Source organism: Phalacrocorax carbo, unplaced genomic scaffold, assembly GCF_963921805.1.
Source record: "Phalacrocorax carbo unplaced genomic scaffold, bPhaCar2.1 SCAFFOLD_58, whole genome shotgun sequence".
NCBI classification, from domain to species: domain Eukaryota; kingdom Metazoa; phylum Chordata; class Aves; order Suliformes; family Phalacrocoracidae; genus Phalacrocorax; species Phalacrocorax carbo.
Genome location: NW_026990389.1, coordinates 505,468 through 647,023, shown reverse-complemented (window position 1 = coordinate 647,023; position 141,556 = coordinate 505,468). Strand labels below are relative to the sequence as shown.

General features: G+C 46.1%; 4 protein-coding genes across 5 annotated transcripts; 3 read left to right on the top strand and 1 right to left on the bottom strand.

The window, feature by feature from the left end:
• Window positions 1-2,036: 2,036 nt before the first annotated feature.
• Window positions 2,037-18,628, bottom strand: LOC135311096 (polyadenylate-binding protein 1-like). Its single transcript, XM_064440246.1, has 15 exons — window positions 17,893-18,628; window positions 12,854-13,047; window positions 12,636-12,751; window positions 10,635-10,774; window positions 9,118-9,212; window positions 7,416-7,553; window positions 7,228-7,320; window positions 6,522-6,794; window positions 6,243-6,336; window positions 5,926-6,036; window positions 4,946-5,100; window positions 4,421-4,505; window positions 4,107-4,237; window positions 3,769-3,864; window positions 2,037-2,479 (listed from the first exon to the last, which is right to left on the bottom strand). The coding sequence occupies exons 1-14, from the start codon at window positions 18,083-18,085 to the stop codon at window positions 3,772-3,774; spliced, it is 1,911 nt and encodes a 636-aa protein (XP_064296316.1). The 5' UTR covers window positions 18,086-18,628; the 3' UTR covers window positions 2,037-2,479; window positions 3,769-3,771.
• Window positions 18,629-83,398: 64,770 nt separating this feature from the next.
• On the top strand, window positions 83,399-99,968 carry LOC135311099 (polyadenylate-binding protein 1-like). The gene is made up of 15 exons (XM_064440248.1): window positions 83,399-84,112; window positions 88,958-89,151; window positions 89,254-89,369; window positions 91,231-91,370; window positions 92,793-92,887; window positions 94,452-94,589; window positions 94,685-94,777; window positions 95,211-95,483; window positions 95,669-95,762; window positions 95,969-96,079; window positions 96,905-97,059; window positions 97,500-97,584; window positions 97,768-97,898; window positions 98,141-98,236; window positions 99,526-99,968. The coding sequence occupies exons 1-14, from the start codon at window positions 83,920-83,922 to the stop codon at window positions 98,231-98,233; spliced, it is 1,911 nt and encodes a 636-aa protein (XP_064296318.1). The 5' UTR covers window positions 83,399-83,919; the 3' UTR covers window positions 98,234-98,236; window positions 99,526-99,968.
• Window positions 99,969-113,753: 13,785 nt separating this feature from the next.
• On the top strand, window positions 113,754-131,882 carry LOC135311103 (sorting nexin-31-like). Its single transcript, XM_064440251.1, has 8 exons — window positions 113,754-113,859; window positions 114,966-115,030; window positions 122,595-122,705; window positions 125,998-126,088; window positions 127,751-127,838; window positions 129,745-129,814; window positions 130,444-130,536; window positions 131,203-131,882. Exons 1-8 carry the CDS (start codon window positions 113,802-113,804, stop codon window positions 131,458-131,460), a joined length of 834 nt encoding a protein of 277 aa, XP_064296321.1. The 5' UTR covers window positions 113,754-113,801; the 3' UTR covers window positions 131,461-131,882.
• A 22-nt stretch (window positions 131,883-131,904) lies between these two features.
• Window positions 131,905-138,053, top strand: LOC135311104 (sorting nexin-31-like). Of its 2 annotated transcripts, XM_064440252.1 has the most exons (4): window positions 132,190-133,127; window positions 133,864-133,941; window positions 134,967-135,026; window positions 137,727-138,053. In XM_064440252.1, the coding sequence occupies exons 1-4, from the start codon at window positions 133,101-133,103 to the stop codon at window positions 137,820-137,822; spliced, it is 261 nt and encodes an 86-aa protein (XP_064296322.1). In that variant the 5' UTR covers window positions 132,190-133,100; the 3' UTR covers window positions 137,823-138,053. The 2 variants fall into 2 exon arrangements, 1 of the variants encoding a protein (XP_064296322.1); XR_010370968.1 differs by lacking the exons at window positions 132,190-133,127; window positions 137,727-138,053 and adding an exon at window positions 131,905-131,994 and having other exon boundaries at window positions 134,967-135,604.
• The last annotated feature ends 3,503 nt before the right edge of the window (window positions 138,054-141,556 follow it).

Genomic DNA, 141,556 nt, shown 5'->3' with positions numbered 1-141,556 from the left:
GGAACAAGCAGAAGTCAGATGGGCTCTTACTTTCCTGCTAGGGCCCTGAAACCCCTGCAAATGGCTAGGCCTTTATATAATCCTTTAGACTTTCCATGAAACCTTTAATATCATCAATTTCTTCAACATTTTTATTATGGTGCTAAATATTTTTAGGTCTTTAGAACTGCCTCTAAAGCTTTAATGTTTTCATAGTTGACATTACATGATATTAAGGTTGTACATTCAATCTCTTATGTACGTATCTTGTTTGAACCACCTCCTTTGTAGCATTTACCATCCAATTTTAAAAATTCTTAGTTGTACACTTCAGTCTACCTCCATCAGGACAGAACATAAGAATTGTACAAGCTCAACCAAATGCTTTTATAGTGAAGTGAGGTATTTTAAACAGGATTCATATATGCCAGACCAGTTTCACCTCTCCACGTTAGGCTTATTTCTCAAATTTGCTTAACAGGAAAAATCTGGTCCAAAGATCTTGGCAGAAAGGGGAAAAGTAAGGCTGCTCTTGAATTGCCTTCCGGGGGACTGCAGAAAGCATACTGAAGGGTTTTAAGACTGCAGTAGGTCTACGGAACACTGGCATTCCCCCCGTACAACAGGGATTTCAGAGCGCCTGCAGGAAAGAACTCAACAACCCCTTCCTGTGATTCCATTGAAACTGTATCCTTCAAACACCGCAACTGGAACCCAATGGATTGCAGTAGCTAGGGGTCGTGCCTTCCCCTATGACTAATAGATCTTCCTTCCTTTCCGCCAGCCCAGCCAGCCAGGCTCTTCTCCTTTCTCTGTAAATGGAGGACATGCCATCTCCACTGCTTCCTTTCTCCCCCTGCGTTATCAGTTTTGATTTAGCAGCTTACAGAGCCAATTACAGGCTAAACTCTGTAGAAAATGCCTCTCATTCTGCACGTCTGCAGACAGCACTCCCCTGAAGGAAGGGGGAAAAAGCAAGGCAGCAACTGTAGGCTAATCCATCTGTAGATGGACAACTTCAACGTATCTAACTTACACAGGGAAAGTTTTACAAGAAAAGCTCAATGCTCTGAGTTACGCATTTGAGAGTTCTAATCCTGCAAAACTCTCAACCTCAGTAAGGTCCTGTAGCAAACTGAACAGCTCATGTGCTAGTGTTGGCTCTTCTCACTTCTGCTGCCGTAGGTCATTTGCTTGGATGCTCCTTTTAGTGACTGACAGAAAAGCTGACCTGAAGGTCCCATCAGCCCCGAGTGAAGACAGGATTATTTCCATGGTATTGCACACTTGATGAGGATTTGTTCAGCACATTAAAAAACCCAAACTGTAGCAAAGATAAAATTAAACTAATTGGTTCTTACTAACAGAGGAAAACAAAAAACTAACAGTGGGCATTCACTTGTTAGGGAACTCAGCATTAGAAATACCTGACTCGGGAGGATCAAGTGGTCCTGTCCACAGAGGATTTTTGCTATGTAAAAAGTGCGCTCTTTTGGTTACTATGCATCCAACCTTTAAGACATTACCACCCGAAGCCTTGCCCGTTTTGTTCCGGGAGTACCTTGTGTTCATACGCTCACAGTACCAGAATTTTGCAGCACTGCCTATTGCAGACAACACTTGCTCATTCACCTATATCCATACGACTCTGCCTCCATCTCAGGGATCATTAGCCATCTAAAGACACAGCCAGAGGCCTACGCAGAGACTGTTCTTTCCACCAGAACCTGTGAGAACAAACACCACGTGCAGGTGGTCAGACGGGATGACATTTCTTACTGCTCATCTCAAGGTTGGCTATTTAAAGGTCTCCTCCTAACTAGACAATGACAAGAGCCCAGACATCATGCTATTAAGGACTTAAAATCCAGATATGGATCTAGCTGCTTTTTAAATTTGTTTTAATGCCTATGTTTATATTATCAGTAACAGGTGGCTAAATGCAGGCTAATCTCTAGAAACTGCTAAAACATGCTACAGAATGGGATTCCAACTTGGTATTCTGAATGACCACCTTACCAGAAGTACACTGTAGAGAAGAAGCCATCACAAGTCAGTCAGTGTTTAAGGAATTTTTATTAAACCAAGAACTTTATAATCCAAATTACGTTTCTTTGCTCAGCTATCAATTCTCACTGTCAACGAAAACAGCAGTGATATTCTGAGCTTTTCCACAGTAAAGAATTACAGAATTAAAGAAAGGAATGCTTTAAATTTTTGTACTGTGCTGAAAATTCTTTTCCCCTGGGTTTATAAAACATTAATTTGTATTTTTTTTATTTTACTACTTTTTTGAAATTTTAAATCAATAAGTAATCTAGGGCTAGCATTTGTTTTGCTAGCCCCAGCGTTGCTCTGTACATAAGCTTCAAAGTTTCCTTTCCTTTTTGTATTTATTTTATATTTTGCAATGTTTTTCTCAATATTTAATAGTTTTTCCACGTTTAGATTTTTTTTTTCTTCGGTGAAGCGAAGTTCTAGATTGTAGTCCCGGACCTTCCTGCAAACAAAAACAGTGACGTCAGCACCTTGTTTTCTGACACGCTTTCTGCAACTGAAAGCCCAATAGCACTTCGGGCTTTTGCAGTATCAACTACATCAAAGTTCTTCACAAACAGTGGATCAGAGTTACCCCCCACTTTTTAGAGTCATGAAAGTGAAGTATCCCAAGTCTGTGATACTGAGTAAGACAAAACCGACTCCAGAACTAAACAGTACTCTGGCACAGCATGGCCTTAGACAGCGGCCATGCGCAGTAGTTTGTTACTGTAACTAACTTGACTGCAGGTCTCCTCTACTCTTAGGGCCAGCATACCAGGGCTAATCGAATAACTACACTAGCAGCATGTTCAATTTCCAATTACTAAAACATCATGGAGCACATGGAGTAATGGTCTCAAAGTTTGGGCACCTTAGTTTAGGACAAAAAACTTATTCAGCACTTGCTTAGCTCCAGTATGAAAGCGTCACTAGTGTGGAAAAAATATGACTCACGTTCTGCCTCCAAAAGGGAGGTTGCAGAAATGAAAAGACCAAGAAAAAAGAAAATTTTAAGTGATCAAATGTTAAAGCAGGCATCTTCAACTGATAGCTATAAATGTGGAAAGTTCATATACAGGCGAAACCTAACTGGACTAAACAGAGAGCAGACTCCTGTATTATCCTCAACTCCATCTCATTTTCCCCTTTCAAAATTGTAAAGCTACCACCTTCTGCCTCTGCCTGTCATGCACGATTAAGATACTGAACCCAGAGAAGGCAATAAAGAAAATCAGTATTTTAATTAACATAAAAGATAAATTCACCAAAATGTGAAGTCAAGACAATATGTAGTTTAGTTTCTAGTTGTGTAATTTTAGATTTTGGCAAGTATAGACAAGTTATAGTGCAAATAAGCTATTTCATTTCTACGGAAAAATGGTTGGAGCATTGTTTCAAGCTTATTTCAATTCCACAAGTTCCTCTTGAACAACAGTATGAATAGTAGCATTTGACAGAACTGCCCATTTGTACACACGTGCCTAGAACTAATTCCAGCTAACTGTGCTGTTAAAAACCATGCTTTAACTCCAGCTAAATACGCCAGACACGTCATTAGCATTTGCTAACCAAGAGTGACAGAACTGGACAACAGGACTGAGGACAAAATTCGTTTACAGCTGTGACCACAGCTGCTACTTTCTGCGGCTGCAAATGATACAGAGCCTGGAAGCATGCTGCTTATAAGGCTACAGACTAAGGACAATCGCCCCAGTCAACCTGTAAAACTACAATGCTCGGAAAACTTACTTATTAAACACTCGGAACCCCAGTGGGATTATTAACTGCCTTTTGAGCAGCCTCTTTAGCTTGGTGGGCTTGTAGTACGGCTACAGCTTTATCAACCTGTTAAGTAAAGAAGAAAAATTAATAAAGGAAGCGTAGCAATTTCTGTATATTTAGGTTTGCACGTATAATTGAAAGATGTTTCATGTAAGCTGCTGCCACCCTTTGAAAGAGGGTATTCTGACTTCTCACCCTTGGCCACTGCTGCCTTGCTGCTGCTCCACTGTGCCAGCATGAACACCTGTTAAATCAGTGCAGACGTAACTACTGATAAAACTTGTGTAAGGCAGAAGTCCACCTACCTTCGAACGAAGAGACTCAGGAGACTCGAGCATGTAGAGGAGTTCAGAGTTGTCCATCTCCAACAACATACCAGTGATCTTACCCGCCAGAGTAGGGTGCATGCTTTGAATGAGAGGAAATAGACGTTCACCTAGAGAGAAAAATGTTACTCAGTGACAAATCTCATCTGACAAACAGCCTAGATTCACGGGAAAAGGGGAACAAACACCTTGTTCTACAGCTAAACCTATTTATTCTGCATTTTAAGTTTGATAAAAGAGTGCTTTGACTGTCCTTCTGCTACAAGGCATAGAGAGAGGTATCATGTACACACCTAACATCTGCTTTTGTTGTTGTGGAGGAGCAGAAGCCAACATGGAAGCAGTCAAGGGTTCCTGACCTTGCACATGGACAGCAGGCTGCAAATTGATTTAACACCATTTCAAAATTAAATTCTAGTTCATAATTAGGCTTCAAATACCCAACGTTCCACAACTCATCATAAACAATGCCTACACTGTCAGAAACATGGAAGAAATTACAACCAAGTCAATTTAATCAAATAGTGCTGGTTAAAGCTGAGTGATGCTGGAAACTGGTATCAGCTGCACCACTGTGGAGCAAACACCAGGAGAATTCAGGCTAAGATATCAAGGAACTGGAAAACATGAAGTAACACAGGATCACACCCTGTTCTCGGTGAACTTGAAATATACTTAAAACCCCAAGGCTGCAACACTGCTGCCACAGTGCAGAGCCTGAATTCTAGAATAACAAAGACAACTCTTAATCATAAGCACCCTCCTCCTTCCTCTACAAAAAACACCAGAAGCATGGACCAGTTCCTAAAGTTACATACCTGCTGCATAGCAACCTGCGGCTGTCTATTAAGATGCTGCTGAGGATTACGAACATCTCCAGTGTATGCGTATTGTAGTACTGTGCGTACAGCAGGAGCAGCTGCAGTGGCAGCTGCTGCAGGACGTGGACCCATTGTTTGTGCTGATGTATTAGCTGAAAAAAATAACAGAATTGAGTATGTGAATAATTCGTTTTTTTATTTAGCCTACACTGTACAAGTTACAAAAAGAGAACCAAACCAGCCCAAACAGAATAACTAATTTAGGTACTTTATTATAGAGTCATCTCAGTAGTATTGTCAACTGTCACATCACTAGTCGTATCTGAAGGTTCAAAGCTCAAAATTTTCTGGATGTTACTTTGAGTCACTTCACTAATGCACTGCTTTTCTTAGATGCTATTGGAAAAAAGATCTGTGAGAAAACATTCACTTTGGTGGAGTATTAATTTAACTTCATTTTAACCTCAAAGGACACTTGATTTCCCGAGCACACTATGTCAATAGTCATCCTAAAAAAGATACTTTCACAAAGCAGATAGCTAGAACATACTACTGCCTAATACATTCAGTGAGAATTAAGACTCCCTTACAATTAGTTCTGGTTCACTCAGTGATTTGCAGATTCTGCATACATGACGCTGGCTCACAGAATTCTATGACAAATAGTAAGAACTAAAATCCTATCATCTCAATATTTCTACATACGACCTGTCATTCCCATTGCCATGATGATGCTTAGAAATGGCAGAAGCTGTCATGTAGTATTATTAAAATGCACACCAAAAGAAGTAGTGCTCCATCCTGAAGAAATGGGACCACAGCAGGCGTCTCTGCTGGGACAACATTTGAGGCAAGAGCCAGAAAAGGAGGGAAGTGTTACCACACAATACTGAACTTAGACATGCATTTGAGCGATTATTCTGAATCAGCAAAATTAAAGAAGTCTAATACTTAAAGTTTGCATAAACAAAATTCACCAACACGTTGTGTTGACATGACTCGTGGAACTTGTGAGGAAGCTGGTCTCATGGTGCTAAATGGTGGTCTGGGTGCTGCTCGGCAGATAGCACCAGGCATGTTTTTGAATGCTATGTTTTAGAGAAAATAAAGTAAGTTACACGCTGAAACACCAAATGGTGAAAAGAGTTCGGAAGTAACACCGCTAATACAACAAAGAGAAGACTGATACTGTAATGCCATGAAATTTGAATATATTTTCATTACATACAAGGTGCAAAGGTAAATGCTATGGAGTTTACTGCAATCACTGGAAAGAGGTAAGGAAGTGACTTACGACGAGGTCTGGCACCCTGAGCAGTCCAGCGAGGACTAGGTCTAGCAAGTTGAGCGAGTTGATTAGTAGGATAGTATGCAGCAAAGTTCTGAGTCTGTCAAATATAAAAACATCGCGTGACTTTGTTATCTTTGAAGGGCACGCTGAACAGTCCCTCACCTTTCTGCTATGACATGAGAGTGCTGAAATTACAGACGTGCTAATAGTTACATTTACTGTTACATCTGAACAGATTTTATATACAGTACAAACCATTCAGTTACTCATCTCTACACGTACCTGTGGGACAGCTGCCATGAAGCAACCTGAAGGAGGTGCTGGCTGGTAAGGGTTGATTACAGGATTAGCTACGGCTCTTACATATGCCATTCTCTGCATATGCACGGTGGTGAGAAGAGCTTGGCGCTCTTCTTTACGCTGGGCTAGAGCTACATATAATGGTTTATTAGCCACAATTCTACCATTCATTTGTGTGACAGCTTTGGTGGCTTCTTCTGGTGATGAAAAGCATACAAATCCAAATCCTTTGCTGCGGCCACCTTCCATCATGACCTGTCAGCACAAAATTTAGTTTTAAAACAAAAGAATGTCTTGCGAGTTGAGTGGATATGAGTGTTTTTCAGCTTAATAGAAGTGAGACCACAGGTTTTACTAAAATGATTTATAAGAAGGAATATAATGCTTAATTAATAACTTGCTATTTACTGAATACTGATGAAAATCTCAGTGAGGTAATAACGAGCACATTATTGCACCAAAGATATTTTTTCTCACATTAATATCAGCACTCAGTTTATTTCAAGAAAGGATGATCATATGCATTTAACCTGAGATGTACAACAATCAGGAAAGCAGATATCCACGTATATAGTGGCAGTGGTAAGTGACTGGATCACACCTGTTAGTCAATGAAATAAATTACTCTTCCTTGGTGAAGGATCACTGTTCGTTTTCAGAGAAAGGATGAGCACAATCTTTACTTTACCTTTGCACTAGTGATTGTACCAAATGGGGAGAATTCTTTTCGAAGACGCTCATCATCAATCCCATCAAGATTTTTCACGTAAACCTTTGCACCCTAAAGAAAAGGCAAGTTATTTCTGAAAGCAAGTGACCTGGGTAAATCTAAAAATATCATAGAATAAAGTTGCTATTCTTGAATTAAAACTGAACCTGGTATCTGGTGAACCTGTCCTGCTTCATTTGTTCAAACTTGTGCTTCAGCTCCGTCTGTCTTTCCACCTTTTTCTGAGCCCAGCCAACATAGATTTGTTTCCCATTGAGCTCTTTGCCATTCATCTCATCTACAGCCTTCATTAACAAACAAGAAATTAGAAGTGTTTTGTATTCCAATGTTTTTTCAGGCATCCAAAAAAATGTAATTCAAATACGAAAAGTTACATAAGGATTCCAGAGAAAGAGGCGATCCGTCTCAAATATCACTAGTGGAAACAAATACCCCAATACTTCCCCCTGCTTAAGTGAAATGGAAATTGCTTTCCGAGCGTGTTTCTGTCCAGTTAAGAAAAGTCACAAAGGATGCAAAGAACTTTTCTTATATCAAGTTGGCAAAAAATAAATCAAGTCACATAATGAAGAACTATTTCTCCAGCCTCATCTTGCTAAAGGCAGAAAAAAGAAAGCAAATTAAGTTGAAAAGCTCTAATTCACACATTTGACTTGTTTTTAAAAGCAACATCTGAAACTGTAGCATCTAGCAGATTTTCTTATACTATATGTTAAGCTACAGTTGGCATATATGGCTTCTAAAAAGAATGTTGATATTTTCTTAAGAAAATACTTAAAAAGTATGAAAATATTACATTTTTTTCCTTTATGCTGTTTCAAGTTACAACTATTAAGATATTAAGACTCTGGCACAGATTTAGTCAATTAATTTAAAACTATAAGTCACCAGCTTACTGTATACCTTCAGAATCAAAGCCATTAAACACAGATTTACTGAGATATTAAAATTTTGTTATTTAAAACACCCAACAGGTGATTCTGATTACTGCAAAAGAAACAATTCATCTATGAATGTATGCAAGACTGAACAATGTAGATGTTAAGACAGACAGGATTTGTTCTAATCTCTTGTTTGTACACTTGCAGTACTGACAAATCACCGAAATGCCCTTTGAAAAGCAAACTTCGTTTGCTGCCCTGGTTTGTTCTGTGCTGAGTTTTTCTCCTGATGCTATGTCCCTACTGCCACAGTCAACTGACACATCAAAACAACCAGCTGACAAAGAATTAAGTTATACAGCACACTGGCATGTTAGAGACACAAACAAATTAAAATGACCCTTCTTCCAAAGGTACCCTTCAGAGTAAAAGCAACATCACAGGGCTCTACGACCGCTTTCTTATAGCTGTGCCAAACATGCTCCATAAAACTTCCCTGCTGACTTTGCACTGCTGAACTTTGAAAACACAATCCTTTCTGCCTTGCACAAATGTTTTGTGCAACCAAATTGGATCCAATGATTCATCTGGGTTTTGCAGAGATGTAATTATTTGCTACGCTTGCATGCTGCCTAGCATGAGGGAGTCCAAATCTCGTTGAGACCTTTAAAAGCCCAACTCCAGCAGGTTATTAAATTATTCAAGATTACCCATTTCTACACTAGTCCCAGCTGTCTCGGAGCATCTTGAGTTAATAGGCTCCTCAGATCAACTGACATTTGCTTGTTAGAAAGCATTCTAAATGACAGGAACTATGCTAAGTCATTTAGGAAGCAGACACCTGTTTTTGCAGTGTTCTTGACCAATTAAAAACCCTTAATGAATTCACAAGATTTCAAATCACTCAATGAAACGTATTATTCAGGTCTCAGTTACGGAATTCCTAAAGTGAAGTCCAAAAGCTTACTTTCTGGGCATCTTCATGTCTTTCAAAACTAACAAAGCCAAAGCCTTTGGATTTTCCACTCTCATCAGTCATAACTTTCACGCTTAGGGCAGGACCTAAAAAGAGAATGAAATACTTACGCTTCGTACATAGAACGTCTTCTCTTCACATTCTGAACATCCTGTTTGCAAGTCTTAACATTTAGTTTGTTTCACTTGTATTACAAAGGACTCCTGCACCAACCATAGTATCTAGTAAACATCACCCATTAATATAAAACTGCTACCGTGCCCTGATGCTGAAATTCAGCCATTACGGCTGAAGCCTGCCATGCTGAACTCAGAATCATAGAATTGTTAAGGTTGGAAAAGACCCTTAAGATCGAGTCCAGCTGCTAGCCTATTACTGCCATGTCCACCACTAAACCATACCCTCAAGCATTTATTTCTCTCCTACTGTACTTTCAACCAAAATGGGGTAGTGAATGAAACTGTTTTTCTCATTAAAAATTACAACATTTAAAAAGCATTAGTGCTTCCATCCTTTGAAATAGGTACCGAAAGTTGGAGGAGGAGGCCTTTCTGTTAGGCATGTGCCTCACCATTGATCCTGGTGAAAGGTCATCCCAGTTCATCAGTTCCAAACCTTTGAAAAATTGCAGTTCACAGACTCAATTGAGACAGATATTAGCAGCTAAATTTGCCACTGTTTTGACCATAGATGCTTCCAATAGTGAAAAGGAATTTCCTGTAAATGCTGCTTAGGGCTGTTATGGAGTATACAAGAGTATACAAGGCTTTGTCCTGCTTTACATGATGTCCACTGGAGAACAGCAAAAGCACGGAGGCAAGAAAATACAAAAGCTGAGGCTGAAAATAGATGTGCCCTATAAACCAGTGTAACAATCTGTAACTGAATTAATCAGTTTGCCACTTCCTATTTCAATGGTGACACATCATATATATTGCTAGATCATGATCATATGCCTGCCATAATTTTGCCCCATGCATAACTGAGGTTCAAGACAGAACCAAATAGCTTGCCAATGGAAAAGTTCTCTATAATTTCCTATTAGGACGACCTCCGCAATGCAACCAAATAACGAAAGCAGAGATACTCTGAATAAAGAAAAGTCCGCAGGTCAATGAAAGCAATAGCAAACTCAATTGTCATGTATCCGGTAGAGAATTCATAACATCATTCTGTACTGAAAGAGAAAAACACTTCTATTTGCAACTTAAAAGAATTTGCAAAACCCATTCAAAAGATTATTTGGACACACTATTTTTCAGATTATTGGAAACAATTCTGATGGCAGGATTACGTATGCTATTCTGCATATTTAGAATTCTGAGTGGTATTACTGCACTTTGAATCTGAAATTGGAATTAAGTATCAACTTTTCAGTACCTTTAATTTTTATTTTCTTAAATCAACATCAGACAGCCAGCTGATTCCTTGTGCTATAAGGTACTGTACAGATAAGATATAAGCAGTAAACTGAAGTTCACTCATTTATACAAAGTTTAAGGCATTACCAAACTTGCCAAAGAGTTCCTCAAGTCTCTCATCATCCATGTCTTCTCCGAAATTCTTGATGTAAACATTGGTGAATTCCTTTGCTCTGGCTCCAAGCTCTGCCTCACGTTCCTCGCGAGATTTAAACCTTCCAACAAATCTAGTTGCAGGAGAACAGAATAGTGTAGATTAAAGGAGTCTGTCAAGGTTTGAAAATTTACTTTTATCCTCTGGCATCAAATTTTATTCTTAATCATTGTTCATTATAGGCATGAAATTCTTTAGATAAAATATTTACAACAGAACTCCATCAGAAAAACAATTTCGCTGTCCTTGCTACATCAGTGTGCTTATCACCATTACTGGCATAAATATGCTTTCAAGCCATTGGCGAGATTGTTCACTCTTATAAAACAGCCTTTGACAACAGGAGCTGGACAGTGGGAAAGAGTAATAAGTACAGTGGCTAAACAGAAATTCTAGATATCAGCATAATCCCTCTGCCATACTAAAAAATTGGCAGCCTTAAAGCAGTTACTGTTCTCTGATCCAATTTTTAAGCAAGGAGTATTTAACTAACCTCCCCCCACTCCCTTACACACCTCTCCAGCCTATACCACAGCAAGACTTTTGTTTGATTTGTGGTTTTGTTGGGTTTTTTTTTTTTTTTTTTAATAGGCATAGAAGAATGAAGAGTTCAACCTGCTCTTCAGTCAAATGCCGTTGCAAATTGGCTGGGAACACCAAAGGTCAGTTCATACCATCAGAGAAAGAACAGAAGCTGAACAAAACACCGCAACCCAAGGAAGTGCAGGCGTCACATGGCTAACACTGATTTCTGACCATTTTGCTCTTGAATCATATTGTCCAACTTTGTAGCTCCAAATCTGACAAATCCAATTAAGTAGCATACAGTAACTCAGCGTTTTCTTAAACTCTGACTTCACCCGATTTATAGCAACAAGGATGTAGAAATGATAGTGCAATTTATCCTTTAGATTTTGATAGTGAGTGAAGTACTTGAATTCACTTTTAAAAACCTTGCCTGAATGGAAATTCAAAGCAAAATTAACTAACATGATGTCTTTTACCAAAGTTTATATAAATCACGTGCTTTTATGACTACATGCTGACTTTTTTTACTAATTTTAAAAAGTTGCATAAAGATGGAAGCTGAGTAAAAACATCCACAGTACCCCAGTCAAGGGCAGAACAAGCAGGAAAACTAAAGTTTTGAAATACAAGTTCTCCCTGTATGTGGCTTGATCCATCCATCTCTGCATGCAAAAATAATGCATGACGGTAAGCTGATGCTGATTTCTGTTTTCTGTTTCCAAAACCTCTCAAGGATTTACAGAGCTATTCTTTTACAACTATACCAAATACCATAATGGTCCCTTAGGCATAGCTGTGAGGCAGTCGGCCCTGCCTCAAGCCTAGATATCACTAACCAAGTAGACAAGTAACTTTTCTCCCTACCGTATAGGACAGCAAAAATGTTTACAACATAATGTCTCTCAGTTTTATTCTCTACTCCTATTTCCTAGATATACCTATTAAGAGACATTCATGTAAAGACATTAGTGTAATCCGACCCCTATTCAGGACTGCGTAACTCTAGAACTTTAAGTTTCATCCAAAAAATGGGTAACATACCTATCCCACAACTCTTATAAATGAAGTATTATTCAGAATACCCAATGGATTGTATTTTATCTCAGACTAGTAAGATCAGAAAACCAAAGACGTTCCCAAATCCTGATTACAGCATTAGCTTGTAAGACAACTAATAGAACAAGTTTTTTTCCCTAGACTCCATTATTAGCATTTTCTGAACTTATTCTGCCTTTAGAATAGGCAGGTGACACAATGCATCGTATTCCTAGCACTAAAATTCTAAATCCTCTTCAAAATTAGAAATTTTTAGAACCACCTGTCTTTTCTAGGTAAGCCTTAAATATTTGTCCGCTGCAAAATGAACTTCAGTCTGTTGATCCCCAGCTACGCATTTATGTACTTACACTTTGCGGCCATTAAGCAGCATACCATTCATTTTTTCAATAGCTCTTTCTGCAGCTTCTTGTCTCTCAAAATGTACAAATCCATAACCCTTGGATCCACTTTCATCACATACCACCTATTAAAGAAAAAACCCTGTTGCAATACCCATGGAGTGTTTCCAGCGTAAATTGAGTTTTTTGTGTCAAACCATTAAACGCAGAAATAATTTTCCACTAACCTTAGAAGATAGGATGTTTCCAAAAGCAGAAAACGTGTCCCACAAAGCTTTGTTATCAATTGATTTGTCCAAGTGTTCGATGAAGATATTTCCTACACCACTTCTGCGTAGAGATGGATTGCGCTCAGACCACATGATGCGCACTGGTTTGCCTTTGATGACATCAAAGTTCATGGTATCCAAAGCTCTTTCAGCTGGAAAAACATCATGGAGTTAGTAAGAAATGCTAAAGTTATCTTAATAAGGACACAATAGCATTTGAAGTGCAATGCTCCATAAAATTTTCACTGTTTTAAGTCCAGTAGCACCAAGATGCCAACCCAAGCCTCCAATGTAAATAACCCTCACTCCGTTTTATGCAAGTAAAAACTAGCAAAAACTCCTCAGCAAAAGCTGTGCTCAGGAGACAGGAAGGAGCACAAGTCAGCTAAACAAGCTGTAGAAAACCCAATAGCCTAAAGGGTTGGACCCCATCATGAAAATATGGTACAGTGACAGGAGAAAACATATTGAGGGATGACAGTTACTACCTATTCCACAGGAGGAAGAGTTTTAGCACTTGTGACAATCAGCTGACCACTCCCACATCACATAGATATATATTGTACCAATAAGAATATTTTCAGGGGCACAGCATGTGCCTATATGAGGCCTTTTATAAACATTAACAACAGAAGTCCTAAATCACCAATACCCCTAAACTGACAAAATTTCTTTGCTAGGTGGAGTTCAAGCCTGGTTCAGGCAGCTGTTCCATCCAACTCCTTCCTTAGTGACAAAAAAGATCTGTGACGCACTTCAGGGCAAGGAACAGCTCAAAGATATTTAAAACTAGCACTTACTTAATTTTGAAAATCTGAAATTATACGTATATATTAAAAGCTTATGACAAAATACATACAAGCTCAATGAAGGAGCAAACATTAAGACAGCAAAACAAAGTAGCGTAACCCAGGTTTTGTTACTCCAGTGAAGCAGTTTTTCCAGTAGAACTCCACAACTAACTTTTCAAAGCCTGAATGTAAGTTCTCAGTGTATTTAGATAGGGAATTATCACGACTTCTTCAGTTTTCATACGTCCCATCAAAGCAACATGACATGTCTGTGATGTTTTAATTCATAAAGGTATTTAAGGAAGAAAGAGCAACAGTTCTCAGGTATGGCAGACACATTTTAAGATCTCCCACATCAGCTCCTTTTCATCGTTCCTGCACATCTGGAAGAACACTGAAGAAAGTCCCAGTAAATACCTGAAGCCACACTCATTGGTATGAACTCGCTTTGCACAGAGCAGAGCAATGTGATGTTAACAAGGCTGAAATGGATTTGGTATTAGTTTGAAAACAGTAACTACATCAGTTAATTGCTCTTTTTAGGAGAAGGACCAAGGGCCAATCCCATTGTGAAAACCCTTATGTTTTTCTTCTTTAAGTGCTGCTTTTATCTTTAGCTATGTTGCTGGATATCACGGCCAAAGAAAATTTGCAATCAGCCTCTGGTTCAGCTGGTACACAATGTTTTACGTCCTTTTTTGCCATGTTTTCAGATTACAAGTGAATTTTAATATCATAGTCTCTGAAAGACATCTGTAGAAGTTAACAGGACAGGCTTCTAACATTTCCTCATAAAAACCCCCTCATGTATTGATACTATTACCGTATTCACATGACAGTAGCAAGTCAACAACAGATTTAAGCTGAAGCCGCAAAAAATACAAGCTTTGCCAGTCTTTTAAATACGTTAACAAGGCTTGCACAAGCTTTAATATAAATTAAGCAAGGGAGAAAATACAACCTAGATACTGATAATGAGAAACAAAAAGCACTGGAAGGCTCTACATTACAACAGGAAAAAAAAAGATGGCCGAAAAATAAGAACCATGGATATCAGACTGGCCACAGTAGAAACATCTAACACTTTGGTATTGCCCTGGAAATCATTAGAACTATTACTGCCAGCACCAGCAAAAGTGCCAGCAACAAACAGTTCATTAGTTCCAGAAGTAGTAACAGGGCTTCCTTTACTAGAAAAGAGGCTTTTCTAATACATGCTAATTGCTTCTAGAATAATCCTGATGCTCCTGTGTGTTCCTGGGCACAGTTCCCAAACATCTGACTCAAAGTGGGTCCTAGCCTTCGGAAACATTACCTCTCTCCACTAATACTGAGCACGTATCTTAGACGAATGCGATTTCTCCAGAAAGGCAAGGCCAGCATGGAAACTCTCAACAGCTCTCCTCTTCTATGGAGCAGAAGTACCAGAAATTTAAAGATTTCTGCTTAATCAACACTACATTGTCATTCCACAACAGATTTTAAGACGTTACTAGAATACATCTCCAACCAGGTACAAGCTACTGTCATTAAAATTCACAACCAGTAAAACTGGCTTACTTTCCTTACACTTCAGCCATAAAAGGCTGCGCACCGTTTGCAGAACGCAATTCCATTCAGCAGTTCACTTGTTACCAAGTGGACACACCTACCCATGCTGTAACTTTTGCCGATTCTGCTGGAGCTTTTATTGAATGAGTCACCAGCTCCCATTTTAGTTGCGGGCAACTGGACAGCCCTCTTTAGTAACAATTTCAAAATCACATGGAGTATACGCTTAATGCTAAACTGTGCTAAACGTACATAGCAATAGCTATAAAATAAACACCTGGAAACATAATAATTCAAAAAAACCTGAAGGGAGAAGCGCAGTTTCAGATTGCTCAAGAATATTTCCAGTTTAGTGACTAAACAAGGTCTGGGTTTTACTCCAGACTATGACTCAAATTCAGAAAAGGCACAACTATGAAAAGTGCACATACCTCACAAATGTGTCATCAGGCCCAATTAGTTCTTGGAAGAGCTTTGAGATCCCTAGTTTACAGCCAGCTGGTGATGTCAAACACACCTTCAAAGACATTTTTCAAAACCCCAGCTAGTTGTTACTAGCTGTTTAACAAGCATAGCCTGAGACATAGCTAAGAATTAGGCTAACACTAGCTGCCAAGAAAAGGCAGCTAGTTTGGAATCAAAATAAAACCAGTACTACTGTAAGAATAACCATTCATCCTCAGAGCCCCTATTTAAAGGTTTCAGCAAATGGATAGACAGATCCATTAATGAAAAAGATCAGCAAATGCTTTCTCGGTATTGGCCAAGAACATAGAATTCTAAAAAAGCTGCAAAAGTCTAATCATACAAACTCATTTAAGTATATTTTAAACAAGTGCTTCCAGCTACGTGCCAGACGCAACTTTGATACAGATGAGAACTACTTTTAGCTGAACAGGACTAGGTGTAGAACAAAACACGCGTGCTTCCCAAAGACCAAAAAAACCCCTTGTAACATTTGCAGTAACAGCATTTTGGCAAGAGGCACATTCTCAAACCCTGAATGCAACGCACTGCTCAGGTGAAAAAGCTGTCTTTGTTCCCACATCTGACAAATTACAAACTAAGTCACAAAGCCCAGGGTTGAACAGGTTGCTCAACTAATGACAATGATGAAGTCGGCCCTTACAGAATTCTATCATTACTAAGGAGAAGCATCTGAATCACCTTCAACTTCTGCCTTCACATTATCATATCGCAGTGCCGAACTGTGCTAACCACTTATTTTTCTCTTTGAGAGTAAACTGTGCCGTAAGCTTTTATCAAATGAAAGCAAAGTATGTTAAAACAAGCATTCAAACCATCTCATCCTAAACAACAGCTGAATAAATTAAAAGCTATCTGAAGCGAGAGCTGGTAACAGGTGAAATATCTGCCTATTAAAAAGATGAGACAGTAACTTTTACTACCTACATACGGATATCATGGGTACACCAAAGTCTGATCTGATAACGGCTACACGCTAAAGCCAATCTTGAAAGCCAGTTAATCTGATTGCTTGAGAAGTCTGTAATTCCAATGTCTCACGTTGATATGCTTGAAAATAAAACCATTATAACAGAAAGCTGTTTACTTAACTGTACTTGAAATCAAGCACGTTCTAGCTGGCCAAATTTATTCTTTTAGTTGGACTCCACAAAACTTAGAGCTGGTCACATTCAGATCTTTCACCCAAACACCCTCCAAAAGAACAAGCCAGTTTGCCAAACTTGGCACAAACGTGACCAGAACTACATGGAAAGTTTCTTTACAGACATAACTTTAGAGAACCAGCAACACGTCGTATAAAGCAAGTTTGATAAAAAGAGACAGCTTGGGAAACAGAATGCCGTAGAGTTTACTACCAGGAGAAAGGGATGAGAATACAGCTTCCCACATGAAAAGCAAGCATAGGAGGCCCAAGTAATTTCATCCCGTCCCTACACGTGACAGACCTGACACGGTGTTTTAGCTTATTTTGCTTTCGCCTGTGGTTTGACTGGACGTCTATGAAACTACCAGGCGATCCGGTACGTCCTACTTCCTTCTTTTGGGCCTCTTAATCACCCAATACACACCCAGCTCCTGCGTAGTTACTAAAAGATGCTAATGACTGGGATGCTTTATTCAAGCCAGCCTTCATCTCGGATTCTCGATGCAGCCGCGCACGGAGGTGCCAGCCTGTGGAGAAGCCGCCTGCACACACAGACAGACACACAGACACCCACCCTCCCCACGGCCGCCGGGAGCCGTACCGGCCCGGGTCAGCTCCCCCAGGCTTCCGGCGGGGGCCCCCGGGTCCTTCCCGCCCATCACCGCGGCCTCGCGGCTGCTCTCGGTCGCCGGCGGCGGGACGCGGAAGAGCCTCCCCCCACCCCCGCCCCCCTCCCCGCCACGAGGCGCGGGCGGCCCCGGGCCGCGTGTCAGCTAGACGTGGCCCCCCCACGCGAGCCTCCCCCCACGCGGGGCGCCAAATTCGCCCGCGTCCCGGCAAGGGGAAGCGGAGGCAGCGGAGGGAAATGGATGCGGGGCGGCGGCGGCGGCGCCAAGCCCTGGTGGGGGCGGCGGAGAAACACGGCTCCTCTGCCGGCGGCCGCCCCGGCGCTCCCCTCACGCCGCCGCCTCGCCCGCCGGCTCCCTCCCGCCCCATCCCATGCCTTTCCCGCGGCCCCTCACCGTCAGCAGGCTGCTGGAAGTTGACATAGGCATAACCGAGCGACCGGCGGGTGATCATATCCCTGCAGACGCGGATGGAGAGGATGGGCCCGACGGGGCTGAACTTCTCGTAGAGCATGGCCTCCGTCACGTCGGGGTGCAGATCCCCCACGTAGAGGGAGGCCACGGGGTAGCTGGGGGCGCTGGGGTTCATCCTGCCGCCGTCTCCCGGAGCGGGGGCGGGCGCTGACGAGGCGAGGAGGCCGCGGCGGCCCGGCGGTCCGCTGAGGGGAAGGGCCGGCGGCGGGGGGGCTCACGCGCCGGAGGCGGATGCGAAACTTAACGGCTGCAGGAGGCTGTTGAGTGGCGGCGGGCGGGTCCTGGCGCGCGCGGTGCCGGGCCTCGCGCGGTGACGGCGGCGGCGGCTGGCGCTGGCCTCGGCGGGGGTCGGGATCGCTGTCTCCTCTCGGCTGCGCCGGGTCCGGGGGGGGCTTCGCTTCACCGGGTTATTTTATATCAACCCGGCCGGTTGCAGAAGGTTGACGGGAGGTGAAAGAGGGAAGGATTATTATTTTTTTTCAGGTGGTTTTTTTTTTTTGCTTTTTTTTTTCCATTTTTGTTTTTTTGCATTTTTTTTTTTAAATATTTTTAGTAATAAATGGTGCGGCGGGGCCGGGCCGGCGTGTCCGGGTGCCCGGAGCACACGCACTGCGCACACAGCTCCGACGGCGCCCGGGGGACAAGGGGAAGGCCGCCGCCCCGGCCGCGCGCTATATATACCCGCCCCCCACCGCGCCGCACGCCACGCACCGACCGCGCGCACCGCGCAGGCGCCGCCGCGGGAAGGGGGCGGAGAGACGCGGGGCGACGGAGCCCGGACGGGGAGGGGAGGGGCGGCTGCGCCGACCACGCATGCGCGGCGGGTGTGGCGGGGGGCGGGGAGGGAGCGCGCCTGCGCCTCCCGACGTCACCGGGGGTGCGGGGGGGGGGCTCGGCGCCAGGGCGCATGCGCATGCGTCAGGGCACCTGTGCGCGCCGGGTGGGGGGCAGGCGGGCGGGTCAAAGGGCGCGTGCGCACCGAGCGGACCAACGGCATAGCGGCGTAGGGCGGGAGGGGGTGGGGTTAGCGGCTGCGCGCATGCGCCCCGCCCCGCGCGCGTCTCAGGCCGCCCGCGTGGGGAGCGGCTGCTGGCAGTGGCGCGCGCGCGCGCGGGCGGGCGAGGAAGGTCGCGTGCCAGCCCTTCCCTCCCGGGGCGCATGCGCGGGGGGGCAGCTTCCGGCGTGAGCGTCGTGAGTGGGCGAAGCTCCCGCCGCTGTAACGGCCGCCGGTTGGTGGCGCCTCAGCTCCCCCCCCACCCCATGCTCCCCGTTCCTCGCGAGGGTTTGAGGCTGCCGTACGGGAAACGGGCGCTCTCCCTCCCCTTCCTGTGGCGGCTCGCCGGTGACTCTCGGCGCCCCGCTGCCCCCCTGCTAGGGGCGCTCGCTCCCCGTGCCCAGCCGTGGGGCCGCTCAAGGGTGAGCGCGAGCCTCCTCCTTCTGGCGCCCGGGCTTGGAAGTGTGTGTGTTTGTTTGCTTATTTTTTTCACCGCTGGCTTGAGCGTTGGGTGCCGTGACCTCCCGGGCTTGGCGCGCTCGCACCTGTAGGCAAACGTGCGGCTGGCTCACCGGGAGCCCAGCGGTGCCCTTAATTAACCCCCCCGCCCGCCAACCCCGAGCCTTGCGAAGCAGAGGCACGCCTTTTCCGGGCTGCGGATTTTGCTCAAGAAGCGGTGGCGGGCTGGAGCAAAATGCGAAGCTGCGCGCCGGGAGGAGGATTGTCAGTAGGCTGGGAAAGCCTATTTTAGCGGAGACGGAGCGTTTAGGATCTGCCCTGCTTGTTCCTGAAGTTTAATGTATTTGGTCGCTGTATTCTCTGTCAAAACATTGAAGTTTTGGTTGTAGATTGGATAGTACCGGGAATTAGCTGGCCGTCTTTCTGTAGCTCTGAAGTGTGTGTAAGGCATCTGCCGTTATCCTAGGCAGTTTGGGGGTGGGAATGATGAACGGCAAAAATGTCCTGTTAGAAGCCTGTCAAATCACTGTCGTGACCTGTGCCATATAATTTTTCGGGGAGAAGAAGCAGTCCTGCGGATTTTAAAAAACCTGTGGCAAGTGTACTGCTGATTTACTTTTAGCCAGCTTCTCCAGTCCTAAAAAATGAGGCCTTTCACAAAAAAGGGAAGGTATTTTCTTATCTTTTAGAATTCTATGTTTTTTCATTATCAACCAATTAAACGTTTCCAATTCTTAGAAAAGAATAGAATCGAATCAAATGTGCTGCATTCCTGCGAAACAAATTAGTATAGATGAAAGGCAAGAAGCCAGATCTTAGTTTTGGAGAAGTCTTGGAGATAAGCTCTTTTATGTTTAATGTTGTTGTTCTTCTCTTGGGGGGTTTGTTTTTCCTTTTTCCCCACGTAGTTTCAACAGAAAGAGGAAGAAATGCCAGCATTTTCATATCTTGTTTTATTTTTTTGTTTTATATTTCATATCTTGTTTTATTTTTCTTTCACCAGCATTTACCATCTCAGGTTTAAGCAGAGCCGTAGGAGGGAGTACTTGTGGAATTCTGCTGTCACGTGTGAAGAGTTCCGCTTGTGCTCAGCAGCTGCTGCAGTTTTACTGCCTCTTGTTGGAGGTCACCAAACCCATGGCAGCGCTGGCATCTCCCCATCTGCTTCGTGGCAAAGTATGGCATCTGTGTTCAACCCCACCCCACCCTGTGCTGCTGCTTTAAACTGAGATGATGGTGACTTTGTGTTTGAAGCAGCTGACAAATGAACGTGCACTCCTCTGCTGGCCCTGCTATAGCAATGGTTACTTCTGTCAGACGAGCGAAGTAAAATGCCAGAGCCAACAGTATCTTACAGTGAGATCTGATGTGTTTTTATAGGAAAAGTAAAAATCTCTAGTTTAAACACTGGTTTATAATGCCCTCCCTAGGATGTAACGTGTACTGTTCCTGTTTCTGCTCTCTCCCTTCCTTGCCTGGTTCTGTTCTTCAGCACACCTCCTTTCCTCAGACTGTCGTTTTTCAGACTGCTGCTTTTTTTGTGCTTAGCTCTGTCATTAGCACCTGGTGTATTCTTACATGTTTCTTCTTGCCTAGGCATGTTTTGCTCTTTCGTGTGAGTTAGGTCACTCCATTTCTGCCCTCAGCGCTCCTGGATGATGGCAAGAAAGAGCCAAGAGCATGGCGGGGCATTTCTTTTCTCTTGACAAATTAAAAAAAAAAAAACACCCAACATTTGTAAGTTTTGTTCAGCAGAAGGGGACTTTATGGTGATCTTGCAACAACATATGACATACCGCCTCTTAACACATGACCTCAGAGTTTTCTGACATTGAATGCTGTTGGGGCAGTAAAAATGCACTCTTAACCTTAAGACAGATATCCATACATTTTGAACAATAAATTATTGTTCAAAAGCACTGGAACTTTATAGTTGAATATTTCCAGTATTTCTTCTTTCAGCAAAATAATATGCTGCTTGCATCTTGCCCTCATAGATTGCACTCATTTTGCTTTGACTTGAAGGAAGGATGTAACGGTTAGTAAAAGTTTTGCTGTCTACTCCCCCCACACCTCCATACTGTCACAAACTCTTAAATGGGAAATTTGGATATCCTTTATGAGAGAAAAAATCCTTTGCGGTTAGCTGGCGATGCCCAAAACAATTATCTAGTTCTATAGCAAACACATTAAACTTATTTTTCAGGATGTGGCCTAAGTGTTTTAAGGCAACTAGAAGTTTTGTGGCTGAGGCATGAGATTTGCGTTAAGCTTTAGGTTCTGCTGCTAGTCGTTAAGATTAAAGCTCATAAAGGACTTAAATGCTTGCAAGCTTGGTTCTGCCGATTGCCAACGCAGAGGTGCGGTCCAGAGCCCTGAGTGAGGTTTGGGGTCTGGAAGGGATCCTGGCAGGAGAGACCTTGTTGAGCGTTATGCCGATGCTCATCTGGGTTTCTCCAAGATCCATTTTAGCTCTGCTGCTCTCGCGTTCTGCATGGTGGAAGATAAAGGTTGCTGTAGCACGCTTGTCTCGTCAGCTGGGCTTATTGCCCAGAGCCAGCATATGCCCCGTTGTTGCAGGTGTTACACGTGTCTGGCTGGGCCTAGAAGTTGGGCCTCCTAACAGAAACTGCGTCTTTTTGAAACCCCAGGCTTGAGATTTAGCTGGAAGATGTAACTCAGTGTTTCTTTTGTCAGCTTCAGAGAATCTAAGCCAAATGGGAATTGAATGAGGGGTAATAATTCTTTAGTTATAAATCTTTGAAGTATTTCACAATCCACATAAGGTGACTTACCTGGAGGACACGTTGCCTCCTTTCAGCTAAATGTTAGTAGAACTACCAAATAGGGAAAAGAGTAAAGCCTCTACAGCATTTTTCACTCACAGCTTGATTAGTATTTTAGGCTACACAGATATGTGTTTTCTAAACACAAGTTTTACCAATGTCGAACAAAGATCTTTGGTAACGTAAAGCTCTAAGCAATACAACAGTTTTCTTTTGTGCCAATGGTATTATGATTGGTGAATGCGATTATTTTTTATTCCAGGCAATCGCGGAGATAGGGAAGTTATTGAAATGTGTTCAGACTTCAATAAATTTCCTTTCTGTTGCCTAGGAATTATGACTTTTTAATACACGATGAATTGCACTAACCTGTTGGAAATGATGCAAACCCAGCTTTGTAGTTAGCCACGGGAAGCATTGTTAAACTGTATCTGAAAAATGCTAATACTGAAGATTTTTTTAATTAACACAACTGACAGTTGATTTGAAAAAGAAAATTTTATTGTTCAGAATACACACGCTGTGTTTCTGAGTTCAGAAACTGCATGGTCGTCTTCACATCTCAGCGTTCTCCTTTTCTGTATAGCTGCAGAGCAACGCCATGGGCTAAAATTGCATTGTGAAAGCTAAAACCTTGATGGTCTGCGTAAAGGGAGTGCCCGTTTCTTTAAACTGAGTGTCTAGCTGATAATGCCGTTTGCTTTTGGTAGCCTACTTAGTCCAGACAGGCTTTTTAGCGCTAGATAATCTTTTGAGCTGAGCCAATCCCAAATGCTGCGCAATTTAATTAAAAAAAAAAAAAAAAGGAAAAAACCTACATCAATACCTCAGAGCTCTGTATTTTGAATCTTCTTGATTTCAAAAGCAAGTGGGCAAAAGCAGTTTTCCTTTCTTATTTTTGGGGCTATCTGATGAGTATTCTTCACTCATACAAAGAACTGCACGTCTCCCTTACTGAACTCATGAAGGAGAAGTCATTTTCGCATTGAACAGGGGGAGAAGTGTCGGGCAGTCATGACATGGGAAAGGTAATAATTACTTTATAATGTGCCCGAACCAAAGAAAGCTACAGGTTTGTGTGGTGGGATTGTTCTCTCTGATGCCAAGTGCAGCTGGGGGAATGGGAAGGTACCGAGCTGAATTTGGTCGGGAATGTTGCAGCATTTTCCCCCTCGTGTCTCTGCCAAAGTATACTCTGTCTCCCCCTCCTCACTCTCAAGAACTGGTAAAGTATTACGCCTTGGGAGATACTGTCAGGGTTGGAAAGATGGATGGGTGGAGGAGGAGGTCCTAGAGTGGGTCCTGGGACTGGGCGGGGGGAGGCGCTCTGGGAAGGCTCTGTGAGGAGGAGAGGGCCAGTGCAATGCAGGAGCAGGGGCAGTCCTTGCCTGCCTGTCACCGGCTGCCCTCTGGGACAGGCTCAGCGGTTCGGGTCTCCTACTGGTTCTTGTCTCTCACGCCTCCTCCCTTCCCTGAGCGTGAGCTTCGAGCTGCCCCATCCCGGCCCCTAACACAGCCGCATCCTCTGCTCTATTTCCCTGTCCTCCTTTGCTAGATACAGTCCACCCCCTTGCTTAGAAACCATGAAATTAAGGTATTGTGAAACACAGATTTGTGTTTCTCCCTCTGCCCTTTACTAGCTAGAATCAGAATTGCCTAAGTCTGAGGCTTGCTCCCTTCACCTGTAGCTACAGTATTTCTTCCTTAAGAGCCAAAGTACTTGAAGCAAAAACATTTGAGTGTCATGCTGCTGTTCCCGAGAGTCCTTAAAGTGCCACACAGTGACTGGTAAGTGTTGTATACTTGGGGAAACAGAGTTATTGCCATATTGCAATGCAAACCCCAAGAGCCGCAAGATGAACCGGTGGGGAAGATGACCAGCCTGGCTGAGCAAGGAGCTTTTTGCTGGCACCCAGGAAAAAAACGAGAGTTTACCACTTTTGGAAGAAGGGGCAGGTAACTCAAGAAGAGTACAGGGATCTTGTTAGGTCATGCAGAGTGAAAATTAGACAGGCAAAAGCCTAGCTAGAACTCAGTCTGGCCACTATTATAAGGGATAACAAAAAATGTTTTTACAAATAGATTAACAACAAAAAGAGGATCTCCATCCTCTGTTGGACGAGGAGGGGAACACTGCCACCGAGGATGAGGAGAAGGCTGAGGTACTTAATGCCTTCTTTGCCTCAGTCTTTAACTGCCAGACCACTTACCCCTGGGGTATGCAGTCCCCTGAGCTGGAAGGCAGGGATGGGGAGCAGAATAAACCCCCTATAATCCAGGAGGAAGCAGTTTATGACCTGCTGCTCCACCTGGACACTCACAAGTCCATGGGGCTGGATGGGATCCACCCAAGAGTGCTGAGGGAGCTGGCGGAGGAGCTCACCAAGCCACTCTCCATCATTTAGCAGCAGTCCTGGTTAACAGGGGAGGACCCCGACAACTGGAAGCTTGCCAATGTGATGCCCATCTACAAGAAGGGCCAGAAGGAGGATCCAGGGAACTACAGGCCTGTCAGCCTGACCTCGGTACCAGGGAGGATTATGGAGCAGTTCATCTTGAGTGCAGGACAACCAGGTAAGTGCAGGACAACCGGGGGATCAAGCCCAGCCAGCATGGCTTCATGAAAGGCAGGTCCTGCCTGACCAACCTGATCTCCTTCTATGACCAGGTAACCCGCCTAGTGGAGGAGGGAAAGGCTGTGGATGTTGTCCACCTGGACTTCAGTAAAGCCTTTGACACTGTCTCCCACAGCACCCTCCTAGAGAAGCTGGCGGCTCATGGCTTTGCTGTACTCTTCACTGGGTAAAAATCCGGCTGGATGGCCAAGCCCAGAGAGTTGTGGTGAATGGAGCTAAATCCAGCAGGTGGCTGGTCATGAGCGGGGTTCCCCAGGGCTCAGTGTGGGGGCCAGTCTTGTTTAATATCTTTATCAATGATCTGGATGAGGGTATAGAGTGCACCCTCAGTAAGTTTGCAGATGACACCAAATTGGGTGGGGGTATGGATCTGCTCCAGGGTAGGAAGGCTCTGCAGAGGGAGCTGGTCAGGCTGGATCAATAGGCCAAGGCCAATTTTATGAGGTTCAACAAGGCCAAGTGTTGGGTCCTGCACTTGGGTCGCAACAACCCCACGCAACGCTACAGGCTTGGGGAAGAATGGCTGGAGAACTGCCTGGCAGAGAAGGACCTGGGGGTGCTGGTTGAAGCCGCCTGAACATGAGCCAGCGGTGTGCCCAGGTGGCCAAGGTGGCCAAGAGCATCCTGGCTGTATCAGGAATAGTGTGGCCAGCAGGAGCAGGGAGGTGATAGTGCCCCTGTACTCAGCACTGGTGAGGCTGCATTTTGAGTACTGTGTTCAGTTTTGGGCCCCTCACTACAAGAAGGGCATTGAGGTGCTGGAGCGTGTCCAGAGAAGGGCAACAAAGCTGGTGAAGGGTCTAGAGAACAGGTCTTGTGAGGAGCGCCTGAGGGAGCTGGGGTTGTTTAGCCTGGAGAAGAGGAGGCTGAGGGGAGACGTTATTGCTCTCTACAACTACTTGAAAGGAGGTTGTAGTGAAGTGGGTGTTGGTCTCTTCTCCCAGGTCACTAGCAATAGGATGAGAGGAAATGGCCTTTAGCTGCATCAGGGGATGTTTAGATTGGATATTAGAAAAAATTTCTTTACTGAAAGAGTGGTCAGGCATTGGCACAGGCTGCCCAGAGAGGTGGTGGAGTCACCGTCCCTGGAGGTGTTCAAAAAATGTGTAGAGGTGGCACTTCAGGGCATGGTTTAGGAGGCCTGGGGGTGTTGGGTTGTTGGTTGGACTTGATGATCCTAGAGGGCTTTTCCAACCTTAATGATTCTGTGATTCTATGATTGTGAGAGATTGTGGACTGTTAAAGATGCAGAACTGGGGGGGAAGAGGCCGGAAGGAAGTGTGGTAAGTATCCTAGTCCATTCTCCCCCCAAGTGAGAACGCTGTATCATCCCAACCAAGGTTTTTCAAGTCTTTTCGTAGAAAAGGGTGGCAATTCAGTGATCTCTAAGCCAGTCTATTCCAGGGCCTTATTCTCCTTAACTTGGAGATTATTTTCCTAATGTCTCACCTGAGTTCCCATTTTTACAGTTCCTTCTTGTTCTATCCCCAGTGGAAGCACAGATCACTTTAAAAATTTCTTTTTTACGGGTAATCTGTTTTGGATGGGCATTTCTAATTTAGCAGGTATACATGATAGTGATTTATGTGGCAGCACGTTCCAATCTGCCAGTCCCTATTCCAGAGCAAGTTGCTATAGCTCTGCCACATGCACAGCGTGTACAACGGGGTGCCAGTCCTTTTGGGTTGTGGGGATTTTGTGTATATATTCCTTTTGCAAAAGGCTGATGGTAGTAGCATAAGAGTGTGTTGCCTGAGAGAAGACACGGACCTTCGCTGGACCAGCTGTAGTTCATTCCTTTGCCATGCGAACCGGGTGGACCAAATTGCAAAGGGTGCTTTGGCCAATTTCTCTATGTAAAGTCCTTTAGCTGTTCGCTATGAGTTGAGACTGCCTGTACGCAGGACATATTTCTGTGTTTCTTACTCCAGGGATGATGCTTTCCCCTGAACTTTTCTCACAGGTCTCACTCAGTCCAGGCTCTTTAGCCATTTTATTGTAGTCCTGCCACCTTTGAATCACCAGCCTGGCATCTTCTAACTCCGTGCTGAAACCCTGCTGGCTCTGAAATGTCAGCCTGCAGCTCCTCTAGCGCAGCCCTGCAGGCCCTGGCAGCCTGTAACTAATTATCTCGATTCACACGGTCAGCCAAAGAAACGTGCAAGGACTGTTTGAAAATGAAGTACAAAGAGAAAAACCAAAAGGAAAACAAAACTGAAGCAGAACGCGATTCACAAACCTGCACGAAACTAAGCCAGGGAGAGGACAGAGAGAGGCAGGGTGGCTGCCAGGGTGGTGGGGCTGGGCTAGTCTCTCTGCATGGCAGACAGTGTCTTCTGCAGCCTGGTGCTGCTGCACTGGGGGTGGGTCTGTGGCAGCAGCATGGCATAGGAAGGAAGGATGCTTGCTGAGGACGGCATGCACGGGGCTTGGAGACACTGCTCCTGCACAGCATGAGGAGTTGGCCCGTGACAGGAAGCCCTTATGGGACCCTAAAAATGAAGGTCATACCTGAATAAGCTCCTATTGAGTCTGGCTTGATTGAACTCTCACTCCTCACCTTGGTCTACGCCTATGAGCTCCACAGGGCTGCACCCACCTCAGGACCTTGCAGACCCATGTGCCAGGCTCCCCTCTCCCACTGCCAGCGCAACTTCTGTGCTGTGCTCACCTTCCCAGGGTGACTTGACACCATTGTGTCTGTTGGGGGAGGGTCTGGGCAAACACCTTCTGGAAGAGTTGAGACAAGACCTGAAGTGTGAGGCAGGAAAAGACCTGCATATAGCAGGTGCCCAGAGAGAAGGTGCAAACAGGGTTGAACGGCTCTGCGTTTGAAGGAGGCTGGTGACACTGAGGATAAAGGGGCAGGTGGAGAGCAAGAAGGAACAGATGACAAAGACTACAAAGGTAGCTGTATGAGGTACTGTGAAACCCTGTCCTGGGCATATGCTGACAGGACCTGCATAAAGCATGCTAGTAAGAAATAAAACCATCATGATTGTTTGGATAAATTTGATCCACCATGAGCAGTTTATATCAGTGGGTGCTTCATGTCACACACTGCTTTTAACCCAGTTTTAGGCCATTACAGCTCAATTTATTGTATCATCAAACTGTGGCCCTCACTTGTGAAAGGAGCCAGCCAGCTTGCCCATAGCATGACATGGGCTTTCTGGCCAAAGCTGACCCTGTTCCCCTCTCCACCACTGACAGCACAGAAGTTTTTCTCTCAGTTCAAAGGGATGGTAGTGGCAATTAATAACTGTCCTATAATAAAGCTCTTACTTGTAAGAGGTGGGAATTAGGGTACTGCCATTGTTAGGTTGGACTCGATGATCTTAAAGATCTTTCCCAACCTAAATGATTCTGTGATTCTGTGTATCATAATAACTGTTCAGTTCAGGTGCATTTTGTGGTGCCTCTGGCTTCCAATGCATTTTGGGTTACAGTAGGGACCCAACACGGCCAAACCTAGTCAGTCTTTCGGAGAAGACTGGGAGCATGGCCCTGCCCAGCCATCCTTTAGAGGGCACTGACTGACCGTTTGTGGCTCCACTAGCAGCTGAACATACCCAGTGACTTGCTGCCACTGAGAGGAGAAGGACCATTCCCCTTTCCTGCTCCCTTCTTCCCTTGTCCTCATGGCTTTCTCCCCTTCTCCAGCCCATGCAGTCCTGACCAGTTCCCTCTTAAGGGGTGGTTAATTGTAGGGTTGGGGTTTTGGGGGTTTGTTTTTGGGTTTGTGGTTGTTTTTTTTTTCAGTGAGTTAGTTTCCAATGTTTCAGTGACTTAAATCTGCTTGCAGAATCAGAGCTGACACAAGATAAGGGGCAGGGTTCGTGCCCAGGGACAAAGGGACACTGTTCCAGTGCTGATAAAATGTTAATTGGCCTTCTGGCCTCCTGTGAGACTACGTCCTTTGCAGCACAATTCTGGAGGAATAATTAGCGCTAATTGTTTGGTCACCCTGTTTTACCCAAAAAAAGGGGGAGAGTGGAAGGGAAGGAGAAAGATGAAAGGACTGATTGTTGGTAAAAGGACTGAAGAGAGAGATGGTATGTCAAGAGGGGCTTCAGGCCCTGGGGCTGGGAAGTGATCTGATGGGAAGAGGATTTCAATGACTGCCAGGAGGAGGGAGAGCAGACCCTCCTCCAGAGCAAGAGGGATTTGACAGGGACCCTGGGGCAGTATTTAACACCGAACATGTTTGACTTCTGTCCCACTTCTCCCAACAGAAGGGCAGGAGCCAGCTAGTGTGGAAAATAGATCGTGGGTCTCTGGCTAAGCACCTCAGTCTCTCTGAAGGCCCATGTTATCAGTGTCAGATAAAACACACTTCATTTTTGTGTCTTGCAAGGGCATAGACTCCTAGAGCTGCTTCCGCCCCTCTTTCCAGGTTAGCTTCTTTCCCCTTGGGCTTTGTACTGGTCTAAAAGAAATAAAGTCAGTAAGTAGAGGAAGAGGCGAGCTGGGCTGGAAATGGGGCAGGAGCTCTCCTCCCACCGAGATGACCAGAGGAGTGGTCCTTGGCCCCTCAACAGCCTCTCCTCCCAGCTGAGGGGGACTCTACTCCCCCTGGTATGGGAGTCAAACCAGTCCAGTCACCTGCAGCCCCAAAGGGCAGGTAGCAAAATGCCAGGTAATGCACAAATTAGCAAAAGACACAACACTGTACAAATTCCCCACCCTTCCTAGGACTTCCTAGGACTACTCACTGCCTTACTTTGACGCTGGGATGCTGAAGCAAGTAGACTGTTATTTTCAAGCATGTGTTGAACTGAGACCACTTGAGTCCCAGTCATCTCTGCAGAGGAGCAGAGCGAAAGCACTGGCTTCTGAAGCCCATGACAGATGCTGCTTGTGGGTAGCTTAGAGGCATCTGAACATTTTGGTGCTTTTCTGCTTTTTAGAAATGTCCACCCTGCTCTGAGCATCCGTACCTCAGTGTCCATTCATACCTTCCGTGTGCCTGCCCAGCTTAGGGCCATCTTACTGAGAAATACCAAAACCCTTAGCTGTGATGGCGTTTTGTTCCCACTCCAGCTCACTCAAGAGCCTCCTGGTGAATGCTTGGTGAGGGCTTCCTCCACCATGCTTACGTGTTTGGTGAAAGTAGTGAGAGCACCAGGCACAGGTGACTTGACCCAGAGAAGCGAGTTATCAGCAGTCTATAGCAACATCAGCCTTGCTTAACCTTGGCTAGAACTGGGTGCCTCTGGGCCTGATGTGGTGCAGCATGAGCTCTGCTCCACACTGTGCTGAGGGCTTGGAGGAGAAGGGGAGGGCAAAGCATGGCATCAGGGCTGTATATAACACATCCAAAATAGGACTGGAAGAAAGGAAGCAAGGAGGGGATTACATCTAGCCCAGTACTGCAGACTTAGCGCAAAGCAAGGGCTTTAAAAAGAGCTATGATACTCCCTTTGCTTGGGCTGCATAATCTGGGGAGCATTGGAGGCAACGTCCTCCATCCCAGTTCCTGCTGCACTCACTCTCCTGCTGCCTTCCCCTCCAGAAGCCTGCTGCCTTCTCCTTGCCACTCTCCTGCTGCCTTCCCCTTGCTCTATCTGCACAAGTGTCAGAGCCCCCTAAGCGAGCACAGGACCTTAACTGTTAGCCATCGAGGATGTGACAAAGTCCTATGGACACATGATAATCTAAACGTGGCTGCTTAAAATGAAAGGTGGACCGTTAAATAGCCAGTGATTCTTAACTGTAGTAGCATGAGTGCTGTTAAACCCAAAGAGAGAGGAAATAGAAACAGCTACTAAAAATGACATTGCAAAAACAATCCAAAGAAATACCATATGAACATAGGAAAAGGAACTGTCTTTTCATGCACTACAAGCTGCCACTTTTTGAGAGCATCAGGAAACAAGCTGTTGAGTGGTGGAATGGATAAAACTGGGCTTCCAACTTCCCCTGAACTGCCCGATCCACTAAATCTTGCTGCCAGTGATGCCACTGCTGGGCCCATGAGCTAAGGGGTGGCTGGTGCGTGTGCCGAGTGGCATGTCATCTGCCATCAAACCAAGCTCCTACAAGCTGAGCTTGGACTCCATTTCCATGGACAGGGTCACCGTTATAGGTCTCTCTCGCTCTTCTCTGCCCATCCACTGATTGTCAGTAAATCTCTGTATATCTGAGGCATCTTGGCTAAATTTGATTGAGGTTACCTGGGGAAAAAACAGGCAGACAGGCCTCAGGATTATACAAGTCTCTTGCATTTAGGAAATGCAGACTAAAAATTGATCCATAGCTCAGAAAAGTGGTGAATGGTTCTGGCTGTTGCAGGCTGCTAGAGACCGAGACACGGAGATGAACTCCCTTTGTCAAATGTGACAGAGAGCTGGGCGTGCAGGACCAGAGGGGAGGGCCAGCCAGCATGGGGGCGGCCACCCCGGTGCAGATCTTCACCTGATGGGAATCTGCTGCTGCCATCTTCCCCTGCTCTCAGCCTGGGATGTGCCTCTTGCAAGGAGTGAAGGTCTCCCACATGTGAGATGCCCCAGTGCTGAGAGCAGGGGGATGCTCAGGCACTTCAGACACTTGAGTGTGAAAGTCTTTGGGAACATACACTTTGATTTGGATAGGCAGAAAGGCAAAGGCAAGCAACAGGGCTTTGAGAATCACAAGGATCTTGCATTTAACTCTAGCCCAGCTGAAAACAGGACACACAAGGAAAAAGACTGGTTTCTACTAGGTGTTTTTTATTTATGTGCCAGGTATTTTTCTCCATAAGAACAAGCCTGTTTCATCCAGCTGCACCTTCCAGCAGCTGGATGTTTTCATGCTCTTTGCCTGTGGTGCACGCTGCATGGGCGTGAATAAGCAGGTATCAGTATGGTGCACTGGCAGACTCCCAAGGGATCCGCAGTCAACAGTGAGCACAGTGATCCAAAATCATCTTCCATATCATGTTAGCGAACTACAAAGCCTGAGGGCACTGATGGTAGTGTAGCTAACCGGGGAGGACTGGGCAAGCTCTAACTCCTCTGTGTTTTTTCTGCTAACGAGTGATGTAACACTCGTTGCACTCGTGTGGGGGGGTGTTAGCAGCAGTCCTGCTGACAGAGCTCAAAACAAAAACAAGAATCTAAACCTGAAGATCAGAACAGAGTAAAGCCGTATGACCGTGTTTAAGGCAGGGAGACAGACAGAAGCATATTCAAGTCTGCAGTTTGGTTCAGCAGAGCTACTCAAAGCCCTGCCTTCTCTTCCTGCATGCCATTCAGTTGGTGTTTAAATGAAGAATCATTTATTTGTAGAAGCTGCTGCCTCTTCAGGAACTGAATTTATACGGGCTCTTTGCAGACGACTCTAGTTGGAACACACGGCACTGCGGTATGAAATTGTACGACTGGTTTTCAAAAAGTATGGCCAAAGGCCGTGCCCAAGAAGACTCAGCAAAAGATTCTTTTTTTTTAAAGTCATCTCTGAATTTTCATGGTAAATATTACCCCTGCCGACTTCACCGATACTCCCTTAGACAAAAGGACTGTTTCCATCCTTTCACGGACGTGCGCGTCTTACCTCACACACGACTTGTCCTGATGGCAAGCGTCTCCTGTCACCGAATTCTAACCGCAACAGGTGTAAACTCACAGCATCGCCTTCACTGAAAAAGGTATAAATGATGGCATTTGGTGACAAAGCTGCTTTATAGTCCTCGTTATCCTTTCCTTAGATCTAGGCTGAGGTTTCCTTAATAGCATTGTGTCACGGAAAAGAAAAACAGCCCTTCCCAAAACATGAGAAATGGCCACATTTAGCCGCTAAAACACAAAGGAGGAAATTTGGACACTAACAGCTTCTGGGGCAAAGGCTAACTGAACCATTTGCAAGCTTTAAGATGTTATGTGGAGTAAAAGTGCTTGGGAATAGTTCTTCACAGTGAAGAGTTCTCAACCACAACTACTTTACAGTCAAACTGGAAAAGATTGCCACTCTATGGGCAGCTGAGCTGAGGAAATAGCTTGCTGATGCTGAGAGGGCGAGATCGCTCTCCCCTTCCCTTCCCACCAAAGCTCCAGTCCCTCCCCTGCACACACGGCACCTTCCACACCCTCCTTTCAGTCATTAGCCCAGCAGGAAACCACCGACTTGGCTGCTGAGCACCTTCCCTGCCAGCCGAGCTGAGCTGGCTCACCAAGGCTCAGGCTGGCACCAGGGAACCGGCCATGCTGTCACCTCCTCCTTTAGGGGCAGCAGGCTGGTGGATCCGCACCTTTAGTGCTCTGGAGCTGCAGCCTCGACTGCTTTTGAGGGTGTTTTCCTATCATGGTGTGAATATCAAGGAAATCGTGAAGCAGTCATCAAGGAACAAAGGAAATCTTTTAAGAATGCAAGCACAGAATATAGCAACTGTGGCTTTGCCTCCTTTCAGCAGGGAGGAACGAGTAGGTCCCTCTTCATCTCCCTTACATCCTGTACAAATTGCACCATAAGCTCCTTCCATGCCTGAGAGAATCTCCTGCACGGCTAATTAAACAAAACCAGTACCCCTGTGTCAACACTATGTGAAGAAATGCCACCAAAAAAAAAAACAAAAAAAACCACAAAATTCAGTGGCCTATAGTAAGTTTTTATTCACCTTTCTTGTGTAGACTGAACAGCCCACAAGTAGCAACAGTTGTGAGGATCCTTCTCAGGCTCTTGAAAAGTAATAGCGTAGACAGGCATCCTTCCTCCTTCAAGCTGAGAGTAGTGCCTGCAGGGTTAAAAATAATAATAGTAATAAAATAATATATAACCACACAAAAAGACACCAGGTGAGCCCAGTGGCCCTGCCTGTTTGTAGAAGGACAGAAGCATCCCTGGAGCAAAGAGCACCTGACGTGCTTCTCCTCAAAGCACAGAAGGTCACACTCCCATCTCAAACAAGTGAGTCGAGGAAGCGACTGCTTTTGATGCAACAGCCCAGAGGTGAGGAAATTACTCTCCATCACGTGCAATCATAACCTGCGTTTATCTCCCCCTCTGCCTGCGGAGGAGGACGAACATGAAAGATTCAATTGACCTGACCCTTATTCTCATCTCCAAGTGTTCCAAGCAGACTTTCATTCCCATGCACCGTTGCCTTGGCATGGGTCAATCCCCTCTTTTGGTCAAGGCTGAAACGTGGGAAAGAATGCCTTTTCAGCCACGGATCAGCTCTTGATCTTTCATGTCTCACTAGCTTCTACCTGGACACTTTAAAGAATATTATCACCACAATCCCATCATTAACATACTTCAGCCTTTCCACGTCTGCCCTCATTGCAGGAACTGGTTCCGAGAAATAATGCCTAAAACCTCTTTCGCCGAAACACATACATTTCCTCCTTTCACTGAATACTACTGACAGAACAAGCTGTCTCACAGAAGGAGCTCCATCACATCCTAACTGCTTGACAGAACCCAAAGAAGGAGCTTTCCACAATTCCTCAATCCACAGGCACAATAAGGAAAACAATCTGAGCCCACTGGGGAGAAGTCAGCCCACTTAATCCACGTATGACTTAATGGTTGCTTCAGAAGGGGATTCCTAAACATTCCAGGGTTACACTCCACATTTCTGTCCCTGAAAAAGCGCTCTTCAAATTAACAGACTTCCTCCTCAAGCAGAGCCTTGAGAGCCCTGCACCTCCAGGCGTGACCCAGTGCAAAGGCCGACTTACTCCCGCTGCAGAGTTTTCATATCCCACAGTGACAGGGAGCCGTCGGAAAAACCCACGGCGAGCTGGTTGCTTCTGCTGATGTAGCACAGGGTCAATATTGCTGTTCCTGAAGGACACTGTAACTGAAGGCAGAGATGTCTCCCTTCCCCGGTCACCATTTCTCTTCTTAGTGGAACTCCAGCAGCAATTCTGGTGACAACTACTAGAGCTACACGCACAAAACCGCACAATAAATGAATGCGTTATGCCATTCAGGTTGCATTTCAAACACTGACGTGACAACATGTATAATCTAATTCTACCGTCCCAGGCAAAATACCCATTGATGCAACACTTGGTTTGCTCTTTCCATTTTGTGTCTGGACTGGACAGGTATCCTCACTCGTACTTCAAAAGCAGGTAAAAGCGTAAACTCCATAGACAAATTCTTCCTGGGCTCTGCACATCAGGAGTTTGGGCCTCATGGTGAAGCTACTCCAAGTGACACCAGCTCCTGAGGCCACTGTTGGAAGAGCCAAAGTGGCGAATGCGATCCAAATACACCAATTACAGGTTTTGTTTGTCCAAATGTAGGGACTTTGATAAGGCATTTTTACTTTAAAGAACAAGCCTAAACTTTGCCCCAAGTCAATGAACAGAAGCAGAAGGACATTCCCAAGAAACAGGGCACGTCCGACACACCTTCCTGTCAGGCAGCTGCACCGACTCGGAGGGTCAAATTCCTGCTCCTCACTGGCAAGAATCACAGTGACAGAGGGACCCTGGTGGGAGGGGGTATTTGTGACCTTAGAAGGAGTACGAAGCCGCTCCCATTTTTAACCCGTTCAGGACTAGACGATGTCAAACCGCCATCTGTAACCAGCAGTCATAAATGTCTGCACAGCAGTAGCTTCAAAGTGGGATGCGTGTTGTTGATTTAAAAGGCACAGGTTTTCTTACTTTTCATTTCAGGTTTAAAAACTGCAGGCTTACCCGACGGTTCATTTTCGCTCTGGCTGCAAGAGAGATCATCCAAACACAGGTCCACCAGAAGGAGATGACCACCACCTGTTGCCACCGCTGCCACTCCAAAGAGCCCTTGCAGAGCCCGGTGTAGGCGCTGAGGGCTCACGCTGGCTCCTCCGGGACTAGTTATGGGCTCTACAGCAGTTACCTACAGGAAAAATACAATTCAATATTGAAGCTGTTTGACAAGCTAAATAGAAAGCACTCAAAAGTGAAGCCAGAATTAGCCCATCAGGAACAAGAAAGTAAGTACAGGATGGTAAGACTTAAAAACACAGCATTGATTCCAATTCTATCAAGACAAAACAAACAAACAGACAAAACCAAAAAAGTCCCATACAAAACTCCGTTACTGCCTTCCGTTTCCTAGATTTCCTACAGTTATTTAACTGAGTTCACTTCAACTGCCATGGTCGTTTCTACCATCACACTTTACCAATTTCCATTTCCTACTTAGAAACCATCAACTCCAAGAAAACATAGAAAATCAGTTAAATGCAAGAAACGGTATCATATTTAAGGGGCTTAAGTGAGAAAGGCCAAACTCACCCTCGCTCTCCCACGGCCCCCAGCCCGTCAGCCCTGGGATACAGCCCACGCCTTCTTTGCCAAAGAGGTACTGGGGCGAATCATGGCTCTACGTCAGACGAGGCCGCGGTCAAGTTGCAGGGGAGACACACCGTTGCCATGGGAAGGGAGTATTTTCAGAAAGTGCGGAAGGGAGATACCAGCTCAGTAAAAGTTACACCAGTCCTCACTTCGAGTCAAGAGAGCAACCAGGGCAAGCAGAAAAGTTTCACAGGCACACCAGCACTTCCATGCACGTGAACACAGGTTTAAAAAGCCGGCCTAAACAACGGCAAAAAGCCCAGCAGCTGGTTCGCCAAAAGCCAACCCCAGCTGAGGAGAAGCGCACGCTGCTCTGTAACACGCGGAGCCGCCTGCCAGCAGCTTTAGTACAAGGCCCTGATGAAGACAGACCTTTCCGCACCTGCAGCCCCTCCCGGGACAGCCCTGACTGCTCCAGCAGAGACACCAGCACGTGAGGGCTCCTGCACTAAGGCTCCACAACAAAAGAACACGGGCTGCCCTTCAGCCTCCTTGCAAAATGCAGCACAATGACATCAGGGAGCTTTACACCAACAGCAAAGTGTTACACGACAATAGAACAGAGAAGTGAGCATCACAAGGTATCCTTTTCTTTGTACATTGGTTAATTTCCCCCCCAGAGGTGGGGAAAAATGACCGAAGCCCCAAGGTTTCCTCTCCCATATCGAGCACTTGCTGTGCTCTATATGACCGAAGCCCCAAGGTTTCCTCTCCCATATCGAGCACTTGCTGTGCTCTATATGACCGAAGCCCCAAGGTTTCCTCTCCCATATCGAGCACTTGCTGTGCTCTATATGACCGAAGCCCCAAGGTTTCCTCTCCCATATCGAGCACTTGCTGTGCTCTATATGACCGAAGCCCCAAGGTTTCCTCTCCCATATCGAGCACTTGCTGTGCTCTATATGACCGAAGCCCCAAGGTTTCCTCTCCCATATCGAGCACTTGCTGTGCTCTATATGACCGAAGCCCCAAGGTTTCCTCTCCCATATCGAGCACTTGCTGTGCTCTATATGACCGAAGCCCCAAGGTTTCCTCTCCCATATCGAGCACTTGCTGTGCTCTATATGACCGAAGCCCCAAGGTTTCCTCTCCCATATCGAGCACTTGCTGTGCTCTATATGACCGAAGCCCCAAGGTTTCCTCTCCCATATCGAGCACTTGCTGTGCTCTATATGACCGAAGCCCCAAGGTTTCCTCTCCCATATCGAGCACTTGCTGTGCTCTATATGACCGAAGCCCCAAGGTTTCCTCTCCCATATCGAGCACTTGCTGTGCTCTATATGACCGAAGCCCCAAGGTTTCCTCTCCCATATCGACCACTTGCTGTGCTCTATATGACCGAAGCCCCAAGGTTTCCTCTCCCATATCGACCACTTGCTGTGCTCTATATGACCGAAGCCCCAAGGTTTCCTCTCCCATATCGAGCACTTGCTGTGCTCTATATGACCGAAGCCCCAAGGTTTCCTCTCCCATATCGAGCACTTGCTGTGCTCTATATGACCGAAGCCCCAAGGTTTCCTCTCCCATATCGAGCACTTGCTGTGCTCTATATGACCGAAGCCCCAAGGTTTCCTCTCCCATATCGAGCACTTGCTGTGGCTGCGCTGCCTGGCAATCTGCTGCAGAATTTACCTTTCCTCTTGGTTACAAGAATTCTAATCTTAGAAGTGCCCATGGGAACCTCAACAATGTTATTTTCTTTCAGGTTTCCTGGAAATCAAATTAAATTTCCAACCTTCTCTGCTACTCAAAGCACTACCAAAAGCGTTTTGATTATTCAAATTCTTGCTGCTCCAAGTCTTGATGACTCTTAGGAGGAAAGCAGAAATGCTGCACATATCATGCTGCAAAATTAGCCAACGTTCCAGTGTTGCTGTTAACTTCTTTTTCTCTAAAGATCTCATTTTGTTGTTGTACAACTTGTTCCAAATCAATCTTTTCCACTTTTGCATACAGGTTCCCAGTTTTAACACCTCAATTTTCCAGGTAGAAGCTCCTGAAACTGCCTGTTTTCCACCTGCGCTCGGCACTGGCATTGCATGCTCTCCTAGGCTGCTGCCAACTCATTCTGGGAGTGAACACAGAAAGACACACCCACACGGAAAATTGTCGTGAAATTAAGGTGCTCATTAAAGCCTTGACACAGAAGCGACAAAAACTGCAGAGAGTGATGTTGAGACTAGATCCGCATCTTACTTTTAAAAAGAATCAGTGTGAAAATCAGAGAAACATTCAGGCAGATAAAAACCCCTAATACGCAATGTATAAATGTGGAAGGAGGGTTACAGAAGAAATTCAAGACATAGGGGCGGTGGGCACGTGCCAGGTTTATCTCCTTGGTTTTGCTGACCCTTCCTCCCACTCACAGCTGGGAAGGGAACAGCCCAACGAGCAATACCTGTGCCCTGCCCATGCTGGTCTAACTGGTCTCAGAGTAGAAAAAAGATAGGGAGCAAAATGAAAGCAACAGAGGAAGCATGCTTGAACTCAAGCGCATTCATCAGGGCAGAAGAGCCAAAATGCAGAGAAGCCAAGGCGTTATTCCAACATTCATAACCTTTATGACACAACAGCCAACATTCCCCCCACCCCCGTGACTTCTTCCTGTTGTTCACGTTTTAAAGTGAACCATTTTTTGTGGTGTGAAAACTCCCTGAGACAACGGAGAGTTACAACTACATTCGATTTCAAATCACTTCTGTAGGCACCGATTCAAGATGTGACATGCTCCTTCTCTACTTTTCCTTTTCCTATTCCCAGCTGACTTAGATTTTAGAAATGAGACTTAGAAAACCAGGTCACTTTTCACAAACATAATTACTCAAGGATTATACGCTCGTGCCAGCACACAGCTTGCCTTTCCATCTCAAACTCTGAGATTCATCAGGATGATGGGCAAACTAACGCAGCGGAGCACCAACCCAGCTCAGCTCGGTCGAAATCACCACCACACAAACGCTTACGGCCAGGAATCACACTGTAGCACTACAGACAAACAAAACCCCGCCTGGGTTCTAGCAAGTCAAACCAAATCACGCTCTGGGAAGCTGAGTAATACGGACGTATTTCTTTGTCGCAGATTCTAAGGTGATCAAAATAGAGTGAATCCTGATGTTCCGTTAACTTAAGGCGACTCTTGTCTACATGCAGATAATGAGCCGAGGGGAGAGAACATCATTTGAGTTTATGGGTTAGAGAAGACAGGGACAGTTAGCAACATCACACCAGAGTATCCCATCTGCACAAGCACCATATGCAATAAGCAGAGGTTCAAGGGCTTCAGGCTGAAAGTCAGTCTGTAACCACCTGCCAGAGAACTCGGTGAAGGCCGTTTTTTCCCATCCTAAGTCAACAGAAAAATGTGTTTTGCTCTGAAGTCACCTGCTTGCTGGTCCCAGACTCGTGGGAATGTGCCTAAGTCATTTACAGCACAACCGTGGAAGTCTGAGATACTTTAACGACAGTATTTCTGACAGAAATTGACCGGTCAGGACATGTATGTTACAGAGACTTTAAAGGGGGGTTGGGGAGGGGTTCTTTCTCACTCTGGCCAACAAAAGGTAGTTTTCCAGGCCTTCTAGTCAAAGTGGAGAATTGGATAACTACGTGCTCTACCGTAAAACCAGAAAACTCGTTTTACTCTCAGCAAACTCAGAGGGTAACGGTACCGTTAACCCCACGACTTCACACCAAGGTGCTCTCGACTGGATCCTCTGCAGTGACAGTATGGTGAAGCCATACAGAAAATAGACTTCCTAACAAAGAGACGCTCCAAAGCTGCTCCTGAAACAGCGTTATGCAGCACCTGACAGCGTTCCCCCCATTAAAAAGGACCTACCCTTCCTGGCAGAACTACTGCTGTAACCACGCTCGATGTTCCAGGGTCGTACAGGCAGAGGACACTTCCCTCTGCTTCTCTCAAGGCAACCAGCAGCCCCGCTCCCGTCTGCCAGGAAACCTCCTTCACCACGCGGATGGTGGGAGGCTGCTCACGGGCTCCACTGAAACGGTGTGCAGAGAGCCGCTCTCCCGTCACAGCGCTCACGACCTCCAGCTGAGGGCCACACGCCAGCCAGGCCAGCCCACCTCTCCCTGGAAGAGCAGGGAAAGCTGGCTAAAGGAAACTCCTGGTTTTCAGTCCAGGAGAGGACTGAAAACCACTGGAAAATCACACTCACTGCCCCTTTTCTTCAAGAGAAGGACCTCACAGAGGGAGACAGACGTACTGAATTCTGGTCAATTATTGAAAATCACCCACGGAATCCACAAGCAATACATCTCCAAATGAACCACCTTATTATTTTGCATTTGGACTTGTCATTCCTACACTGAAGAATCCTGGTTGTTTGGGATAAAGATTACAATATCTTGATCTATAGACTTTATACCATATTCAGCTTGGTTTTGCTAGAAATCATCTAAACACATACCGCAATACAACTCCTAAAGCATACTTCAAATAGAGCAAATCTAAGCCAACGCTTTTCTAGTTTGCTAACTGTGCTTGACACAAGCCTGCTTTGGGCAGGGATTTGGACTTCAGCAAGAAATTACCTTAAATTGGGCACTGCGGGAGCCAATTTCAACTTTTACACGCGCTGATCTCAGAGAGAAGTTAGCACATTTAGTTTCACTGAACTACTTCCAACCCAAAGGGAGTATTAACTCAGTTACTGCACTTACAGTCACACAGAGAGATTCTACATGGTCTCAGCAGAAGCCCGGACACCCAGGCAGGCCCCCGGCTCTACCTTCAGATCACCGACAAAGTCAGCTACCTCATCTGCTCAGCCGCTCTCAGCAGCTCTCCCGGGACACTCCTCTGCGTCCCATTAAATGCTCTGCAAACCCGGCTGCAGCGCCTAACAGGGCTTTCCTCTTCCTTCTGTTTTTAGTCAGGCTAGGAAAGAAAGAGCGGGGCGGGCTTGCCTCTTTACCACTGTGGGAGAACTAGTTCTGCATGGGATGTTATGATGGTACAAATAAATACGGCCCAAAACCACACCAGGACTTTTTTGAAAACTGCCTTTCATTCAACTAGAAATTGAGGAGGGCTCACTGACTTGCGCGCGTTATTTTAATAGCTCAAGATTGGTGCAGGCTGTTGCCATTTCAAAGTTTAACTAAACGAATGTTTTAATATTAGCATTTTTTTCATAGTTTTGTCATAGTTCATCCTTTCTGTTCTCTCAAAACCTGACGCACCTGAGCAGCACCAACCTGACACAGCTGATACTGCGACCCCGTGCCTCAGGTCACCTCCAGGCAGTAACAACTTCACAGCAAGGCCCAATTTCAAGGAAAAGGCTCACCTCTGCAGAACTGCCCGCGCAGCACAGAACCTCGGGTGAGCTCATCTTCCCCAAGAGCCTGAACAGTCACCTCGGGAAACGGCAGCAGGCTGCTCGTTACCTGAGCCGCGAGGTCTCGCATTCTTCACTGTGAATAGAGACAAAAATGCAGAAAGAGACTCCTGACAGCCATGAACATTTTTGGGATTGACAGAACTTTCATCAGTTTGCCCTGAATAATCTCCTATCCACCTCCTGTGGCTCTTCCCCTTAACAAAATGGCACTCGGGACAGGTTTGCATCTCACAGCAGAGCAAAAGGAGAATCCTTGGCTTTTCTGATGCCTACGAGATCACCAACAAAAAGTGACGCAGAGGTACTGACAGGAGAAATAACAGGGGAAAAAAGCCCAAGACGCTGAGGTCAAGTCTACTCACGCAGGTTAGTGCGATGCGATCTGAGAAAAATCATCTTTTCAAAAGCTGTAGGCTGTAGGACAGACAGGGAGGAGTTAGAAAATAGAGTCAGACAGAGAAAGAAAGAAAAAGGAAGAGCAAAAGTGATGGGAACTGGGGAGAGAGCAAGCATGGTAATTCTGGGCAACTGTCCCAGTTGTTGATCAATGCCCAGCGACTGCGTTACTGGGAGCCTCAAGAAATGTGCTGCCTGCAAAAGCCCTGCCCTGGGCCCAGTCCTGCACCCTAATACTGGTGACGAGCATCGCCTTGCAGAGTGGCCAGGGCTGGGGAAAATTAACCGAGCTGAGGGGAAAAAAAAATCACCCAGCTGGTTTTTTGTTGGTTTGCTTGTTGGTTTTGCTTCTAAAAATCCCTGAGGCTTTTCACCATTGGCAATAGTGTGCAGCAGCTGTGCTGAGTCAGCATTATTTCAAGGTCTGATTTTAAACCTTTCTCACACCCTCCACAGGCCCTTGCTAGTTGTTCTTGTTTCTTTCTCTCTCCGCTTCCTCCACGTGCCCGCTTTGCTCTCCAGGCTGCCGAATTATCTCCCCTCCGCCAGCACCTCCCCGTACTCAGCTCTGGCGGGAGGGACTCAGTGCGTCGCTCCAGCTCGCTCGTGCCTTCGTGTTTCACTTCAGATCGAACAACTCGCCCCTTGCAGAGCCCTCTGTTCCTCATCTGTCCCCGCTGTTTGGTGGGAAACAAACCCCACAGGGTGAGGCTGTGCTGTAACCAGCTCGCACCCCGCTGAGCAACACCACTATCGATCGGCCTGAATCCCAGCCCTTTGGGCCGGCGAGCTAATAAAGCGCGGCTTAGCCATTCTAATGCACCGTGTTGGTATCAACAGAGAGTGCCATGAGCTCTGGAAAATGCACCCCAGCGTCTGCACCCAGTGACCACGTCTCGCATCAACCTTGCCCAGAGTATGAAAACTTGCACTGAATTTTTTCCGGCTTCATCACTTTGCTGCAGCTCAGTATTGATTCAGGTATCGCTTTGTGCCTGCTGAGGAAGCAAGTTCTGTGAGGCTGCCCTGAGGGGGCTGCATGGGGGTACCAGACCCCACAGAGGCTGCATTTAACCTCTTTTAAGACTATCAACAGGTTGCACTTCCCGAGAGAGATGAGCAGCCTCCCTCCCAGGCAGGGCTTTGGAGAGGGGACGAAGGGAGAGAGGGGCCTGGGCCATGCCAACGCCCCCAGGGCCTGCGAGGCTCCCCCAGTCTCTTCCCAGGACAGCTGCTCTCGGTGGCTGAGCCCCCGGCGGGGTCTGGGCAGACGGAGGTGCTGTGGGAGCGTGACAGTGACAGGCCTGGACACTGAGAGCGCCGCTGACCGTGCTGTATTTCAGCCGCTTGCTTGGAAAAGGGCAGCCGCTCACCCTCCCTGAGCTGCCGGCAGGGCTTTGGTTCTCATCCCTGACAGCTCTGGATATTAAGGGCGTCAGCAAATAGAAAGCTCCGGGAAGGGAATGGGTATAGAGGGGAAAAGGAGAACAAACACATTGGCAGTGAGAGCATCCCTGCATGAAGGGCAGCGCACGCTCCCCGCTTGAGGGGGAAGGAAAACTTTGGGGCTAAGATGTGGCTTGTGGCACAGGAGTCCTCAAAGAAATGCAGCTGTGTTGCGCAGGCTTGACTACTCTACGTACACAGATATTTGTACAGTAAGAAAGCGGCTGAGACACAGCCCAGGGATGTAGCTTCTGCTGCACAGCACTATATCCCGGGCTCTCTTACGGTGGCCACCGCGGTGACAACGTGGCATCAGCAAGTCTGCGCTTAATCGGCTCTGTGCTCCCCAGCCCCACGGCAGTGTGCCGCACCAGAGGTTAATAACGGGGAAACCTCAAAACCTCCCGCCCAAGGGAAAGCTGCAAACCTTGAAGTCCTTCAGGCAGGAGCGTCTCAATAGCCCTTTGATGTCCTGCTGTAAAGGGCTTCCCAGTGTTAGAAGCTTTTAGTTTTCCTCCACATGAAAAGCAGTTCAAAACCGTAAAGGGCTGAGCTGACTTGATCCCAGATGCAGACCTTCACACCTCCCAGCAACCTTAAAACTCCCCGGGTCCAGACCGGCCGTTTCCATCCTGTGAGCCGGCTCCAGGAGCATCACGGCAGCGTTTGCCTTCACCTGGCATGGAGGAACAGTCCCTGTGGCACCCCTGAAACGCGGTCACCGTGTGGGAAAGTGCCCTGAGCTCTCGCTTACATTGCTGCTGTAGCTGTGGGCTTAGGAAAGCCCCTGATCCTCCTTTGCTGCTTCCCCGTGGGAAGTGGGGATCATAGCAGTGACGGTAACGGGTGTTGCTCTTACCCTGCTGACTTTACGTGAGATCAGAATTAGGCCCTGCTTTTGCAGAAAGTCACCTGCAAACCAAGGACGGCGACAACTCCCCGCGCCGTGTTATAATTATGCTGCTGCTGTTGGGTTTATTTGCATCGATTTCCCGGCGCCTCCGGCACAGCAGCTGTGAGAGCAGCCATCGTGCACTCTGACCCGCTGCCAGGCCATCTCAGTGACGGCGGAATAACCACGTTTTATTTATATGGCTGCTTCTCCCCCCAGGCCCTGGCGAGGGTCTCCGCTGCCATGGAGGATTTCCTCGCCGCAGCCCTCTCTCAGTGCTTCCCCGCACAACGCGGCAGCGCTGAGGTGTCGGAGCCTCTGTGCCTGCTAAAGGTGTCAGGACAGGCCCTGGTCGCAGCAGCAGCGGCACGAGCTCCAAGCCCTCACGGCGGCGGCGAGCGATCCCCGCCGTATGCCCTCGCTGAAAGCCCGACCTCCCCACGCCCTGGCTTTTGCTCGGACCCCAACAGCCTCGGCTGGACTGCTCCGCAGGTTTGCTGGGGCCGCTGTGCAGGGCGTTGTCGGCTCTGGCACTACGGGCACCTGCCCTCGGGGAAGGAGCTGCGGCGTCAAGGGGGATGAAAGCGGCGCTGGGCCTTCTCTGCACGAGGCAGCTCGCATCGCTTGTCAGCGCTGACTGACGCGTGTCGCTGAGGCAGCTCAGCCGTGCCGGGGGTCTCCGAGGTGAGCGCGCTATCCCAAAGCACAGCTGCGACGGCGACCAGATCGCCATCCGCACAGCCAGGTCCGCGTGACGGTTAGTCAGATTTTAGGGCAGCAGCCAGTCCGGCCGGCAGCGCCAACCACGCCGGGGCCGCGGAGGCTGCGATGGCCGCCACCAATAAAACAGAGCCCCTCGGGGTGTTCGGTGGGCGCAGCCGGGGCACTCGAAGCAGGCTGCGCCGGCGGCTTTGCCTCGGGGGGCGCCGTGGCGGCCCTGCCGGGGCAGGGGGTGCTGCCCTTGAGCCCCGCGAGCCCCCGGGCGGAGCCAAAGCTTTGCGGGCAGCTCCCGCGCCGCCCCCGCCCCGCGGAGCCCTTCAGCCCGCTCCCGCCGCCTCTGGGCAGCAAACGCGCTTCCAGGGCCCGAAAAAGGCCGGGCCCGGGCGCGTTTCGCCACGCTCGATGCCCTCCGGAGCCGCGGCGGGAGCGCGGCCGGGCGGTTCGGAGCCAGCTTCGCTCTCCCGGGGATGGGAAGGGGCGCCCGCTTCGCGCCGGGGCTGGGCGGGAGCCGCGGCCCCCCCTGAGCGGCCCCGGCCGCCCCTTCCCGCTCCCGGCGGAGCCCTTCCCCCCCCCAGCCCCCCGCGCAGCCCCGGGGCCGGGCGCGGAGCGGAGCGGGCGGCGGCGGCGGCGGCGGCGGCGGGGCGGGCCGGGCCCGGCGGGGCCATCGGGGCCGCTCGGCTCCGCGCCGCGCCGGCTCCTCCTGCTGCCGCTGCCGCTGCTGCTGCTGCTGCTGCTGCTGCCGCGCGGCAAAACGTCGGGCAAAAGCGGGTCGGTTCGTGCTTTGGGTTGTATTTTCAATGCCGCGTCTCTCTGCGGCGCCTCGGCTGCTGCCGGGGCCCCTGCCGATGTTTCAAAGCCCTTCGGCGGCAGGGAGCCCCCTCCAGCCCCCCCACCTCCGGGACCGCCCGTACCCGGCAGGAGGTTCCCGCTGCTCAGGCGAGGCTTTGAAGCCTGTTGGCACAAACGTGCCGGGGGAAGGAATGGGCTCGGTGGGGGCTGGGGGCGAGGGCCTTCCTTCCGTAGCCCTTTTGGTTACAGCTGTAAATCACAGCGGGCACTGCTTGCGTCTGCAAGAAAGCCCCAGTAAAACACCACGTTCTTGGTGTAACTCGTTTGGCTCATTTTTTTCACAGCCAAAAGCACCGATTTCTGGGGCACCACCTCAGCGAGTTGGTCGGGGCAGGTGCGGTGGGTGAGCAGGAGGGAGCGAGCAGCCCGTGCTGGCCCCGGGGGTGGGAAGCGGCAGAAACAGAGTGTCCCCAGCTCTCCCCGTTTTAGGCTGAAGTACGTATTGACGCTGTCACTTGGGGCACAGTTGAACCCCCGGGGGTGGGGAGCACCCTCAGCACCCGCCTCAGTGGTCCCCTGGGTGTCACCTGCAGCTTCAGCCCAGAGCTTGGGGTCGATGCTGTGTTCGAGTGGCGCTAAACCCTTCCCGTGCTCTGAGACACCTTTGCACGTGAAGGCTTGGGGATGCTGTTTGCACCCTAACAAGTGGCGTACGCGGGGGTGGCCACGCTGAGGGAAGTGTGATAGTTAATTTAGCCTTAAACGGAATTCCAATTAAAGTTTACAATTTATTGAATAGAGGCAAGCAAGCAGCGCTGGATGCACGGGGGATTCTTCCTCCTAACGTGCATCCCGTCATACAATACTACAGGGCTTATATTCAGTTACTTAATTAATAACAATTAGTAAAAAACACGCCTAAGTTTACACTCACTGGTCAGTGATGAGCATCCCACTTGCCGTTCTAAAACTGAGGCTGTGATCCTAAAAGTGAGGGGTTTGGATGCTAAAAGTGAATCTTTGGAACGTGTGCTGAGGCTTTGAACCTAAAACACAGGTTTGGATGTGAAAGTGAGGGTTTGGCTGTTAAAAATGAGGCTTTGAGCCTTAAACAAGGGGTTTGGACTCAAATGCACAGTTTAGAATGAAAAAATGACGGTTTGAGCATTAATAGAGTGGATTCGATGCTAAAAGGGAGGGTTTGGGGCCTTAAAAGGAGGCACTGAGCATTAAAAGTGAGGCTTTGGACCCTGAAAGTGAGGCTGTGGGGCCTAAAACTGAGGCTTTGAACCTAAAAGACAGGTTTGGACCCTAAAAGTGAGGCTGTGGGACCTAAAACCGAGGCTTTGCTGGTGAAAAGAGGGCTTTGGAGAGTAAAAATGTGGTTTTGGCACCTGAAAGTGAGGCTTTGGGGGGTGAAATAAGGCTTTGAGTTTTAAAAGAGGGGTTTGAACCCTAAAAGTGAGGGCTTGGGACCTAAGAATGAGGGTTTGACCCTAGAAAAGAAAGGTTTGGACCTGAAAAGTGGGGGTTTGGGACCTAAAAATGAGGCTTTATTCCTTAATAGAGGTGTTTGGACCCTGAAAGTGAGGGTTTGGCACCCACCTAAAAATGAGGCTTTTAGCCTTAAAACAGGGGGTTGGAACCCCAAAAAATGAGGGTTTGGGACTTAAAATAAGACTTTGAGCCTTAAAGGTGAGGGTTTGGGATGTAAAACTGAGGCTGTGAACCTAAAAGACAGGTTTGGACCCTGAAAGTGAGGGTTTGGGACCTAAAATGAGGCTTTGAACCTAAAGGACAGGTCTGGATCCTAACAGTGAGTGATTGGGACCTCTAAACGAGGCACTGAGTATTAAAAGATGGGTTTGGATGCTGAAAGTGAGGTTTTGGCTGTTAAAAATGAGGCTTTGATCTTTAAAACAGGGATTTGGACCCTAAAAGTGAGGTTTACTGTCCTAACTATTAAGGCGGTGATGTTAAAAGTGAGGTTTGGGTACTTTAAATTAATTTCTTTCCACACAAAGCCTCATTTTTATATGCCAAACCTTGACTCATAGGGTCCAAATCCCTCCTTTCTAGGGACAAAACCTCAATTTTAAAAGCCAAAGCCTCACTTTTGTTGTCCAAACCCCGCTTTTAACGCTCAAAGCCTTATAGTCAGGACTGCAAACCTCGCTTTTAGGGACCAAACACCTGTTTTAATGCTCAAAGCCTCACTTTTAACAGCTAAATCCTCACTTTTAGGACCCAAAGCCCTCTTCTAACACTCAAAGCCTCGTGTTTAACACCCAAAGCCACACTCCCAGCGTCCAAACCTTCCTTTTAATGCTCAGTGCTTCACTTTTAGGTCCCAAACCCTCACTTTTAGCATCGAATCTGGTCTTCTAATGCTCAAACTGCCATTTTTTTTGTTCCATACTGTGCGTTTTTGAGTCCAAACCCCTTTATTAAGGCTCAAAGCCTCATTTTTAACAGCCAAACCCTCGCTTCTAGGAACCAAAGCCCTCGTTTAACAGCCAAAGCCTCATTTGTAACACCCAAAGACACACTTTCAGCGTCCAAACCCCTTTTTTAACACTCATTGCCTCATTTTTAGGTCCCAAATGCTCACATATTTTGCTCCACACCGTGAGTTTCAGGGTTCAAACCCCTCTTTTAAGGCTAAAAGCCTCAGCCTTAGGTTCCAAACCTTCACTTTCAGGCTACAAACCCCTACTTTTAAGGGACAAACCCTCATTTTTAGGTCCCAAACCCTCCCTTTAAAGCACCGAAAACCTCACTTGCAACAGCAAAGCCTTAGAGTTAGGACCACAAACCTCACTTTCAGGGTACAAATCCCTCTTTTAAAGCTCAAAGCCTTAGTTTTAGCAGCCAAAGCAGCACTTTCAGGGGTCAAATCCCTCTTTTAACTCTCAACGCCTCAGTTTTATGTTCCAAACCTTCACTTTCAAGGTGCAAACCCCACTTTTAAGGCACAAAGCCTCATTCAGAGGTCCCAAACCCTCACTGTTAGGGTCCAAACCCATCCTTTTCATGGACTAACCCTCATTTTAAAATTCCAAACCCTCCCTTTCGTTGCCCAAACCCCTCTTTTAACGCTCAAAGCCTCATTTCCAGGTCCCAAAGACTCACTTTAAAGCACCCAAACTCCTCTTTTAACATCAAAGCCTCATAGTTAGGACTGCAAACCTCACTTTTAGGGTCCAAACCCCTCTTTTAACGCTCAAAGCCTCATTTGTAACAGCCAAACCCTCCCTTTCAGGGTTCAAATCCCTCTTTTAACACTCAAAGCCTCAGTTTTCAGTTCCAAACCTTCACTTTCACGGTATAAACCCCTCTTTTAAGGCACAAAGCCACAGAGCAACTGCTTGATATGGGAGAGGAGGAAACCTTGGGGCTCAGGGGTTGGGTTATTTTTGCCCACCTCCGGGGGGAAAAAACAATGTATAAAGAAAAGGATACCTTGTGATGCTCACTCCTCTGTGTTCCTGTCGTGTGACACGCTGCTGTTGATGTGAAGCTCCCTGCTGTCGCTGTGGTGCATTTTGCAAGGAGGCCAAAGGACCGCCTGTATTCTACTTACGGGCTGTTCCGTCCGCACGAGAAAGGTGAAAATATCCTTGCCGATGTCCCACCGCCTCCTGCAGCGAAGACCCTGACCTCCTGAGTACGAGGCGGAGGGCGGCTGGTGCAAACCCCACGTGGCATCGGGGATGCTGGGGGACGCCGACCCCCCCTGCAAGGCCCCAAGGGGAACCAGGGCGGGGTGTCGGCAGCCCTCCCCACCTGGCTGCCCTTGGACACTTCCGAGGAGAGCTCTCCGGAGACTGCAGAGGAGACTTCTGAGGTCAGGCCTGTGGGCAGTCCCCAGAAGGAGGCCCTGCAGCCCCTCCGGACAGTCCCCCGCTCAGCCCCCTGCAGCTCCCCGGCTGCACCCCCAGCGTCACCAGCCCCACACGGCCCAGCTGGCGGAGGAGCGCTGTCCTTCTGTACGTACCTGTAACTCTGGCTTCACACTTCGCGGGTACGTGGTCGGTGGTGGGAGAGCTGCCGGCATCCTGGCAGAGCTCCCCCCGCCCACGGGAGCCTCCAGCAGCTCATAGCGACAGGGCAGCCCCCGGAGGCGGCGCTGGGCGCGGGGGTTAGCGGGAGCCCCCCGCTCGGGGCCGAGGCCTGCTCCCGGGGAGCACGGCGGGGGTCTGGCAGCCACACCTTGCCTTTGCACAGAGCTGCCAGGGCCCCGAGGGAGCTGGGCCTGCGGATTCCTGCCGGAGCCCCTGCAAATCCCAACCCCTCGCTCAGTTTAGAGGCATCGCCAGAGGGACGCTTCTGTAAAACGTGTTCATCTGATCCGTGTCAATATGGAACAGCGCTGGGGCCGCGCGGTGACGTGTGACCCTCGCACATCTGCCCGTTCTGTTGGTGCTTGTGTAACCCAGGGCCGGTCGATTGACTTGTTAATGTCGGAATGGTTGGAATGTTGATTGGCGGTTTGTTAAGTTAATTGTTAAGAAAGAATTTTAGTTAGGAGTAGACACTAACACCTGAGAATTTTAACAAGATAATAAATACTGCTCAGGCCAGTCAAGAGGGCGTTAGCAATGAATGCTTCATAGGCAAGAAGCCTCCTAAAAGGATACAATTCAGTAGAACTTCAAGGACTCACAGTGGAAACACCCTGCTACAAAGGAGAGTGCCAAGATAAGGGAAGGCCACAAATCAGCCAGTAGTGATAACAGGGAACTTCTTGGCTCAGAAGGCGCTGAAGCATGGAAACTGGGGGAAGGGTAATTCCGGCAGGGGGAGATTCTGACCACCGACCCAAGTCAGGACCAAAAAGACTTGCCCCCCCCCACCCGTTAAGAGCATGCGGGCTAATCTACGTGGCAAGCGTGGCTAATTTAACTACGGCTGCCCAACGGCAAGTGGGATGCTCATCACTGACCAGTGAGTGTAAACTTAGGCGTGTTTTTTACTAATTGTTATTAATTAAGTAACTGAATATAAGCCCTGTAGTATTGTATGACGGGATGCACGTTAGGAGGAAGAATCCCCCGTGCATCCAGCGCTGCTTGCTTGCCTCTATTCAATAAATTGTAAACTTTAATTGGAATTCCGTTTAAGGCTAAATTAACTATCACACTTCCCTCAGCGTGGCCACCCCCGCGTACGCCACTTGTTAGGGTGCAAACAGCATCCCCAAGCCTTCACGTGCAAAGGTGTCTCAGAGCACGGGAAGGGTTTAGCGCCACTCGAACACAGCATCGACCCCAAGCTCTGGGCTGAAGCTGCAGGTGACACCCAGGGGACCACTGAGGCGGGTGCTGAGGGTGCTCCCCACCCCCGGGGGTTCAACTGTGCCCCAAGTGACAGCGTCAATACGTACTTCAGCCTAAAACGGGGAGAGCTGGGGACACTCTGATTCTGCCGCTTCCCACCCCCGGGGCCAGCACGGGCTGCTCGCTCCCTCCTGCTCACCCACCGCACCTGCCCCGACCAACTCGCTGAGGTGGTGCCCCAGAAATCGGTGCTTTTGGCTGTGAAAAAAATGAGCCAAACGAGTTACACCAAGAACGTGGTGTTTTACTGGGGCTTTCTTGCAGACGCAAGCAGTGCCCGCTGTGATTTACAGCTGTAACCAAAAGGGCTACGGAAGGAAGGCCCTCGCCCCCAGCCCCCACCGAGCCCATTCCTTCCCCCGGCACGTTTGTGCCAACAGGCTTCAAAGCCTCGCCTGAGCAGCGGGAACCTCCTGCCGGGTACGGGCGGTCCCGGAGGTGGGGGGGCTGGAGGGGGCTCCCTGCCGCCGAAGGGCTTTGAAACATCGGCAGGGGCCCCGGCAGCAGCCGAGGCGCCGCAGAGAGACGCGGCATTGAAAATACAACCCAAAGCACGAACCGACCCGCTTTTGCCCGACGTTTTGCCGCGCGGCAGCAGCAGCAGCAGCAGCAGCAGCGGCAGCGGCAGCAGGAGGAGCCGGCGCGGCGCGGAGCCGAGCGGCCCCGATGGCCCCGCCGGGCCCGGCCCGCCCCGCCGCCGCCGCCGCCGCCGCCGCCCGCTCCGCTCCGCGCCCGGCCCCGGGGCTGCGCGGGGGGCTGGGGGGGGGAAGGGCTCCGCCGGGAGCGGGAAGGGGCGGCCGGGGCCGCTCAGGGGGGGCCGCGGCTCCCGCCCAGCCCCGGCGCGAAGCGGGCGCCCCTTCCCATCCCCGGGAGAGCGAAGCTGGCTCCGAACCGCCCGGCCGCGCTCCCGCCGCGGCTCCGGAGGGCATCGAGCGTGGCGAAACGCGCCCGGGCCCGGCCTTTTTCGGGCCCTGGAAGCGCGTTTGCTGCCCAGAGGCGGCGGGAGCGGGCTGAAGGGCTCCGCGGGGCGGGGGCGGCGCGGGAGCTGCCCGCAAAGCTTTGGCTCCGCCCGGGGGCTCGCGGGGCTCAAGGGCAGCACCCCCTGCCCCGGCAGGGCCGCCACGGCGCCCCCCGAGGCAAAGCCGCCGGCGCAGCCTGCTTCGAGTGCCCCGGCTGCGCCCACCGAACACCCCGAGGGGCTCTGTTTTATTGGTGGCGGCCATCGCAGCCTCCGCGGCCCCGGCGTGGTTGGCGCTGCCGGCCGGACTGGCTGCTGCCCTAAAATCTGACTAACCGTCACGCGGACCTGGCTGTGCGGATGGCGATCTGGTCGCCGTCGCAGCTGTGCTTTGGGATAGCGCGCTCACCTCGGAGACCCCCGGCACGGCTGAGCTGCCTCAGCGACACGCGTCAGTCAGCGCTGACAAGCGATGCGAGCTGCTTCGTGCAGAGAAGGCCCAGCGCCGCTTTCATCCCCCTTGACGCCGCAGCTCCTTCCCCGAGGGCAGGTGCCCGTAGTGCCAGAGCCGACAACGCCCTGCACAGCGGCCCCAGCAAACCTGCGGAGCAGTCCAGCCGAGGCTGTTGGGGTCCGAGCAAAAGCCAGGGCGTGGGGAGGTCGGGCTTTCAGCGAGGGCATACGGCGGGGATCGCTCGCCGCCGCCGTGAGGGCTTGGAGCTCGTGCCGCTGCTGCTGCGACCAGGGCCTGTCCTGACACCTTTAGCAGGCACAGAGGCTCCGACACCTCAGCGCTGCCGCGTTGTGCGGGGAAGCACTGAGAGAGGGCTGCGGCGAGGAAATCCTCCATGGCAGCGGAGACCCTCGCCAGGGCCTGGGGGGAGAAGCAGCCATATAAATAAAACGTGGTTATTCCGCCGTCACTGAGATGGCCTGGCAGCGGGTCAGAGTGCACGATGGCTGCTCTCACAGCTGCTGTGCCGGAGGCGCCGGGAAATCGATGCAAATAAACCCAACAGCAGCAGCATAATTATAACACGGCGCGGGGAGTTGTCGCCGTCCTTGGTTTGCAGGTGACTTTCTGCAAAAGCAGGGCCTAATTCTGATCTCACGTAAAGTCAGCAGGGTAAGAGCAACACCCGTTACCGTCACTGCTATGATCCCCACTTCCCACGGGGAAGCAGCAAAGGAGGATCAGGGGCTTTCCTAAGCCCACAGCTACAGCAGCAATGTAAGCGAGAGCTCAGGGCACTTTCCCACACGGTGACCGCGTTTCAGGGGTGCCACAGGGACTGTTCCTCCATGCCAGGTGAAGGCAAACGCTGCCGTGATGCTCCTGGAGCCGGCTCACAGGATGGAAACGGCCGGTCTGGACCCGGGGAGTTTTAAGGTTGCTGGGAGGTGTGAAGGTCTGCATCTGGGATCAAGTCAGCTCAGCCCTTTACGGTTTTGAACTGCTTTTCATGTGGAGGAAAACTAAAAGCTTCTAACACTGGGAAGCCCTTTACAGCAGGACATCAAAGGGCTATTGAGACGCTCCTGCCTGAAGGACTTCAAGGTTTGCAGCTTTCCCTTGGGCGGGAGGTTTTGAGGTTTCCCCGTTATTAACCTCTGGTGCGGCACACTGCCGTGGGGCTGGGGAGCACAGAGCCGATTAAGCGCAGACTTGCTGATGCCACGTTGTCACCGCGGTGGCCACCGTAAGAGAGCCCGGGATATAGTGCTGTGCAGCAGAAGCTACATCCCTGGGCTGTGTCTCAGCCGCTTTCTTACTGTACAAATATCTGTGTACGTAGAGTAGTCAAGCCTGCGCAACACAGCTGCATTTCTTTGAGGACTCCTGTGCCACAAGCCACATCTTAGCCCCAAAGTTCTCCTTCCCCCTCAAGCGGGGAGCGTGCGCTGCCCTTCATGCAGGGATGCTCTCACTGCCAATGTGTTTGTTCTCCTTTTCCCCTCTATACCCATTCCCTTCCCGGAGCTTTCTATTTGCTGACGCCCTTAATATCCAGAGCTGTCAGGGATGAGAACCAAAGCCCTGCCGGCAGCTCAGGGAGGGTGAGCGGCTGCCCTTTTCCAAGCAAGCGGCTGAAATACAGCACGGTCAGCGGCGCTCTCAGTGTCCAGGCCTGTCACTGTCACGCTCCCACAGCACCTCCGTCTGCCCAGACCCCGCCGGGGGCTCAGCCACCGAGAGCAGCTGTCCTGGGAAGAGACTGGGGGAGCCTCGCAGGCCCTGGGGGCGTTGGCATGGCCCAGGCCCCTCTCTCCCTTCGTCCCCTCTCCAAAGCCCTGCCTGGGAGGGAGGCTGCTCATCTCTCTCGGGAAGTGCAACCTGTTGATAGTCTTAAAAGAGGTTAAATGCAGCCTCTGTGGGGTCTGGTACCCCCATGCAGCCCCCTCAGGGCAGCCTCACAGAACTTGCTTCCTCAGCAGGCACAAAGCGATACCTGAATCAATACTGAGCTGCAGCAAAGTGATGAAGCCGGAAAAAATTCAGTGCAAGTTTTCATACTCTGGGCAAGGTTGATGCGAGACGTGGTCACTGGGTGCAGACGCTGGGGTGCATTTCCCACAGCTCATGGCACTCTCTGTTGATACCAACACGGTGCATTAGAATGGCTAAGCCGCGCTTTATTAGCTCGCCGGCCCAAAGGGCTGGGATTCAGGCCGATCGATAGTGGTGTTGCTCAGCGGGGTGCGAGCTGGTTACAGCACAGCCTCACCCTGTGGGGTTTGTTTCCCACCAAACAGCGGGGACAGATGAGGAACAGAGGGCTCTGCAAGGGGCGAGTTGTTCGATCTGAAGTGAAACACGAAGGCACGAGCGAGCTGGAGCGACGCACTGAGTCCCTCCCGCCAGAGCTGAGTACGGGGAGGTGCTGGCGGAGGGGAGATAATTCGGCAGCCTGGAGAGCAAAGCGGGCACGTGGAGGAAGCGGAGAGAGAAAGAAACAAGAACAACTAGCAAGGGCCTGTGGAGGGTGTGAGAAAGGTTTAAAATCAGACCTTGAAATAATGCTGACTCAGCACAGCTGCTGCACACTATTGCCAATGGTGAAAAGCCTCAGGGATTTTTAGAAGCAAAACCAACAAGCAAACCAACAAAAAACCAGCTGGGTGATTTTTTTTTCCCCTCAGCTCGGTTAATTTTCCCCAGCCCTGGCCACTCTGCAAGGCGATGCTCGTCACCAGTATTAGGGTGCAGGACTGGGCCCAGGGCAGGGCTTTTGCAGGCAGCACATTTCTTGAGGCTCCCAGTAACGCAGTCGCTGGGCATTGATCAACAACTGGGACAGTTGCCCAGAATTACCATGCTTGCTCTCTCCCCAGTTCCCATCACTTTTGCTCTTCCTTTTTCTTTCTTTCTCTGTCTGACTCTATTTTCTAACTCCTCCCTGTCTGTCCTACAGCCTACAGCTTTTGAAAAGATGATTTTTCTCAGATCGCATCGCACTAACCTGCGTGAGTAGACTTGACCTCAGCGTCTTGGGCTTTTTTCCCCTGTTATTTCTCCTGTCAGTACCTCTGCGTCACTTTTTGTTGGTGATCTCGTAGGCATCAGAAAAGCCAAGGATTCTCCTTTTGCTCTGCTGTGAGATGCAAACCTGTCCCGAGTGCCATTTTGTTAAGGGGAAGAGCCACAGGAGGTGGATAGGAGATTATTCAGGGCAAACTGATGAAAGTTCTGTCAATCCCAAAAATGTTCATGGCTGTCAGGAGTCTCTTTCTGCATTTTTGTCTCTATTCACAGTGAAGAATGCGAGACCTCGCGGCTCAGGTAACGAGCAGCCTGCTGCCGTTTCCCGAGGTGACTGTTCAGGCTCTTGGGGAAGATGAGACCACCCGAGGGTCTGTGCTGCGCGGGCAGTTCTGCAGAGGTGAGCCTTTCCCTTGAAATTGGGCCTTGCTGTGAAGTTGTTACTGCCTGGAGGTGACCTGAGGCACGGGGTCGCAGTATCAGCTGTGTCAGGTTGGTGCTGCTCAGGTGCGTCAGGTTTTGAGAGAACAGAAAGGATGAACTATGACAAAACTATGAAAAAAATGCTAATATTAAAACATTCGTTTAGTTAAACTTTGAAATGGCAACAGCCTGCACCAATCTTGAGCTATTAAAATAACGCGCGCAAGTCAGTGAGCCCTCCTCAATTTCTAGTTGAATGAAAGGCAGTTTTCAAAAAAGTCCTGGTGTGGTTTTGGGCCGTATTTATTTGTACCATCATAACATCCCATGCAGAACTAGTTCTCCCACAGTGGTAAAGAGGCAAGCCCGCCCCGCTCTTTCTTTCCTAGCCTGACTAAAAACAGAAGGAAGAGGAAAGCCCTGTTAGGCGCTGCAGCCGGGTTTGCAGAGCATTTAATGGGACGCAGAGGAGTGTCCCGGGAGAGCTGCTGAGAGCGGCTGAGCAGATGAGGTAGCTGACTTTGTCGGTGATCTGAAGGTAGAGCCGGGGGCCTGCCTGGGTGTCCGGGCTTCTGCTGAGACCATGTAGAATCTCTCTGTGTGACTGTAAGTGCAGTAACTGAGTTAATACTCCCTTTGGGTTGGAAGTAGTTCAGTGAAACTAAATGTGCTAACTTCTCTCTGAGATCAGCGCGTGTAAAAGTTGAAATTGGCTCCCGCAGTGCCCAATTTAAGGTAATTTCTTGCTGAAGTCCAAATCCCTGCCCAAAGCAGGCTTGTGTCAAGCACAGTTAGCAAACTAGAAAAGCGTTGGCTTAGATTTGCTCTATTTGAAGTATGCTTTAGGAGTTGTATTGCGGTATGTGTTTAGATGATTTCTAGCAAAACCAAGCTGAATATGGTATAAAGTCTATAGATCAAGATATTGTAATCTTTATCCCAAACAACCAGGATTCTTCAGTGTAGGAATGACAAGTCCAAATGCAAAATAATAAGGTGGTTCATTTGGAGATGTATTGCTTGTGGATTCCGTGGGTGATTTTCAATAATTGACCAGAATTCAGTACGTCTGTCTCCCTCTGTGAGGTCCTTCTCTTGAAGAAAAGGGGCAGTGAGTGTGATTTTCCAGTGGTTTTCAGTCCTCTCCTGGACTGAAAACCAGGAGTTTCCTTTAGCCATCTTTCCCTCCTCTTCCAGGGAGAGGTGGGCTGGCCTGGCTGGCGTGTGGCCCTCAGCTGGAGGTCGTGAGCGCTGTGACGGGAGAGCGGCTCTCTGCACACCATTTCAGTGGAGCCCGTGAGCAGCCTCCCACCATCCGCGTGGTGAAGGAGGTTTCCTGGCAGACGGGAGCGGGGCTGCTGGTTGCCTTGAGAGAAGCAGAGGGAAGTGTTCTCTGCCTGTACGACCCTGGAACATCGAGCGTGGTTACAGCAGTAGTTCTGCCAGGAAGGGTAGGTCCTTTTTAATGGGGGGAACGCTGTCAGGTGCTGCATAACGCTGTTTCAGGAGCAGCTTTGGAGCGTCTCTTTGTTAGGAAGTCTATTTTCTGTATGGCTTCACCATAGTGTCACTGCAGAGGATCCAGTCGAGAGCACCTTGGTGTGAAGTCGTGGGGTTAACGGTACCGTTACCCTCTGAGTTTGCTGAGAGTAAAACGAGTTTTCTGGTTTTACGGTAGAGCACGTAGTTATCCAATTCTCCACTTTGACTAGAAGGCCTGGAAAACTACCTTTTGTTGGCCAGAGTGAGAAAGAACCCCTCCCCAACCCCCCTTTAAAGTCTCTGTAACATACATGTCCTGACCGGTCAATTTCTGTCAGAAATACTGTCGTTAAAGTATCTCAGACTTCCACGGTTGTGCTGTAAATGACTTAGGCACATTCCCACGAGTCTGGGACCAGCAAGCAGGTGACTTCAGAGCAAAACACATTTTTCTGTTGACTTAGGATGGGAAAAAACGGCCTTCACCGAGTTCTCTGGCAGGTGGTTACAGACTGACTTTCAGCCTGAAGCCCTTGAACCTCTGCTTATTGCATATGGTGCTTGTGCAGATGGGATACTCTGGTGTGATGTTGCTAACTGTCCCTGTCTTCTCTAACCCATAAACTCAAATGATGTTCTCTCCCCTCGGCTCATTATCTGCATGTAGACAAGAGTCGCCTTAAGTTAACGGAACATCAGGATTCACTCTATTTTGATCACCTTAGAATCTGCGACAAAGAAATACGTCCGTATTACTCAGCTTCCCAGAGCGTGATTTGGTTTGACTTGCTAGAACCCAGGCGGGGTTTTGTTTGTCTGTAGTGCTACAGTGTGATTCCTGGCCGTAAGCGTTTGTGTGGTGGTGATTTCGACCGAGCTGAGCTGGGTTGGTGCTCCGCTGCGTTAGTTTGCCCATCATCCTGATGAATCTCAGAGTTTGAGATGGAAAGGCAAGCTGTGTGCTGGCACGAGCGTATAATCCTTGAGTAATTATGTTTGTGAAAAGTGACCTGGTTTTCTAAGTCTCATTTCTAAAATCTAAGTCAGCTGGGAATAGGAAAAGGAAAAGTAGAGAAGGAGCATGTCACATCTTGAATCGGTGCCTACAGAAGTGATTTGAAATCGAATGTAGTTGTAACTCTCCGTTGTCTCAGGGAGTTTTCACACCACAAAAAATGGTTCACTTTAAAACGTGAACAACAGGAAGAAGTCACGGGGGTGGGGGGAATGTTGGCTGTTGTGTCATAAAGGTTATGAATGTTGGAATAACGCCTTGGCTTCTCTGCATTTTGGCTCTTCTGCCCTGATGAATGCGCTTGAGTTCAAGCATGCTTCCTCTGTTGCTTTCATTTTGCTCCCTATCTTTTTTCTACTCTGAGACCAGTTAGACCAGCATGGGCAGGGCACAGGTATTGCTCGTTGGGCTGTTCCCTTCCCAGCTGTGAGTGGGAGGAAGGGTCAGCAAAACCAAGGAGATAAACCTGGCACGTGCCCACCGCCCCTATGTCTTGAATTTCTTCTGTAACCCTCCTTCCACATTTATACATTGCGTATTAGGGGTTTTTATCTGCCTGAATGTTTCTCTGATTTTCACACTGATTCTTTTTAAAAGTAAGATGCGGATCTAGTCTCAACATCACTCTCTGCAGTTTTTGTCGCTTCTGTGTCAAGGCTTTAATGAGCACCTTAATTTCACGACAATTTTCCGTGTGGGTGTGTCTTTCTGTGTTCACTCCCAGAATGAGTTGGCAGCAGCCTAGGAGAGCATGCAATGCCAGTGCCGAGCGCAGGTGGAAAACAGGCAGTTTCAGGAGCTTCTACCTGGAAAATTGAGGTGTTAAAACTGGGAACCTGTATGCAAAAGTGGAAAAGATTGATTTGGAACAAGTTGTACAACAACAAAATGAGATCTTTAGAGAAAAAGAAGTTAACAGCAACACTGGAACGTTGGCTAATTTTGCAGCATGATATGTGCAGCATTTCTGCTTTCCTCCTAAGAGTCATCAAGACTTGGAGCAGCAAGAATTTGAATAATCAAAACGCTTTTGGTAGTGCTTTGAGTAGCAGAGAAGGTTGGAAATTTAATTTGATTTCCAGGAAACCTGAAAGAAAATAACATTGTTGAGGTTCCCATGGGCACTTCTAAGATTAGAATTCTTGTAACCAAGAGGAAAGGTAAATTCTGCAGCAGATTGCCAGGCAGCGCAGCCACAGCAAGTGCTCGATATGGGAGAGGAAACCTTGGGGCTTCGGTCATATAGAGCACAGCAAGTGCTCGATATGGGAGAGGAAACCTTGGGGCTTCGGTCATATAGAGCACAGCAAGTGCTCGATATGGGAGAGGAAACCTTGGGGCTTCGGTCATATAGAGCACAGCAAGTGGTCGATATGGGAGAGGAAACCTTGGGGCTTCGGTCATATAGAGCACAGCAAGTGGTCGATATGGGAGAGGAAACCTTGGGGCTTCGGTCATATAGAGCACAGCAAGTGGTCGATATGGGAGAGGAAACCTTGGGGCTTCGGTCATATAGAGCACAGCAAGTGGTCGATATGGGAGAGGAAACCTTGGGGCTTCGGTCATATAGAGCACAGCAAGTGCTCGATATGGGAGAGGAAACCTTGGGGCTTCGGTCATATAGAGCACAGCAAGTGCTCGATATGGGAGAGGAAACCTTGGGGCTTCGGTCATATAGAGCACAGCAAGTGCTCGATATGGGAGAGGAAACCTTGGGGCTTCGGTCATATAGAGCACAGCAAGTGCTCGATATGGGAGAGGAAACCTTGGGGCTTCGGTCATATAGAGCACAGCAAGTGCTCGATATGGGAGAGGAAACCTTGGGGCTTCGGTCATATAGAGCACAGCAAGTGCTCGATATGGGAGAGGAAACCTTGGGGCTTCGGTCATATAGAGCACAGCAAGTGCTCGATATGGGAGAGGAAACCTTGGGGCTTCGGTCATATAGAGCACAGCAAGTGCTCGATATGGGAGAGGAAACCTTGGGGCTTCGGTCATATAGAGCACAGCAAGTGCTCGATATGGGAGAGGAAACCTTGGGGCTTCGGTCATTTTTCCCCACCTCTGGGGGGGAAATTAACCAATGTACAAAGAAAAGGATACCTTGTGATGCTCACTTCTCTGTTCTATTGTCGTGTAACACTTTGCTGTTGGTGTAAAGCTCCCTGATGTCATTGTGCTGCATTTTGCAAGGAGGCTGAAGGGCAGCCCGTGTTCTTTTGTTGTGGAGCCTTAGTGCAGGAGCCCTCACGTGCTGGTGTCTCTGCTGGAGCAGTCAGGGCTGTCCCGGGAGGGGCTGCAGGTGCGGAAAGGTCTGTCTTCATCAGGGCCTTGTACTAAAGCTGCTGGCAGGCGGCTCCGCGTGTTACAGAGCAGCGTGCGCTTCTCCTCAGCTGGGGTTGGCTTTTGGCGAACCAGCTGCTGGGCTTTTTGCCGTTGTTTAGGCCGGCTTTTTAAACCTGTGTTCACGTGCATGGAAGTGCTGGTGTGCCTGTGAAACTTTTCTGCTTGCCCTGGTTGCTCTCTTGACTCGAAGTGAGGACTGGTGTAACTTTTACTGAGCTGGTATCTCCCTTCCGCACTTTCTGAAAATACTCCCTTCCCATGGCAACGGTGTGTCTCCCCTGCAACTTGACCGCGGCCTCGTCTGACGTAGAGCCATGATTCGCCCCAGTACCTCTTTGGCAAAGAAGGCGTGGGCTGTATCCCAGTGCTGACGGGCTGGGGGCCGTGGGAGAGCGAGGGTGAGTTTGGCCTTTCTCACTTAAGCCCCTTAAATATGATACCGTTTCTTGCATTTAACTGATTTTCTATGTTTTCTTGGAGTTGATGGTTTCTAAGTAGGAAATGGAAATTGGTAAAGTGTGATGGTAGAAACGACCATGGCAGTTGAAGTGAACTCAGTTAAATAACTGTAGGAAATCTAGGAAACGGAAGGCAGTAACGGAGTTTTGTATGGGACTTTTTTGGTTTTGTCTGTTTGTTTGTTTTGTCTTGATAGAATTGGAATCAATGCTGTGTTTTTAAGTCTTACCATCCTGTACTTACTTTCTTGTTCCTGATGGGCTAATTCTGGCTTCACTTTTGAGTGCTTTCTATTTAGCTTGTCAAACAGCTTCAATATTGAATTGTATTTTTCCTGTAGGTAACTGCTGTAGAGCCCATAACTAGTCCCGGAGGAGCCAGCGTGAGCCCTCAGCGCCTACACCGGGCTCTGCAAGGGCTCTTTGGAGTGGCAGCGGTGGCAACAGGTGGTGGTCATCTCCTTCTGGTGGACCTGTGTTTGGATGATCTCTCTTGCAGCCAGAGCGAAAATGAACCGTCGGGTAAGCCTGCAGTTTTTAAACCTGAAATGAAAAGTAAGAAAACCTGTGCCTTTTAAATCAACAACACGCATCCCACTTTGAAGCTACTGCTGTGCAGACATTTATGACTGCTGGTTACAGATGGCGGTTTGACATCGTCTAGTCCTGAACGGGTTAAAAATGGGAGCGGCTTCGTACTCCTTCTAAGGTCACAAATACCCCCTCCCACCAGGGTCCCTCTGTCACTGTGATTCTTGCCAGTGAGGAGCAGGAATTTGACCCTCCGAGTCGGTGCAGCTGCCTGACAGGAAGGTGTGTCGGACGTGCCCTGTTTCTTGGGAATGTCCTTCTGCTTCTGTTCATTGACTTGGGGCAAAGTTTAGGCTTGTTCTTTAAAGTAAAAATGCCTTATCAAAGTCCCTACATTTGGACAAACAAAACCTGTAATTGGTGTATTTGGATCGCATTCGCCACTTTGGCTCTTCCAACAGTGGCCTCAGGAGCTGGTGTCACTTGGAGTAGCTTCACCATGAGGCCCAAACTCCTGATGTGCAGAGCCCAGGAAGAATTTGTCTATGGAGTTTACGCTTTTACCTGCTTTTGAAGTACGAGTGAGGATACCTGTCCAGTCCAGACACAAAATGGAAAGAGCAAACCAAGTGTTGCATCAATGGGTATTTTGCCTGGGACGGTAGAATTAGATTATACATGTTGTCACGTCAGTGTTTGAAATGCAACCTGAATGGCATAACGCATTCATTTATTGTGCGGTTTTGTGCGTGTAGCTCTAGTAGTTGTCACCAGAATTGCTGCTGGAGTTCCACTAAGAAGAGAAATGGTGACCGGGGAAGGGAGACATCTCTGCCTTCAGTTACAGTGTCCTTCAGGAACAGCAATATTGACCCTGTGCTACATCAGCAGAAGCAACCAGCTCGCCGTGGGTTTTTCCGACGGCTCCCTGTCACTGTGGGATATGAAAACTCTGCAGCGGGAGTAAGTCGGCCTTTGCACTGGGTCACGCCTGGAGGTGCAGGGCTCTCAAGGCTCTGCTTGAGGAGGAAGTCTGTTAATTTGAAGAGCGCTTTTTCAGGGACAGAAATGTGGAGTGTAACCCTGGAATGTTTAGGAATCCCCTTCTGAAGCAACCATTAAGTCATACGTGGATTAAGTGGGCTGACTTCTCCCCAGTGGGCTCAGATTGTTTTCCTTATTGTGCCTGTGGATTGAGGAATTGTGGAAAGCTCCTTCTTTGGGTTCTGTCAAGCAGTTAGGATGTGATGGAGCTCCTTCTGTGAGACAGCTTGTTCTGTCAGTAGTATTCAGTGAAAGGAGGAAATGTATGTGTTTCGGCGAAAGAGGTTTTAGGCATTATTTCTCGGAACCAGTTCCTGCAATGAGGGCAGACGTGGAAAGGCTGAAGTATGTTAATGATGGGATTGTGGTGATAATATTCTTTAAAGTGTCCAGGTAGAAGCTAGTGAGACATGAAAGATCAAGAGCTGATCCGTGGCTGAAAAGGCATTCTTTCCCACGTTTCAGCCTTGACCAAAAGAGGGGATTGACCCATGCCAAGGCAACGGTGCATGGGAATGAAAGTCTGCTTGGAACACTTGGAGATGAGAATAAGGGTCAGGTCAATTGAATCTTTCATGTTCGTCCTCCTCCGCAGGCAGAGGGGGAGATAAACGCAGGTTATGATTGCACGTGATGGAGAGTAATTTCCTCACCTCTGGGCTGTTGCATCAAAAGCAGTCGCTTCCTCGACTCACTTGTTTGAGATGGGAGTGTGACCTTCTGTGCTTTGAGGAGAAGCACGTCAGGTGCTCTTTGCTCCAGGGATGCTTCTGTCCTTCTACAAACAGGCAGGGCCACTGGGCTCACCTGGTGTCTTTTTGTGTGGTTATATATTATTTTATTACTATTATTATTTTTAACCCTGCAGGCACTACTCTCAGCTTGAAGGAGGAAGGATGCCTGTCTACGCTATTACTTTTCAAGAGCCTGAGAAGGATCCTCACAACTGTTGCTACTTGTGGGCTGTTCAGTCTACACAAGAAAGGTGAATAAAAACTTACTATAGGCCACTGAATTTTGTGGGTTTTTTTGTTTTTTTTTTTGGTGGCATTTCTTCACATAGTGTTGACACAGGGGTACTGGTTTTGTTTAATTAGCCGTGCAGGAGATTCTCTCAGGCATGGAAGGAGCTTACAGTGCAATTTGTACAGGATGTAAGGGAGATGAAGAGGGACCTACTCGTTCCTCCCTGCTGAAAGGAGGCAAAGCCACAGTTGCTATATTCTGTGCTTGCATTCTTAAAAGATTTCCTTTGTTCCTTGATGACTGCTTCACGATTTCCTTGATATTCACACCATGATAGGAAAACACCCTCAAAAGCAGTCGAGGCTGCAGCTCCAGAGCACTAAAGGTGCGGATCCACCAGCCTGCTGCCCCTAAAGGAGGAGGTGACAGCATGGCCGGTTCCCTGGTGCCAGCCTGAGCCTTGGTGAGCCAGCTCAGCTCGGCTGGCAGGGAAGGTGCTCAGCAGCCAAGTCGGTGGTTTCCTGCTGGGCTAATGACTGAAAGGAGGGTGTGGAAGGTGCCGTGTGTGCAGGGGAGGGACTGGAGCTTTGGTGGGAAGGGAAGGGGAGAGCGATCTCGCCCTCTCAGCATCAGCAAGCTATTTCCTCAGCTCAGCTGCCCATAGAGTGGCAATCTTTTCCAGTTTGACTGTAAAGTAGTTGTGGTTGAGAACTCTTCACTGTGAAGAACTATTCCCAAGCACTTTTACTCCACATAACATCTTAAAGCTTGCAAATGGTTCAGTTAGCCTTTGCCCCAGAAGCTGTTAGTGTCCAAATTTCCTCCTTTGTGTTTTAGCGGCTAAATGTGGCCATTTCTCATGTTTTGGGAAGGGCTGTTTTTCTTTTCCGTGACACAATGCTATTAAGGAAACCTCAGCCTAGATCTAAGGAAAGGATAACGAGGACTATAAAGCAGCTTTGTCACCAAATGCCATCATTTATACCTTTTTCAGTGAAGGCGATGCTGTGAGTTTACACCTGTTGCGGTTAGAATTCGGTGACAGGAGACGCTTGCCATCAGGACAAGTCGTGTGTGAGGTAAGACGCGCACGTCCGTGAAAGGATGGAAACAGTCCTTTTGTCTAAGGGAGTATCGGTGAAGTCGGCAGGGGTAATATTTACCATGAAAATTCAGAGATGACTTTAAAAAAAAAGAATCTTTTGCTGAGTCTTCTTGGGCACGGCCTTTGGCCATACTTTTTGAAAACCAGTCGTACAATTTCATACCGCAGTGCCGTGTGTTCCAGCCAGGGCCGTCTGCAAAGAGCCCGTATAAATTCAGTTCCTGAAGAGGCAGCAGCTTCTACAAATAAATGATTCTTCATTTAAACACCAACTGAATGGCATGCAGGAAGAGAAGGCAGGGCTTTGAGTAGCTCTGCTGAACCAAACTGCAGACTTGAATATGCTTCTGTCTGTCTCCCTGCCTTAAACACGGTCATACGGCTTTACTCTGTTCTGATCTTCAGGTTTAGATTCTTGTTTTTGTTTTGAGCTCTGTCAGCAGGACTGCTGCTAACACCCCCCCACACGAGTGCAACGAGTGTTACATCACTCGTTAGCAGAAAAAACACAGAGGAGTTAGAGCTTGCCCAGTCCTCCCCGGTTAGCTACACTACCATCAGTGCCCTCAGGCTTTGTAGTTCGCTAACATGATATGGAAGATGATTTTGGATCACTGTGCTCACTGTTGACTGCGGATCCCTTGGGAGTCTGCCAGTGCACCATACTGATACCTGCTTATTCACGCCCATGCAGCGTGCACCACAGGCAAAGAGCATGAAAACATCCAGCTGCTGGAAGGTGCAGCTGGATGAAACAGGCTTGTTCTTATGGAGAAAAATACCTGGCACATAAATAAAAACCACCTAGTAGAAACCAGTCTTTTTCCTTGTGTGTCCTGTTTTCAGCTGGGCTAGAGTTAAATGCAAGATCCTTGTGATTCTCAAAGCCCTGTTGCTTGCCTTTGCCTTTCTGCCTATCCAAATCAAAGTGTATGTTCCCAAAGACTTTCACACTCAAGTGTCTGAAGTGCCTGAGCATCCCCCTGCTCTCAGCACTGGGGCATCTCACATGTGGGAGACCTTCACTCCTTGCAAGAGGCACATCCCAGGCTGAGAGCAGGGGAAGATGGCAGCAGCAGATTCCCATCAGGTGGAGATCTGCACCGGGGTGGCCGCCCCCATGCTGGCTGGCCCTCCCCTCTGGTCCTGCACGCCCAGCTCTCTGTCACATTTGACAAAGGGAGTTCATCTCCGTGTCTCGGTCTCTAGCAGCCTGCAACAGCCAGAACCATTCACCACTTTTCTGAGCTATGGATCAATTTTTAGTCTGCATTTCCTAAATGCAAGAGACTTGTATAATCCTGAGGCCTGTCTGCCTGTTTTTTCCCCAGGTAACCTCAATCAAATTTAGCCAAGATGCCTCAGATATACAGAGATTTACTGACAATCAGTGGATGGGCAGAGAAGAGCGAGAGAGACCTATAACGGTGACCCTGTCCATGGAAATGGAGTCCAAGCTCAGCTTGTAGGAGCTTGGTTTGATGGCAGATGACATGCCACTCGGCACACGCACCAGCCACCCCTTAGCTCATGGGCCCAGCAGTGGCATCACTGGCAGCAAGATTTAGTGGATCGGGCAGTTCAGGGGAAGTTGGAAGCCCAGTTTTATCCATTCCACCACTCAACAGCTTGTTTCCTGATGCTCTCAAAAAGTGGCAGCTTGTAGTGCATGAAAAGACAGTTCCTTTTCCTATGTTCATATGGTATTTCTTTGGATTGTTTTTGCAATGTCATTTTTAGTAGCTGTTTCTATTTCCTCTCTCTTTGGGTTTAACAGCACTCATGCTACTACAGTTAAGAATCACTGGCTATTTAACGGTCCACCTTTCATTTTAAGCAGCCACGTTTAGATTATCATGTGTCCATAGGACTTTGTCACATCCTCGATGGCTAACAGTTAAGGTCCTGTGCTCGCTTAGGGGGCTCTGACACTTGTGCAGATAGAGCAAGGGGAAGGCAGCAGGAGAGTGGCAAGGAGAAGGCAGCAGGCTTCTGGAGGGGAAGGCAGCAGGAGAGTGAGTGCAGCAGGAACTGGGATGGAGGACGTTGCCTCCAATGCTCCCCAGATTATGCAGCCCAAGCAAAGGGAGTATCATAGCTCTTTTTAAAGCCCTTGCTTTGCGCTAAGTCTGCAGTACTGGGCTAGATGTAATCCCCTCCTTGCTTCCTTTCTTCCAGTCCTATTTTGGATGTGTTATATACAGCCCTGATGCCATGCTTTGCCCTCCCCTTCTCCTCCAAGCCCTCAGCACAGTGTGGAGCAGAGCTCATGCTGCACCACATCAGGCCCAGAGGCACCCAGTTCTAGCCAAGGTTAAGCAAGGCTGATGTTGCTATAGACTGCTGATAACTCGCTTCTCTGGGTCAAGTCACCTGTGCCTGGTGCTCTCACTACTTTCACCAAACACGTAAGCATGGTGGAGGAAGCCCTCACCAAGCATTCACCAGGAGGCTCTTGAGTGAGCTGGAGTGGGAACAAAACGCCATCACAGCTAAGGGTTTTGGTATTTCTCAGTAAGATGGCCCTAAGCTGGGCAGGCACACGGAAGGTATGAATGGACACTGAGGTATGGATGCTCAGAGCAGGGTGGACATTTCTAAAAAGCAGAAAAGCACCAAAATGTTCAGATGCCTCTAAGCTACCCACAAGCAGCATCTGTCATGGGCTTCAGAAGCCAGTGCTTTCGCTCTGCTCCTCTGCAGAGATGACTGGGACTCAAGTGGTCTCAGTTCAACACATGCTTGAAAATAACAGTCTACTTGCTTCAGCATCCCAGCGTCAAAGTAAGGCAGTGAGTAGTCCTAGGAAGTCCTAGGAAGGGTGGGGAATTTGTACAGTGTTGTGTCTTTTGCTAATTTGTGCATTACCTGGCATTTTGCTACCTGCCCTTTGGGGCTGCAGGTGACTGGACTGGTTTGACTCCCATACCAGGGGGAGTAGAGTCCCCCTCAGCTGGGAGGAGAGGCTGTTGAGGGGCCAAGGACCACTCCTCTGGTCATCTCGGTGGGAGGAGAGCTCCTGCCCCATTTCCAGCCCAGCTCGCCTCTTCCTCTACTTACTGACTTTATTTCTTTTAGACCAGTACAAAGCCCAAGGGGAAAGAAGCTAACCTGGAAAGAGGGGCGGAAGCAGCTCTAGGAGTCTATGCCCTTGCAAGACACAAAAATGAAGTGTGTTTTATCTGACACTGATAACATGGGCCTTCAGAGAGACTGAGGTGCTTAGCCAGAGACCCACGATCTATTTTCCACACTAGCTGGCTCCTGCCCTTCTGTTGGGAGAAGTGGGACAGAAGTCAAACATGTTCGGTGTTAAATACTGCCCCAGGGTCCCTGTCAAATCCCTCTTGCTCTGGAGGAGGGTCTGCTCTCCCTCCTCCTGGCAGTCATTGAAATCCTCTTCCCATCAGATCACTTCCCAGCCCCAGGGCCTGAAGCCCCTCTTGACATACCATCTCTCTCTTCAGTCCTTTTACCAACAATCAGTCCTTTCATCTTTCTCCTTCCCTTCCACTCTCCCCCTTTTTTTGGGTAAAACAGGGTGACCAAACAATTAGCGCTAATTATTCCTCCAGAATTGTGCTGCAAAGGACGTAGTCTCACAGGAGGCCAGAAGGCCAATTAACATTTTATCAGCACTGGAACAGTGTCCCTTTGTCCCTGGGCACGAACCCTGCCCCTTATCTTGTGTCAGCTCTGATTCTGCAAGCAGATTTAAGTCACTGAAACATTGGAAACTAACTCACTGAAAAAAAAAAACAAAACACAAACCCAAAAACAAACCCCCAAAACCCCAACCCTACAATTAACCACCCCTTAAGAGGGAACTGGTCAGGACTGCATGGGCTGGAGAAGGGGAGAAAGCCATGAGGACAAGGGAAGAAGGGAGCAGGAAAGGGGAATGGTCCTTCTCCTCTCAGTGGCAGCAAGTCACTGGGTATGTTCAGCTGCTAGTGGAGCCACAAACGGTCAGTCAGTGCCCTCTAAAGGATGGCTGGGCAGGGCCATGCTCCCAGTCTTCTCCGAAAGACTGACTAGGTTTGGCCGTGTTGGGTCCCTACTGTAACCCAAAATGCATTGGAAGCCAGAGGCACCACAAAATGCACCTGAACTGAACAGTTATTATGATACACAGAATCACAGAATCATTTAGGTTGGGAAAGATCTTTAAGATCATCGAGTCCAACCTAACAATGGCAGTACCCTAATTCCCACCTCTTACAAGTAAGAGCTTTATTATAGGACAGTTATTAATTGCCACTACCATCCCTTTGAACTGAGAGAAAAACTTCTGTGCTGTCAGTGGTGGAGAGGGGAACAGGGTCAGCTTTGGCCAGAAAGCCCATGTCATGCTATGGGCAAGCTGGCTGGCTCCTTTCACAAGTGAGGGCCACAGTTTGATGATACAATAAATTGAGCTGTAATGGCCTAAAACTGGGTTAAAAGCAGTGTGTGACATGAAGCACCCACTGATATAAACTGCTCATGGTGGATCAAATTTATCCAAACAATCATGATGGTTTTATTTCTTACTAGCATGCTTTATGCAGGTCCTGTCAGCATATGCCCAGGACAGGGTTTCACAGTACCTCATACAGCTACCTTTGTAGTCTTTGTCATCTGTTCCTTCTTGCTCTCCACCTGCCCCTTTATCCTCAGTGTCACCAGCCTCCTTCAAACGCAGAGCCGTTCAACCCTGTTTGCACCTTCTCTCTGGGCACCTGCTATATGCAGGTCTTTTCCTGCCTCACACTTCAGGTCTTGTCTCAACTCTTCCAGAAGGTGTTTGCCCAGACCCTCCCCCAACAGACACAATGGTGTCAAGTCACCCTGGGAAGGTGAGCACAGCACAGAAGTTGCGCTGGCAGTGGGAGAGGGGAGCCTGGCACATGGGTCTGCAAGGTCCTGAGGTGGGTGCAGCCCTGTGGAGCTCATAGGCGTAGACCAAGGTGAGGAGTGAGAGTTCAATCAAGCCAGACTCAATAGGAGCTTATTCAGGTATGACCTTCATTTTTAGGGTCCCATAAGGGCTTCCTGTCACGGGCCAACTCCTCATGCTGTGCAGGAGCAGTGTCTCCAAGCCCCGTGCATGCCGTCCTCAGCAAGCATCCTTCCTTCCTATGCCATGCTGCTGCCACAGACCCACCCCCAGTGCAGCAGCACCAGGCTGCAGAAGACACTGTCTGCCATGCAGAGAGACTAGCCCAGCCCCACCACCCTGGCAGCCACCCTGCCTCTCTCTGTCCTCTCCCTGGCTTAGTTTCGTGCAGGTTTGTGAATCGCGTTCTGCTTCAGTTTTGTTTTCCTTTTGGTTTTTCTCTTTGTACTTCATTTTCAAACAGTCCTTGCACGTTTCTTTGGCTGACCGTGTGAATCGAGATAATTAGTTACAGGCTGCCAGGGCCTGCAGGGCTGCGCTAGAGGAGCTGCAGGCTGACATTTCAGAGCCAGCAGGGTTTCAGCACGGAGTTAGAAGATGCCAGGCTGGTGATTCAAAGGTGGCAGGACTACAATAAAATGGCTAAAGAGCCTGGACTGAGTGAGACCTGTGAGAAAAGTTCAGGGGAAAGCATCATCCCTGGAGTAAGAAACACAGAAATATGTCCTGCGTACAGGCAGTCTCAACTCATAGCGAACAGCTAAAGGACTTTACATAGAGAAATTGGCCAAAGCACCCTTTGCAATTTGGTCCACCCGGTTCGCATGGCAAATGAATGAACTACAGCTGGTCCAGCGAAGGTCCGTGTCTTCTCTCAGGCAACACACTCTTATGCTACTACCATCAGCCTTTTGCAAAAGGAATATATACACAAAATCCCCACAACCCAAAAGGACTGGCACCCCGTTGTACACGCTGTGCATGTGGCAGAGCTATAGCAACTTGCTCTGGAATAGGGACTGGCAGATTGGAACGTGCTGCCACATAAATCACTATCATGTATACCTGCTAAATTAGAAATGCCCATCCAAAACAGATTACCCGTAAAAAAGAAATTTTTAAAGTGATCTGTGCTTCCACTGGGGATAGAACAAGAAGGAACTGTAAAAATGGGAACTCAGGTGAGACATTAGGAAAATAATCTCCAAGTTAAGGAGAATAAGGCCCTGGAATAGACTGGCTTAGAGATCACTGAATTGCCACCCTTTTCTACGAAAAGACTTGAAAAACCTTGGTTGGGATGATACAGCGTTCTCACTTGGGGGGAGAATGGACTAGGATACTTACCACACTTCCTTCCGGCCTCTTCCCCCCCAGTTCTGCATCTTTAACAGTCCACAATCTCTCACAATCATAGAATCACAGAATCATTAAGGTTGGAAAAGCCCTCTAGGATCATCAAGTCCAACCAACAACCCAACACCCCCAGGCCTCCTAAACCATGCCCTGAAGTGCCACCTCTACACATTTTTTGAACACCTCCAGGGACGGTGACTCCACCACCTCTCTGGGCAGCCTGTGCCAATGCCTGACCACTCTTTCAGTAAAGAAATTTTTTCTAATATCCAATCTAAACATCCCCTGATGCAGCTAAAGGCCATTTCCTCTCATCCTATTGCTAGTGACCTGGGAGAAGAGACCAACACCCACTTCACTACAACCTCCTTTCAAGTAGTTGTAGAGAGCAATAACGTCTCCCCTCAGCCTCCTCTTCTCCAGGCTAAACAACCCCAGCTCCCTCAGGCGCTCCTCACAAGACCTGTTCTCTAGACCCTTCACCAGCTTTGTTGCCCTTCTCTGGACACGCTCCAGCACCTCAATGCCCTTCTTGTAGTGAGGGGCCCAAAACTGAACACAGTACTCAAAATGCAGCCTCACCAGTGCTGAGTACAGGGGCACTATCACCTCCCTGCTCCTGCTGGCCACACTATTCCTGATACAGCCAGGATGCTCTTGGCCACCTTGGCCACCTGGGCACACCGCTGGCTCATGTTCAGGCGGCTTCAACCAGCACCCCCAGGTCCTTCTCTGCCAGGCAGTTCTCCAGCCATTCTTCCCCAAGCCTGTAGCGTTGCGTGGGGTTGTTGCGACCCAAGTGCAGGACCCAACACTTGGCCTTGTTGAACCTCATAAAATTGGCCTTGGCCTATTGATCCAGCCTGACCAGCTCCCTGTGGGAAACTCTAGCCCGGGAACGGCTAGCAGAAAGCGGGCATTGAAGTAGAAGGACAGGCTCAGGGTCGGAGCGACCTTGGGCCCAGCTGCTGTTGACCGGTAAAGGAGTGTGAGAAACAAGTAACTGCTAATTGCAAGGCTGAACACAAGAGATAAGCATGGGAGGAGTTGGCATTTACCTCCCAGCCAAGGATGAGCTATGCTTTTGCAAATAGGTATGAGCTAATTTACGAACGGTATAAAAGATATTTGCTAATTGCCAATAAACGAGACTTGATGATCATCATCGGATGGTGCCTGTCTCCCGCTGGTTTTCTGTCAAATGGTGACCCCGACGTGATACCACGGACGGTCCAGCGTAGGGTTCGGGTCCTGCAAGCAGAGGGACGGCAAAACAGACAGCGCAGCTGGTCTGCGTACCCTGGGCGACCACGTAGGTGGGCTCAGTCTGCGTGCCCTGGGCGACCACATAGGTGGGCTCAGCCGATACGTGCTGCCGAGACCTTGGGAGCTGCAACGGCGCCGACGAGCACAAAGCAGAGGCAAGCAGCATATGATTTCTTTACATCCCTCTTAGAAAGGCGTAGCATTAAGGGTATAGATCTACGCAAAGAACTACCATTGCTCATAAGCTGGGGATGCGAGAAGGGACACTTTAGTAACCCACACCTGAAAAGGATTATTTCGGATACAGCAGCGAGAGACGGAGATGCACTGGCAGACGGTGGCCAGGGGGCAAAGAGGAGTCGATTTATGCATCATTTCTGATACGTCCCGACCCTCCGGCCTGGATCCAACCTCGGGATTCAAGAGGGGATCCGCTTTCCGCAGTTGAAGCTAACCCGGGAGCGAGAGCCGTACAAAGACGCTGATTTTCCTCACATCGGGCGATGGAGGTCGAGGTAGCTTTCGAATTATTAAAGCGCTTTTTAGAAAAGCGGGGAGTAAGTCAGTTAAAAGACTTGTCAGGATTAGTTGCAGTGGGTAAAGCGAAAGGGTTTTTTAAAGAACCGGAGTCGATTTTTGAAGTAGAGGAGTGGGGAGCCTATGGTGATTGTTTGTGGGATTTGGTGATAGATGACGATAAGACAGCGGAAAAGTTAATGAAACCTTGGCGGGAAGTGATTAACTGTATGAAAAAATATAAAACTGAAAAAAGATTAGCAACAGCCGCCTCTGATCGGCTAGACAGCTGTGACCCCAATGCTGGAAAGATTGGAATTGGCTTAGACAATCTCTCACCTCCCTTCTTGGGGATCCCAGTTGTCGTACCTCGAAAACCCCTTATTCCCCCCCCTCCCGCCCCTGATAAATCTACATCTGTAGAAACTAGCGGAGGAGGAATAAGCTTGGGAAAGGGAGGTGAAGATATTGAAAATTTATGTGATGTAGTCTCTCCGGTGAAGGAAAATAAGCCGAGCACGTCTAGTCACCGTTCTGTGCCTGCTGTGCGCAGCCAGGTTGACTGGCGAAAAATCGGGTTAGAGGCATTACAGAACGGGGACCTAGAGACCGCCGATTTGTTAGCTCAGGCTTTCCCTGTCATCTATCAACCGGACCCTGCTAACAATCAAAATTTATTCGCACACCATAATCCTCTTGATTGGAAAATTTTTATGAAGGGCCCATTGCTGCGTCAATGTGTTATGGAAAACTCCAACCATGCTACTAAAAGCATTTTAATTACACTTCCCCTAGACGCAGGCATTGAGGTGATGCTTGAGCGCATGAGTCGGGTACCTCCCGGCCCCCGAGCTATGTTAGTTGAAGCATTGAGGGAAGTTGGGCAGGGAATGGTACGCGTTCAGCAACAAGTTTGTGCCGCTCTCGCCCCATTGGGTCCAGCCAAAAACTCTCAACAGTAACCAAAGAGGGTCACTGCCACATGGACTTTCCCAATCCCACTGACATGGCTCACAGCAGAGCCAGTATGGGTCGGGCAGTGACCGCTCAAACGGGAAAGTCTACAACAAGCCCGTATATTAATAAAACAACAATTAGATCAAGGACATCTCAAGCTGTTACATGATCTACGGGCAGTAAATCAGCAAATGCAAGCGATGGGGGCTTTACAGCCTGGCCTTCCAAATCCAGCCATGCTACCAACTGACTGGCATTTACTAATTATCGACTTAAAGGACAGCTTTTTTACTACAAAGCTGCATCCCTAGGATACCCAGCGATTTCCATTTACGTTACCGGCAATCAACAGAGAGGATCCTGACTTACGCTTCGGATGGACAGTATTGCCACAAGGCATGCAGAATAGCCCTACTCTGTGTCAACTCTTCGTAGATGCTGCATTGAAAGAAGTGAGGCAGCAATGGCCGGACACTATAATTTACCATTACATGGATGACATCTTGTTTGCGCAAGTACAGCCTTTCTCAGCACAGCAAGAATTATATTTACAGCAACAGCTCCAGCTACACGACCTAGTAATAGCAGCAGAGAAGGTTCAACGTTCATCGGTATGGAAATACCTTGGGTGGCGCATCAGTGACTCTCAGTTTTTCGCCCAATGTTAAAGGGCACTGACCCTGCTGCGCCGGTCCGACCGACTGCTGAACAACACACTATGATACAACGTCTTAGCTCCGAGATCGTCCAGAGAGCAGTAGACCGCCTGGACCCCGATCTCCCCATCGATCTCCCCATACTCCATGGTTCTACTCACATTTTGGGTGCACTTACTCAGTGCAAAAAGAAAAAGGGGGGGAAGATAAGGGTATTGGAATGGCAAAAGTTTTGTTTGTGCAGAAATTTTGTTTGTATTAAATCACTTATGTATATTTGCAGAACACGATAACCCTCCTGCGTGGGTGCGTCAGTACAACACATTGCAGGTATCCCTCACAACCCAACGGGTCAAGCAATAGTGGAACGAGCTAATGGGTTGCTGAAAACCTATGTTCAAAAGTATGCAGATATAAAAGACCCGCAGGAGCGGCTGGTAAAAGCACTGTTTGTGCTAAATTATTTGTGTGTATTTGGCTCTGAGGGAGTGCCTGCTGTCATCGTTCACTATAGACAGAAAAAGGACGAGCGGGAGTTACCCCGAGTTTGGGTCAAATACAAAGACCCGCATACGGGTGTATGGTCAGGGCCTGTGGAGGTTTTATATTGGGGGAGGGGGTATCTCTGTGTTTCTACCCCTACAGGGCCGCAATGGATTCCAGCTAGATGTGCCAGACCCGCCACCTCCCCCACACAGCGCGACGCAGAACAGTTGCCCACCGCGGCACCAGCCGAAGCGGCACCTGAACGGTTGGGATCAGCGGAAGGAACCCAGAGGAGCGCTGTGCAGCACTCACCAGTGAATAACCACGGTCCAGGAGGAACAAAGGTCCCAGAGGGTGCATAGCGCCCGAGGTTTGGTCTGGTTTCGACCGAGAATACAAGGCGGACTGATAATGAGCTCTGCTGAACAGAAATTATGGGTATTAGCCCTTTTAAGTGTATGTAGCACTGCCCTTGTGCCTAACGTTTTTGACCCACGAGAAAATATCTGGGTCACGCTAGCTAGATCATTGAATACAACTAGCTTTTGTGCCAGCCTAGCAATGCCCGACTCCCCATTTATCACATGTCTTATTGGGGTGCCTTTAAGTAATGCAACCTTTATGACCTTTGCCCAGTCCGTAGCAGAGCTGCGACAGCAGCATAATATAACTCGGAAGCTTCCCTTTAAGTGGCGTGACGCCCCTTCGCTGTTTGTTGAGTATGATATCTGGGATGATGTACTCCCCGTAGGCCCAGAACCACAAGAGCTTGCCCTTGTGGGCTCTCTTAATGCTACTGCTTGGTGTAACTATACCTCTGTAAATATATCACGCTCTAACAATATGCCTATTGCGCTACCTGCAGGTTTGTTTTTAATTTGTGGAGATGGGGCTTGGCCTGGCATCCCGTCACATATAAAGGGAGGGCCTTGCTCTATAGGTCGCCTAACGTTTCTTACCCCTAACACTTCAATGATTTATCAACATCATAGAAAGATGAGAAGCGAAAGGAGCACTCATAAGTTTGAGGATAACTGTGACTCTACAGCTGAATTTTGGAATCCTACAAAGATCATAGCTGTTTCCTTCTTGGCTCCTGGAGTTGGTGTTGCTCAAAGCCTCACGACATTAAACAAGCTAGGGTGTTGGCTAGCTAAGCAAACAAATGCCGCATCAAAGGCATTATCTGACTTATTACTAGATGTAGACTCTGTAAGACAGGATGATCCATGGCATTGGTTTAACAGCTTGTTTAATGGATGGGGCATTGGCAATTGGATCAAGAGTATTTTGCAGATGGGATTAATAATATTTATACTGTTTATTATTATATTAATGTGTGTCCCTTGTATATCGCAATGTATGCAACAAATGATGGAAAGAAGTATGAGTGCCGTGTTCCTTTCTCAAGGAACAAAAGAAAAAGGGGGAGATGTGGGAAACTCTAGCCCGGGAACGGCTAGCAGAAAGCGGGCATTGAAGTAGAAGGACAGGCTCAGGGTCGGAGCGACCTTGGGCCCAGCTGCTGTTGACCGGTAAAGGAGTGTGAGAAACAAGTAACTGCTAATTGCAAGGCTGAACACAAGAGATAAGCATGGGAGGAGTTGGCATTTACCTCCCAGCCAAGGATGAGCTGTGCTTTTGCAAATAGGTATGAGCTAATTTACGAACGGTATAAAAGATATTTGCTAATTGCCAATAAACGAGACTTGATGATCATCATCGGATGGTGCCTGTCTCCCGCTGGTTTTCCGTCAGCTCCCTCTGCAGAGCCTTCCTACCCTGGAGCAGATCCATACCCCCACCCAATTTGGTGTCATCTGCAAACTTACTGAGGGTGCACTCTATACCCTCATCCAGATCATTGATAAAGATATTAAACAAGACTGGCCCCCACACTGAGCCCTGGGGAACCCCGCTCATGACCAGCCACCTGCTGGATTTAGCTCCATTCACCACAACTCTCTGGGCTTGGCCATCCAGCCGGATTTTTACCCAGTGAAGAGTACAGCAAAGCCATGAGCCGCCAGCTTCTCTAGGAGGGTGCTGTGGGAGACAGTGTCAAAGGCTTTACTGAAGTCCAGGTGGACAACATCCACAGCCTTTCCCTCCTCCACTAGGCGGGTTACCTGGTCATAGAAGGAGATCAGGTTGGTCAGGCAGGACCTGCCTTTCATGAAGCCATGCTGGCTGGGCTTGATCCCCCGGTTGTCCTGCACTTACCTGGTTGTCCTGCACTCAAGATGAACTGCTCCATAATCCTCCCTGGTACCGAGGTCAGGCTGACAGGCCTGTAGTTCCCTGGATCCTCCTTCTGGCCCTTCTTGTAGATGGGCATCACATTGGCAAGCTTCCAGTTGTCGGGGTCCTCCCCTGTTAACCAGGACTGCTGCTAAATGATGGAGAGTGGCTTGGTGAGCTCCTCCGCCAGCTCCCTCAGCACTCTTGGGTGGATCCCATCCAGCCCCATGGACTTGTGAGTGTCCAGGTGGAGCAGCAGGTCATAAACTGCTTCCTCCTGGATTATAGGGGGTTTATTCTGCTCCCCATCCCTGCCTTCCAGCTCAGGGGACTGCATACCCCAGGGGTAAGTGGTCTGGCAGTTAAAGACTGAGGCAAAGAAGGCATTAAGTACCTCAGCCTTCTCCTCATCCTCGGTGGCAGTGTTCCCCTCCTCGTCCAACAGAGGATGGAGATCCTCTTTTTGTTGTTAATCTATTTGTAAAAACATTTTTTGTTATCCCTTATAATAGTGGCCAGACTGAGTTCTAGCTAGGCTTTTGCCTGTCTAATTTTCACTCTGCATGACCTAACAAGATCCCTGTACTCTTCTTGAGTTACCTGCCCCTTCTTCCAAAAGTGGTAAACTCTCGTTTTTTTCCTGGGTGCCAGCAAAAAGCTCCTTGCTCAGCCAGGCTGGTCATCTTCCCCACCGGTTCATCTTGCGGCTCTTGGGGTTTGCATTGCAATATGGCAATAACTCTGTTTCCCCAAGTATACAACACTTACCAGTCACTGTGTGGCACTTTAAGGACTCTCGGGAACAGCAGCATGACACTCAAATGTTTTTGCTTCAAGTACTTTGGCTCTTAAGGAAGAAATACTGTAGCTACAGGTGAAGGGAGCAAGCCTCAGACTTAGGCAATTCTGATTCTAGCTAGTAAAGGGCAGAGGGAGAAACACAAATCTGTGTTTCACAATACCTTAATTTCATGGTTTCTAAGCAAGGGGGTGGACTGTATCTAGCAAAGGAGGACAGGGAAATAGAGCAGAGGATGCGGCTGTGTTAGGGGCCGGGATGGGGCAGCTCGAAGCTCACGCTCAGGGAAGGGAGGAGGCGTGAGAGACAAGAACCAGTAGGAGACCCGAACCGCTGAGCCTGTCCCAGAGGGCAGCCGGTGACAGGCAGGCAAGGACTGCCCCTGCTCCTGCATTGCACTGGCCCTCTCCTCCTCACAGAGCCTTCCCAGAGCGCCTCCCCCCGCCCAGTCCCAGGACCCACTCTAGGACCTCCTCCTCCACCCATCCATCTTTCCAACCCTGACAGTATCTCCCAAGGCGTAATACTTTACCAGTTCTTGAGAGTGAGGAGGGGGAGACAGAGTATACTTTGGCAGAGACACGAGGGGGAAAATGCTGCAACATTCCCGACCAAATTCAGCTCGGTACCTTCCCATTCCCCCAGCTGCACTTGGCATCAGAGAGAACAATCCCACCACACAAACCTGTAGCTTTCTTTGGTTCGGGCACATTATAAAGTAATTATTACCTTTCCCATGTCATGACTGCCCGACACTTCTCCCCCTGTTCAATGCGAAAATGACTTCTCCTTCATGAGTTCAGTAAGGGAGACGTGCAGTTCTTTGTATGAGTGAAGAATACTCATCAGATAGCCCCAAAAATAAGAAAGGAAAACTGCTTTTGCCCACTTGCTTTTGAAATCAAGAAGATTCAAAATACAGAGCTCTGAGGTATTGATGTAGGTTTTTTCCTTTTTTTTTTTTTTTAATTAAATTGCGCAGCATTTGGGATTGGCTCAGCTCAAAAGATTATCTAGCGCTAAAAAGCCTGTCTGGACTAAGTAGGCTACCAAAAGCAAACGGCATTATCAGCTAGACACTCAGTTTAAAGAAACGGGCACTCCCTTTACGCAGACCATCAAGGTTTTAGCTTTCACAATGCAATTTTAGCCCATGGCGTTGCTCTGCAGCTATACAGAAAAGGAGAACGCTGAGATGTGAAGACGACCATGCAGTTTCTGAACTCAGAAACACAGCGTGTGTATTCTGAACAATAAAATTTTCTTTTTCAAATCAACTGTCAGTTGTGTTAATTAAAAAAATCTTCAGTATTAGCATTTTTCAGATACAGTTTAACAATGCTTCCCGTGGCTAACTACAAAGCTGGGTTTGCATCATTTCCAACAGGTTAGTGCAATTCATCGTGTATTAAAAAGTCATAATTCCTAGGCAACAGAAAGGAAATTTATTGAAGTCTGAACACATTTCAATAACTTCCCTATCTCCGCGATTGCCTGGAATAAAAAATAATCGCATTCACCAATCATAATACCATTGGCACAAAAGAAAACTGTTGTATTGCTTAGAGCTTTACGTTACCAAAGATCTTTGTTCGACATTGGTAAAACTTGTGTTTAGAAAACACATATCTGTGTAGCCTAAAATACTAATCAAGCTGTGAGTGAAAAATGCTGTAGAGGCTTTACTCTTTTCCCTATTTGGTAGTTCTACTAACATTTAGCTGAAAGGAGGCAACGTGTCCTCCAGGTAAGTCACCTTATGTGGATTGTGAAATACTTCAAAGATTTATAACTAAAGAATTATTACCCCTCATTCAATTCCCATTTGGCTTAGATTCTCTGAAGCTGACAAAAGAAACACTGAGTTACATCTTCCAGCTAAATCTCAAGCCTGGGGTTTCAAAAAGACGCAGTTTCTGTTAGGAGGCCCAACTTCTAGGCCCAGCCAGACACGTGTAACACCTGCAACAACGGGGCATATGCTGGCTCTGGGCAATAAGCCCAGCTGACGAGACAAGCGTGCTACAGCAACCTTTATCTTCCACCATGCAGAACGCGAGAGCAGCAGAGCTAAAATGGATCTTGGAGAAACCCAGATGAGCATCGGCATAACGCTCAACAAGGTCTCTCCTGCCAGGATCCCTTCCAGACCCCAAACCTCACTCAGGGCTCTGGACCGCACCTCTGCGTTGGCAATCGGCAGAACCAAGCTTGCAAGCATTTAAGTCCTTTATGAGCTTTAATCTTAACGACTAGCAGCAGAACCTAAAGCTTAACGCAAATCTCATGCCTCAGCCACAAAACTTCTAGTTGCCTTAAAACACTTAGGCCACATCCTGAAAAATAAGTTTAATGTGTTTGCTATAGAACTAGATAATTGTTTTGGGCATCGCCAGCTAACCGCAAAGGATTTTTTCTCTCATAAAGGATATCCAAATTTCCCATTTAAGAGTTTGTGACAGTATGGAGGTGTGGGGGGAGTAGACAGCAAAACTTTTACTAACCGTTACATCCTTCCTTCAAGTCAAAGCAAAATGAGTGCAATCTATGAGGGCAAGATGCAAGCAGCATATTATTTTGCTGAAAGAAGAAATACTGGAAATATTCAACTATAAAGTTCCAGTGCTTTTGAACAATAATTTATTGTTCAAAATGTATGGATATCTGTCTTAAGGTTAAGAGTGCATTTTTACTGCCCCAACAGCATTCAATGTCAGAAAACTCTGAGGTCATGTGTTAAGAGGCGGTATGTCATATGTTGTTGCAAGATCACCATAAAGTCCCCTTCTGCTGAACAAAACTTACAAATGTTGGGTGTTTTTTTTTTTTTAATTTTTCAAGAGAAAAGAAATGCCCCGCCATGCTCTTGGCTCTTTCTTGCCATCATCCAGGAGCGCTGAGGGCAGAAATGGAGTGACCTAACTCACACGAAAGAGCAAAACATGCCTAGGCAAGAAGAAACATGTAAGAATACACCAGGTGCTAATGACAGAGCTAAGCACAAAAAAAGCAGCAGTCTGAAAAACGACAGTCTGAGGAAAGGAGGTGTGCTGAAGAACAGAACCAGGCAAGGAAGGGAGAGAGCAGAAACAGGAACAGTACACGTTACATCCTAGGGAGGGCATTATAAACCAGTGTTTAAACTAGAGATTTTTACTTTTCCTATAAAAACACATCAGATCTCACTGTAAGATACTGTTGGCTCTGGCATTTTACTTCGCTCGTCTGACAGAAGTAACCATTGCTATAGCAGGGCCAGCAGAGGAGTGCACGTTCATTTGTCAGCTGCTTCAAACACAAAGTCACCATCATCTCAGTTTAAAGCAGCAGCACAGGGTGGGGTGGGGTTGAACACAGATGCCATACTTTGCCACGAAGCAGATGGGGAGATGCCAGCGCTGCCATGGGTTTGGTGACCTCCAACAAGAGGCAGTAAAACTGCAGCAGCTGCTGAGCACAAGCGGAACTCTTCACACGTGACAGCAGAATTCCACAAGTACTCCCTCCTACGGCTCTGCTTAAACCTGAGATGGTAAATGCTGGTGAAAGAAAAATAAAACAAGATATGAAATATAAAACAAAAAAATAAAACAAGATATGAAAATGCTGGCATTTCTTCCTCTTTCTGTTGAAACTACGTGGGGAAAAAGGAAAAACAAACCCCCCAAGAGAAGAACAACAACATTAAACATAAAAGAGCTTATCTCCAAGACTTCTCCAAAACTAAGATCTGGCTTCTTGCCTTTCATCTATACTAATTTGTTTCGCAGGAATGCAGCACATTTGATTCGATTCTATTCTTTTCTAAGAATTGGAAACGTTTAATTGGTTGATAATGAAAAAACATAGAATTCTAAAAGATAAGAAAATACCTTCCCTTTTTTGTGAAAGGCCTCATTTTTTAGGACTGGAGAAGCTGGCTAAAAGTAAATCAGCAGTACACTTGCCACAGGTTTTTTAAAATCCGCAGGACTGCTTCTTCTCCCCGAAAAATTATATGGCACAGGTCACGACAGTGATCTGACAGGCTTCTAACAGGACATTTTTGCCGTTCATCATTCCCACCCCCAAACTGCCTAGGATAACGGCAGATGCCTTACACACACTTCAGAGCTACAGAAAGACGGCCAGCTAATTCCCGGTACTATCCAATCTACAACCAAAACTTCAATGTTTTGACAGAGAATACAGCGACCAAATACATTAAACTTCAGGAACAAGCAGGGCAGATCCTAAACGCTCCGTCTCCGCTAAAATAGGCTTTCCCAGCCTACTGACAATCCTCCTCCCGGCGCGCAGCTTCGCATTTTGCTCCAGCCCGCCACCGCTTCTTGAGCAAAATCCGCAGCCCGGAAAAGGCGTGCCTCTGCTTCGCAAGGCTCGGGGTTGGCGGGCGGGGGGGTTAATTAAGGGCACCGCTGGGCGCCCGGTGAGCCAGCCGCACGTTTGCCTACAGGTGCGAGCGCGCCAAGCCCGGGAGGTCACGGCACCCAACGCTCAAGCCAGCGGTGAAAAAAATAAGCAAACAAACACACACACTTCCAAGCCCGGGCGCCAGAAGGAGGAGGCTCGCGCTCACCCTTGAGCGGCCCCACGGCTGGGCACGGGGAGCGAGCGCCCCTAGCAGGGGGGCAGCGGGGCGCCGAGAGTCACCGGCGAGCCGCCACAGGAAGGGGAGGGAGAGCGCCCGTTTCCCGTACGGCAGCCTCAAACCCTCGCGAGGAACGGGGAGCATGGGGTGGGGGGGGAGCTGAGGCGCCACCAACCGGCGGCCGTTACAGCGGCGGGAGCTTCGCCCACTCACGACGCTCACGCCGGAAGCTGCCCCCCCGCGCATGCGCCCCGGGAGGGAAGGGCTGGCACGCGACCTTCCTCGCCCGCCCGCCCGCGCGCGCGCGCGCCACTGCCAGCAGCCGCTCCACACACGGGCGGCCTGAGACGCGCGCGGGGCGGGGCGCATGCGCGCAGCCGCTAACCCCACCCCCTCCCGCCCTACGCCGCTATGCCGTTGGTCCGCTCGGTGCGCACGCGCCCTTTGACCCGCCCGCCTGCCCCCCACCCGGCGCGCACAGGTGCCCTGACGCATGCGCATGCGCCCTGGCGCCGAGCCCCCCCCCCCGCACCCCCGGTGACGTCGGGAGGCGCAGGCGCGCTCCCTCCCCGCCCCCCCGCCACACCCGCCGCGCATGCGTGGTCGGCGCAGCCGCCCCTCCCCTCCCCGTCCGGGCTCCGTCGCCCCGCGTCTCTCCGCCCCCTTCCCGCGGCGGCGCCTGCGCGGTGCGCGCGGTCGGTGCGTGGCGTGCGGCGCGGTGGGGGGCGGGTATATATAGCGCGCGGCCGGGGTGGCGGCCTTCCCCTTGTCCCCCGGGCGCCGTCGGAGCTGTGTGCGCAGTGCGTGTGCTCCGGGCACCCGGACACGCCGGCCCGGCCCCGCCGCACCATTTATTACTAAAAATATTTAAAAAAAAAAATGCAAAAAAACAAAAATGGAAAAAAAAAAGCAAAAAAAAAAAACCACCTGAAAAAAAATAATAATCCTTCCCTCTTTCACCTCCCGTCAACCTTCTGCAACCGGCCGGGTTGATATAAAATAACCCGGTGAAGCGAAGCCCCCCCCGGACCCGGCGCAGCCGAGAGGAGACAGAGCGATCCCGACCCCCGCCGAGGCCAGCGCCAGCCGCCGCCGCCGTCACCGCGCGAGGCCCGGCACCGCGCGCGCCAGGACCCGCCCGCCGCCACTCAACAGCCTCCTGCAGCCGTTAAGTTTCGCATCCGCCTCCGGCGCGTGAGCCCCCCCGCCGCCGGCCCTTCCCCTCAGCGGACCGCCGGGCCGCCGCGGCCTCCTCGCCTCGTCAGCGCCCGCCCCCGCTCCGGGAGACGGCGGCAGGATGAACCCCAGCGCCCCCAGCTACCCCGTGGCCTCCCTCTACGTGGGGGATCTGCACCCCGACGTGACGGAGGCCATGCTCTACGAGAAGTTCAGCCCCGTCGGGCCCATCCTCTCCATCCGCGTCTGCAGGGATATGATCACCCGCCGGTCGCTCGGTTATGCCTATGTCAACTTCCAGCAGCCTGCTGACGGTGAGGGGCCGCGGGAAAGGCATGGGATGGGGCGGGAGGGAGCCGGCGGGCGAGGCGGCGGCGTGAGGGGAGCGCCGGGGCGGCCGCCGGCAGAGGAGCCGTGTTTCTCCGCCGCCCCCACCAGGGCTTGGCGCCGCCGCCGCCGCCCCGCATCCATTTCCCTCCGCTGCCTCCGCTTCCCCTTGCCGGGACGCGGGCGAATTTGGCGCCCCGCGTGGGGGGAGGCTCGCGTGGGGGGGCCACGTCTAGCTGACACGCGGCCCGGGGCCGCCCGCGCCTCGTGGCGGGGAGGGGGGCGGGGGTGGGGGGAGGCTCTTCCGCGTCCCGCCGCCGGCGACCGAGAGCAGCCGCGAGGCCGCGGTGATGGGCGGGAAGGACCCGGGGGCCCCCGCCGGAAGCCTGGGGGAGCTGACCCGGGCCGGTACGGCTCCCGGCGGCCGTGGGGAGGGTGGGTGTCTGTGTGTCTGTCTGTGTGTGCAGGCGGCTTCTCCACAGGCTGGCACCTCCGTGCGCGGCTGCATCGAGAATCCGAGATGAAGGCTGGCTTGAATAAAGCATCCCAGTCATTAGCATCTTTTAGTAACTACGCAGGAGCTGGGTGTGTATTGGGTGATTAAGAGGCCCAAAAGAAGGAAGTAGGACGTACCGGATCGCCTGGTAGTTTCATAGACGTCCAGTCAAACCACAGGCGAAAGCAAAATAAGCTAAAACACCGTGTCAGGTCTGTCACGTGTAGGGACGGGATGAAATTACTTGGGCCTCCTATGCTTGCTTTTCATGTGGGAAGCTGTATTCTCATCCCTTTCTCCTGGTAGTAAACTCTACGGCATTCTGTTTCCCAAGCTGTCTCTTTTTATCAAACTTGCTTTATACGACGTGTTGCTGGTTCTCTAAAGTTATGTCTGTAAAGAAACTTTCCATGTAGTTCTGGTCACGTTTGTGCCAAGTTTGGCAAACTGGCTTGTTCTTTTGGAGGGTGTTTGGGTGAAAGATCTGAATGTGACCAGCTCTAAGTTTTGTGGAGTCCAACTAAAAGAATAAATTTGGCCAGCTAGAACGTGCTTGATTTCAAGTACAGTTAAGTAAACAGCTTTCTGTTATAATGGTTTTATTTTCAAGCATATCAACGTGAGACATTGGAATTACAGACTTCTCAAGCAATCAGATTAACTGGCTTTCAAGATTGGCTTTAGCGTGTAGCCGTTATCAGATCAGACTTTGGTGTACCCATGATATCCGTATGTAGGTAGTAAAAGTTACTGTCTCATCTTTTTAATAGGCAGATATTTCACCTGTTACCAGCTCTCGCTTCAGATAGCTTTTAATTTATTCAGCTGTTGTTTAGGATGAGATGGTTTGAATGCTTGTTTTAACATACTTTGCTTTCATTTGATAAAAGCTTACGGCACAGTTTACTCTCAAAGAGAAAAATAAGTGGTTAGCACAGTTCGGCACTGCGATATGATAATGTGAAGGCAGAAGTTGAAGGTGATTCAGATGCTTCTCCTTAGTAATGATAGAATTCTGTAAGGGCCGACTTCATCATTGTCATTAGTTGAGCAACCTGTTCAACCCTGGGCTTTGTGACTTAGTTTGTAATTTGTCAGATGTGGGAACAAAGACAGCTTTTTCACCTGAGCAGTGCGTTGCATTCAGGGTTTGAGAATGTGCCTCTTGCCAAAATGCTGTTACTGCAAATGTTACAAGGGGTTTTTTTGGTCTTTGGGAAGCACGCGTGTTTTGTTCTACACCTAGTCCTGTTCAGCTAAAAGTAGTTCTCATCTGTATCAAAGTTGCGTCTGGCACGTAGCTGGAAGCACTTGTTTAAAATATACTTAAATGAGTTTGTATGATTAGACTTTTGCAGCTTTTTTAGAATTCTATGTTCTTGGCCAATACCGAGAAAGCATTTGCTGATCTTTTTCATTAATGGATCTGTCTATCCATTTGCTGAAACCTTTAAATAGGGGCTCTGAGGATGAATGGTTATTCTTACAGTAGTACTGGTTTTATTTTGATTCCAAACTAGCTGCCTTTTCTTGGCAGCTAGTGTTAGCCTAATTCTTAGCTATGTCTCAGGCTATGCTTGTTAAACAGCTAGTAACAACTAGCTGGGGTTTTGAAAAATGTCTTTGAAGGTGTGTTTGACATCACCAGCTGGCTGTAAACTAGGGATCTCAAAGCTCTTCCAAGAACTAATTGGGCCTGATGACACATTTGTGAGGTATGTGCACTTTTCATAGTTGTGCCTTTTCTGAATTTGAGTCATAGTCTGGAGTAAAACCCAGACCTTGTTTAGTCACTAAACTGGAAATATTCTTGAGCAATCTGAAACTGCGCTTCTCCCTTCAGGTTTTTTTGAATTATTATGTTTCCAGGTGTTTATTTTATAGCTATTGCTATGTACGTTTAGCACAGTTTAGCATTAAGCGTATACTCCATGTGATTTTGAAATTGTTACTAAAGAGGGCTGTCCAGTTGCCCGCAACTAAAATGGGAGCTGGTGACTCATTCAATAAAAGCTCCAGCAGAATCGGCAAAAGTTACAGCATGGGTAGGTGTGTCCACTTGGTAACAAGTGAACTGCTGAATGGAATTGTGTTCTGCAAACGGTGCGCAGCCTTTTATGGCTGAAGTGTAAGGAAAGTAAGCCAGTTTTACTGGTTGTGAATTTTAATGACAGTAGCTTGTACCTGGTTGGAGATGTATTCTAGTAACGTCTTAAAATCTGTTGTGGAATGACAATGTAGTGTTGATTAAGCAGAAATCTTTAAATTTCTGGTACTTCTGCTCCATAGAAGAGGAGAGCTGTTGAGAGTTTCCATGCTGGCCTTGCCTTTCTGGAGAAATCGCATTCGTCTAAGATACGTGCTCAGTATTAGTGGAGAGAGGTAATGTTTCCGAAGGCTAGGACCCACTTTGAGTCAGATGTTTGGGAACTGTGCCCAGGAACACACAGGAGCATCAGGATTATTCTAGAAGCAATTAGCATGTATTAGAAAAGCCTCTTTTCTAGTAAAGGAAGCCCTGTTACTACTTCTGGAACTAATGAACTGTTTGTTGCTGGCACTTTTGCTGGTGCTGGCAGTAATAGTTCTAATGATTTCCAGGGCAATACCAAAGTGTTAGATGTTTCTACTGTGGCCAGTCTGATATCCATGGTTCTTATTTTTCGGCCATCTTTTTTTTTCCTGTTGTAATGTAGAGCCTTCCAGTGCTTTTTGTTTCTCATTATCAGTATCTAGGTTGTATTTTCTCCCTTGCTTAATTTATATTAAAGCTTGTGCAAGCCTTGTTAACGTATTTAAAAGACTGGCAAAGCTTGTATTTTTTGCGGCTTCAGCTTAAATCTGTTGTTGACTTGCTACTGTCATGTGAATACGGTAATAGTATCAATACATGAGGGGGTTTTTATGAGGAAATGTTAGAAGCCTGTCCTGTTAACTTCTACAGATGTCTTTCAGAGACTATGATATTAAAATTCACTTGTAATCTGAAAACATGGCAAAAAAGGACGTAAAACATTGTGTACCAGCTGAACCAGAGGCTGATTGCAAATTTTCTTTGGCCGTGATATCCAGCAACATAGCTAAAGATAAAAGCAGCACTTAAAGAAGAAAAACATAAGGGTTTTCACAATGGGATTGGCCCTTGGTCCTTCTCCTAAAAAGAGCAATTAACTGATGTAGTTACTGTTTTCAAACTAATACCAAATCCATTTCAGCCTTGTTAACATCACATTGCTCTGCTCTGTGCAAAGCGAGTTCATACCAATGAGTGTGGCTTCAGGTATTTACTGGGACTTTCTTCAGTGTTCTTCCAGATGTGCAGGAACGATGAAAAGGAGCTGATGTGGGAGATCTTAAAATGTGTCTGCCATACCTGAGAACTGTTGCTCTTTCTTCCTTAAATACCTTTATGAATTAAAACATCACAGACATGTCATGTTGCTTTGATGGGACGTATGAAAACTGAAGAAGTCGTGATAATTCCCTATCTAAATACACTGAGAACTTACATTCAGGCTTTGAAAAGTTAGTTGTGGAGTTCTACTGGAAAAACTGCTTCACTGGAGTAACAAAACCTGGGTTACGCTACTTTGTTTTGCTGTCTTAATGTTTGCTCCTTCATTGAGCTTGTATGTATTTTGTCATAAGCTTTTAATATATACGTATAATTTCAGATTTTCAAAATTAAGTAAGTGCTAGTTTTAAATATCTTTGAGCTGTTCCTTGCCCTGAAGTGCGTCACAGATCTTTTTTGTCACTAAGGAAGGAGTTGGATGGAACAGCTGCCTGAACCAGGCTTGAACTCCACCTAGCAAAGAAATTTTGTCAGTTTAGGGGTATTGGTGATTTAGGACTTCTGTTGTTAATGTTTATAAAAGGCCTCATATAGGCACATGCTGTGCCCCTGAAAATATTCTTATTGGTACAATATATATCTATGTGATGTGGGAGTGGTCAGCTGATTGTCACAAGTGCTAAAACTCTTCCTCCTGTGGAATAGGTAGTAACTGTCATCCCTCAATATGTTTTCTCCTGTCACTGTACCATATTTTCATGATGGGGTCCAACCCTTTAGGCTATTGGGTTTTCTACAGCTTGTTTAGCTGACTTGTGCTCCTTCCTGTCTCCTGAGCACAGCTTTTGCTGAGGAGTTTTTGCTAGTTTTTACTTGCATAAAACGGAGTGAGGGTTATTTACATTGGAGGCTTGGGTTGGCATCTTGGTGCTACTGGACTTAAAACAGTGAAAATTTTATGGAGCATTGCACTTCAAATGCTATTGTGTCCTTATTAAGATAACTTTAGCATTTCTTACTAACTCCATGATGTTTTTCCAGCTGAAAGAGCTTTGGATACCATGAACTTTGATGTCATCAAAGGCAAACCAGTGCGCATCATGTGGTCTGAGCGCAATCCATCTCTACGCAGAAGTGGTGTAGGAAATATCTTCATCGAACACTTGGACAAATCAATTGATAACAAAGCTTTGTGGGACACGTTTTCTGCTTTTGGAAACATCCTATCTTCTAAGGTTAGTGGAAAATTATTTCTGCGTTTAATGGTTTGACACAAAAAACTCAATTTACGCTGGAAACACTCCATGGGTATTGCAACAGGGTTTTTTCTTTAATAGGTGGTATGTGATGAAAGTGGATCCAAGGGTTATGGATTTGTACATTTTGAGAGACAAGAAGCTGCAGAAAGAGCTATTGAAAAAATGAATGGTATGCTGCTTAATGGCCGCAAAGTGTAAGTACATAAATGCGTAGCTGGGGATCAACAGACTGAAGTTCATTTTGCAGCGGACAAATATTTAAGGCTTACCTAGAAAAGACAGGTGGTTCTAAAAATTTCTAATTTTGAAGAGGATTTAGAATTTTAGTGCTAGGAATACGATGCATTGTGTCACCTGCCTATTCTAAAGGCAGAATAAGTTCAGAAAATGCTAATAATGGAGTCTAGGGAAAAAAACTTGTTCTATTAGTTGTCTTACAAGCTAATGCTGTAATCAGGATTTGGGAACGTCTTTGGTTTTCTGATCTTACTAGTCTGAGATAAAATACAATCCATTGGGTATTCTGAATAATACTTCATTTATAAGAGTTGTGGGATAGGTATGTTACCCATTTTTTGGATGAAACTTAAAGTTCTAGAGTTACGCAGTCCTGAATAGGGGTCGGATTACACTAATGTCTTTACATGAATGTCTCTTAATAGGTATATCTAGGAAATAGGAGTAGAGAATAAAACTGAGAGACATTATGTTGTAAACATTTTTGCTGTCCTATACGGTAGGGAGAAAAGTTACTTGTCTACTTGGTTAGTGATATCTAGGCTTGAGGCAGGGCCGACTGCCTCACAGCTATGCCTAAGGGACCATTATGGTATTTGGTATAGTTGTAAAAGAATAGCTCTGTAAATCCTTGAGAGGTTTTGGAAACAGAAAACAGAAATCAGCATCAGCTTACCGTCATGCATTATTTTTGCATGCAGAGATGGATGGATCAAGCCACATACAGGGAGAACTTGTATTTCAAAACTTTAGTTTTCCTGCTTGTTCTGCCCTTGACTGGGGTACTGTGGATGTTTTTACTCAGCTTCCATCTTTATGCAACTTTTTAAAATTAGTAAAAAAAGTCAGCATGTAGTCATAAAAGCACGTGATTTATATAAACTTTGGTAAAAGACATCATGTTAGTTAATTTTGCTTTGAATTTCCATTCAGGCAAGGTTTTTAAAAGTGAATTCAAGTACTTCACTCACTATCAAAATCTAAAGGATAAATTGCACTATCATTTCTACATCCTTGTTGCTATAAATCGGGTGAAGTCAGAGTTTAAGAAAACGCTGAGTTACTGTATGCTACTTAATTGGATTTGTCAGATTTGGAGCTACAAAGTTGGACAATATGATTCAAGAGCAAAATGGTCAGAAATCAGTGTTAGCCATGTGACGCCTGCACTTCCTTGGGTTGCGGTGTTTTGTTCAGCTTCTGTTCTTTCTCTGATGGTATGAACTGACCTTTGGTGTTCCCAGCCAATTTGCAATGGCATTTGACTGAAGAGCAGGTTGAACTCTTCATTCTTCTATGCCTATTAAAAAAAAAAAAAAAAAACCCAACAAAACCACAAATCAAACAAAAGTCTTGCTGTGGTATAGGCTGGAGAGGTGTGTAAGGGAGTGGGGGGAGGTTAGTTAAATACTCCTTGCTTAAAAATTGGATCAGAGAACAGTAACTGCTTTAAGGCTGCCAATTTTTTAGTATGGCAGAGGGATTATGCTGATATCTAGAATTTCTGTTTAGCCACTGTACTTATTACTCTTTCCCACTGTCCAGCTCCTGTTGTCAAAGGCTGTTTTATAAGAGTGAACAATCTCGCCAATGGCTTGAAAGCATATTTATGCCAGTAATGGTGATAAGCACACTGATGTAGCAAGGACAGCGAAATTGTTTTTCTGATGGAGTTCTGTTGTAAATATTTTATCTAAAGAATTTCATGCCTATAATGAACAATGATTAAGAATAAAATTTGATGCCAGAGGATAAAAGTAAATTTTCAAACCTTGACAGACTCCTTTAATCTACACTATTCTGTTCTCCTGCAACTAGATTTGTTGGAAGGTTTAAATCTCGCGAGGAACGTGAGGCAGAGCTTGGAGCCAGAGCAAAGGAATTCACCAATGTTTACATCAAGAATTTCGGAGAAGACATGGATGATGAGAGACTTGAGGAACTCTTTGGCAAGTTTGGTAATGCCTTAAACTTTGTATAAATGAGTGAACTTCAGTTTACTGCTTATATCTTATCTGTACAGTACCTTATAGCACAAGGAATCAGCTGGCTGTCTGATGTTGATTTAAGAAAATAAAAATTAAAGGTACTGAAAAGTTGATACTTAATTCCAATTTCAGATTCAAAGTGCAGTAATACCACTCAGAATTCTAAATATGCAGAATAGCATACGTAATCCTGCCATCAGAATTGTTTCCAATAATCTGAAAAATAGTGTGTCCAAATAATCTTTTGAATGGGTTTTGCAAATTCTTTTAAGTTGCAAATAGAAGTGTTTTTCTCTTTCAGTACAGAATGATGTTATGAATTCTCTACCGGATACATGACAATTGAGTTTGCTATTGCTTTCATTGACCTGCGGACTTTTCTTTATTCAGAGTATCTCTGCTTTCGTTATTTGGTTGCATTGCGGAGGTCGTCCTAATAGGAAATTATAGAGAACTTTTCCATTGGCAAGCTATTTGGTTCTGTCTTGAACCTCAGTTATGCATGGGGCAAAATTATGGCAGGCATATGATCATGATCTAGCAATATATATGATGTGTCACCATTGAAATAGGAAGTGGCAAACTGATTAATTCAGTTACAGATTGTTACACTGGTTTATAGGGCACATCTATTTTCAGCCTCAGCTTTTGTATTTTCTTGCCTCCGTGCTTTTGCTGTTCTCCAGTGGACATCATGTAAAGCAGGACAAAGCCTTGTATACTCTTGTATACTCCATAACAGCCCTAAGCAGCATTTACAGGAAATTCCTTTTCACTATTGGAAGCATCTATGGTCAAAACAGTGGCAAATTTAGCTGCTAATATCTGTCTCAATTGAGTCTGTGAACTGCAATTTTTCAAAGGTTTGGAACTGATGAACTGGGATGACCTTTCACCAGGATCAATGGTGAGGCACATGCCTAACAGAAAGGCCTCCTCCTCCAACTTTCGGTACCTATTTCAAAGGATGGAAGCACTAATGCTTTTTAAATGTTGTAATTTTTAATGAGAAAAACAGTTTCATTCACTACCCCATTTTGGTTGAAAGTACAGTAGGAGAGAAATAAATGCTTGAGGGTATGGTTTAGTGGTGGACATGGCAGTAATAGGCTAGCAGCTGGACTCGATCTTAAGGGTCTTTTCCAACCTTAACAATTCTATGATTCTGAGTTCAGCATGGCAGGCTTCAGCCGTAATGGCTGAATTTCAGCATCAGGGCACGGTAGCAGTTTTATATTAATGGGTGATGTTTACTAGATACTATGGTTGGTGCAGGAGTCCTTTGTAATACAAGTGAAACAAACTAAATGTTAAGACTTGCAAACAGGATGTTCAGAATGTGAAGAGAAGACGTTCTATGTACGAAGCGTAAGTATTTCATTCTCTTTTTAGGTCCTGCCCTAAGCGTGAAAGTTATGACTGATGAGAGTGGAAAATCCAAAGGCTTTGGCTTTGTTAGTTTTGAAAGACATGAAGATGCCCAGAAAGTAAGCTTTTGGACTTCACTTTAGGAATTCCGTAACTGAGACCTGAATAATACGTTTCATTGAGTGATTTGAAATCTTGTGAATTCATTAAGGGTTTTTAATTGGTCAAGAACACTGCAAAAACAGGTGTCTGCTTCCTAAATGACTTAGCATAGTTCCTGTCATTTAGAATGCTTTCTAACAAGCAAATGTCAGTTGATCTGAGGAGCCTATTAACTCAAGATGCTCCGAGACAGCTGGGACTAGTGTAGAAATGGGTAATCTTGAATAATTTAATAACCTGCTGGAGTTGGGCTTTTAAAGGTCTCAACGAGATTTGGACTCCCTCATGCTAGGCAGCATGCAAGCGTAGCAAATAATTACATCTCTGCAAAACCCAGATGAATCATTGGATCCAATTTGGTTGCACAAAACATTTGTGCAAGGCAGAAAGGATTGTGTTTTCAAAGTTCAGCAGTGCAAAGTCAGCAGGGAAGTTTTATGGAGCATGTTTGGCACAGCTATAAGAAAGCGGTCGTAGAGCCCTGTGATGTTGCTTTTACTCTGAAGGGTACCTTTGGAAGAAGGGTCATTTTAATTTGTTTGTGTCTCTAACATGCCAGTGTGCTGTATAACTTAATTCTTTGTCAGCTGGTTGTTTTGATGTGTCAGTTGACTGTGGCAGTAGGGACATAGCATCAGGAGAAAAACTCAGCACAGAACAAACCAGGGCAGCAAACGAAGTTTGCTTTTCAAAGGGCATTTCGGTGATTTGTCAGTACTGCAAGTGTACAAACAAGAGATTAGAACAAATCCTGTCTGTCTTAACATCTACATTGTTCAGTCTTGCATACATTCATAGATGAATTGTTTCTTTTGCAGTAATCAGAATCACCTGTTGGGTGTTTTAAATAACAAAATTTTAATATCTCAGTAAATCTGTGTTTAATGGCTTTGATTCTGAAGGTATACAGTAAGCTGGTGACTTATAGTTTTAAATTAATTGACTAAATCTGTGCCAGAGTCTTAATATCTTAATAGTTGTAACTTGAAACAGCATAAAGGAAAAAAATGTAATATTTTCATACTCTTTAAGTATTTTCTTAAGAAAATATCAACATTCTTTTTAGAAGCCATATATGCCAACTGTAGCTTAACATATAGTATAAGAAAATCTGCTAGATGCTACAGTTTCAGATGTTGCTTTTAAAAACAAGTCAAATGTGTGAATTAGAGCTTTTCAACTTAATTTGCTTTCTTTTTTCTGCCTTTAGCAAGATGAGGCTGGAGAAATAGTTCTTCATTATGTGACTTGATTTATTTTTTGCCAACTTGATATAAGAAAAGTTCTTTGCATCCTTTGTGACTTTTCTTAACTGGACAGAAACACGCTCGGAAAGCAATTTCCATTTCACTTAAGCAGGGGGAAGTATTGGGGTATTTGTTTCCACTAGTGATATTTGAGACGGATCGCCTCTTTCTCTGGAATCCTTATGTAACTTTTCGTATTTGAATTACATTTTTTTGGATGCCTGAAAAAACATTGGAATACAAAACACTTCTAATTTCTTGTTTGTTAATGAAGGCTGTAGATGAGATGAATGGCAAAGAGCTCAATGGGAAACAAATCTATGTTGGCTGGGCTCAGAAAAAGGTGGAAAGACAGACGGAGCTGAAGCACAAGTTTGAACAAATGAAGCAGGACAGGTTCACCAGATACCAGGTTCAGTTTTAATTCAAGAATAGCAACTTTATTCTATGATATTTTTAGATTTACCCAGGTCACTTGCTTTCAGAAATAACTTGCCTTTTCTTTAGGGTGCAAAGGTTTACGTGAAAAATCTTGATGGGATTGATGATGAGCGTCTTCGAAAAGAATTCTCCCCATTTGGTACAATCACTAGTGCAAAGGTAAAGTAAAGATTGTGCTCATCCTTTCTCTGAAAACGAACAGTGATCCTTCACCAAGGAAGAGTAATTTATTTCATTGACTAACAGGTGTGATCCAGTCACTTACCACTGCCACTATATACGTGGATATCTGCTTTCCTGATTGTTGTACATCTCAGGTTAAATGCATATGATCATCCTTTCTTGAAATAAACTGAGTGCTGATATTAATGTGAGAAAAAATATCTTTGGTGCAATAATGTGCTCGTTATTACCTCACTGAGATTTTCATCAGTATTCAGTAAATAGCAAGTTATTAATTAAGCATTATATTCCTTCTTATAAATCATTTTAGTAAAACCTGTGGTCTCACTTCTATTAAGCTGAAAAACACTCATATCCACTCAACTCGCAAGACATTCTTTTGTTTTAAAACTAAATTTTGTGCTGACAGGTCATGATGGAAGGTGGCCGCAGCAAAGGATTTGGATTTGTATGCTTTTCATCACCAGAAGAAGCCACCAAAGCTGTCACACAAATGAATGGTAGAATTGTGGCTAATAAACCATTATATGTAGCTCTAGCCCAGCGTAAAGAAGAGCGCCAAGCTCTTCTCACCACCGTGCATATGCAGAGAATGGCATATGTAAGAGCCGTAGCTAATCCTGTAATCAACCCTTACCAGCCAGCACCTCCTTCAGGTTGCTTCATGGCAGCTGTCCCACAGGTACGTGTAGAGATGAGTAACTGAATGGTTTGTACTGTATATAAAATCTGTTCAGATGTAACAGTAAATGTAACTATTAGCACGTCTGTAATTTCAGCACTCTCATGTCATAGCAGAAAGGTGAGGGACTGTTCAGCGTGCCCTTCAAAGATAACAAAGTCACGCGATGTTTTTATATTTGACAGACTCAGAACTTTGCTGCATACTATCCTACTAATCAACTCGCTCAACTTGCTAGACCTAGTCCTCGCTGGACTGCTCAGGGTGCCAGACCTCGTCGTAAGTCACTTCCTTACCTCTTTCCAGTGATTGCAGTAAACTCCATAGCATTTACCTTTGCACCTTGTATGTAATGAAAATATATTCAAATTTCATGGCATTACAGTATCAGTCTTCTCTTTGTTGTATTAGCGGTGTTACTTCCGAACTCTTTTCACCATTTGGTGTTTCAGCGTGTAACTTACTTTATTTTCTCTAAAACATAGCATTCAAAAACATGCCTGGTGCTATCTGCCGAGCAGCACCCAGACCACCATTTAGCACCATGAGACCAGCTTCCTCACAAGTTCCACGAGTCATGTCAACACAACGTGTTGGTGAATTTTGTTTATGCAAACTTTAAGTATTAGACTTCTTTAATTTTGCTGATTCAGAATAATCGCTCAAATGCATGTCTAAGTTCAGTATTGTGTGGTAACACTTCCCTCCTTTTCTGGCTCTTGCCTCAAATGTTGTCCCAGCAGAGACGCCTGCTGTGGTCCCATTTCTTCAGGATGGAGCACTACTTCTTTTGGTGTGCATTTTAATAATACTACATGACAGCTTCTGCCATTTCTAAGCATCATCATGGCAATGGGAATGACAGGTCGTATGTAGAAATATTGAGATGATAGGATTTTAGTTCTTACTATTTGTCATAGAATTCTGTGAGCCAGCGTCATGTATGCAGAATCTGCAAATCACTGAGTGAACCAGAACTAATTGTAAGGGAGTCTTAATTCTCACTGAATGTATTAGGCAGTAGTATGTTCTAGCTATCTGCTTTGTGAAAGTATCTTTTTTAGGATGACTATTGACATAGTGTGCTCGGGAAATCAAGTGTCCTTTGAGGTTAAAATGAAGTTAAATTAATACTCCACCAAAGTGAATGTTTTCTCACAGATCTTTTTTCCAATAGCATCTAAGAAAAGCAGTGCATTAGTGAAGTGACTCAAAGTAACATCCAGAAAATTTTGAGCTTTGAACCTTCAGATACGACTAGTGATGTGACAGTTGACAATACTACTGAGATGACTCTATAATAAAGTACCTAAATTAGTTATTCTGTTTGGGCTGGTTTGGTTCTCTTTTTGTAACTTGTACAGTGTAGGCTAAATAAAAAAACGAATTATTCACATACTCAATTCTGTTATTTTTTTCAGCTAATACATCAGCACAAACAATGGGTCCACGTCCTGCAGCAGCTGCCACTGCAGCTGCTCCTGCTGTACGCACAGTACTACAATACGCATACACTGGAGATGTTCGTAATCCTCAGCAGCATCTTAATAGACAGCCGCAGGTTGCTATGCAGCAGGTATGTAACTTTAGGAACTGGTCCATGCTTCTGGTGTTTTTTGTAGAGGAAGGAGGAGGGTGCTTATGATTAAGAGTTGTCTTTGTTATTCTAGAATTCAGGCTCTGCACTGTGGCAGCAGTGTTGCAGCCTTGGGGTTTTAAGTATATTTCAAGTTCACCGAGAACAGGGTGTGATCCTGTGTTACTTCATGTTTTCCAGTTCCTTGATATCTTAGCCTGAATTCTCCTGGTGTTTGCTCCACAGTGGTGCAGCTGATACCAGTTTCCAGCATCACTCAGCTTTAACCAGCACTATTTGATTAAATTGACTTGGTTGTAATTTCTTCCATGTTTCTGACAGTGTAGGCATTGTTTATGATGAGTTGTGGAACGTTGGGTATTTGAAGCCTAATTATGAACTAGAATTTAATTTTGAAATGGTGTTAAATCAATTTGCAGCCTGCTGTCCATGTGCAAGGTCAGGAACCCTTGACTGCTTCCATGTTGGCTTCTGCTCCTCCACAACAACAAAAGCAGATGTTAGGTGTGTACATGATACCTCTCTCTATGCCTTGTAGCAGAAGGACAGTCAAAGCACTCTTTTATCAAACTTAAAATGCAGAATAAATAGGTTTAGCTGTAGAACAAGGTGTTTGTTCCCCTTTTCCCGTGAATCTAGGCTGTTTGTCAGATGAGATTTGTCACTGAGTAACATTTTTCTCTCTAGGTGAACGTCTATTTCCTCTCATTCAAAGCATGCACCCTACTCTGGCGGGTAAGATCACTGGTATGTTGTTGGAGATGGACAACTCTGAACTCCTCTACATGCTCGAGTCTCCTGAGTCTCTTCGTTCGAAGGTAGGTGGACTTCTGCCTTACACAAGTTTTATCAGTAGTTACGTCTGCACTGATTTAACAGGTGTTCATGCTGGCACAGTGGAGCAGCAGCAAGGCAGCAGTGGCCAAGGGTGAGAAGTCAGAATACCCTCTTTCAAAGGGTGGCAGCAGCTTACATGAAACATCTTTCAATTATACGTGCAAACCTAAATATACAGAAATTGCTACGCTTCCTTTATTAATTTTTCTTCTTTACTTAACAGGTTGATAAAGCTGTAGCCGTACTACAAGCCCACCAAGCTAAAGAGGCTGCTCAAAAGGCAGTTAATAATCCCACTGGGGTTCCGAGTGTTTAATAAGTAAGTTTTCCGAGCATTGTAGTTTTACAGGTTGACTGGGGCGATTGTCCTTAGTCTGTAGCCTTATAAGCAGCATGCTTCCAGGCTCTGTATCATTTGCAGCCACAGAAAGTAGCAGCTGTGGTCACAGCTGTAAACGAATTTTGTCCTCAGTCCTGTTGTCCAGTTCTGTCACTCTTGGTTAGCAAATGCTAATGACGTGTCTGGCGTATTTAGCTGGAGTTAAAGCATGGTTTTTAACAGCACAGTTAGCTGGAATTAGTTCTAGGCACGTGTGTACAAATGGGCAGTTCTGTCAAATGCTACTATTCATACTGTTGTTCAAGAGGAACTTGTGGAATTGAAATAAGCTTGAAACAATGCTCCAACCATTTTTCCGTAGAAATGAAATAGCTTATTTGCACTATAACTTGTCTATACTTGCCAAAATCTAAAATTACACAACTAGAAACTAAACTACATATTGTCTTGACTTCACATTTTGGTGAATTTATCTTTTATGTTAATTAAAATACTGATTTTCTTTATTGCCTTCTCTGGGTTCAGTATCTTAATCGTGCATGACAGGCAGAGGCAGAAGGTGGTAGCTTTACAATTTTGAAAGGGGAAAATGAGATGGAGTTGAGGATAATACAGGAGTCTGCTCTCTGTTTAGTCCAGTTAGGTTTCGCCTGTATATGAACTTTCCACATTTATAGCTATCAGTTGAAGATGCCTGCTTTAACATTTGATCACTTAAAATTTTCTTTTTTCTTGGTCTTTTCATTTCTGCAACCTCCCTTTTGGAGGCAGAACGTGAGTCATATTTTTTCCACACTAGTGACGCTTTCATACTGGAGCTAAGCAAGTGCTGAATAAGTTTTTTGTCCTAAACTAAGGTGCCCAAACTTTGAGACCATTACTCCATGTGCTCCATGATGTTTTAGTAATTGGAAATTGAACATGCTGCTAGTGTAGTTATTCGATTAGCCCTGGTATGCTGGCCCTAAGAGTAGAGGAGACCTGCAGTCAAGTTAGTTACAGTAACAAACTACTGCGCATGGCCGCTGTCTAAGGCCATGCTGTGCCAGAGTACTGTTTAGTTCTGGAGTCGGTTTTGTCTTACTCAGTATCACAGACTTGGGATACTTCACTTTCATGACTCTAAAAAGTGGGGGGTAACTCTGATCCACTGTTTGTGAAGAACTTTGATGTAGTTGATACTGCAAAAGCCCGAAGTGCTATTGGGCTTTCAGTTGCAGAAAGCGTGTCAGAAAACAAGGTGCTGACGTCACTGTTTTTGTTTGCAGGAAGGTCTGGGACTACAATCTAGAACTTCGCTTCACCGAAGAAAAAAAAAATCTAAACATGGAAAAACTATTAAATATTGAGAAAAACATTGCAAAATATAAAATAAATACAAAAAGGAAAGGAAACTTTGAAGCTTATGTACAGAGCAACGCTGGGGCTAGCAAAACAAATGCTAGCCCTAGATTACTTATTGATTTAAAATTTCAAAAAAGTAGTAAAATAAAAAAAATACAAATTAATGTTTTATAAACCCAGGGGAAAAGAATTTTCAGCACAGTACAAAAATTTAAAGCATTCCTTTCTTTAATTCTGTAATTCTTTACTGTGGAAAAGCTCAGAATATCACTGCTGTTTTCGTTGACAGTGAGAATTGATAGCTGAGCAAAGAAACGTAATTTGGATTATAAAGTTCTTGGTTTAATAAAAATTCCTTAAACACTGACTGACTTGTGATGGCTTCTTCTCTACAGTGTACTTCTGGTAAGGTGGTCATTCAGAATACCAAGTTGGAATCCCATTCTGTAGCATGTTTTAGCAGTTTCTAGAGATTAGCCTGCATTTAGCCACCTGTTACTGATAATATAAACATAGGCATTAAAACAAATTTAAAAAGCAGCTAGATCCATATCTGGATTTTAAGTCCTTAATAGCATGATGTCTGGGCTCTTGTCATTGTCTAGTTAGGAGGAGACCTTTAAATAGCCAACCTTGAGATGAGCAGTAAGAAATGTCATCCCGTCTGACCACCTGCACGTGGTGTTTGTTCTCACAGGTTCTGGTGGAAAGAACAGTCTCTGCGTAGGCCTCTGGCTGTGTCTTTAGATGGCTAATGATCCCTGAGATGGAGGCAGAGTCGTATGGATATAGGTGAATGAGCAAGTGTTGTCTGCAATAGGCAGTGCTGCAAAATTCTGGTACTGTGAGCGTATGAACACAAGGTACTCCCGGAACAAAACGGGCAAGGCTTCAGGTGGTAATGTCTTAAAGGTTGGATGCATAGTAACCAAAAGATCGCACTTTTTACATAGCAAAAATCCTCTGTGGACAGGACCACTTGATCCTCCCGAGTCAGGTATTTCTAATGCTGAGTTCCCTAACAAGTGAATGCCCACTGTTAGTTTTTTGTTTTCCTCTGTTAGTAAGAACCAATTAGTTTAATTTTATCTTTGCTACAGTTTGGGTTTTTTAATGTGCTGAACAAATCCTCATCAAGTGTGCAATACCATGGAAATAATCCTGTCTTCACTCGGGGCTGATGGGACCTTCAGGTCAGCTTTTCTGTCAGTCACTAAAAGGAGCATCCAAGCAAATGACCTACGGCAGCAGAAGTGAGAAGAGCCAACACTAGCACATGAGCTGTTCAGTTTGCTACAGGACCTTACTGAGGTTGAGAGTTTTGCAGGATTAGAACTCTCAAATGCGTAACTCAGAGCATTGAGCTTTTCTTGTAAAACTTTCCCTGTGTAAGTTAGATACGTTGAAGTTGTCCATCTACAGATGGATTAGCCTACAGTTGCTGCCTTGCTTTTTCCCCCTTCCTTCAGGGGAGTGCTGTCTGCAGACGTGCAGAATGAGAGGCATTTTCTACAGAGTTTAGCCTGTAATTGGCTCTGTAAGCTGCTAAATCAAAACTGATAACGCAGGGGGAGAAAGGAAGCAGTGGAGATGGCATGTCCTCCATTTACAGAGAAAGGAGAAGAGCCTGGCTGGCTGGGCTGGGGGAAAGGAAGGAAGATCTATTAGTCATAGGGGAAGGCACGACCCCTAGCTACTGCAATCCATTGGGTTCCAGTTGCGGTGTTTGAAGGATACAGTTTCAATGGAATCACAGGAAGGGGTTGTTGAGTTCTTTCCTGCAGGCGCTCTGAAATCCCTGTTGTACGGGGGGAATGCCAGTGTTCCGTAGACCTACTGCAGTCTTAAAACCCTTCAGTATGCTTTCTGCAGTCCCCCGGAAGGCAATTCAAGAGCAGCCTTACTTTTCCCCTTTCTGCCAAGATCTTTGGACCAGATTTTTCCTGTTAAGCAAATTTGAGAAATAAGCCTAACGTGGAGAGGTGAAACTGGTCTGGCATATATGAATCCTGTTTAAAATACCTCACTTCACTATAAAAGCATTTGGTTGAGCTTGTACAATTCTTATGTTCTGTCCTGATGGAGGTAGACTGAAGTGTACAACTAAGAATTTTTAAAATTGGATGGTAAATGCTACAAAGGAGGTGGTTCAAACAAGATACGTACATAAGAGATTGAATGTACAACCTTAATATCATGTAATGTCAACTATGAAAACATTAAAGCTTTAGAGGCAGTTCTAAAGACCTAAAAATATTTAGCACCATAATAAAAATGTTGAAGAAATTGATGATATTAAAGGTTTCATGGAAAGTCTAAAGGATTATATAAAGGCCTAGCCATTTGCAGGGGTTTCAGGGCCCTAGCAGGAAAGTAAGAGCCCATCTGACTTCTGCTTGTTCCCTCAGATAAGAGGTGATATGTCTTCAGTGAGTCTGCTAGAGTTAAACCAAACTGATATTTATGTTTTGTAAGCCCGTGCAAGTTCTTTAACCTCTTGCATATAGGGAAACTGAAAACCGAGGAAAATTCGTTCCTCCAGCTTTGTACAAGATGATCGTGGGTGCGTCAGGCACTAGGATGTGTCCCAGCCTGAAAGACTAGGTAAATTCCGTGATGGAAGGAAACGGTGAGGCAATTCTGCTGAGGTGATCATGATGGCTTAAAAAGCCCTGGGTTGGTTGGATTTATTTCTTCCCGCTCTTGATTATGTGGTAATTCCCCACTGTATACCACAGATGCCTATTTAGTTAATGTCATCAGGTTTTTTTGTTTGGTTGGGGTTTGTTTTGGGTTTTTTTTCTAATCTTAGATATAGTGAACAACACATTTGTTGGTGCCTCTATCAATGTATTTTTAGAGTACTACCATAAAACAATGCACTACACAGAAAAATCAGTTTATTCCAAAGAGTTAGGCCATTGTTCCATGAGTTAATAGCCAGCCTAAGTGGCAGTCACTTCCTTCTGCCGTACATTCCCTCTAGCATGTGTCAGAGGCTTACGCTGATCCTCTCTACGGCCCTGCAGCCACCCAGTGCTAAGCTGATTTTGCTGGATCCTCTGGTATTTCATTCCTTCAGTCCTTCCCTGTCTTCCCTTCTAACCAGAGCAAACGCTTCAGGGTTTAGCAGCAGCCAAAAGCCTGTTCCCAAAATAAATGGCGATTTGAATGAATGAATGACGCTATATTCACCATCCACTTCCACAAGCAGACTCTGGCTTTATGGGCAACTAAATCAAAGGTTTGGTACTGGGTAATCTGGATTGCATGCATTCTCTTCATTGCTCTGCAGAAGTCCCTCCTGAAAAGCCACCAGTATTTGTATCTATTCTCAATAGGTCCAGGAGTTGTGGTCAAAACTGACATGCTGGAGAGCACCACGCTTGGGACCACAATTCACTAGGCTTTTGTAGTTGCATGTTTCTGGCCATCCTACTTGGGATTAAGTAGGAAGCTCTATTTCTGTGACTGATCCTTCCATTGGAGTTGCTCCCTGAACACAAGCAACATTTTCACTCCCTGCTGGAGTAGTTTAAACTACTAGTGAACTCTTCATAGCTTCCCACGTACATGAGTTGTCCCTGGGAGACAACTCAAGGTTAGAAATGCCTGCTGAATAAATCCAGCATAGGTTTGGATTTACTGGAATTAGAGGCTACTCTCAAAAAAGTCTCAGTTTGTATCTGAGATTACTTTTTATGATGTAAGCAGGCATTTTGAATTAAACTGCTATTTCCCTTTCCTTCTTCCCATTTTCCCTTCAACTAGTCCTTTCCTTACAAAGGGCAATACCACATCCTACGTCCCATTGCATCAATTAGCTGCCTCGTCAACATCATAGCAAGTGATATTTAGAGCCCCACTCCAGCTTTGCAATGAAAAGCCATAGGAAGACTACAAGGTTTGGCTGGGAAATGCTGCAGGTCTTCTCTGATGGCGTTTCAAAGGCAGCATGCTGACTTAAAGAGGATCGGCAGCTCAACTGATAGAAAAGGGGGAGAGTCTAGGACCTCCCTATTCTCATGTGAAGACTTGTACTCCCACTGGGTGACAATTTGCATTTGGGATCCTGTCTCTTCTGAGCCACAAGTCACTGTGGCTCCCATCTTCACAGGTTTTTCCTCAATTGACAAGCCAGGAGGAACACGCAGAACACCCCAAGATAGGATTCCTCAGTGAGGCAGGCAGAGGCTTCAGCACACCAGCAGCCTAACTGCTGTTCCTTAGGCAACTGCAAGTCCGTGTGGTACAACTACCTCTACGAAGGAAAGCTTTTAGTCCTTCTTACCTTCTGTAGGATGTGGTCAATAATCACGTATAGTAGCTGTACCGAAATGAAAATGCAGCTGGCAGGGTTACAAATCCTTAGGACATGGCATCTTACGGGAATACAAACTGGAAACTAATGTTTTCAGCTACACTAAGACTACAAGGTGCATGTGCAGTTGGAGCACCCTTTGCAGGATTTGGGCAACAAGAAGAAAGGAAATAATATTTAAAAAAAAAAAAATACTTGAAACTTTTCTTAGATTTTTCACTTACTGTATTGGGATTGAATGTAATCATTGAAAAAAAAAAGGAAATGACAAGCTGGGCCCATATAATGGGCCTGTTGCACATTAAGTACTAAAAGCAGTATATCTATGCCAAATAGGCTCCTACTTTCCACATAACCTGCTAAAGAAACATCCCTAATCAAGTCATGTCCCAGCTGGCTGTAGCTGTCCAGAAGTACGTACTTTTTTATAGCTCTGAGCACACTTCAAAATGTTCCATGTGATATCTGAGCATTCAGAAAACAAAAATGATGCCCTGGGCATGCTAACTGGTTGTGTCACATTTCAGTGACTGGGACCTTGGGTTACAAGTGGTCTAGGTTAAACCTGAAGTCAGCAGATGACATAAAACAGAGGTTACCATTCAAAAAGTGGGCCCCAAACATATTGCATTGTCACATCTGTAAGCGGAAGCTTGCTTAATCCTGTCCCTTGCCACTGTTAGAGAGATTTGCCACCACAGGTAGCTCAGTTTCCCCTCCCGTAGCTGTCCAGCAGGGAACCAGATTCAGGCAGCTGAGAAAGGACCACCAACCTAGAATGATGGCAGAAGTGGAAAATTCCTGCCCATGATCTGGAACGTAGAGCTTTCCTCTGTCTGCCTACAATTCACATTTTTCCATCAAACTCACCATGCACCCGCCTTGCCTCCCAGGTTAAAAGTGGAAACATGGATTTGCAAAGTGACTCAAGATGCAAACAATGCTGCACATAGGGGCCTTGCTCAGGAGAAGAAGCAAACCTTCTCTAGAGCTCCCCAGGGTAGGGATGCCCCATCTCCCAGGTACCACAGGGTAGCCGTGACACCAGGAGCTACAAAGTTAGCTCTGTAAGAGCGTGGTGCTCCAGAAGTTGTCAGACTGGTTATATTTGGCTGCACAGATGAAGAAGAAAAACAAATCATCAGACGTGTTACACAATGTTATCTTACTTACTCTTCTCCACTTTTTCGAGAATGCCCACAGTGAATCCTATTCCTTTAAAAACATGTGCAAACCTTTTCCCACTGGGAAAGGGTTATCCCCAGGTCAGTTAGTGAATCATGGCCTTCCCAAAATAATTTTCTTCCTCTGATGAAGAGCCTTTCGGTGAGGCCAGAGTACTGTGCTTGTGTCAGGCCCTGGTTTGCATTATTTCCATGTTGATGAACTCGTTTCACGTCTCCAGGGGCATTGCTCATGTAAGACTACGAGGACCTCCATGGTGATTCACACGAGAAGGCCCAGCTCCTGCGCTGCCTTTCCCTCAGCGGTATCAGAAATACAGTAAAGGAAGCTACGAGATACGGAAAGTGTAACTCACCTTTATTGTCAGGTAATTAGCAATAAACAAAAGTCCCAGGCTGGAGATGGATCTCCAATTTTCCAGTGAGTCACTGTGTGAAAAAAGGACTTTCTTTTCTTACAGACCTGCCGCATACCCCTTTCACCAGGCAGTCCCGAGTTCTCATGCCTTGAAAAACAGTGAATTACCATCACTTCATGACGAATTACCACTTCATAACCCCCTTCGGGGTACAGTTTGCACCCACCCAGCCTGCTGTAACCGGCTCCCTCGGCCGCCGCCTTGCTTGCCCGGCACGGGCTCCTCACCCCTTGGGGCTAACTGACCATTAATTTCAACCCTGCGTTACCCCTCGCCCTACGGACCCGCCTCTCTTCACTGGAGGGATTTTAAATCAAAGCCGCCGCCTAGGCCGGGCCTAAGGGACGGTCCCGCGGCAGCGCCTGGTGCCGCGCCCGCTCCCACCTGCGCCGCCCGCCGCCTCCCGCGGCCCCGCCGCTGCTCTGAGGGGACGGCCCGGCCCGGCCTCGCCACGAAGCCGCACTTCAGCATCAGCGCCAGCGAGGAGCTGCGGGAGAGGCGCGGGGAGGGGAGACGGGCGGCGGGGGTCTGACGGCTGTGTGCTTGCAAGCTGTACTCGGTGTGCCTGGAGGGCTTCCTGCTCGGCAAGGCGCGGTACAGCCAGCTCCGCCGCTGGGACGCGCCGGTGAGGGCCGGCCCAGGCTGGCGGGGCGGGGGATACCCCCAAAAGCCTCGGGGGGCGGCGGGCTGCCGGGGGGCGGGCGGCCGTCGGGGCCCCGTCAGGGCCGCGGGGCTGGAGGGCTCTCCCGGCCCTCACGGGCCCGGCGTGGGATGGTTGCAGCGAGTTGTTGCTGCCCAAGTCCGCGTTATTAAAGCCTTCCTTCATGCTAACGCCGCAGGGAGGGTGTGCCCGGTCCCAGCCCGTGCCCGGCCCTCCCACCTGACCCTCGCACCCTGCCTGGTCCCCCCAGCGCTGTCCTGTGGGAGCCCTGCTTGCAGGGCACCGATGTTTACAGGGTGAAATCCAGCAGCAGCTGAGAGGCACACCCGGAAAACAGCCAAGGGATGTTGCCGAAGGATACGGTAACTTGGCTTAATGGGAAAGATCAGCCAAGCAGCAGCAGCTGTGGGCTCCAAGTCCCTCTTTTCCTTGGCCTCTGGGAGGGAGATGCAACTGCTTTACTGGTGTCTTTAATCCTATAAGCAACTCTAGAGAGCGTATAGAGGTCAGTCAAGGCAACTTGCACAGTCAGCTGCAGGGATTTTTTTGACAAGCCAGGGGATAACCAAGTGTTGGATCCTTTGGCCCAAACTGCCTAAGCGCGTGCCTCAGGAGTGACCCTTTCCACACAGGCAATTACTAGGTAACTACAAAACAGCTGAAACACAGTCCTGGAGCGTTCCAAGAGATAGTGGTCATCAGGGAATAACACAAGGTAGATGCTGCTTCTTTGGCAGCCTCCTTGCTGTGCTCTCAGTTGAGCAATGGGACTGGAGCAGTTTTTCAGCCAGGTAACCCCTGATGGGGATTGGTCTCTCCCTCCCAACTCTGCTGCACAAGCAGGTGGGGTAGCACAGCTAAAAGGCAGTTGAGTCAGCAGTACGGCTGCCATGAGAAGCAATGTTTGCTGAAGCATGCTCTTGTGCCCCAGCTCTGCAATTCTTTTCCCTGTGGGAGCTCCCACAGTAATATTTTTCTTTGGTTAATGGAGCCTTTTGGATAACATATCTGAACTAATAAACTAGCTTATGCATTTGCTTGTTTTTTCTTTAAGACTTACTGTTTCTTGCTCAAGAGGTTTTAACTTCATTAATGCTCTCGGCGAAATCTTTGCCTTCTCTGCATCCTCTGTAACTGACAGTTTGCCTCTTGCTGGGCTTTACAACTCATTAGCTGATTTTTATTTTTAATTCCTTCTCTCTGCTGGTAGCTGCCATACTTGGTCTTGATACTTAACAACTACACTGCTGTCCCGTAACTGTCTTCCCTATACTTATGTGAGGTTGCTTGCCTATAATTATATTCTGTTCTGCTTATTTTGCTTGAAATACTGTGCTACGGTAGAAAAATGCACACATACGAGGTCTTAAACTCCAGGATACAGTAATTTCACTCTCCTGACCAGATCACACGTGGTGTCCACAAAGCCTCACAGATGCAACAGTTCTGCGACAGATGCAAGATGTGAATTACGAATGAGATTCTCCCACGGACAGTTTGCTGCATGATTATACTTGACAGTATTTCTTGAACACTACTCTGGAGGATCTATATCTGACCTCTGTTGGATGTGATGCTGGACTAGTTGTGCCTCTGATCCCCTTCAGGGTGGCAACTTCTCAAGCATTGCTATTCTACCTCTGCAAGCTCCTCTTCTAACTTGTGATACAAAATCAGGACACACAATTTTTGTTTGTGATGCTGTGCCTTACATGCCCCTTTTCTCTTGCTGTGCATTTTCCTGCTCCCCATCACTTCATATTCTGAGGGTGCTTCTCAAACTGTGTTCCTTGCCTTCTCCCAGAGCAGTTGTTCCCTACAAAAGTGCTGTCTGAAGGGAGCAGCTCTTCAGAGGCAGTGTAGTGTGGTAGAGCATGAGGTTTCGGATACACTGTTGAATGGGGAGGGGCAGGTGTACTAACTCTGAGCAACATTTCCTTACCTCTAGGTGCCTTACCTCTAAACAGGATTCTCAGCTTTAAGCTGAACACCCAAGGCAAATGGTATAGAGGGAGGTGTGAACAACCAAGAACGATATCCTAAAAGAGATCTTACTTAGAAGGAGTTGCTTAGGCAGGGTTGGCAGAAATGCTGAGGAGAGCAGTGCAGCTTTAGCCCTTCTCATCTTGCAGAGACAGGCACTTGGCTGTGGATTGCCAGAGGGTGCCTGTCTTAGTCTGAGGATTTACTCCCTTGACCTTCCTCTGGGAGATGCGGCTTTGTGTTGGCTGTAAGAGGGCCCAGAGGTGGCTCTGACTTTTCCCCTTTTGGCCCTTCTTTTAGGGGCCAGAGCATTCAATTGTGGGAAATCCAGTTTTTGTTTCCTCCTGTGGTGAGTATTTAGGTGTTAAGTATTAGCAGTAGGAAGGACAGCTGAAGGACCAGCCTCCCTTTGCTCAGGATGAACGCCATACATGTTGGGCAGCATTTCTTATTGTTTGCACTTACTGAACTAAGACTTCTGTAGCCATTCTCTGCAAATGACCATGAACACCTTCAGCAGGACTGTTGACTGTAGGTGCATGTGCATTTTGAGGATCTAAGCTTTGGCTCTAGATTTATACAAGGACAGCTAGGCTGCGCTCTGTACTGTAGCGTGTTCTTCAACTTTAGTTCTGTGGGGACTGCACACTGACCAGAGCACCCCTAACAGGGCTGTGGGTCTTTATTCTGTTTATGGAGAGGTGAGGCGCTCTTGCAAGAATACTCAAGTGACAGAAGCTTCTAGAGTGGGGCTAGAGATTACCCGAACAGTAGTTTCTGCACTACTTGTTACTGGATTTCCTCGAAATCGAACAGTTGCTAAAGACACAGGCTCTCCTTGTTTTCCACCTTTGATGTTGTGATGGTCGCATTTGGCTTTTCAGTTTGGCAGCTGCTTAGCGCATCCCTCTCTAAACAAATATCATAATAATGAACCTATGTGCTGTTGTAGGACTGAAAGGAACAATTATTTCTTGCAATTGTTGGAGTATTCACTGGTTTACTTCAAGGCAGGAAGTAAATAGGAAGTATCCTTTGTAGGCTTAAGAGTGATATGCAACATTCATGTATTCTGGTCATGACGCCAGACACTGAGTCAGTTAGCGGCATCTGTGATTGGTATGAACAACTGTTGGGAAAATAGTTCTAAAAAATTCTGTTAATCAGATAAAACAATTGATAAAAAGGAATTAAATATAGAAAAAAAATTTTTGAAACTTCCTTTAGCCAGTCATGTACCCGAATAGTCTCATACCTTTGATTTCTTGGACAGTTTCTGCATACATATATTTAATTTTCACATAAAACATGTTTAAGGATTTTTAGCCTCCTCCATTTTTAATATTTAATAAGGTAACTGAGAAGGAAATGTCTAGACGCCTGTTCATTCTGAATATAATCCATACATAATAGCTTTATAGTTATAATGCTGCTCTATTTTTTTCAGGTTAGCACTTTTGTTTCTGGTGCTCTCTCTGACTTTGGCATCTGCACAGCTATGATAGAGTATGGCCCTGGGTGAAATAGCTCGCCTAGACAGCATAGGCAGGACCTGACAGCAAAAAGCAAACCTATGGGATTAGACTAAGTAGGAAATGATTAATTCTGATCAACTACACTTTAAAACTGTCTCCTGCTGAGGAGGGGAATATTTATTGCAGAAAGATGAAAAAGAAACAGCACCAACTGTGGCATGTGTCTTTAGCTCTTAGAGCTTAAAATTGCCATATTTAGGGAAGCTGCTCTATCTCTTTTAGGTAGAAATCTTGGTGGAAGAATGAGCACCTCCTCCACCAGGTTTGAACATCCTGTCTGGGCTTCTGGCATGGTCAGATTTAAGCTTTTTGTGATCCAGTCTCTTGTGGGCTTTCCTGCCACTAGCTTTTGAAGCTCGCTCTGGGGTGGGGAGCTGGAGGTGGAGTTGTGCCCAGCCTCCGTGCTGGGCTGTGGGCTGTGAGGCACGATAGGCACAGGTGGCTGCTGTGTGTTGTTGATGGGAGCTGCACATAGTGTCTGGCAGAGAAGCTGCTTGGTCAGGCACGCAGAGAGGCCAAAGGGTGGGAGTCCTCCCCTTGGAGCTTGTGGAGCAGGATGTTGTGGAAGTACCTGTCTGGTAAAGTAAGTCCAGTAACAGAAAATGGCAGTGCACAGGGTACCCTGGCTTGGGGCTGAGACACATGTTGTCTTCTGTGTAGTGGCTTTAGGTTGCAGAAACAAACCCAGAGCCTCAAAAAATGGTCAGAAGCAGATTTTGGGTAGGGGACCCATCTCTTACAGTTGTGTTAGCCAGCAGGGCAGCAGGCAGTTGGCACCTGGCACCACCAGGTACAGTGGTGGTATTGGCTTGTATATAAAATGTAGCCTAGGCTCTTGGGTTTGTGAAGACAAGTATTGGCTGGTTTCGTTCTGCTAGCATGAAATTTCATGCTGGTGGCTGATAGTCTGGTGGACTTTCAGCACTGTACACAAATAGGCACTTTATGGGCATTTTCTTAATTCTTTGAGATGCAAAAAAGTCTAATTGGTTGGGAGTTTCTCTTCTCAGTAGCCCAAATTCTGAGGACACACAATTGCATTTCAAGAAACTTACCAAGCAGCCAGCACTTAGATTAAATAATTTTATTTTTTTTAAGTAGGCTTGTGCAAACCGATGATAACAGATGGCACCACTTTGAGGCATGGCTGAACACAGGGGGAAGAAAGAGGACCTCCTTGTTGTCAGTGTGGCTCTGGCTTTGCAACTTCTGGCAAATTTTTTTGCTGTATCTCCTCAGTTTGCCTGCCTGTAAAGCAGAGATAGTATTTTTCAGTCCCTGGGGGAAGATCACATATGTGAAGGTCTTTGAAGATAAAAACCACTCTATACTAGCTATTACTGTTAGCTTTACATAAAACCAAAGCATGTAGTGTTATCTAATTCTTTTATTCTGTGTACCTCAGAGTGATGCACACATATCTATAATATATATCTATAATATATATATAATAGAGATAATACATCTATAACAATCAAGAACTTGGAAACAGCAGTGTGTTGCCAATGTAGAGAAAGTGGAGCTCTGAGAATATGCCTCACTCCTGTCTGTAGCCAACAGGCAGGAACAGGTATTGCTAGTTCTTGAGCAGTAATAGATTTTTTTCTTTTTTTCCTTCAAGCTTCAGCGGCTGGAGTCATGTGGAAGACTTCAGCAGCTGAGGCCAGAGGGAGTTAAATCACAGGATTTAGTAACACTAATTGCTGAGTTGAGTACTGGTGCTTAAAATTTATTTAGTAGTAATGTCTCACCATACTACAGCAGTCTCATTTTATTAATCAGATGCCATATTGTTTGATTTAGGTGAAAGAATGTTTCCAGGCAAACTTGCTGTATTTTGCTGTGTTTAGTACTGTGCATATTGGGAAGGTAAACATAGCTCATCCTTCTCTTGAGATAATTCGCCTCTAGCAAACAATTTTTACACTTCTAAGTGACCAACTACTGCTCAAACCTATATTGGGGCTATCTAATATTATCATAAGGTAATGTAATTGTGGTTCTCTGTCCTTTCTGGTCTATTTTTATAAATGAAGTACGGTTTTTACAGACACATTATGCTCTTACTAGCCAGCTGGTATAGCTGGAGGAAGAATCAAACTTTCAGGTAGTTTGTGCTCCTGAAAGCTTCTCTGGTTTTTGTTATTTGGGTTGGGTTTTTTTGTGGTGTTTTTTTTTTTCCTTTGACAATATTAGATCACAGAATCACAGAATGCTAGGCGTTGGAAGGGACCTCTGGAGATCATCTTGTCCAACCCCCCTTCTTGAGCAGGCACACCTAGAGCAGGGGGCACAGGAACACGTCCAAGTGGGTTTTGAATGCTTCCACGGAAGGCGACTCCACAACCTCCCTGGGCAGCCTGTTCCACTGCTCTGGCACCCGCACAGCAAAGAAGTTTTTTCTCATGTTTAGGTGGAACTTCCTGTGTTCCAACTTGTGCCCGTTGCCCCTTGTTCCGTCGTTAGGCACTATTGAAAAGAGCCTAGTCCCATCATCCTGATACCCTCCCTTTAGATATTTATGGGTATTGATGAGGTCCCCCCTCAGTCTTCTCCAGGCTGAACAAACCCAAGTCTTTCAGCCTTTCCTCATAAGGGAGATGCTCCAGTCTTGGTAGCTCTCTGCTGGACTTGCTCAAGCAGTTCCACATCCTTCTTAAACTGGGGGGGGCCCAAAACTGGACAGAGTACTCCAAATGTGGTCTCACTAGGGCAGAGCAGAGGGGGAGGATAACCTCCCTCGACCTGCTGGCCACACTCCTTTTAATGCATCCCAGGATACTGTTGGCCTTCTTGGCCACAAGGGCACATTGTTGGCTCACGGTCAGCTTGCTGTCCACCAGCACTCCCAGGTCCTTCTCAACAGAGCTGCTTTCCAGTAGTTTCCAATAGTTCAGCATGGGGTTGTTCCTCCCCAGGTGCAGGACCTTGCATTTGCTCTTTTTGAACATCATGATATTCCCCTCGGCCCAGCTCTCCAGCCTGTCCATGTCTCGTCAGATGGCAGCACAGCCTTCTGGTGTATCAGCCACTCCTCCCAGCTTGGTATCATCAGCAAACTTGCTGAGGTTACGCTCTATCCCGTCATCCAGGGCATTCATGAATATGTTGAACAGTACTAGACCCAGCACGGACCCCTGGGGAACACCGCTAGTGACAGGCCTCCATCCAGACTGTGCTCCATTGATCATGACCCTCTGAGTTCCGTTGTTGAGCCAGTCCTCTGTCCACCTCACTGTCCACTCATCCAACCCACACTTCCTTAGCTTGTGTATGAGAATGTTTTGGGAGACAGTGTTGAATGCCTTACTGAAGTCAAGATAGGCAACATCCATCGCTCGCCCTTCATCGACCCAGCCAGTCATGCCATCATAGAAGGCTATCAAGTTGGTCAAGCATGATCTTCCCTTGGTGAATCCATTTTGACTGTTTCTGTTAACCTTCTTGTCCTCTACATGCCTGGAGGTGACCTCCAGGATGAACTGCTCTATCACCTTTCCAGGGACGGAGGTGAGGGTGACTGGCCTATAGTTTCCCAAAGATGATCTTATAAAAGTTACTACCTCTCTCAGACAAAATAATAGAAGCCTCTGAGGTAGAACAAGTCAAGGGCAGAAGTCACCAGTTCTTAAGAAGTAGTTCTGTACGTATAGATCAAAGAAATCCTGTATGGATGTATTGGAAAGAGAAGACATCTGTAACCATATGTTGTTTGTCCATGAGGTGTGTAAGACCTAGCTGATAACGTTAATACAATGCTACATTTCTGGCTCAGAGCAGGAGCTCAGAAGTGGCAAGACTGTAAAAATGAGACACTCATCAAAAGAGGTTGCTCACTTGGGCTGTCTTCTGGTGGCTGCCTGGGCAAAGGCTTTTCCCTCGCTGTGGGCCCTGAGGGCCATCACGGAGGTGCTGGGTGGGTATCCCATGCCCTTGGTAGGTCATCATGTCCCACTGTCAAAACAAGAGAGCCTTGAAAGCTCCTTGGTACTATGAGTACTTCTTCAGTGATGTGGAGCTTTCCTTTGGCTGTTTTGCAGCCGAGGCAGCTGTTTGGGAGTGCCGTGCCTGCTTTCCCTCCAAAGTTTTACCTGGCAATGACCAAGTCGATGGCAGATGAGCGGCGGACTCAGCTGGAGCAGTATCTTCAGAATGGTGAGCTTGGCTATAGCAACCTGATCAGCTTTCATACGTGGGGCTTAAACCTTTTCAGATGTGTCTGCCAATTGTGACTGCAGGGTGCTTTACCTTCTATACTGAGCTGAGTAAGGATGTATCTAAAAGGCTGGGGCTAAGTGTAGATATTGCAGCCCTGTCCAGCCTGTTGGTTCGCTGGCTCTAGAAGGGCAGCATATCATATTTTTATTATTTCTGAAGCAGCTGCCTTTCTGCGGCTTTTCCAAAACGTAAGGGTGCAGTTTCACACTCAACTTAAGCCAGCTTGGCCTTCTGGTGGCAGCCTGTAGTCTGGCTGTTCCCTGTTCTTCTAGATCAGTGAGCTGAGCAACCCATCCCTGCTGCTTCACAACTGCCAGTGCTGACACGGGGCTGCGTGTGAGAGCTCATGGCTGGTGGGTAAAAGAGGGAGGCAAAGACAGGCACTTGGACTGGTAGAAGTGTAAAATGGAACTGGGTTCTGCATAAACCTTTTCCCTTTGTGGGTTTCCAGGTAGACTTGTGAGAATTAACAAGAGTTTCCAGAAAAATTAAGTCTCAGGCACAGTGTGTTATGTTATATACCAGGTCTGCAGGATCCCTAGAATGCGTCTCGTGAGTTTCACGTAAGCGAAGAAATAAAAAGCCCAAACCATTTCAACTACCCAAAAATAAGGGTGTTTGAGGGGTGTGCTGAAAGAGGTTTTGTAGCCTCTGGCCTCAGATACTTTGTGCCAACATGTACAAAACAGAAACTCGGGATTAGTCTTTAAAATCTTAATTACTTTCTCTTTTTCACCTGAGTATTCAACAGTTCCCTTTAGAGTTACTGTCCCTGAGCGACCATGGAGTTATGTGGCCAAGAACCTTACTATTGTCTTGCTTTGGGAGAATAACAACACTACATGTATTTTGCACTGTTCATAGCTTCAGTGATTTAACAGGCTAGTAAAGGTAGCTGTGCGGAAACCAAAGGATGAGTAAAGTAGCACTGATGGTTTAACCAACAGTCATGCTGTGTATGTCTTGTTTTTAGGCATTAGCCATGTTTTTTACCTTTTGGCTAAGTTGGTTTCCTCCTTCACCTTTTTCCTCTTGTTTTTCAGTTACTTTGCATTCAAATATTACCAAAAGTGATGTCTTCATAGGCTTTTTCCGAAAGCTACAGCAGGTAAGTTTTGAATTTTTCAGCCAAATAGTTTGTTCTATGAAAGAGTTGAAATATTATCCTACCTCCTGAGTTCAAGGCTTCCTTTGCTTTCTTCCTTTCCTTGTGTTCTTAGCATATTGGTCTGTCTTGTAAAGCAGTGAGCTCTGATGACAGAGTGCTCTCTGTGTAACCTGGTTGGCAATAATAATAGTATTGCTATTGTTTTGTCCATGTACAAACTTGTTTCTCACATGGAAAGAACTATTTGCTTTGTTTTTATATCCTGTGGCACAGCTGATGAATCTTTTGCCTCTAAACAGTTCCCAGAAGAGTCTTTGTGAGAGCTCAATAGAAGGATTACACACATTCTTAGGTTTTGCAACTGTAAATGCTTTTTGGTAGCGTCAGTGCTTTGGACTGATAAGCGTATTGATGACTGCTGTGAAAATGCCACGTTCTCCTATCTTGCAAATGTAGCAATGGGCAGAATCTGGCATGTATTTGGGTTGTTGCAACCTAGGTGACTCTGGAAATCCAGTTTAATATGGTCCATGATATGATATTTCTTTGGCAGGCTTGAAGCCTGGATAGCTCTTGCTTGTGTTTGACTGCTGCAAGGTGCTGTATGTCCCTTTTCTTCCCTTACCTCCTCTCCAGCTGCTGTGGTTATTATGAGAATAGTAGGTTTCTGGAGCAGGTGGGTGCAGTATGACTCCAGCAGCATTTTCAGGGAGTGGATGCTGCTTTAGTTTTCTGGGAAGTGCTTGGCATGCTGCTGATGCTGCTGTAACCTTGCTTGTGGTGAGTTGTTCTGGAGAGGGGTTGTTTTGACGGACTGAGTAGAGTTTTGTGACTTGAGAGCTCTTCACTTGCAATGTGTGATTAAGGTATGTAAGGGAAGTTCAGAAAGGCTACAGAAAAGAGTGTGAAGAAGTATTCCTAACAAATTCTAGAAAGGTTTTTCCTATATATTCTGGAAATAAAAATAGACAGTTTGTTTACTGTCTCTTAAATTCAGGCCAACTGAAGTGCTCAGGACAGTGCATGAAAAGCTCCTTTCTGGTTAGGGATTTCTTTTGTGAGAAGCAGTCTCTCTTTAGTTCATCTAAGGCCTGTGACAGCCCTACAGATAACTCCCAGCAATTATTCCTGAGTCTTAATAAGTCTTGATGAGACTGATAACAGGTTTGCTAAAGAAAACTAAATCCATCAGGAATGCCTGCAATTTACCCTCAAACACTGCCAACTGACTTTTTCTGACAGAGTTCTGGCAGGAAATAACTCTTCAAAATGCATGTTTGCAGTGTTTAAAGATGTCTTTTGGCATGCCCGTATTGTGGATTTCTCTTAACATGCCATCAGAAAGGATGTTGCGTATTTAGGTTTTTCTTTACTGTAGGCCCTTTTGGTGAAGAGGGGTGACTTGATAAGTACATGCGTAATAGTTACTTGACTTATGGTTATGTACACATGTGTGTGTGCTTATTAAGGCATGTGATGACTGTGTTGCCAAAAGCAGTCTGTTATTTTGTAGAGTTCAAGGTAGGTACTGAATTATACCTTAAATGTTAGTGCAAGGTCAGTACATTCTCAAGACATAAAATTAACCCGAATGTCTGTTCTACAATAAATGGATTTTCATACACAATGTTTAAGCTTCCTGCTTGGGAAAGACAGTAGTTCTCCAGCTTTTTTTGCTTACAATTAAAGTTTAAAATTGTTGTGCTTACATAAATTACTGCTTCATAATACAAATAGCAGTAGTACTTTATGTGTTCTTTCATTAGGGTAAAGAACAAACTCCTAGAAGAGATCAAATAATCCTGTGAAAGACAAGAGTGTATCTGCTGTCATTAGCTGCACACAGTGTCTTTAACTGGTGTAACTGATGGCTGAATAAGTATTCATTTTGGTTACTAAGGAATCTCATTCAACAAACTTTGTTGTGCATGTTCCAGAATTTATTAGTACACTGTGACTTGTGAGATGTTTTATGGCAGAGTGACAAAATTTCTGAAACAGCATTTAAAGATATGGAATGAAATTAATCTTTAAAGCACCTCTGTACTGTTCTTTCCTTCCCTGGTGTTGAAGATGTGTAGGCAGCACTTATGTCCTACATGTTGCTTAGGAGTGAAAACATAGTTAGGGTTTCAGTGTTACTGCTATTTAGTGTTAAAACCAGGCATTACCCCACACTTGCTCTTGTTTATGTTACATTGCAAGAGGGATGATTAATGAAAGATTCAAGAATAAAACATCATTAAAATTATTAAATAGCATGCTCCTTTTCTGTCACTGACGTGGACTGGCTTTGACTAGTCAGTCTTGGCTACCTGAAACAAGTTACTGTATATGTCACTGACTAAAACAGAAGACGCAAAGGAAAAGTCAAACTGAATTTAAGGTCTTTTTGGTCCTTGTCCTGTGTTTTGCTTCTGAATGGGGTTGTGAAGGGTGCGCTGAGACCAGCGCTCCCTGGAGTGGGAGTGCTGTGCAAGGACCACGGCTTTACTGCAGCTGCCTGACAGTGGTGAATGTGACTCATCTGTACCTGCAGTCAGCATCACACCAACCAGCTATATCCCTCGATCATATCTAACAGGGCAAGCTTTTGAAGCAGGGACAAGCCCATGCAGGTTAACCCTGCTTTCCAGGCCCCTGTTTTTGCCCAGCACCAGCTTTACCTCTTGCATAGGTAGTTATGGTTTGCTCTTTATAGCAGGCAAGCTCTGGCTGTTTCTGCAGCAACCTAATCTCATAGGAGAAGTTGTCAGGGGACAGCAGGGCTCCTGACACATGGGGAAGCAGCTTGGCACAGTGGCTGCTTTACTCAAAATGGGTATTGCTGAAATGTTTACCAATGCCATCACGTAGCAGAGTTGAACAATATAACCCGTAACCTCCCTGCCCCTCCACTCTTCCAAACCCTGCAAACTTGGCCAGTGACCGAGCTGGAGAGACAGATTCAGTATATGCCCCACTACTTCCAGCCCCTAAAAACAAATGGCATCGTTCTTGCAAGAAGTCGTTAACAAAATGAGGCCATGGTGGCTGTGTTGCGTCCCCTCCTTTTTCATCAGGGGAAAGATGGTATGAGCAGGTACGTACATCCCTATCAGTCTCATTTTAATGCAAGTTTTCCATATCCTTGAATGTAATCTGAGATCATGAGCTGTATCTTCATTGGGCACCCATGGAGTAATGTGGTATATTCAGGATGCAGCTGTGAGGACAGACAGTCATTATGGATTTAGGAATAAAATTGAGATACGTTTCCTTGCAGCAGCAGAGGTTTGGAGTTAATGATCTAGGAGGCTGACCTTTTCTGGGCTGTGTTGCTGGTAAACAGCAGCCTTTAGCATGAGCAAAAGGATTCAGGTGTTGCCAAAAGGACAGATAAAAAGTTTTGAGTTCTTGAGCAAATAGAGCCAACCAGTGCCTGACAACAGGCAAAAAAGCAGTGTTCTGATGTGGTCCTTCATCAAAGGTCTGTGATGTAAGGCAGTTTTCCTTCTGAGGAGCAAGCATGAGGCCATGGATTGACTACCATATGAGATCTGTGGTCTGTATTCTGTTGAGAGTGTGGGTAAAATGTAACCCAGAAATCTGCAGGTATTACCAGGAATCAAAGCTGGCCTGATCATGGGCTGCATTTTGTTGGACAGAGTCCCTGTCTCTGACAATGCAGCCTCTGCTTCTCTGCACTCGCCATACAGTTGCCATTTGTGCACGTGATGGAGAATGCGCGTTTGAAGCGTTCCTCTGTACTCACTCGTAGTAACTAACAAATGTGTTTGGATGTGTATGTACACAAACAGAAGTCAGGCTGCGTATCTATGATTTCAGCACTGCTCTAAAAATGTTAGTTATTTCATACCAAATCAGGTTGGGTTTCTTATTTATGAACTTCTATTTCAAAAGCAGCTGGCCAAAACTCTGAATTTCATGTGGGAATTTCCCATACTTTCAGACTTTTATTGTGTGTTGGCCAGGGGGAAGGTTTCTAGCATAGAAAGTTCTGAAGAATTTTAATTCAAGGATGTCTGTTTTATTGTTTCAATGTTAAGATGCAATTCAGTGCCCTGACCTGTTCTTTTGAAATATGTTGTCATAAGGGCCTCCTCTCTTGCCCTCTCCCCTTTCATGGCCCGTGCTGCTTAGGTGAGCCACAAATCAATTGAGAGCTTGCCGAGGGTTCAGATTGGTGTTGACTTCTGTTAAAACAAAATCACTTAATTTTAAGTTTTCTAATGGAAAACTGGGAAGGGAAAAAAAGTATCTAGATATCTTTTTTTTTTTTTTTTTCTTGTGGGGGAACTATATAACAGGTCTTTTGGGGTTGTTTGGGTGTTTTGTTGGTTTTGTGGTTTTGATTTGGTTTTTGGTTGGTTTGTTGGTTTTGGTTTTTTTTTTTCTTCCAAACTGTTCTTTTCATCAAAACTGAAAAATGAAGAAAATCCCTCACCAGCTTTGTATTATTCTATGTTCTTATATTAATGACTGAGGTGTGCTTCAAGCTACTGGGGCAGGCAAGTGGGGAATAGGCAGCAGTTCTAGATGTTTCAGGAGATTTTACCACAGGTGATAGTGACAGCGTTAAGGGAAGATTCAGATAAGCAGTATTAAGGGATACAAGGAAGTGTCCCATTCCAGTTACATGGCATGTTCCCTGAATTTTGGGAGCAAAAGTGCAGTAAACATGAAAAGTACTACTGAGCATGGACAGGTTTTTTTTTTCTTTTATGTTGGTGCCTGTTTTGAGTAGGTGAGACAATGACTCTACTGCTTTTTCCAAAACTAAAACAGCAGCCTGGGAGAAGATCTTAACTTTTCTGACTCACTGCTTCAAATTTCTTTCAGAAGTATTCTTCTGTCCATTTTGGAAGTGGTTGGGATTGCCATGTGCACTTACTAAATAGATTATTGCTAACACTGATAAACGCTCTTTCCTTTGTATTTGTATTAAACTTATGCTGCATTCTCTTGTGTTGCTTTAGGGACATGTTCGCATTTGTATTTCTTCACTTAACACTGTCTTCTCCTGCCTTACAGACTGCACTGTTTCCTCCTTTTGTTTTTGTGTAAGTAATTTTTTTTTTGTCTCAACAATACTCTGCTGATAAGCGGCTAAACACAAATATTTATAACACCGAACAATGTGTGGAGTTTTTGGCACAGACAGTTCTGCTTTCTAGGGCAAAAGCATGTGATAAAGGGGGGAAAAGTCCCCAAACCCAACAGTTTAAGATAATTCTTGGTTTTGATTTGCTGTCATAGCCATATTAAGAGAACAGTAATCAAAAGTTGGAGATAAAGTAGGGAATTTGTCCCCAAGACCATGAAATGAAGCTGTGCCTGTAGTTCAGTAGAGTCAAGTAAATTAAAGCAGTTTTTAAAAGACGACTGTGGAAACTGCTGGTTTAAGTATTAAATGGTGATAGAATAGAAAGACAGAATATGACCATTCTAGATGGACCGAGATTTTCTTTTCTCTAACACATCCTTTCTTGTAGATCCTCAGATTAATCTGTCTACCAATATATTGCGCAGTGTTCTTGGAGAACTCAAACTCCTTGGAAGTAGCTTGAAAGTTTGATCATGCTTTTCTTCTTCCCCTCGTGATTGCTGAGTAGTGAGGTGGCATGTAGGGTAGGGTGCTGGAGCTATGACTCTCTCTGAGTGGCAGAAGGATAGTGAGCTTTGTGTGTCTGACCCTGGGCTGCCACAGTGGATGAGGTGGCGTGTACCCAGGCTGTGAAAGCTGCAGGAGCAGCAGCGAGGATCTGGCAGAAGTAGATGCATAGAGTCCTTCATGTCCTTTCCCAGTGGGAACTTCAGCATTAGCAGCCTACACCCAGAAGCACTTATTGTGGTGTGCGAGCCTTTGCACTCACCTTCTGCCCCCAGCACTGTCCAGTCCTGGGTAGCAAATTGGCTATAAAGTGACCTGCTTGCTCTTCGTCAAGAGTCAGTAATGAGTTATGTGTCTTTACCTCATTCTGGTGTCTGCGTCCTATGTTTGTTCCACATTTCGCATACACTTCTATCATGTGTGAGATGTTTCATACCAAAATATGTGCGCCAAAGGCATTTGTGACGAAGTGTCTGCTCACTCTCTTTTGAGGAAAGTAGTAAAGTACTCGGGTAAGCACAGTACATGCTTCTCAATTAAGGGAGAGAGGGGCTTTTGTGTCTCCACAGAAGCAAAGTAATGCTTATTTTAATTAAGAAGAATTACTAGTTCTGTTGGCTGGATAAGAAGGAAGTTTGGGGATAAAGATTAAATCTGTGTGGATCCCCAGAAGGACTTCAGACAGGGCATTGGCTAATGCTTTGAGAAGAGGTTCTCTTGTTCTTTTATATGTGCAAACAGATGTGTAGGCATGCTGCTAGGTGAAATACTAGGTGGCAGGAAAATCTGTGGGAAGTCTGTTTAAATAAGAGATTGGCTTTGTTTTGGTTTTCCTCAAGACCTTTTTTTCCCCCACATGTCATTCTACAAACTTGTTGATGTGTTCTTAGTTTTTAGATCATGTGGAAGAAAATGAATTTTGTTTGTGTTGGCCCTAACCTTGAAACAACTCTTAATTAAGCCAGATTTACTGGAAAATGTGGTCTTTCTGAGCCAAAAAAGTTACCAGTCTGAGCGGAGTTAATTAACTGGAGTCATAGGTTTTAGCATGTTTTCCAGGGTACCCAAAGCGAGGTAAAGGAGCACACAGCATAAATGTCATCCCTGCCACCCTGTTCTTGCTGATATCACAGGGGTCAGGAGATGCTCCTGTATACAGGCACCACGAAGACTCTACAGCAAGATACCAAGAGTACTTGAAACCTAAGGGCTCCCAGGGAGTTTCTCGTATCTTCCACTAGGCTACCAAAGGTGGATGCAAAAAATTAAAATTTAATATTGCATGCAGTATGCACAATTACAGCGTTTTTCCTCTGCTATGGATCTCCGCTATGGATTATGGATCTTAATTAATAAAAACGCTAGAAAGACCATTGCTGTCCTCTGATACAAGGCAGTCAACAGGAAGAAGAGCTGTGGCGATGTGTTTCTGTGCCTTATCCAAATGCACCCCCAAGGGAGTTCTCAAACTAGCATCCATTCTCTTGAAACAAGTAAGTCTGACTTTTCGTCCATAGCAAGGCATGGGGCTTTCTGAGTTGGAGCTCAGGAAAGTCTTCTAGGGAAATGTAAAGTCTTGATATAAAACCAGCGAAGAATATACCGTTTCTGAATATTCAGATGCAGCTCTGCCTCCTCTTTCTGGAGTTTCTACTTCCTAGGACAGTGACTGCTTTGTTCCTACAGATACTGAGACACTAAGTAACCTGTGCTCAGCTTAACATCAAAGTGACCCTCCTCTAATTCTGTGGTATCTTCCCACTTACTGCTCTACCTCTGATTTTTTTGTTGTCTGCGAGCTTTAACAGTAATTATTGTTAACTAAACAGTAAGTTACTAAAATCTTAATTGTTTATTTTATTGGAGTAAATAGGGAAATGGAGCAGCATCTTCAGAAGGGCTCCAGCAATATGGAGAGCAATAAAACAGTGTTCTGTTTCTACCTAACAGGATACATTTAAGATCCAAACCCAGAGAGCCTTTCTGGATGTTTACCTCGCTGATGGCAGCAATGTTAGACTTGATATCCAGACATCGGACACTGCAGGAAGAATATTAGAGGTAACGGGATTATAGCATTGTGTTGAAATTTTCCATTTGTAAGAAGTGGGCGATAATGAAGATAATTTCAGGCAGGAAAGGATAAAACTCCCTATTTGAAGGCATACAGGAATATCTTCTGTGTTTTTCAAGGGACTTATTGTACAAGGGGTGAGGGGGAGTGTTGCTGATCTTGCAGATGAGGGGTTTTGGTTCTTACATTTGCCCATGGCTTATCTCTTCTTAATGTTACATGCCTTCTGCTTCTATGGCATTTGGCTGTCAAGGTCAGGTGTCCTTCAATATGACAGAATCAGAAAATATATACTGTTCCTTATGGGGACACGTTCTTAATTAGCTCTCCCTTTGGTTTAGCATAGTGGGGGTGAAAGTGCTTGAACGTTGTAGTCAGAAATGATGGTCTAGTCTTGGCTTATGCCTTAGCTGGTGCACTGCTGTTAAAACTTACCGTGCAACTGAGATGTCTTGGTTTCCTGCATGGTTCTCCTTTACTTGTTTTATGTCCCCTGATGTTTGCTGGGAAACTGTGGAACTTCCTTTGCAGTATTGGCACAGTTCTGGCACTGTGGCTCTGGGATGGCCGTAACAGCTGGTGTAATACATGCAGTAAACAATCGCTAGTTAAATTTTGAAACCAGTAGCAACCAAATGTTGTTTACACAACTGGCTGGTTTGCGTTTGAAACTTTTTCAGCTGGGGTTCCCTTCTTAAGCCGGGAGAGGAGGAGCAGCAGTGGCTCTGCATGTTTTGTGTATTGGCATGTGTGTATGCATGAGCAAGGCTGAAGCCTCTTCCTCAGTTGTTCCCATTTCCTAATCTTGACAGCAAAAACAAAGCATACACCTGCCAGATGGGTACTCTTCTTTGTCATGGGAATCTGAAATTTCCTCTCACCATACAGAACTGTGTACTGTATTTCTGTTGCACCTTTGCAATCTGAGTTTGTGGAGGTAGTTCTTAGCTGGCTGTGGGTACAAGTGAGCTGAACATGTGTTCACCCTCCTCCATCAAGCTGACCCGTGCTAGTCTGGCTGCAGAGCACACAGTATCTGTGCACAGTTACCATGAGGTGGATAACACAGGGTAGCCCCTTGATGGCTTTGTTCTGCTATGGGGTTTGCACAACCTGAGGCAATGCTGAGACCAGTTCTTCCAGAGGAAGGTAAGTGTCAGAGTTGGCCTTAGGCCCTGCAAAAGGAGACTTGTGGGGTGGGAGATGCTGATGGTAAAAGGTGTTGGGGGTGGCAGGGAGATAGGAATTTTGATTTGGGGAGAGGGAAGTAGGTGCTAATAGGGTGGAAGAAGTACGGAGATGTTTTAGATAGGAGACTTGCATAAGTACCTCTTGTAAAGAAAGGATTTGCTAATATACTTCAAAAAATACTGATAATTTGGGCTTGACAAACTTGTTAGTTTTGCAGTGGGGTCAAGGTAATTTCCAAGCCAGACAGTGCTGTTGTATGTTGCTTTGTATGTTGCATTTATAGATGTTTAATGTTTATGTGGCCCTTTAAAGAAACAATGACATTTGAAATGCTGCAGACACCATTTCTTCTCTTCTGACTTTAAAGATTGGATAGGACTTTTAGGAATTACTTAGCTTTCCTCATCGTAAATGTGCTACCACAATCACCGTTCTTTTGCAGTGGATATAGATTTTGCAGCCGTCACTCCCTAACATCCTGGTGTTCAGGCAGCATATACCAGCTTGTGCTTTGATCCAGGAAATAAAATAAGTCAAAATCCTACTGAATCAGAGATGGGAAATGCCATCTGCCACGCTTAGTGTTATGCTTCTAAGGTGTAACATGTTGAAGTTCTGGCTGATTTCTTAAAGTAATTTGTGGGGATTTTTTAGCACAGAGGCAGACAGAATGAAAGATGGTGCTGCTAATATTCACTTGTTTGTCTTTTGTGTTTGGACTTCTGAAACTTTCTTCCATTATACCTGGTGTCTGAACTGAGTGTGAGGCAAGTGATTTTAATGCTCTGCTGCCCTCTCCGGTAACAGCCCTGATATTAACAAGTATAAGGAAAACCTCGTTAATGTGTTCTTTAATTTTAACTTGGAACAATTCTTCCCAACCTATTTTTAGCTTGATGTCTACTTATTTTAGCATGCACAACAATGTGTCTGCTTTTTAAACCAGCTGATACAGCTGGAAAAAACCCTTCTGAACTGTGGAGATGAGTAAACTTACAATGCTGTCACTGTGATACAGAGCTGGAAGAGTTTGGGGATTGGCACCCTTTGGAAGAAGACTGAAAACCGGTACTTCCACCTTGTGCTTAGCAAAGAAAGTCCGGCTTCTCTGACCAAAGCATGACTCCTCTATCACGTTGCACAATCTGCCAGATGAGCAATGACAGGAGCATTCTCAGGGGTGGAGAGTTTTCTTATGGTTGCCACACCACTTTCCTGAGTGAACTCAGGAGATTACAGTCATTTCAGAATTTAGGAATGCTCTGATGGAACTGTGCTCCTAGGTTATGTCTGCTTTAGCTCATGCTTTGATTTTTCAGAACCTAAAATAGAACAAGGCAATTGCCCCAATATGATTCAGCAGTTTCTGTGGTCACCTCTGCCTGATTTTTCCATCCCCACTATACTGTTGCGCAGCCGGTCCTGCAAATAGTTTCTGCATTTTCTGTTAGCACTAATTCTGCCCTCTTTCAGAAAAGATGTAGAGGGGCCACAGCAAGCTAAAACAATCCAAATGTTTATCCAAATGGATAGGATTTTTCCTCCTTATGCACTGTCAATAACGAAAGCTGAACAAAGCTCAAGCCTGTTCTTGTCAGAAGCCTTCACACAGAACTGTAGAACCCTACAAGTAAGGCTGGTGCTTTCGGTAAAGGGGCAGGACTTGTAGATAGTTCCTAGAAAAGGAAGAGGGTTCTATCAGCTTGGAAAATACCCCAATTGTGTAAAAATACATATTTTGTGATGCTTATGACCAATGTTGTTAGCTCAGAGCTCACAGTGCTTACTGTACAACAGGATTTGAGGATTTAGTAGTAAAGATCTGGAGTAACATGGCAGATGCCTTGCATTAAAGCATACTTAAATGCATGGCAGAGCAGAAAACACTTTTCTATTTTATTATATTTTTATGTTCCTTTAAAACACGAAATTCCTCACAAACTCAATATGGGAATGGTTACATTTGCTTTTAAATGAGCAGTTAAATGGGACATAAGGGAAAATTAAGTTACATTAATAGGTATTGAACATTTATTCCTTATTCATGCTAATGGATAGCGAAGCTTCTGACCTTCTTTGTTTTTAAAGGTTACATCGTGCGAGATGGGGCTATCAAGAGAATTAATAAAATATTTTAGCTTATTTTTTTTCCAAGATCATGATGATGGAGCTCTCTCTGGTAAGTTTTACAAGGTGCTTAACTTAGCCCTCCGCTGGATTTTTTTGTTGTTCTTGTTGGCTGCAGTAACTGAGCCTGGAGTCTACAGAGCTTGTGTGAGCCTTCTCAGGATGAAAGACCCATCCCATCTGATTAAAGCCCCTCAAGCCCTCTCACCGCACAGCTTGGAAAGAGTGGTAGTGGGGAACAAAGTATGGCAATAGATAGTGTGGAGCAGGGGTGAGACTTGGACATATACTATCATGTCCCTTTCAGTTTACAAGACATGCAGCAAATTTACTGCATGGGAACTTCTGGGTAGGCATTTAATTAGATGGCCATACCTACATAAAACAGTCCTTAATTTACAGATCACATGCTGAGTTTAACAATGGGACAGGAAACTCTTTTGTTATATTTATCAACAATGTCTGTGGCTTACTTTCCTTTATATCATGACACGTTTCCTTTCTTAACTGATAGAAACTTAAGTTTAGCCATGATGGTACTGAGCAAGCTGTAAATCAGGGTTGTGAGTCTCTTTATGGTCATAAAATGTGAAGGGGCCTTTATGTCCTCATTGGTCTGCTGATATCCTGTTTCCTAAGAGGGCAGGTGTGTGGATGAGGCTGGATCCAGGCTTGGGGCTGGGATACGCTCAGGCCACATCAGGGAGGAGAACACAATCTTTGCTGTTGAGTGGAGTAAAGCTCAGTATTGCAGCCTCTCTCTGTGGCCTTGACAAGTCATCTAGCTTTTTTCAGTCTTCTCATTGGCATAAAGATGCTAATGTTTTTCTGAACCCTTCAAGATGAAGGTCCAGTAGTAAACTCAGGCTTACTCAGTGGGGTAGGAACTTTACTGTCTGTGTCTATTTTATTTATCGTTTCCCTGCTCCCTTCTCTCTGGCTGTGAAAGGTATCTCTAAGAAAACAGAATCCCTGGCTGTTACTATGTCTCAGATGTATCTAGATATAACACATTTTATATACTTTTTTAACTGCAGTTGGATTTTCTTTTGCCTTGTATTGTGGTATCATTGGATACACAGAAGAATAGAAAAGTTTTTCAACTGATTACATTTCTGTGCATCTTTGTTATTCCTCACAAATACATCAAGTCCAACCCATAGTCCACTGCCAAAAAAATGTTTAGATGCTCACATGCTTAAAATCACGTTTAAGTGTTCTGCTGAATTGTGGTATTGGCTTAGAAATAAATGTTTACAGGTTGTGGCCTTAGACATTATTTTTAAAAAGTGTGCAGTAAAGCAGTGACGCCTGAAGAGTGACTTGCTTTTCCTGCTGTGTGTTAGTTACAGTGTTCTTGTCTGGTGTTCTGTTCAAGGAAAACACCAGTCCTGGGAGCTTGCCTCTACATGTCCTTTAAATCCAGAAACATCTATACTGCTTAACTGTGTTTTGAGAGAAGGATATCCTATAAGACACAGTTTAAGGGAGTAGACTAGTATTATTCTGTAAGTAATAGAGCTATGTACGTTTAGATCTGGAGAAGCGAGGAAGATAACTAACCTGTCACCTTACTTTAACCCAGCATTTATATTTAAGTTCTTTTCCTTCTCTAAAAGCACATTGGTAACCAGCACAAACTGATATATGAAAGTAGCTGGGCTATTTCACTAGATTTTACCAAATGTCTCTGTGGTTTTTCTTCTTTTCCCAGTGGTGAAAAAAGTGGCAGACTTTGAACTTCCTTATGTGAGTCTTCAGAGCATGAAAGAATTGCACCGTAAGCTTGGGATCAGAAAGTGGTGAGCAAGACGCTTAAAGAAACTACCAAGATGCATGACAACTGCTATAAACAGAGAAATCCCTTGAATAACTTAGCTACAAAGTCTTGAAGCCTCAGCAGCTTGACTGTTTTTCTCAGAGGCAAATTTGTTATTGGAATTGACCGGTTTCTGTGGCCCTGTGTGTTTTACATTTTATCACTGTAGTATTACTGAAGTGTCCTCTACAGCAGCTAGCTATTTATTCCTTCTCTCCTTCAGAATCTAAAGAGATATGCTTTGTGGCTGCTTGCCTCCTAATTTTTATATTGCATAATACGGTGACCACAAATGGAACACACCTGTAAACAATATAGAAGAGAACTTTGAGTTCTGAGTTGCAAGCTGCAACTCTGTTTGGGCGGAGATGGATTACTTGTAATCTAAAGTGCTCATTTCTATATACTAATACAGAAAATACCTGAGGCCATAGCCTGAGCATTTCTTTTGCTAAGTGGCCTGGCTTAAGCAGCAGAGCACTCTTCCCCTTTTCATTTGCTCGTGCCTCAGGCTCCTCCTCAGTTTTGCTGGTAGAACTGTATGCACAGACACGGTGAACTGGGCTGGCGAGCTAACCTGGCCTAAAAATAAGTTCCTGCCCGTTTAATTTTTTCGTTTGGTTTTGCTGGCCTATTTTTTGCCTGGGTCAGTTCCTCAGTCTTGTTTGCTGTGCAGCAAATAGTTGTGCTGACTTGTGTGTGAGGATAAACCCTGGAGACAGGGAGTCTGCTGCCAAAGTCCCTCTTGTCAAACAGTGCCCTGAGGGTGCAATTAGGCCGTATAGCTGAGCCAGTCTAATGGCTCACTGCTGTGGGTGTGGTCCGGTCTGCTTCTCCCTACAATGAAGAACTAAAAAGGGAGTAGATTTTGGCTGCCTCAGATGAATGCTGGAGCAAGGACTGTTACTGGGAGCAGGAGAGGAAGAACAGACCATGCCTTTTGGTGGCAGCAAGCAAGGTTGCTTGGATTGAAGCTACACAGAAACCTGTTGCTTGATGCTTGTAACTTGGCCGGTTTAAACCCACTGGGCTAGACCTTGACCTCTACAAAGCTTTCTCTGTTTCGCGATATATGCCGTTATAAACTAGAGAACCTTGCAGCCTAATGAAAGCACGGCTGCTGCAGTGACTTTCTGAGAAGATAGTTCTCCACCCAGCAGTGCTTCAAAGCACAGAGGTAGGAAATGGCAGTCCTTGGGTTATCCCTGTGCTGCAGGAGGTGTATCACCTGCGCTACGTGAGTAATACAGCCGTACCAGCTGTGGAGCCGGTGCTGCTCTGTTTGTACAGTCATGTAGACTTACCCAAGCTGCTTTTAAATAAAATGGCTCAAGATAGTTGTTGCAGCATGGACAACTGAATATTTAACTTGCTTTGTGGCTGCTGTGATCTGACCCTGCTGCAGTTCTACAGTAGTTGGTATTGCAGATAGCTGAGTCTTGTATGGCAGCACTGCAGCGTGACAGTGGGTGCTCCGAGAGTCTTGCCAACTTTTATGTAGGCGAACCCCAAGTCAATTGAGAAAATGAGGGGGAGAGTTTTAGTTCTACATTGTAACTGTTATCTTTGGTAGCACCAAAATCAAAGTGGAGGCATTGTATAACCTGATTTTAGTTTCTGTTCTGCTACAAGGTATAAAGAATGAGTATAGTACACGCCTCAAGGGCACCACTGGGTTTTGGTGGTGGTTGCTTTTGGTGTTGGGTTTGTTGGGTTTATTTTTTTGTGGGTTTTGGTGGTTTGTTGTTTTTTTTTTTTTTTTTTTTACCTGGTAAGTAATGAGATCTTTTTTGGGCTGTGTTCCCATCATACTTAGCTGAAAAGTCACAATGCCGAATTTAGAAGCATATCTTCATATTTTATTATGTTTTTCCCTTGGCATGGAAAAGGTATATGGATCCTTCCCTTGATACGCTGCTGATGGATCGTAGAACTTCACTGAATTTGCTGTCTATGCAGGTAAAACTGAAAGGTCTTTAGAATTTTAAAAGCTAACTTTCCCAAATTAATTTCATCTTCTACGTAAATTCTTGAAAAGCTTGTAAGTGGTTCCGGTTTAACACTGCTTTGTTGTGATTTTTTTAAGTGCTGTGTATAGCTGTTGTTGAGCATGTTTTGGTTTGTGGGTGTTTTGTGGTGGCTTTTTTTGTGTGTGTGTGTGTTTGGTTTGGTTTGGTTTTTTGTTGTTTTGGTTTTTTTTTCCCCCCCAAAACTTGTGTACTGGAGATTCTAACTCATCTGTGTTTTGTGCGTGGGAAAATGATTGCTCAAAAAGGACATAATCAGGTGTCCATGCACTCTATTTTCAAGTGTTGTATGCATCTTTATCTCTCTATGTGTAGGCACTCTGCCATGATATGACAGCATTTGAATTCTGAACTGTAGGTGTGCTGAGTTGTACTAGCTTTGGAAACTATTAATTCAGGAGGAAAGAACGGTGTAGAGTGAACTTGTCCCAAAATCAAAGCCTTGTTCTTAAAAAAAAAAAAAAAAAAAAGGCTCTTCCTGTGTATCTGTTTCTGAGTGTTTGTGTGTGAAAGGAAATACACTTTTGCTGACTTCTCGCTATTTTTAAACATTCTTTTAAGGCAATCCAGGAAGTTAAGAGGAATTGGGTTAAACCAATAGAAGGGCAGATGCAGGAACTTAAATTTCTACAAAAAAATGCAAACAAAGCAAAGGTAAAATGGTATTTTTTAAGCAATATAAATAGACCAAAGGAGTAGTTTTTGAAGCAATGATGCTAGAGGCTGTGACTTTAAAAATAGAGTGTGGTTTTGTGGAGTGGTTTGAGCTAGAGACCCAGGGTCTCCCATCTCCTGGCCAGACACTGAGCTGCCAAATAGGAAAGGAAGTTCCCATCTCTGCTAGAAATTTAAAATATCCCAACAGAATGACTTGGATCCCAAGGCCTAGCAGGAAGTTTTTGACTGTGAATCCTCGTCTTCTGTATTTGCTAAACTCGGGTGCAAAGGTTTACCATCCAGTTTGGGATATCAGATGGAAATTCAGACAGCTGGGACTGCTGTTCTCAGTATTTTGTACAGGTTCTTACTGGTTAATTTTATCTCTTCCCATCATCATATCCAATTAAGCATCCAAAAGACCCAGCTCATCACATCCAGTGGGTTGAAAAAAAGAATAAACTTTCTAAGTCTAGACCGTGAGTGCTATTCTCTGAATCCAGTGCTGACATATTGTGGTGAATCTGTGTCCTCCCAGGACAAAGAGTATTAGGCATTGGAAAGATTCGCCCCTGACACACAGACCCCCACAAACACACCCCAAATCACTAGATTTCACTTGTCTTTATAGCAAATTGCTTTAGTTCCGTCTCTTTGGTGCAGTTCCTGGAGCTGATTCGAGAAATGCAGTTCTATGGATATGTACGGCTTGATCCTTGCATTTGTGACTATCCAGAAGAAGGCTGCTCAGCTGACATCTATGTTGGCAATAATGAGATTAACTGCTGCATAAAACTGCCTAGTAAGCAAACCAAAGAGGTCAGCTTTAAAGTCAACAGGTTAAAAAGTTGGCAGGTTACTTTTCTTCTAAGTACTTCACTGACTTTTTATCTGAATTCACTTTCCCTTCACGAAAACTAAGGCTGTCGGGTCTGGGGGGAAGGCAGTGGTTTGCTTTAAATCCCTCCCATCTGCCCATATTCTCCTCCAAATCTATCCTGAAACATATTCCCTTGGCAGCTTTTACAGCAGTAAACCATCTAGCCTTACTCTGCTATGTTTTGTCCCTTCCCTGGCATTCCATGTCATACTTTACCTGCCCCTTTCCTGTTGAAGGTAGAGTTGGCAGAAAGTTTTGTGTGGGAGCAAAAGAACTACTTCAGCCAGCTTTATGCTTGTAAAGACTCCCCTGTCCTACCTCCCACTTGCTCCCTCCCCCAGGAGAAGGGTTCTGGTACAGATCTTCAGCTGCTTTATTTATAATTCTGATTTAAGGCTGAACACCTCAACGCTGTTTTGAGCTGTTTCTTCTCTTCATTGGTTGTTGTGCCTTTTTTTTTTTTTTTTTTTTTTTTTCAGGGTGCTACAAAGGATGGTGAAGACGACACTCTGGAGTTCAGATTTGAGTACAACGATTCAGGCACATGGCAGTGGATAATTTTGCACACAAAACAGGTTAATTCTTGGTCCTTTTAGGAAAGGATCAGTGTAAAATGTAATCTTACAGCCACAGGGAATCTTCAAAAGTGGTTAGTCCATCTCTACCAGAGTTCAGTGGCTATGCTTTCAAGCAGGTTAGCCTAGGGACAGAATTATCTGGGGAAAAGCATTTGAGTTTCTAGTATAAGGAAAGTTTTTGTGGGTTTTGTTTTGTTGTGGTTTGGTTTTTTTTGTTTTTCCACTGAAGAGAAATGTCTATCACTCAGCAGCAAGCCTGGGATGGAGTGTGGTGAGATGCCATTTATTTACTGGACTCAGTAGCAATAGGTATCCAAAGTCATTAATTGGTCAGACCCACCTAAGGTCAAGGACTCCCATTTTCCACAATAAATCCTATTGTTCAAATATAAATATAAGCCATATTAACACAGGAGGGTGTGTATATGTGACATCATAAATGTTTTCTTACCTATAAATAATTCTTAAATAAGATTTTATAGGGTGCCATTCCTCCCACTCTTTTCAGGCAGCTCTTTAAAGAGAAAGGTATCCAGAAATTCAAGTCATCCTTCTGTGGTTATGCTGCCTGGCAAATTATCTAGGCTCTGCTGTATTAAAGACAGCACTGGTCTCAGTTTAGGTACAGAGCTTCTATAAAAAGTATAGAGCCTGTTATTCAAGTAAACTGCTTCTCTTGCCTCTGAGACCCATCCAGCAGCAGACAGGATTTTTCAAGTAAAATCAAAATGTTTAATTTCTCACACATGACTTCTCAATTCTGGGGTGATGATGCAGTTCACACAGCTATTTAGAAAGTGTTAATTCCCTGCCATGCTGAAGTCTTATGAGTACATGAGCCATAAGCAATAAGCTTTCTAGTTTCTTTGCTGTTAGAGAACAAAAAAACCTAGAATTACCTCAGTATTAATTCTCTGAAATCTATTAGGGTTGTCCTTGATGTAGTGACTTGTTGATTAGAAAACCTGTGTCCCACTTTCCCTCAGGAGTGTGAGGAAGAGCTAAAGGCCAGAAATGTGCTACTGTGTGGAAGAAACAAGGGTGTGGTTCAAGAGCCCACTGCAAAAAATGGAAAGACTGGATGATTTGCAACTTAGTCAGAGATGGCTCCCCCCTCCATCACTGATCTTGTAGGATATTTTGTCTTTGATTCACCTCTCGGTGCTTGACACCCTACCTGAGATGCTTCGTTTTGGACAGTAAGCAGTAAGGTCCACCTCCAGGGCGCAGTTCAGACCTTAACTTGGGCTGCATCATCCTGTGGAGTTGTCTGTGCTCATCGGAGAGCATAAGGAAGTAGGAACAACTCCACTCCTCTCTGAGGTGCCTCTGCTAGATACCGAATATGTGGGATGAACACGTACTGCTCACTTATATTAGCTGTGCAAGATGGGACTGTGAGCTGGTCTACAGACAGTTATGGCCATCTTGTGTAACCACAAGGGCTTTTTCAGAAGTGCTGAGTGCCTGTGAACTCCACCTTGCTTCGTTTGTCAAAGAGATTTTGATGCTGATAGTGCCATGTTCGATTAACTTTACTTAGCCTTTGGTGTAATTTGTCAGCCTTTAAGGTAGGAGCCCCACACAACTAGAGAGAATAACTTGCCTCACAAAACCAGTCACAAAAATTCTTATTCTCTGCTCTGAGCACTGCCGTGAGGGTTAGTCATGCTGAGGCTGGGCTTTAAGCACTGCAGCCAGTTTGGTGCACTGTAAGGATGTTAAGCACAGAGTAAAATTAACTGAATTATGGAAGTAATAGTTCAGTGGTTAGGGACTGTAATTTTCTGGTGGAGGAGGAATGGAAGAGTCAGGTACATCTTTTAATAGATGAAATCAGAATGTTCTCTGGTTTATCCTCTTTAGGCCTTTTTGCTCAGTAGCTGCTTGAAGAAAATTATATTGGAACAGATGATGAAGGCAGCCAAAGAAGGCCAAGAAATGGTGAGCGTGTGTGTGTGTTGACATCTGAATTTGTATTTAAAAGAAATAAGCCCGCTACTCTAACGTTCTTTCAAATGTGCCGAGAGGAGTCCCACCGAGGAAAAGGATCTTGTGCCTTTCAACGTTTAAGTACAGAATTAATTGAATAAAAAGTACATCTTTGCTTAGTTTTACTGAAGTAATATTCTGGCTGTTAAAGAAGGTTTATCATCACAGTTTTCATAATCTGTTTTGCATTCTCTCTCCTTGACTTTAATTTTTGCTGCATATTATAAAGGATATCTATGGCATAATTTTTGAATGTTCTGCACTACCCTGTTGTATCCATTTCTGGCTTTCACTTTTTCACCACTTCACTCGCTTGCTCCATCTGCTGCAACGTTAGGCCAATTTGAGATCTGACATTCACACTGAGAAGCTTTTTGGTTTTAAATAGAAGTGTTAATAAAATAAAAATCTGATTTGTAGTGGAAATACTTCTGCTGTCTTTTGTGTAGGCCTTTAAGGATGAAAATATGTTTAGATACTTGTTATTTTTAACAATAATTTCCAGCATTAATAATTCCTTTGTTTAACCTTGTGACATCTAAAGACTTTGAGTCTCTGCTAACTGAAAACTTCTGAAGAGAAAAAAGGAAAGGAACGTGTGTGATCTTCCTAGCCCATGCTGATTGCAGTGAACAGGCATGTTATTTCATAGCTTTAAACTATAAGCAATTCAGAAGAAAAGACCAATTTTAATTTCGGAGAAGATTTGATCTCTTTCATTCAAAGTTTATTTGTGATGGAAGTACAGTAAAGCTTTAATTATGAAGATGAGCATTCATTACTTAACTGTTCACCTGTTGATAGTACTCTGGTAGCTTGGACTAAAACAGAATTGTGAAGAAAAGGGTAGATATGCCAGTTAGTATCTTACACTGATTCTGCTAGGTTTAACTGAATGCTGATTTGCTCAGTGTATTTAAGAGTACTCGAGAGAGCATTCAAACTTATTTTAAGTTTAAAATTTTCAATCTTTTTAGGAGATCAAGATGCCTGAATCCATGAAAAATAGTAAGAAATCCAGCATCCAACAAAAGCAGGTTAGTGAGTGAGAGAGTGTCTCCAAAATGTAAATACAGTGTGTCTTGCTTGTTAGTGGTGTTTAGCCCAACCTCTGTTTTTCTGATTAGGGAGTCTCCTAATAAATTTAATGGAAACTTCTTTGGGTAGGAAAAGGAGCTAAACTTGAATTTTGGAAGGAAGAAGAGGGCAAGAAACATGCCTGAATAAAAAAAAATTATTTTAGTTTCATGGGTTTAATGACAACTTGCTTCATTTTATTTGCTTTTTGCAAGCGTGTTGGAATGAGACATTTGAAGTTTACAGAAAGCCAGAATATATACAGGGATCACGTGTGTATATCAACATGCAGCTGCTGATGTAGTTTACAGACTTGTACTTGGATTCCGCACTGGGATTATTTATGCATTTATTTTCCCCTGTAGCTGGGAATTGTACCCATTTGTAAAATCTGTCATGTTACGTATCTATACATATGCGTTCCTGTCGTGTAAAAGATGTAATTCCAAGTTCATTTTCTGGAATTAGTGTTCATAGATAATAGTTCCTGAATAGCTAAATGGCTAAAAGATGTTTCTTTTCAAAGTAATTTGTTGAATATGAGATAATAAATAAATAAATAAATGGAAAGGGAATAATGTAAAGTGAATTAAAATAAAGACCTTTACTACAGTGTGTGATTGGCCAAAGAGGATCTATTTCTAAAAGAGAAAACCAAGATCTAATCTGAATTCAGAAAAAAAGTAATGTTGCTGTATCTTCAGGAACAGCATAAAACCAATCACTAACTGCTCTTCAGTAAGCAAATTGATTAACCTGTGTGGTGGGTTTTCTTGCCCCTTTCTGTGAAGCGCTCTGTATTTGTCACTGCTGGAGGCGAGATTCTAGGTTAGGCGTGGCCTTCAGTGTTCACAAATAACTTGCAAATGGTCATAACGGAGAACAGGCTTTCTGAATAGAATTGCATCTGTGATGAAGACTGAAGGATGCAGTTCAGTGGCCTTGCTGTGGTACAGCTTTAGCAAGGACTATGTTAGATGGCACTCTGAGCTTGAGGCAATTGTTCCGAGTTGAACATACTTTAAAATACTGCCTTGACTGTGAGTATGATGGACTGTGAATGCTCCCTCTGAATTTTTGTGAGGAGAGCCGCCTTGGACGGGGCAGTGTAAAACCACTGAGCTTATCAGCTGTGTCTTGCTGGTGCCGTGTCTGGCTGCTGATACGAAACTCAGTGAACTAAGAAAATTACAGATGATAATTAGAATGGAGTTTATTAAAGCAAGTCAAGGTAAGGTGTTACGTTAAACAGTGATAGTACGGTGGCATGCTATGCCTCATATTATAAGCAAGTTTAAACTGGCTTAGGCCTTCATGCACCAAGCTGTGTTGTTAGACAGACAGTTAATATTAAATCTTAAACCATGCTTAGGGACCTTCTAAATGCTGTGATTGTAATATTAAGGTTCTTAAGGCTTCCCTTTCCTATTCCGCTATTTCTCTTTGAAGACAACTGAAAAATGTGTAAGTGTATCTTTGCACATTCTCATTTGAAAGAGTGTTGTTTGAGTTGGGCCTATATAATTTTCCCATTAGTATCGCCAAGAATTTTACAAGTCTTTGCTCAGAGTTGGTAGAAAGTTGCTGTCCAAAGACTCTGCAAACTCACACCAAATATTTTCTGCTAACTCATGAGAATCAAGACTTTGGTTTTCTTTGTGACCCTCTAGCAGTGTACTGATACTACTAGATCAGCACAACAGCCTGTAAATTCTTGTTTGAATAGACTGTCCAGCGCAGCAGTAACATTTAGTAGGAAAATCAAGAACGATCTTTTGAATTGAGATTATTATATTGAGTAAAATGATTTAACTCGTATGCAATAGGTGGACTTTGCGGATAGCAAGGCTGTGCTGTAGAATATGCCTGCATCTAGGCAATTTTGCTGTAATGTCTTTTAGCAATCTTGGAAAAAGAGGTATGCAATAACTTCTACAGAGATAATTTATGCAAAACCTGGTTACAGTTTCCTAACACCCTAATGTTAGTTACTGCAGCATGCTTGCCACAGCTTTGGGATGGCCACTTTACTTTACATATATATCGAAATAATACCATGTTGCAAGAGGCAGAAGAAAAATCTGTGCCATGAATTTTCCTGGTACAACAGAAAACCGCAGATACGTGCATTGTAAGGGCACAGTTTGCCTGCTTGTACCTTGGGTGCTTATCATTTGCCTGCTTATACCTGCTGGGTGATGTGGTGTTAGGAAGTTTCAGAGAGTACGTGGTACCCGTTAGGAAAAGTAGAATTGAAAAGTATTATTTGTGTAGGTGTTATGGTTAAAGTTAAGAATGTGTGATTAACAGTAGTCAATGTAATTCAGAAAGCCTAGCAGGCCATTCAAGTACCTGTACATATGTCCTTGTGGGCACTGTAATGCCAAATTACATTGTTGTTAGCACATTTGGAACTGCTTTTCAACCTGCACCACGTTTAGTGCATTGCAGTTAGCCTTGGAAGCAGAAAAAACTGTTCTTGTGTCCTGTTCCAGCAGAAAAAAAAACCACAAAAAACCAACCAACCAAAAAAACCTCACAACATAAGGAGATCAACCACTGCACCTGAACAGCGACATCGGCTTTTCTGGATTATATTTGTATCTATCCAGTTACTGAAATGCACATACTCTTTTAACTGTGTTTTTGTTTCACTGCAGGTAGTTCATTCAGGGTTTGTGTCAAGGAAAAGGTTTTTGCTTGGGCCAAATGAAGACAACTCTGTGTTTGAGAAAATAAGAGAGGAGGACCTGTGATTATCTAAAATTAATTGTCTTTCAAAATTCATCGTGTGGGAATAATAAACACATTGTCAAAACCTTGAATTATAAGGGGGAAAAAAATCTTCAGTGTAATGCCTTGCTTTTGCTGTGCTTTTTATGGTATTTACAAGTCTCGTGAACCAATTTGAATGGGTGCTGTCAATCTGGAGCCATCTTGTATATGTGCTTTTTTGGCTTTTGTCCCCGGACTGAAAACTGTTGGGGCAAAGGGAGGGTTAATTACAAATGGTGCTGTGACGTTAGAGGAAGACAAAGTATTTACATATCAGTTCATAACGTTTCTGAGAGTATTGCTGTGTAATTAGTGTCAGTGTCAATCAGAAACTGGTCTGGGTTATACTAATGACAGTGGGGTAAGCAAGTGCCGGGTGCAGCTGGGTAAAGGTAGATACAGCACTAACCACATCACCGAGTTCTGTGCTGCTGCACGAAGGCTGAGGTGCCTCACACACCCTCCTCGGCGCCAGGCTCGAAGGGTCTTGGATCCTCCTTGCTGTGGAAGGCACCATGAGCTGTAAGAGCAGGGGCAGCAAAATTAAAAAAGCCCCACTCTAATATTTATGGGGAAGGAAAATAACTTTTAAAAAGTTTATTTTTTATTTTAACGTTTTCCCCTACTCCCAGAGACGAGAGGGTGGTGGAGGCCTGGCCCAGCGCGGCCCGGGGACGGCAGCCCTGTGAGAAGCGGCGTTCCCGCCGCCGTCCCGGGACGGCCCCGGCCGCTGCCCGGCCGCCCTCGGTGCGCGGGGAGACCCCAGGCGGCGACTCGGCCGCCCGCCGCCCGCTTCGGTCCTACCGGGGGCCTCCGGCCAGCGGGTCTCGGCCCCGGGGCTGGCAGCGGCGCCCGCCCGCCCCGCCGTGCCTCCGTCCTCCGCCCGACTCCGAGCTGCCGCCGCCGGGTGTCAGGTACCGCGGGGGTAGAGGGGTGGCGTCCGTCCGTCTGTCCGTGGAGAGGGGGGAGCGGCGCGCGTCGGTCGGTCTGTCTGTGAGGAGAGGGGAGGGGCGGGCGCTGCCCGCCGGCCCTGCCGCCGGCCGGTCTGTGTGGCAGGCCCGGGCCCAGGCCCTGCCGCGCACTGCGCGCCCGCCGGGGCGCGGGGTGAGGATGAGCGGCGTCGGGGCAGGCACCGGCAGCGGCACAGCCCGGTCTGAGGCCGTGCGACCCGCGGAGGGGAGCGGGCCGCGCTGCCCCCGGGCCGCCGGCGGGGCCGTGGGGTGGCTGGGCTGGGCGCGGGGCCGGGGCGCGGCGGGGGAAGCCGGGGGCCTGGGGCGGCCCAGCGGTGGGGGGGTCCCGGCGGTGACAGGCACCGCAACGAAGGTAAGTGAAGCTAAAGGCAGCGCGTACGTTTGCCAGAAGAGCGTTTTTTAACCTGTCCTCAGAACTGTCTTTGATAAAGTAATGGCTGTTTTTAAGGGAAATGGAGCAGTTCTCTTTTTTTTTTTTCCCCTAGACGACACTAAAGTTTTAGGTCAGCCGCTGCAAAGGAAATTGTTTTTGTGCTGAAAAGATAGGGATAACAGCAGAGTTGTAAAGGGGATGGGGAAGTAACGAGATACAAACTATGGTCAGTAATACTGAACATAATATCAAATCTCAGTATAAAAGATAAAATTAGTTCTTTGAAGATCCGTTTTGAGACCAATTGTATTTAATGAAGGCCTTGATATAATAGTTAAAACGTTACTGTTTTAATTTGGTACTGATGAAGCGTTGGGAGGCATTGGCACTATAGAAGAGGGTTACAGTACTGCACAGAAATAATTGGGAAATACTGAGAACTAGAGAATAAGTACAATAACAGTTTAAAGAGTGAGTGTTTGCAGTTGCAAACTTGTAAGTACGCAATTTACGGAAGAAATTCTTACCAGTTGGAAGCAGCACCAAAAATACCAAAATATGTGTTGGGTAGTTACAACATATGCGATTGTGGATGAAGTGAATGCCGACCTTTGATGATCCAGAAGAAGACGTTACTGTTTTCCATGAACAAAGCTCTAGAATACTTTGTATAATGTTAATCATTCTCAGGTAAAAAGATGAAGTGGAACAGATGCAGGAAGATGTGCCTCGGACAGGTAGGGCAATTAGGAGTCTCTCGAAAGAAGTATTTGGCTTTTTTACTTTTGCAGAATAAAGGCCTTTTTTGCGTTCTCTTGAACCATCAACTGGGAAGGGAATAAATTGATAGAATGAAGTTGATACATGAATAATTTAACATAGATTTTAAGATTGATAATGTATGAACATTTCTAACCTTCAGAGAGCACTGATGTTCAGGAGCAGCCTTCCAGATGGTCAAGGAGGAGCAAAAGCCCAACACATTTTGGGTGGAAGGTGACTGGTTTGTAAAAGTAATGCTTTTGCTTGCTGCAGCAGGGGACTGAGCTTAGTCTTATCTGTAGACTTTAGATGTGTTTCTCTTTTTTGTTTGTAAAACAGATTGTTAAGAAGAACTTCTTAAATGTGCCTTTTAGAAGAAAGATAGTTATAGTTAGTAATTTTTGCAGTCTGAATAGTAGGATTGGTGACAGCCAGTAAATGACGCTGGCTAATCGCTCTCTTTTTTTGTTGAAGAGAAGGTATTGAGAAGTAAGAAGTAAGGTGAGATGAGTCAAAGGCTGAAGTGTAGCATGTGCATCTGCTGTCTTCTTACCAGAGGAATGTTAGCTTGTCTCTGCAAGGTTGGGACCATAAAATCAGTTCTGATCCGCACTCAGTGGTAGGTTTCCTCTCAGCAGGTGTTGCCGTCTGTCCTTCATTGGAGTTACCTCATCAGCAAGAGCAAGGGACTCTAAGCGGTGCCTTAGGTTGACAGTATTATCCCACCTCATTTTCTTGTGCAGTTAATTTCTGAATGCATGTGGCCTTGAAGTCCTCATCTGCAGCCCAGGACCTGAGATACCTGGTCATCCAAGGAGTGAACTACTAGTGGCTCTTCCAGCGATTTGGGTATGCTGGAATTTTGAGGGCTGTTTCCCTTATCAGTCTGTCAGCTGGTTGCCTCCCACATGATCTCAGTTGTGGATGCTAGGTCAGTTATAAGCACATGAAGTATTTCAGAGGGCATTGGTTTATACATATTATGTGAAATACATGATGCATTCGGCTTTCTGTAGAGACCATTCTTAGCATGCTGTTAGGGTAGATGGCAGGCTGATGGGCCTGTCTTGAGTGCATGGGCCTGTCCCACCAGATTTCAGTTGTTGGTGTTTACTGAGGTTCTGCCATCACCTAAGTCAAGAGCACAAATACTGAACTGTTCAGCTTTGCTGTGGTTTGCTTTACTATTTAAAGATGATACTTACTAAATATGTGAAAAAAACGTTTCATCTCGTGCAGTACCTCACTGAAGCCATATCTGTACTTAATGAACATAGATTCTGGCTTTAGTTCATATACGAACACCCGTTTTCCAAGTGGCATTTCTTTCTTTTACTCTGTCGATAAAATTTCAATTGACTAAGTGGAATAGAGCTGCTTAAACACCAGTTTTGTCACTCAGCAAATTTCACACATCCAAGTAATGCAGCTACATCAGCTGAATTTTATAACATAAGCTTAAAGGAATGAATCTTTTAACGTTCACTGATGGGGTGATGTTCTCCAGCATGCTCAAGACTTCTTATACCATCAGCTCAGCATAACGGATGGTGTCGGACAAAGGGCAGCAGCACATTGCAGGGAAAGCTTCTGGTGTATTGGTTTCCCA

What these genes read in the sequence shown, in the direction of transcription:
- LOC135311096 (XM_064440246.1), bottom strand. Translation starts at nt 18,085, where the DNA reads ATGAACCCCAGCGCCCCCAGCTACCCCGTGGCCTCCCTCTACGTGGGG. An exon ending in CTGCTTAATGGCCGCAAAGT is followed by an intron (nt 10,775 to 12,635) that starts GTAAGTACATAA and finishes TCCTGCAACTAG; the next exon opens with ATTTGTTGGAAGGTTTAAAT. An exon ending in CATGTCAACACAACGTGTTG is followed by an intron (nt 5,101 to 5,925) that starts GTGAATTTTGTT and finishes TATTTTTTTCAG; the next exon opens with CTAATACATCAGCACAAACA.
- LOC135311099 (XM_064440248.1), top strand. Translation starts at nt 83,920, where the DNA reads ATGAACCCCAGCGCCCCCAGCTACCCCGTGGCCTCCCTCTACGTGGGG. An exon ending in GTACAATCACTAGTGCAAAG is followed by an intron (nt 94,778 to 95,210) that starts GTAAAGTAAAGA and finishes TTGTGCTGACAG; the next exon opens with GTCATGATGGAAGGTGGCCG. An exon ending in CTGAGTCTCTTCGTTCGAAG is followed by an intron (nt 97,899 to 98,140) that starts GTAGGTGGACTT and finishes TTTACTTAACAG; the next exon opens with GTTGATAAAGCTGTAGCCGT.
- LOC135311103 (XM_064440251.1), top strand. Translation starts at nt 113,802, where the DNA reads ATGACCAAGTCGATGGCAGATGAGCGGCGGACTCAGCTGGAGCAGTAT. An exon ending in TTTTCCGAAAGCTACAGCAG is followed by an intron (nt 115,031 to 122,594) that starts GTAAGTTTTGAA and finishes TCTACCTAACAG; the next exon opens with GATACATTTAAGATCCAAAC. An exon ending in TGATGATGGAGCTCTCTCTG is followed by an intron (nt 126,089 to 127,750) that starts GTAAGTTTTACA and finishes TTCTTTTCCCAG; the next exon opens with TGGTGAAAAAAGTGGCAGAC.
- LOC135311104 (XM_064440252.1), top strand. Translation starts at nt 133,101, where the DNA reads ATGGCTCCCCCCTCCATCACTGATCTT. An exon ending in CCCCCTCCATCACTGATCTT is followed by an intron (nt 133,128 to 133,863) that starts GTAGGATATTTT and finishes TATCCTCTTTAG; the next exon opens with GCCTTTTTGCTCAGTAGCTG. An exon ending in CCAAAGAAGGCCAAGAAATG is followed by an intron (nt 133,942 to 134,966) that starts GTGAGCGTGTGT and finishes CAATCTTTTTAG; the next exon opens with GAGATCAAGATGCCTGAATC.